Source organism: Peromyscus leucopus, chromosome 2, assembly GCF_004664715.2.
Source record: "Peromyscus leucopus breed LL Stock chromosome 2, UCI_PerLeu_2.1, whole genome shotgun sequence".
Classification (NCBI taxonomy): domain Eukaryota; kingdom Metazoa; phylum Chordata; class Mammalia; order Rodentia; family Cricetidae; genus Peromyscus; species Peromyscus leucopus.
Window position 1 is genome coordinate 130,709,048 of NC_051064.1, and position 127,218 is coordinate 130,836,265.

At 52.9% G+C, this 127,218-nt stretch overlaps 2 protein-coding genes across 2 annotated transcripts; both read left to right on the forward strand.

Moving 5' to 3' along the window:
- The first annotated feature begins 31,643 nt into the window (after positions 1 to 31,643).
- Spocd1 (SPOC domain containing 1) lies at positions 31,644 to 55,275 on the forward strand. Its single transcript, XM_028887667.1, has 14 exons — positions 31,644 to 31,763; positions 45,067 to 45,108; positions 45,984 to 46,130; positions 46,588 to 46,639; positions 46,850 to 46,928; positions 47,750 to 47,909; positions 48,024 to 48,140; positions 49,698 to 49,823; positions 51,771 to 51,882; positions 52,105 to 52,255; positions 52,572 to 52,707; positions 53,169 to 53,258; positions 53,650 to 53,836; positions 54,542 to 55,275. The coding sequence occupies exons 1-14, from the start codon at positions 31,740 to 31,742 to the stop codon at positions 55,204 to 55,206; spliced, it is 2,088 nt and encodes a 695-aa protein (XP_028743500.1). The 5' UTR covers positions 31,644 to 31,739; the 3' UTR covers positions 55,207 to 55,275.
- A 3,026-nt stretch (positions 55,276 to 58,301) lies between these two features.
- Adgrb2 (adhesion G protein-coupled receptor B2) lies at positions 58,302 to 120,923 on the forward strand. Its single transcript, XM_037202973.1, is given in 31 exon segments — positions 58,302 to 58,322; positions 89,930 to 90,746; positions 103,132 to 103,215; positions 103,498 to 103,662; positions 104,842 to 105,006; positions 105,642 to 105,806; positions 105,890 to 106,057; positions 106,139 to 106,240; positions 106,393 to 106,499; positions 107,370 to 107,564; positions 107,650 to 107,718; positions 107,798 to 107,906; positions 108,369 to 108,702; positions 109,650 to 109,755; positions 109,941 to 109,984; positions 110,218 to 110,344; positions 110,684 to 110,787; positions 110,882 to 110,984; positions 111,852 to 112,002; positions 112,183 to 112,252; positions 112,676 to 112,689; positions 112,692 to 112,741; positions 112,907 to 112,992; positions 113,291 to 113,389; positions 115,366 to 115,537; positions 115,831 to 115,926; positions 116,205 to 116,244; positions 116,909 to 117,528; positions 119,530 to 119,565; positions 119,896 to 119,994; positions 120,435 to 120,923. Coding segments are annotated over 30 exon segments (4,668 nt in total). The 5' UTR covers positions 58,302 to 58,322; positions 89,930 to 89,944; the 3' UTR covers positions 120,621 to 120,923.
- The last annotated feature ends 6,295 nt before the right edge of the window (positions 120,924 to 127,218 follow it).

Genomic DNA, 127,218 nt, shown 5'->3' on the forward strand with positions numbered 1-127,218 from the left:
AAGACTCCCCTGCCCCCCAAAGTTGAGCCGCCAGCCGGGAAGCAGGCACTCAAAACAGGAGCCTTGGGGGACATATCAGATTCAAATCAGAACAACACTGATAGGAACACAGGGGGGAGGGAGCCCCAAACCCATCAGATATCATTATAAATACCACTGGAAGGAACTAGGGCATAGTTCCTCATCCTGAGAATTAGCAACGAGGAAGGAAAGAATCAGGCCTGTAGCCTGTCATCCCTCTACTATTTCATCTCAACTTGAAAGTCCTGGCTTATGAGGGAAAGTTCTTTATATATACATATATATATAAAGATCCCAGCTAATAAAAGCAGAAGGATTGATAGGATTAGAAAACCAATTTTTTTTTATATCCTTAATAAAATAATTGATTCAGGCAATAATCGCTGGTGGATGGACCGATTAATCGGAGAGGTTGATAAGCAATGTCCTAATGGGAAGCGGACCATTACCTCTGATTGCACCGACACCTGAGAACTTTGTGTGTCCCTGGAGGTTCTGTGACACACAAAGCCCCGCCTGTGAGGTGTTTCCCAAACAAGAGACCCTAGAGAAAGGATCTGGGTCCAAGTCGTTTATTTGAGAGACAGTCTTAGGGCGGAAGGAGAGGGGTGGTGACGCTGCGGAGGAAGGAGCCGACAAAAAGAATCACCAGGGCCGGGGCAGCTCAGTCGTAAAGGGCTCGCCACACGAGCATGAGGCTCTGTGCTCAGATCGCCAGTGTGCACGTAAAGCCCGGTGCCATGGGATGTACCTGTAATCACACCACAGTGGAGAAGACAGGGGACCCCAGGACCTATAGGGAGTCAGCCTAGCTATATTGGCGAGCTCTAGGTGTATACACACACACACACACACACACACACACACACACACACACACACACACAGGTTTAAAAAATATGAACTATTGAGTGGGTTACACTCAGGCAACTGGAGCTACAGAACATTCCAGAAACCTCCCCTAGAGATCAAGGAGGCTGGGGATTTAGCCTCTGGTTCCCACTCTGTCCTTATCTAAGTGTCCTCCAGGGATGCTAACCTTCCAGTACTTCTTAGGACCGGAGAATTCCCTCGAGTGGCAGGTTCAGAACACACAGGAGAGTCTACTAACGACCTCCAGGACTGGCCATAGACACATGGCCAGGCAGTGCCAGCACCATTATGGGACCTTGTCAGAGGGCTGAACCTCAGGCTGACCTCTAGTTACTGGAAATACAGGGAGGGGGGAATAAAGGAAGGGTACCACGAGGAACGCAGTAGACACATTCTGATGGAGGACATTCTACAGACACGAGATCCTCCAACAGGGTCTTCTCTGAGCTGGTTCCCACTGTGGGCAACTGGACTTGAGCCCAGTGGGACCTCTCTGAGTAAGAGAAAGCCTTCACAAGGCAGGAAGCTGAGGCATCCCTCAGGACTCCAGTCCCGGCTTCTGCTCCCTGAATTTCCAGGCTGTGCCTGCTCAGGGCTGAGTGGCTTCCCAGTTGAGCCCTGGTGCAGAAAAGCTGAGGAGAGCTGCAGGGCGTGGTCCAAGTGGAGCTCAGGCAGGGGCGAGCGGTGGTTTCCCGAGTCTGCAGTGTCTTGACAGTCTGTCTCACGTGAGCTGGAGACTCAGTTACTGTGGCCAGGTGCAGTACCGCCCTCTGGACACCTCCGGCAGGCGTCTCCAGCCCTCACTAAGCACGAGCATTTCTTTAAAAAATTTTTAAAATATTTGTTTATTTATTTATTTGTTTATTTATTTATTTATTTATTTTTTTGGTTTTTCGAGACAGGGTTTCTCTGTGTAGCTTTGCGCCTTTCCTGGAACTCACTTGGTAGCCCAGGCTGGCCTCGAACTCACAGAGATCCGCCTGGCTCTGCCTCCCGAGTGCTGGGATTAAAGGCATGCGCCACCACCGCCCGGCCTATTTTTTTTTTTTTTTTTTTTTAAAGATAGCATTTCTGTATGTAGCCCTGATTATCCTGGAATTCACTCAGGCTGGCCCCAAACTCACGGAGCTCCACCTGCCTCTGCTGGGATTAAAGGCATGTGCCACCATCACCCGGCTAATGGGGGCTTTTTCTAATTTGTAGAACTATTCAGCCAGGGCAGATTTAGCACGATCTACTCTGCTGTGCCTAGGTACAGATTGCAGGGAGACTTTCACTTCCATGCTATGGCTTCCTCTGTGGATATCAACAGTTCAGCTCTCTGGTAGGGGAGGCTGATGAGTGTTCCTATGCGGATGGGCTCCTCAGAAAAGCCTGAGCCGGTGGGTATCACTTGGCAGATAGTGGAGGGTGCAGTGGTTAGCGTGGCTCTCCAGCCAAGGTGGCCTGTGGCAGACACTAGAGAAGCCACGGGAGGTAAGCCGGAAGTGGGAGGGGGTGGCCGGGATCCCAGAAGTTCCAGGTGCTCATGGAGGGGGTTTAGCGACCTCTGAGCACTGATCGTCCCACCTTGAAGTCCTGCAGCGCTGATTCTTTCCTCCCACATCCCTTGACCTCTGCCAAGGTCGCTGCTCTCCCGGCTTCCCTTCTGTCTCCCTGCCCGGTGCCCCGCGCACTTCCCCAGGGGCACACAGCTCCGGTCTTCTCAAGTCTTGTCGGACCTCTAGTTAAGGCGTACATTTATCTCCAGCTTTCCCCGGGACCTTCCCTTTTGATTTTCAAGAACATTTTCTTCTCTCTGGCAAAGCAGTCCTTCCGAATCAAAGGCTTCGCCTTTCTAAAGCCCGTTTCTGATGTGGGCTTCAGTTGCGCTGGCTGGGAAGTTACAGAACAATGACATGGGAACGCTGGCTGTTTCTCTCTCTTTATCTTCCTGCTGTAAAAGCTCTAATTCTCCTTGAGATAAACTGGAGCCTCTGATTGACGTGAGGAAGCGGGGAAAATGAAAGCCAAATTATTATTATTTCAAGTTGTGTTCTCGCAGCGTTCCTGCATGTCTGTGGTGGGTTTGTGATCCCAGAGTTTGTCGTCTCTTTACTTTATACCCGCACGCCTCTGTCATTTGCAAGTTAACTGTTTTCGCGTAGTCAAGTCCAGATGTGTTTCTTATTTTTCTTCTAATGCTGTTTCTGGGGTTTTGTTTTTTACGTTTGGTTCTTTCTATCAAAGGGACTTTGTGTGGGTGTCGAGCGTGAGATGGAGTTCAGATTTTGTGCTTTTTGAATTGTAGGGCCATTGGTTCTAATGTTTATTAAATAATATCTTCACCAAGAGATTGAAATCTTTCACTTAGAGTACATAGATGGATAGACGGAGTTCGTTGTGTTTTATAAACTATTTTTATTTATGGCTCGACCAGTCCCTCATTTTCCCGTGTGTGTGTGTGTGTGTGTGTGTGTGTGTGTGTGTGTGTGTGTGCAGACCAGAGGAGGTCAATGTCCTCTATAGCTCTCAGCCTTATTTCTCTCAGCCTTATTTCTTTATTTCCTTGACAGGTCTCTCACAGTTTGTTGAGACAGTCTCTCCCTGAGGCTAAAGCTCACCTTTTTTATTTCCAGCTACTCCCAGCTATCCTCCTGTCTCTGGCACTCCCAGCAGGCACACGTGGCCACTCCCACTTCTTTGTGTGTATGTTTGAGATCCAGACTCACGTCTTCATGCTTTTACAGCAAGCACTCTTACCCACTACTGATCCATCTCTCCATCCCCAACTCACTTTAATAAAAAAAAAAGTTTGTTTTGTTTGAGACAGGGTTTCTTTACATAGCCCTGGATTACCTGGAACTCACTATGTGGACCAAGCTGCCTTAGAACTCACAGAAATCCTCCTGTTTCTGCCTCCTGAGTGCTTCACTCAATCTTTTCCTTTGTTGGGCACAGTGGCACGTGCCTGCAATCCTACCACTCTGGAAGCTGGAGGAAGAGGAGTGTTGAAGAATTTGAGTCAGGCTTATATACTGCGCTACATAGTGAGTTTGAGGCCAGTCTGGATGACATAGCAAAACCCTGTGTTAAAACACAAAAATAGGACCAGGGCGACAGATCAGTGGGTAAGAGATGTGATGAGAACCTGAGTTCAAATCCTCAGGACCCACGCCACCTAGTTATTTCCTGCTGCTGCGATAAACACCGTGACCAAAAGCAACTTGGGAGGAACGAGTTTATTTGACTTGTGTGTCCTCTTCACAGTCCATCACTGACGGAAGCAGAGACAGGAACTCGAGGCAGGAACCTGGAGGCAGGATCTGATGCAGAGGCCACAGAGGAGGCTGCTTACTGGCTTGCTCAGCCTGCTTTCTTACAGAACTCAGGTCTACCTGCCCAGGGGTGGTGTGCCCACAGCGGGCTGGGTCCTCCCACATCAATCAGTAATCAAGGAAATGCTCCACAGACATGCCTGCAGGAGGAGCTGATGGAGGAACTTCTTCAATTTCTGTTCCCTGGTGACCCTGGTTTGTGTCAAGTTGATTAAACGAACCAGCACACCATCTGTAGTGTGTAACACACTTGTACAACAAGATGGAGATGGGAGGGGAGTCCTTGGACGTTCAAGGGCAGCTGGCCAGTGTGCACAGCCACAAAAACCACAAATGAGCAAGGTGGACAGTGAGGTCATCCTCTAACCTCCATGTGTGCCCACACTCACACCCAAGATTGCACACAAACACACAGACGTACATTAGACACACAAAAATAAATAACAAGCACAAAAAATAATCTTTATTTTTCTTTTTTGCAGGAGGAGTGTGGAATGAGAGTCAGTGTTTAACAGGCACAGAGTTTTCATTTGGTTCTGGAGACGATGGTGCTGATGACTGCCAGGCATTTGGAATATGCTGAATGCCACCGATTCACACAATTAAAAAGGTTAAAATGGTGAATGTTATGTGTGTTTTCCTGTAACAGAGTACTGTATATTTTGTGTTTTCTTCTTGTGTAATCGGATTTGTATCTTTTTTCCCTTCCAGATTAACTTGAGAATCAGCTCGTCCCATTCTATTAAAAGTCCCTTTGATATTTTTACTGCAATTACATCAAGTTTATAGATTGCTCTGGGGAGAGCTGACATTTTTATGGCCCTGAACCTTCCCCTAGGTGGAGCGTCTCCCGTTGACTGGGATCTCTCTTTATGCCCTTCAGTAAAGTTGTGTAATTTTATTCAGCATGTTCTTAGCTGTGTGACAGTTTTAGTTGCCTCTGTGATTGGAATACTGGGTCCAGCACAGGGCTCTGGCTGCAGTGACTCCAGCCCGGCCTGGGGATGCATGACTGATTCTGCCAGCACCTGAGTCAGGAAGCCGGAGTCATTTCACCCACCCGGGCCTGCAGGAAGGCAGCCAGCGGCTCTGTGCAAGGCTTCATGACTGAAGGGGCAGGAGGGTGGGGCTCAGCTGAAGGAGCTGGCAAGGTCCGGAGGAGGGGGCCTTCTGGAAGGCTCTTCTAGGTCAGAGGAGCCTGAATGTGTCATCACAGGGGTCAGGACGAGGACGGGACTGAGGTGCCAGAGATGGGAGCTGTTGCTTGCCGCTGACGAGGACGTGGACGAGATGCTTCTCAAGCCGTGGAGCCATCGTGGCCTCGGAGCCAGGAGATCCTGTCACACACGAAGTTCCCTGGTTTCTCAGAAGGGTGAATTCTAAGGGTGGGTTTCACTGTGTCCTCTGGGCTGTCACTGCACGTGACAGGGACTGTGTGAGTTGGGTTCGTTCCTGTGCAGGGTTCCTGCTGGTCCCCAGGGGACAGAGGTGGCTCTGAGTCCACAGCTTGGCAAACGACAGGGCTGGTCCTGTGCCCCTGCTCACTCTTGGGCCAGGTCCCTACCCAGTACCCAGTGTGTACACCCCATGCTGAGTGCATGGTGGCGTGTGGGCAGCGCAGGAGAGGTGGCTAAGATGTGGGGCTTTGGGGACATGACCGAGGTCTCCGCCCCCACCCCCCACCAAAGGTCCTAACTTACGCTCCAAAGGAAACCCCTGCTTCCCAGTGGAACGCCATGAAATCTTCACTTTCATTTGCCTATCATTCTGTTTTCTTTTTATAAGGGGTCTCCTGTAGCCCAGGCTGGTCTTGGACTCATTGTTAGGTCTCAAACCTGGGACAAATGGCTGAAGGGCCGATTTAACACATCAAAGCGGACAGTGTCTGACCAGGTGCTCCTTGAGTGCCTCAGTCCCTGCCTGTTACAGGGTCCTCCTGATCTGCAGACCCTGTCCCCTACCCTAAACTTCGGCAGCCCAGGGCTTGGGCTGCCCTTCCCCCAGCTGCCCTGCTCCATATAATCTAGCCATTTTGGTTACCCCTCTCCATTCCCCTCCCCCTCTCCCACATGGCCCAGCTCAGTCTGGTCATGTCCACTCTGGACTCTCCCAGAAATCTCTGCCTCTGGCTATGCTCTCCCTTTTATCTACAATAAACTTTTCCCTCCACCTTACCCAGGAGCAGTGTGTTCTTTCCTTTATTTCTTTTTTTTTTTTTTCATTCACTTACTACATAGCCAAGGGAGGGTTGAGTTTCTGAACCTTCCAGTTTATGTGGTGTTGGGGATCAAGCCTAGGACTCCATGCATGTTAGACCCGAAGTTTACAGAATGAGCTACAGCACAACCCCACTTCATGTGTTTTTTTTTAAATTTATTTTTATTCTATGTGCATTGGCGTTTTGCCTGCATGTCTGCGTGAGGGTGTCAGAAGCCCTGGAACTGGAGTTACAGACAACTGTGAGCTGCCATGTGAGTGCTGGGAATGGAACCTGGGTCCCTTGGAAGAGCAGACAGTGCTCTCAAGCACTGAACCATCTCTCCAAACCCCCTATTCTATGTATTTCTGCAGAGGCCAGGGATGGCAATAGACCTCTGCAGGAATAGGGAAGTCGATCTGGCAGGATCGATTGGTGCTCCGACTTACATTAGACATGGAAACATCCACGGAGTGCACTTCTTAGGTGAGGTGGGAGTCCAGCTTGGTTAACAAAGCTTTGAACAGTCTGGGGACACTGTCATAAAGAGTGCCCAGGGAGGGAGGCTGTACGAGAAGTAGAAGAAGGCCAGGTGGTGATGGCATATGACTTTAATCCAAGCCCCGGGGAGGCAGAGGCAGGTGGATCTCTGTGAGTTCGAGGCCAGCCTGGTCTACAGAGTAAGTTCCAGGGCAGCCAGGGACTATTTAGAGAGACACTGACTCAAATAAATAAATAGCAAATAAAAGAGAAGTAGAAAGAAAGTCACAGCTGAAGGACAAGGAGGCGTCGGGCCCTGAAGAGCAGAGAAGAGCATTCTAGGGTAAGACCTAGAGGCTGGATGGTGACTTCTTGGCGCCTTTGGAGAGCTGAACATTGACCAGTGTGACTGGTCTTCCATAGAACTATCAGCAAATAGATGTCCCTTGGGATTCCCGCAGTAGTCTTACCATCTATGAGCATAGTGAGTTTGAAGAACTGATATTCACCCACTGTCCCTGTTTCCCCTTCCCAGTGTGTACATTCTCTCTGTGTAGGTTGTTGGGGAATATTGTTTTAAAGTGTGTTACTTTTGTTTATGTTGCATTTGTTTAACTCTGTGAAGCTGTGTTACTGTGCCTGTGTAAAACACCTGATGGTCTAATAAGGAACTGAATGGTTAGTGGTGAGGCAGGAGAAAGGATAGGTGGGGCTGGCAGGCAGAGAGGATAAATGGAAGGAGAAATCTGGGAGGAAGAAAAGAGAAGTATCTAGAGAGGGAGGAGGACTCCAGGGGCCAGCCACTCAACTCCTCAGCAAGCCACAGAGTAAGAGTAAGATTTACAGAAGTAAGAGAATAGAAATAGCCCAGAGGCAAAAGGTAAATGGGATAAGTTAAGGAAAGCTGGCAAGAAATAAGCCAAGCTAAGGCCAGGCATTCATAAGTAATAATAAGCCTCCATGTGTGATTTATGTGGGAGCTGAGTGTCGGGCCCCCCAAAAGAGAAAAAACAAACAACAGCAGGTGGCTGACAGACTCATCCCACAGGTCAGGTGGCAATCCCAGATCCACCCTGCGCTGCCTGGGGACCCTGTCAACAACCCCCACAGTCTCCTTCTCCATCTGTAACAGGAAGTAAGAATGGCAATGCCAATGAGTTACCAGAAGATTCTGTCATTAGTAAATGCAAAGACAAGGGCAGGAGAGCTTGCCCAGTCGGTTTCCTGAAGACCAAGTTCTGTCCTCAGCCCCCACCTAAAAAACTGGGCCTGGTGGTGTACGCACTCGTAATCCCAGCACTGGCCAGGCGGGAACAGGACGAGCCTTAGGACCAGTAGCCAAGCCTGATCAGTGAGCTCCAGTTCCAGTGAGAGGTCCTAACTCAAAAGACAAGCTGGGTGGCTTCTGAAGACCAACACCAGAGATTGACCTGTGGCCTCGATGTATGCAAGCATTTACGTGCGCGCGTGTGCGCACACACACACACACACACACACACACACACACACACAGAGATAAACACATTTCCTATAGATAAAGGAAGCACCTGCCAATGCCTCCTTCCCTCCCTCTGTCAGACGATCTCTTCTCGGACAGGCTACCCTTCCTTCCTCTCACCCTCCTCATCACAGAGCTATCAACATTTAGAGAAGAATTCATCTACAGCCTTGGATGTGGGGCCCAGCACGTCCTCACATCTTCAGGCATCCATCGCAGAGATCCAGGGATGAACCTTGGACTAAAACTCCTGCACACCTTTAAACATTTTGCCTTTTGCCTCTATACTCAACAGTTTGGCTGAAAATTAAGCTTTACTTGTGTGAGTACACGTTGCGCAGCGCACACACACACGTGCACACACACACACACACACACACACACACACACACACACACTGACTTTGTAGGTTTTACTCTATTGTTTTCTTTTCTTTCTTTTTTTTTTTTTTTTTTGTTTTTTTTGTTTTTTTTGTTTTGTTTTTCGAGACAGGGTTTTTCTGTGTAGCCCTGGCTATCCGGAAACTTGCTCTGTAGCCCAGGCTGGCCTCGAACTCAAAGACATCCCCTGCCTCTGCCTCTGAGTGCTGGGATTAAAGGTGAGCGCCACCGCCGCCCAGCCTCTATTTCTAACACCGGATGCTGCCTGGAAGGAATCTGAGGGCAGCCTGTGGTTTCCCACTTGCCTGTCACTTGTCATTTTTGTTTAAGCGGCCAAAGGATTATTTCTTAGCTTTATAACCTCATAACTTTTTATTACAACCAATTTTCCTGAGTCTCATTAACTTTTCAGTACACCTCCCTTTTCTCTAAAACATTTTCTTTATGTCTTAGGGTATTTATTTTATGTCATCTTGGTTGACTTCTTCAAAGACTTCTTATGCATGCATGATCCATGTTAGGTCTTCGTCACTGTAACGAAACACCCAAGGCAGGCTACTTTATAGAGAAAGGAGGTTTATTTATTTCACAGTTCTGGAGAGCATGACACAGACCCTGGTGAGGGTCCCCCTGGAGTATGTCACATCATGAGAGAAACACTGATATAGCTCTGCTTCTGTGTTACCCCTCCCCTCTCCTTGTGAAGCCACCTGGATCCAGTTAGCAGGAGGAGGAAGCTGCAGTTGCTAGTCTTGGCTCACAAGCGTCAGTCATTTACAGACAGTTACCCTCTGAGACCCGTCCTCCAGAACGCCATCCACAAGGCCCACCGCACCCCACACTGTTACCCCGGGGGCCAGCCTCCAGCAGGTGTGCGGCTACTCACAGCTCCCCCAACCACGGCCATTATTTTCGCTCTTGTCAATTAAACTTCTAACTGTTCGACTTCCTTTCCTGTCCCCTGGGGGCCGGGATGGAACTCAGAGCCTCACTCGAGCTTTGCAAGCCCTGTACCCCTGCACTCTACGTCCAGCCGCTTCCTCCCGGCTTTCCTGTTTTTCTCCTTTGGGCTTGTGTTTTGGCAGTTTTATTCTGTGCTACTTTTACCCTGACTTCCTTCTGCAGTGTCTGTGAGCTTCCTTCCGCACTTTCCCGAGACCCTTTCTTATCTTGTTATTATCTCGGTGAGCTCGCCCATGCAGCGCTTCAGTCGAGGCTTTGGTTTTGTTTCTGCGCTGGCGTCCTGTGTTTATTTGGTTGGTTGGTTCCTCTCTCCATCTCCTTGCTTGACTTTGCCCTCCTTGGCTCTTGTATCGTGTTCAGATCTGGAGGTGGTTCGCTGTTGGTTGCTAATATTTGTGGGACGTGAACTTTCTCTAGGCAAGCATTGGCAAGAGGTCGTGGTGGGGAGGAACCAGGGCTATTTTGGGATAGGAGAATTTTCCTTTTCCGTGTGAATTCTCTGAGCCTTGGCTTCCCCACAGGTAATGACTGCTTGCAGTTGAGAACCCTGCTCCTCCCTACGCCTCAGTTGCCTGAGTGTGATTTATTTTTATTTTTATTTTTTTAAGATTAAATAAATTTGAACTGTGTGTGTGTATGTGTGTGTTCAAGTGCATGTCTGTGTCTGGCGTGGGCTTTTTCATGTTAGTGCAGGGCCCATGGAAGCCGGAAGAAGGCATTGGATCCTCTGGAGTTAAAGGTGATTTTGAGGCACTCAACATGGTTTCTGGAAACCAAACTTGGTCCCCTTGTGAGATTGATGTGAGTTCTTCACCCTTGAACCGTTGTTTCTCTAGCCCCTGGACATTTCTTTAAATGCATGTGTGTGAGTGTGTGTGTGTGTGTGTGTGTGTGTGTGTGTGTGTGTACATGCAGGTGTGTATGAAGGACAACCTTAGGCGTCTTGCAGGAATGCTGTGCATCTTATTTTTTGAGATGGAGTCTCTTACTGGTTTGGAGCTCACCAATGAGGCTAGACCGACTGGCCAGTGAGCCTGGAGAATTCTCCTGTCTCCACCCCCCAACTACTGCAGTCATAGCAAGTGTCCTAGTGCCTTGTGCTTTGCTGACAGGCTGTCCTCCCAAACCCAATCATGCACACACAGCAGGGTGCCTGCGGATGTCAAAGGGCAACTTGGTGGAGTCAGTTTTCCCCTTCCATGTGCCCAAGGATTCCAGGCATCAACACTGGGTTGTTGGGTTTGCCCATTGAACTCTTCTCCTCCTCCTCCTTCTCCTTCCTCTCCTCCTCGTTCTCCTTCTTCTTTTTCAAGACAAAGTTTCTCTGTGTAGTCCTGGCTGTCCTGGAACTCACTCTGTAGACCAGGCTGGCCCCCAACTCACACAGGTCCGCCCACCTCTGCCTCCCAAGTGCTGGATGAAAGGCATGCACCACCACTGCCTGGCACTACCCTGTGCACTGCTGAACCATCTTACTGGTCCCGTTTTGCTTTTTGAGACAGCATTTTACTCTGACCTGGAATTCTCTATGTAGTTCCGGTTGTCCTTGAATTTACAATCCTCCTGCCTCAGACTTCTGAGTGCTGGGACTACAGGTGTGTGCTATCATGCCCAGAAGGTGAATGGTTCCTAATTCAGCTATTGTTCCTCTGTTGGATGAAAAATGGTCGGGTCCTGGGAAGCCCCCCCACACCAGGTGGGCCTCCACTTTGTGCAGCCAGGCCTTCTCCCATCCTGCTCCGAGAGGGGAATTCCCCACCCCGCTCAGTTTCCTTCAGTGACTTCCCATTGTCTTCCTTGGGGCTGCATAACTCTGCACTCTGTTGACCTCTCTGGCCTCATTTTCTATGGGCTGCACTCTGTCTACACTGACGGACATCCTTCCCTTCCCTTCCTGCCTCAGCTTTACCCCAGTGCCTCTGCCCTGCTTTGTCTGACTGATTCACTCAGCCTCCGGGGGTGGGGGTTGGGGTGGGAGTGGGGGGGCAGAAACAGAGACTCCCAGCAAGACTCAGCCACCTGCCAATGTCCCAGGACTGCACAGAGTTAAGACACACAGGGCAGGCTCTAAGTCCCCTAGGGAGTGACTGGCCTCTTCACTGTGGAGTTCAGAGTGCAAGGCCAATATCCACCAACAGTAGCCTTGGGATTCCCACAGGCAGCTCCTGGCATGAAAGGAGACTGTTACTGAGTAGATGAGTGGGCCAAGGGAAGCACTGCCAGGTCTCCCACAGGCTTTCGTTTCCATCTTTTGTTTATTTTCTTTCTTTTTTAGGAACAGGGTCTTACAATGTAGCTCGGGCTGGCCTTGAACTCATGGTCTCTCTGCCTCAGCCTCCCTGTTTCTTGGGGGCTGTAAGCCAATGAAGAGGGACAGAGGACTGCCTTGTAGCACAGTCCTGGCCTAACCGTGGGTGTTGGAAATGGCAGGCTGTGGCCGTGGCCCTGGGAGATCTCTGAGGGAACAGGGTGAAAACGGCGGTCTGAAGACAGCGTGTGTTTTCCTTGTGCAAACGGCATTCCGGCAGCAAAGGGCTGTGCTGAAGAAGCGGGAAAGGCGAGTGGCCCCACGGATCCTCTACATCTGCTGTGTCGGGAAGAACCTCGGAGTCCAGCACTAGGACGGTCACCCTCTGCCGGTTCCTGCCTGGTCACCTCTGGCAGGCACTGCTGCCCATCTCTGTGATCATCTTCCGGTCTCTCCTGTCTGACCGCACAGGGAGCTGAGGGAATTAACTGAGGCAGAGCATTTGCAAGTCCTGGGGGGCGGAGGGTGGGGGCAGAGAGTTCAGCCGAGGGGAGGCACTCGGTACTGTTTCTTTTTTATTAAGGCAACTGTGTTCATTTTTCCCACATTTTCTGACAAGTTTTCATCAAGTCCAGGTGAACATTTCTCACACTGTGGCCATGCTTTAAATTTACCTTTGCGGCTATCCTTGCTTACACCGAGGCACTAGCTTCGACATTTTCATAATTATTTGGTGGGGGAACGCCAGGCCGCTGGATTGATCCGCCCTTGCTTAGGCAGCCATCCCTCTGCTCTTGGACTTTGTCCGGCGTTATAAATCATGCTGTGCTGAGCTCCGCACTCGGTCTTGGCGATGCTTTCATTTGTATGGTTTGTGCCTCTTCTGTTGAAGCTGGATTATTCTGCGGTTCTTAGCTGCTGCTTCCGTCCCCTTTCTGGAACTGTCTGTTCATGGCCTTGGGATGGATCTCTCTGAGTAACTCAGATGTGTGTGTGTGTGTGTGTGTGTGTGTGTGTGTGTGTGTGTATGGAATCTTTGTGTAATGCAAATGCTTGGGTGAATTTTCATTTTAGGGCTTGTTTTGTTTTGTTTTGGCTTTGTACTTTGAGACAAGGTTTCTCTGTGTAACCCTGGCCATCCTGGAACTCACTCTGTAGCCCAGGCTGGCCTTAAACTCAGAGATCCACCTGGCTCTGCATCTCAAGCACTGGGATTAAAGGAGTGCGCCACCACTGCCTGGCCATATCTGTTTTATAATGTTAGTCAATCTCAGACAGTTTGTAGATCAGGCTGGCCTCACAGAGCTCTGCCTGCCTCTGCCTCCCGAACACTGGGTTAGAGACATCTGCCATCAATCCTTCCTCCCTCTCTCTCCCTCTTCCTCCCTTCCCCAGCCCTCTCCTCTCTTTCTTTTTGGGTCTTGTTGATCCCACACAGGCTTGTGTGGCAGAAGATGACCTTGAACTTGTGACCCTCTTATTTCTACCTCCTGAGTGCTCAGAAGACAGGGGTGCACACCACACCTGCTTCACGCAGGGCTCTGTGCTGGAAAGATGAACTCTCTAACTGAGCCACACCCCCAGGCCTACTTTATAGTTTCTTTTATTGAGTCTTTCCAAAGGACACTGTACAGACTTCTGATCTGTGTGGCAGACTTGTGAAGAGGGGTGGGGTGACAGACACGGTGGGCTCTGATTTGCAGAAGGCTGGGGATACAGCTGTGGGAACCACTGCAGTGTGGCCTGAGAAGCAGATCTGTAAGAGCTGCAGCAGGTTGTGGGATTCTGCCAGCCTCACTCTAAGAACTTGCATGCGTTAGCTCCCCCAAACCTCACAAAAGTCCTGTGACTGAACGGCTATTTTTATTTACCCCATTTTTGAAGACAAGGAGAATGGTTACATGGCTTCCCAAGCTCCAAAAGCAAGTCACAGCTAAGCCAATAGCATTTGAAATCAGGCAGGGGGCTCCAGAGCTTGCCTTCTTTACCAGCTAGTGATGGCGGTGGCTGTGGCCATGGAGCCTTTGAGAGGGAAAGCCTCCAGGGAGCGGTGAGGGAGTGGAAGCTGAGAACCGGAAAACGAAGAGAACTTCCTGGGCAGGCAAGGGACCATGGAGGGATGATGTGACACAAAGCAGGAGTGGCATCCCAAAGGCATGGAGAGCCTTCCTTTGGACACGGAGTGGCGGAGGCCTAGGTGTGCCATCAGCTCTCTCGTGGCCCACCTTTTGCTTACCTGCGTATTCACCACAGGCTCTGTATGAGATACCTCGGATACGGAGGTGAGCAAGACACTAAGGTCCCTGCCTGCAGGGAGTTCACAGTCCAATTCTGGAAAGAGGCAAGAAGGAAGCTGTTTAGAATACTTTTCAATTCATCAATACTCAACCAACTCTAAGATTCCTTCCTGGGGCTGGAGACATGGCTCAGAAGTTAAGAGCCCTGGATACTCTTCCAGAGGTCCTGAGTGAGTTTGATTCCGGTGCCAACACAGCGGCTCCCAGCAGTCTGTAACTCCACTCCCAGGCCAGCTCTGCGGGCTCTGCATGTGCACATGGATCACAGACAAACACGCAGGCAGAACACCCATTACACATTAAATTTAAAAAATTCAATATTAAAAAAAGATTTCTTTCTGCATTTTGTATTATCCTGGGAACTTGAATTCCTCCTTCCCAAAGCCCAGGCTAGCCTCCCTTGCAGCTGTGTGCAGCTGTGTGACCTAGACACCCCAGTTGTACCACCCAGCTGAGGTGTTTTGGGTGTGGATGGCATGCTGGCGTCTCAGCTGTGCAATCAGCAGCGGCTCTCCCTTGAGTCCCTGCAGTGTTCACTTGGAGAGGTTCTCCAAAGCTGCACGTCGAGCCTCTTACGCCCCCAAGACATCCTGCTTAAACCTGCTGCTGCCCACATCCAGGAGTAACACATGTGCAAAGGAGAGAGCATCTCTTTAGATACTCGGAGGAACGGAGGGGTAGAGAGCTAAGAGCCTGGTTCCACCCACAGAACCCAAACCCTCTAGAATGCGGAGAACAGGTGTTCCCACCCCGGTGCTGCCGGGTGGACATCCCGGTGTGCTCAGTCCAGCCCCCCCATGCTAAGTTAATCACTGGGTCTCCCTTCTTTGATGCTCACCATGGATGCTCAGAACAAGGCTTCCCTCTCCCTTGTGAGTCACACAGGCTGCCACTGGCTGGGGAGAGCCTCTGTGGTGCCCAGGCCCCAGGCTCTGGATCTTTTGCAGGAACTGCTGTTGAGTGTGGGTTGTCATGTAATCCTGGATCCAGGTCAAGGATCACAAAGAAACGAGGGGCTAGGGTTTGCAGCCTGATGGACCTGTCCCAGAAAGAAAGGACAAGTAGAGTCAATTCAAGGCTGGGGCCCTGAGCTGAGGCTGTCAGCTCTAGCGTGTCTTGCCACAGGCTGGCTCAGTGCCCCTGGGGGCCAGACTTGTGCCCTTGACATCACTGTGCTGATTGGCTGTGAAGAGATAAACAGCCGCTCCCCCCTCCCCCATTCTGGATCTGTTTTAATGAAATCAGATTCATGTCCTGGGGGATAAAACAACTAAGAGAATGTTAGGGGAGTCAATCGCACAGACGGGTTTATCCACTGGTCCACAGCCTGTTAGCAGTCCGAGATGCAAGGCTTTTTCTGTTGGATATATTTCTCTGCATTTCCCAAGGCTGGTGGATCAATAGCTACAAACAGCCGAAATAAATTTCTGTCTCTGCTCCCCATGCCCTCAGATGGAGAAATGGCCTGCTAGAAAACTCAGGCTCTGATCGGGAGCTATGGCTGCCCATGGGTCGGCACGCTGGATCACCCCAGCACTTTGTAGGTCAGGGCTCCAGTGCCTATTTCACAGACATGGAGACTGAGGCTAGGAGAGGAGGGACCTGCACCTGATCGGCTGGCCTCAAGGCCTCTGTGAATGTCAGTTGTTCTGAACATTGTCAGTGTCTACAGCTGGAAGCTGTACCCATCACCTGGGAAGGGACGCTCTCTGTCAAGGTCACACAGCCAGTGCACGGCAGAGCCGGGCAGAAGCTAGCATGTGGGTTGCAGTACCCTTGTCCGGAAAGCTTGTCCTCCTGGGCCATCTGGCCTCTGTACTCAGGCTGGGGAATCAGTGGGGGAGAAGCTGGAGGTATCCTAGAAGTCTCTGGAGGAAGGAGGAGGCTCCTTCTGGCCGCAGAACCATGAGTACGGAGGGTGTCGATTCCAGGCTTCAGAAGGACCTGATCCCCAGGGCGGCAGCTCTATTTTTAGTCTCAAATCCATCAATAAATGGAGCCTGGTGGAGGCCCACTCCTGGCCGCCTGATACCAAGAAGAGGGAGGGGATCATTTATTAGGCACTACCCGTGTGGGACATCATGTGGTGTCTCGTGGACTATCAGCTTCCTTCTGCACCACATTGCTGTGGTCACCATGATAATCCCCATCATTCTGTGCACAGAAAGAAAATGCAACTCAAAGAACTGGGGAAGTTGCTGGAGACTGTGTGCCTTATACACCAAGCCACGATCTAAATACAGATCATACTCAGGCTGTGGGCCCCGAGTCCATGTCTCATGGTCTTCATCGCCACTCTGATGAAGTGGACCCTGGCTGGTGGCAGCCTGGTCTGTGAATAGTCACAATTCTTACACACAGGAGGAGGCACTAGCTGGTTAGGGAGGGTTTCCAACTGACCTGGACCTTGGAGTCCCCAGATGGTGGAATGAGGCAGGAGAACAGAGAGAAGGCAAAGATGAGGTGAGACGTGCCAACACGTGTCGGGAGCAGGGAACAGTCCAGTGAGATTGGGAAAACAGGGAGCAGGCCAGGACAAGACTGAGAGAGATCTTAAGGACAGGCCTGGGGAGACAGCTGCTGGGCAAGTGCTGGCTGTGCCAGCCTGAGGACCTGAGTTCAGATCCCAGCAGCTGTGTGAAAGCCCAGGGAGGCGTGTGCACTTGCAGCCCCAGGGTTGGGGGCAGAGATGGGAAGATACCGGGAGCTCATTGGTGAGTGAGCTGATGGTGAGTTCCTGGGTCAGAGAGAGACCCTGACTCAAAGAAGATGATGGAGAGTCATTGAGGAAGACACCTCTGCAGGAACAGGTACACACATGCACATGTACACACACACACACACACACAGATCTTGAACACAAGGCAGCTGTCATATCTGCGCTTTATGCGGAGCGTCTGTAGGGGAGGGATTTGAGGGAAAGGCTGGGGAGAAGTGGAGACTTCCGGGGACAATAACAGCAGCAGTTTACTACCCAGCTACTGTGTGCCATGGGCCTCGTGTTAGGAGCTTTCCAGAAGTTACCACCTGGTTCCCAAAGCAGGTGCTCAACCAACACGAGCCATTTGGAGGCCATTGTTACCCCTCATTGACAGACGAGGAAACTGAGGCCTTGAGAGAGTAACTGGTACTCTGATCGCCACAGTGGAATTCTAGTCTGGATGATTCCGGAGATGCTGCTCTGTTAAGTGGGAGAGTGTGTGACAGAGGATGTTTACTTGACATCCAGAAATGGGGACGATAAAGTAGGCTTCAGAGGTGACTGAGGCCATTTCCGCTGTCTACCTGCCTTCCTCTCTCTTCTCGCATTTTTTTTTTAAAGGCAGCATCTCACAGAGCCTAGGTTTGCCTCAAGCCCACGGTGACCTTGAACTCCTGACCCTTTTCATGCCACACTCTGTGTGACCACACACAATTTATGCAGGGCTGGGGACCAGGCTCAGGGCCTCCTGAGGGCCAGCACTCTCCCCACCGAGATACACCCCCAGCTCCTGCTTTAAGTAAGTTTGTTTGTACCCTCAGGGGGTGGCAGTTACCCATGGAGGAAAGACCCAGCAGGGAAAGGTGCTGTTTCTGCAGGGGTGAGGAGGAGGGGAAAGGGCAGGGTCCCAGCTCTGAAGTCCCACCACAGAGGGGCAGCCAGGGGTCAGGAATCAGACCCAATAGCAAGTGTGAGAGCGAGTAGAGAGAACCAGTCTTTTTCTCAACTGTGTTCAACTCGAGGGAGGACATCAAAGATCTCTATGATGGTAGGAAATCTCTCTCTCTTTCTATCTCTCTCTCTCTCTCTCTCTCTCTCTCTCTCTGTGTGTGTGTGTGTGTGTGTGTGTGTGTGTGTATGTGTCTCACACACACAGGGCTGTGAACAAATGTCAAAGAGATTAGAGTCAACTAAACAGGATTTTTTTGTTTGCTTTTGTTTTGAAACAGAATTTATGTAGCTCAAGCAGGCCTCAAACTTGTTATGTGGCTGTAGATGACTTTGAATGTCTGAGTCTCTGGCCTACACACCCTGAGTGATGGGTTTTCGAGCATGGACCACCATAACCAATTTGTGAAGTACTGGAGACCAAACCCAAAGCATCATACATGCTAGGTAAATACTATGCTCTGCTAACTGAGCTATACCTCCGAGCCCCCCAAATAAAGTATTAAGACCCATAGATAAAACAACCCCCAAGTCCACTCTGAGAGAAATCACTGACTGATGTCATCAAGGAATTGGGATAGAACTTGCCTATGAAATTCCAAATGATGTATGCAGCTTCTGCACCTGTCAGGAGGTGAGACCCGGATCCCCATTGTGGAAGACAGGGCCCTTGCATGATGGCTTCCCCATCATCATTCACCGTGGGAAGGGGTAGCAGAAGGACCACCTGTCCCGTGGAGAAGGCTGATGAGGTGATCCCACTTCATCCAGGTGATCCAGGGCAACGGTGATGTGCATCTCCTCTGCCAGCCTTGGTTAGGGTGCCAGCAGCACTTGGCCATCTTGGAAAAGGGCCACCTGCCATGTGCACACACATAGCCACCTGCAGCACCTTCTGCTGACTGTGGCTGCCAATGTCCTTGCAGGATGAGGACCCCCGAGTCCCTGGCTGTGTCCTTGGCTGCTGTAAACCCAGAGGCACAGAGTCCAGTCCCTTCACTGCTGCTCAGGACTCAGAGGCACAGCCTTGTGTGTGACAGCTCCAAAGGGCCCTGCTGAGAGGACAGCGTTGCCCAGTGATTTGTAGTTATGCGGTTGGCAGTGTCCAGTTGCAGCAGGTGTGACCTTGAGTGCAAAGGAGCAACTGTGTCTAGAAGAGTCCTCAAGGGACCAGAGGGAGAATGTCACTTGTTAACCTCAGAAGTTCCTGAGTGCAACTATGTCTGATCGTAGATGGGAAGTTGAGCCTCAGGATACAGAACCTCTGGATAGGGGCTTCCAGGGTCTCTTTATGGTTTTCAAGTTCATGAGTTTGACCACTGTGAACACATCCTTCAGCAAGTGAGGGAGCCTGGGAGTGTGGCCATCTTACTGTCATCTGGGGTTGCTTCCTATGGTGGTTATTCAAACCGCCCCCCATAGGCTCACAGATGTGTCATCTTGTTGGAGGGAGTATGTCACTGGGAGTGGGCTTTGAGGCTTCAAAAGCCCACATTCAGACCCAGGCCTTGGCCCAGACCCAGACTCAGTCTCTGTCTCTTTCTCTCTCTGCCTGTGGCTCAGGATGTGGCTCTCAGATACTACTCCAGTACCATGTGTGCCGCCACACAGCCTCCCCTCCCCACCACAATGATATCGACTAAGCCTCTGAAACTGTAAGCAAGCCTTCAATTAAAAGCTTTCCTTTATAAGAGTTGCCTTGGTGAGTAGTACTCCATTGTGTATATGTACAACATTTTCTTAAGCCATTCTTCAGTTGACGGGCGTCTAGGTTGTTTCCAGGTTCTGGCTATTACGAATAGTGCTGCTATGAACATAGTTGAGCATGTATCTTTGTGGTATGATTGAGCATTCCTTGGGTGTATTCCCAAGAGTGGTATGACTGGGTCTTGAGGTAGATTGATTCTCAATTTTCTGAGAAACTGCCATACTGATTTCCATAGTGGTTATACAAGTTTGCACTCCCACCAACAGTGGAGGAGTGTTCCCCTTGCTCCACATCCTCTCCAACATAAACTGTCATTAGTGTTTTTGATCATAGCCATTCTGACAAGTGTAAGGTGGTATCTCAGAGTCATTTTGTTTTGCATTTCTCTGATGATTAAGGATGTTGAGCATTTCTTTAAATGTCTTTCAGCCATTTGTGATTCTTCTTTTGAGAATTCTCTGTTTAGCTCTTTAGCCCATTTTCTAATTGGATTGTTCAGTATTTTTTTTTTTTTTTTTTTTTTTTTTTCGGTTTTTGTTTTTGCTTTTGAGTCTTGTACCAGTGCTCACTCAGAGATCTGCTCTGCTGATGTGGATTAAGCGTGCGCAGGGGATTGTTCAGTATTTTGATGTCTAGTTTCTTGAGTTCTTTAAATACTTTGGAGATCAGTCCTCTGTCAGATGTGGGGTTGGTGAAGGTCTTTTCCCATTCTGTAGGCTGTCTTTTTGTCTTATTGACCGTGTCTTTTGCCCTACAAAAGTTTCTCAGTTTCAAGTGGTCCCATTTATTAATTGTTGTGCTCAGTGTCTGTGCTGCTGGTGTTATATTTAGGAAGTGATCTCCTGTGCCAATGCGTTCAAGAGTACTTCCTACTTTCTCTTCTATTAAATTTAGTGTAACTGGATTTATGTTGAGGTCTTTGATCCACTTGGACTTAAGTTTTGTGCATGGTGACAGATATGGATCTATTTGTAATCTTTTACATATTGACATTCAGTTATGCCAACACAATTTGTTGAAGACACTTTCTTTTTTCCATTGTATAGTTTTGGCTTCTTTATCAAAAATCAGGTGTTCATATGTGTGTGGATTAATGTCAGGGTCTTCAGTTCAATTCCATTGGTCTGTATATCGGTTTTTATGCCAGTACCAAGCTGTTTTTATTACTATAGCTCTATAGTAGAGCTTGAGGTCAGGGATGGTGATGCTTCCAGAGGTTGCTTTATTATACAGGATTCTTTTAGCTATCTTGGGTCTTTTGTTTTTCCATATGTAGTTGAGTATTTTTCTTTCCAAGTCTGTGAAGAATTTCTCAGCAGAGAAAAACAATGACAGCATGAAATTTGTAGGCAAATAGATGGAACTAGAAAATATCATCCTAAAAAAAAGAAAAGAAAAGAAATATCATTCTGAGTGAAGTAACCCAAACCCAGAAGGACAAACATGATATGCACTCACTCATAAGTGGATTCTAGATATAAAGCAAAGAACAATCAGACTGCAACCCACAGAACCAGGGAGGCTACACAGCAGGGGGGGAGCCTAGAATGACTGTGGCTTATAATAAGTTTTAGTTTTACTCAATTACTAGGCAAGCTTCAATGAAACATTTCACTATTAGGATAAGAATTTATACTGTATCAAGCTGATAATAGGAAAATAAATAAATAAAATGAAAAAAAACTTTAAAAATTTTTAAAATATAAAAAAGAGTTGCCTTGGTCATGGTGTCTTTTTTCTTTTCTTTTTTTTTTTTTTTTTTTCTTTTTTTTTTGGTTTTTCGAGACAGGGTTTCTCTGTGTAGCTTTGCGCCTTTCCTGGAACTCACTTGGTAGCCCAGGCTGGCCTCGAACTCACAGAGATCCGCCTGGCTCTGCCTCCCAAGTGCTGGGATTAAAGGCGTGTGCCTGTGGCGCCGCCGCCGCCACCACCACCAGGCATGGTGTCTTTTTTCAACAATAGAAGAGTGACTAAGACAGAAGTTGGTACTGGGAGTGGGTATTCTGTGACAGACCTGACCATGCTGCTTGTTGTCAAAATGCAGACTTTGGCTTGGGAAAGCAGCTGGACATTTTAAGCAGGATGTAATGGGCCATACTAGTCATTCTAGTAGAAGCTTTGAGGACAGTGGTGCTGAGAGCAATGTAGATGGTGACAGTCCAGCTTCAGACGTTTCAGAGGGGAAGAATATTAGTAAGTGGTCTAGAGATCTTTCTTCTGATATTTAGGGTAAGAATGTGGCTGCTTTCTGCCCTTGTCCAAAAAATCTGCCAGAGGCTCAATTGAAGTTGTTGATTAATGGCATTGGCAGAGGAGATTTCAAGACAGTTTAGTACCGACTCTGTCATGTGGTTATTAGTATCACACTTACGCAGATCTATGATGAAAAGGAGCAAGCTGGACAAAAAGGAGAAAAAGAACTCCAGGAAGTGTAATGTTGGAGCCGAGTCCTGTGGTCATGGAGGTAGGAAGTTTGAAGAAAAACCTGAAGCTCAATGGACTGAAAGGAGGTGGCCTCAGGGCAAGACCCCACCCAGCCTGTGAAAAGGAATTATGGGAAAGCCTAAGCAGGGAAGGAAACGTCCACATCAGAAAGCTGATGCAGGGGTAGTTGAAGGAGGAGGGCCGAGTTCCAGCCCCACAAAGCAGCAGAACTTGGCTGCTTCAGCCATTGCTTTAGAGTCAAGAGTAGGGGTTGTGGAATCTTTCGCATGAAGCTGTGAAGGTGAAGACTGTGTTAGAGAGCCCAAGATGTTAGAGTTGCCAGAGCCATGGAATACCTGCCAAGGAGAGCTGCAGACTGGGTGTGGAACCAGCCCAAGAGAGAGAAGTGTGTTGCAGCCAATAAAGCTGAAAGGAGTTGGAGATCTGAAGAGCCATTTTGACACCAGACATGGAGATGCAGAGTTTGGTGTTTGCCCTGCTAGGTTTCAGACTTGCTTTGGTCCAGCATTTCCTCACGATGCTGCCTTTCCTCCTTGGAATGGTAATGCATATTCTGTGCCAGTGTTTATTGGAAGTGTGTGATCTGCTTTTTTATTTTGATCTACAGGGGGTTACAGTTAAGGGATTTTCTTGAGTCTCAGAAGAGACTTTGAACCTTGAAGCAGTCTTGAGACTGAACACTATGGGGACTTTAAAGCAGGATGAAATGGATTTTGCATTATGATATGGCTAGGAGCCTTGGGGACCAGGGAGTGGAATATGGTGGTTTGAATAAGAATGGCCCCTATAGGCTCATACAAGTGTGGCCTTTCTGAAGGAAGTATGTCATTGTGGGTGGATTTTGAGGTTTCAAAAGCACACACCTAGGCCTCGGCCCTGGCTCAGTTAGTGTCTGTCTGTCTGTCTGTCTGTCTGTGGGTCAGGACACAGCTCTCAGTTACTGCTGTGGCACCGCCTGTCCTACCCGGCTTCCTGTCAGGATGATCATGGAGTAACCTCTGAAACCGCAATCCAGCCCCCATTTCAATGCTTTCTTTTGTAAGGGTGGCCTTGGCCATGGGGTCTCATCACAGCAGTAGAACCGTGACTGAGACACGTCCCCTTTGGGTGTGCATCCTGTCCTGTCCTCGGAAAGTCCCCTCTTCATGCTATCTCGTTCCTTTCTCTCCCCGAGCCTTCAGCTGGCTGCCATCTGCTGCACCCCGTTTTCACACATCCCCCCTTCCGTGTTCTGATGTTCCAGCCCTTCTGACCCACCCAGTTACTTCTGCTACAGTCGCCAATAACCCAGGACCTCAGGATGAGGCCTTTTCAGTCTTTATTTCCGGGCCCTAATGCTACCATGGTTATTTAACAGAAACTACTTGGAAACAGAAACTTTATTTCTACTTCTGTGAGCTAAGTGTGGTGGCGCTCTCCTTTAATCCCAGCACTCGGAAGGCAGAGGCAGGTGGATCTCTGTGAGTTAGAGGCCATCTTGGTCTATAGAGTGAGTTCCAGAATAGTTAGATCTACATAGTAAAACCCTGTCTCAAAACAATTTTTTTTTACTTATAATTTTTAAAGAAACACGGAAAAAAAAAAAAAAAGCCTGTGAGATGTCTTCATGTCTTCATGGCAGGAGAGAAGAAGGGAGAAAGAGAAAGAGGGGTTTAGTGTGAGGAGAGAAAGAGAAGGAACACACCATATTTACCATGTGCTGTGTAAGCCTGAGGATGCCAGGGTGCAGAGGGCATGAAGTCACTAGGGGGCAAACTGGCACAGGCATTTGAGAGCAGAGTTGGGTTTTAGTAAAGTCGGTCATTCACCACTGCCAGCTGGCGATCACCTCCAGTGCCCTGCCTCAGCTCCCCTCTAGTTCAAGCAGTTAAGAGCACGAGCTGTGCTTTCAGAGGACCTGAGTTCCATTCCCAGCACCCATGTCTGGCAGTCCCCCCCACCCACACCTATAACTCCAGCTCTATGGGATCAGACACTCTTATGGCTTCTGCAGGCACACGCGCGTGCAATACATACATATATTTGAAAATAAAGTAAATCTTTTTTAAGATTTATTTATGTATTATGTATACAGTGTCCTGCCTGCATGCATGCCTACATGACAGAAGAGGGCGCCAGATCTCATTATAGATGGTTGTGAGCCACCATGTGGTTGCTGAAAACTGAGCTCAGCACCTCTGGAAGAAGAGCTGGTGCTCTTAACTGGTGAGCCATTTCTCTAGCTACAAAAACAAAGTAAATCTTAACAACAACAACAACAACAACAACAACAACAAAAAGGAAGAATGAAAGAAATCTGCCGGGTGAGGTGGCACAGGACTTTAATTCCAGCACTCAGGAAGCAGAGGTCCAGGGAGCTTTTTGAGTTCGAGAACAGCCTGGTTTATATGGTACGTTCTAGGACAGCCAGGGCTACATAGAGAGACTCTGCCTCTAAATAAATAAATAAATAAATTCAGTCAATCAAAATAAATTTTAATAATTTCACCTCATATATATTAATTGTGGGACAATAGAAAACATAGAAAGCAAAAGCAGAATCTTAGGAAGAAGAGCCGGCAGCACGGAGCCATCCATCCAGACACGGCCTTCCGCTGTTTTCCTGTGTCCGACATCACAGAATGCCACTCTGAAACAGCCTTTGAACATCCTACCCCTCTCCATCTTAATACTCTTAAAATAGTAACTTGGCTGTGACCAAGTCTGGGAAACACTCTACCCATGGTGAAGGTTAATGTCACTGGTAGCTGTCACATGCCCCAGGAGGACGTGACAGAAGATACTTCTCCTCAGTGGCACTTTGAAAATGTCTAATATCAACTTAATCAGGAGGAAGCCATTAGAGGAATCCCAGCTGATAAGCACAGGACAGGGGTCCCCGGTCAAAAATGTCAACATCACGGGAAACAAGGAATGACTGGGACTCTTCAGAACAGGAGGGAAAAGATGAGGGAGTTAAGTGCTCTCTGTCGCCTTGCGCTGGAGCCTGGACCCAAAGGACAGGGGACTCTGAGTTTAGCGGACAGCCCCTGCCCTGGAGCTGGCTGCTTGGCTGTGGCCAGGGTTCTTGATAACACACAGAGCAAGCAAGCAGGGCAATGGGCGAGGCGTACACAGAGCTTCTAGAAATATATACATTTGCACCTTTTTTTTCCCAAGCTGGAAATTATGCTGAAATAAATAAGCTTTTAGGACAAACATTATCCTTAGGTTCCACATTTAAAAAAAAAAAAAGGATGGTTTTTGTACTTTCCTGAAAAACGGTTAGGAAGTATCTAAAGCAGGAATTTACAAACATAAACCCACAACTGTAATGCAAGATTTAAAAATAACCCCCATTAACAGGGGGTATTTTTAACCCATGACTGATATTTAAAAATACCCCACTGAGGACCTGGAGAGAGTGCTTGCCTAGCACACCCGAATCTGGGCTCCGGGCCTAGCACGGCAGAAACCCAGGTGTGGTGGTCCAGGCCTGTAACCCCGGCACTCTGGAGGTTAGAAGCCGAAAGCTACCCCTGGCTTCTCACTGATTTCTAGGCCAGCCTGGGAATCATGAGGCCCTATCTCAAAAAACCCAAATTAAAACAAACCAAAAATGCCACGAGAGAGAAAGTGATAAGATTTATTAGATGAAAAATATTTTCAAAGACTGCTTCCATTCTCCTATTCCAGTGTGCCTTCCCCCTCTCTGGAGGGGATGGGAGGCGGAAGTGGCCTCCCTGAGTGCCTTGCAACTGGTACTTTATTTATTCATATCTATTTAATTTGGGACAGGACCTCAGACATCCAGGCTGGCCTCTGAACTGGAAGGGTTCTTGAGCTACCTTCACATTTTCTTTCTTTTCTTTTTTAAAACTATTTGAGACAGATCTCACCACATAGCCTTAGCTGTCCTGGTACCTACCACGCAGCCAGGCTGGCCTCAAACTCACAGAGATCTGCCTGCCTCTGCCTCCTGAGTGCTGGGATGAAAAGTGTGTGCCACTATGCCCAACAAACACAATTTTTAAAAATTTAAAAAAATATTTTAAAATAGTGGGAGGAGGGGGTAAAGAATGGTAAATGAAATCATTGCATGTGGGAATAAATACTATTAAAATTTAAAAATCAAGTGATATGGCTGTGAGAATGTTACCCACAGTTATGAAATTAGGCAAACTAAGTCGACCTCAAAGAAAACCCCCAAAGTTCCCCAGAGTGGAGGGTGAGAAATGAGAGGAAGTCTTTCTATTTCTAGGCGTTCTATTGGGCTGGAAGGCACACGTGCATCTAGACATATTGTATTCCAGACAATCTTAAAATAACTAATTAGGAAAAACATCAGATTTGAGTCTAACAACCCCCTAGGGTCTCGACACCTCCCCCACTCTGTTTACGTTCTCAGGCAGTTTTCAGGATCCAGGGGGCCTGGGACTCCTTTGCCCACGCACCCTGCCGCGGCGTTGCTGGGAGCCAGAGTGATTGGCACCTCCTCCCAGAAGCCCTCGGCAAGGAGCGAGCGCCGCCTGCTGGAAATGAAAGCCAACACTCCTAGCGAGCCGCTGTGGAGCACCACTAGGCCCCGCCCCCACCCCACCCCAGCCCGGGATCAAGGACCCTCACCCCCGCATCACGTGCTCCTACCTCCCCAACTCCCCAACTCCCGCCCCACCCCCCCAGGCTTGGAGTTTTAGGCTTGGGATTCTTGTTTCAGAATGGGCTCTGTAGGAGTGGGGTGTAAGGATGATGACTTTCTGCTCCATGTAGAGTTTAGAGCTAGGCTTTGCATTTCAGAGAGAATCTCCTCTTTTCTGCTCTCCGTGTGCTCTCTCTGCGCTCTTGGGCGGTCTCCCAATTAGCTAGACTGAAGTGAGATACTCAACAGTGCCATTGATAAGTAGTGATTTTTTTTTCTTTCGAGACAGGGTTTCTCTGTGTAGTTTTGGTGCCTGTCCTGGATCTCGCTCTGTAGCCCAGGCTGGCCTCGCACTCACAGATATCTGTTTGGCTCTGCCTCCCCGAGTGCTGGGATCAAAGGCGTGCGCCACCACCGCCCGGCGCGATAAGTAGTGATTTTTTTTTTACCCTATCCTATGTAAGAGGATACTGGAAAGTTCAGAGGAACTAGCCCTGAGGGCCACCTTCTCCCCTGGGATCGCTTCCCTCCTGCATGGCGTGAGGTGGGGCACTTCTAAGAGGTGAGGTTCCTAGCTGGACTCTCTAAGGGTTACTAGCACCAGGACTCTCTGCATGACTTTTTGGCCACCGGAAGCTTCAGAAATCTTTGCAATCACCAGCCTTCCCAGATAGAGTGCTGGTCTGCACAGAGTGGCCAGCAGGGATGGAAGGGGCCAGCAGCTCAGGCCTGGACAAGCTACCATGATTGAAGGAATGGATTCCCCAGAAGGCGATGGAAGAGTCTCTGCTTTCATCAAGGAGGGGGCAGTGCAAGGGTCCTGTCCCCTTCTCCAGCCCCGTACCCTCAGAGGGTCCGGAGAAAAACCAGGAAGTGTGGAATCTGTCCGCAGGATGAAGAGGAGGCAGGCTTTTTCTTGAGGCTTGGTCAGAGCCTTGATGGGGACTGCCGTCCTGTGCAGAGTGCGTCTCTGGAGTCATCTGCAGGTCCCCAAAGACTCATTTCTTCTAAGGATGCTGGTCCTGGAGATCCAGGTGGAAGTTGGGTAGAACCTGCCCCGGAGGCCGAGTTGGAATGCATGCTCTTTTCTAAGAATGTGGCTCAGGCAGGCAGCCTCGATCACCTTTTTGGATTCCCAGAGCTTTTTGGAGATGAGTCCCTTAGTCTGGTCACACAGGACTCTCCCCAGAGCCCAGCGCTGTACCCAGGGGTGCTGACTGAGGGTTCTACAGAGCAACCGGAAGCACAGCCGGTGTTTGTGGTTGGCAGCTCTGGCACTTCACCTGACCCAGAGGGGCCAGAGGTCAACGCCCAGCCAGTGTTCAGGCTGGGACAGGGACAGGGACAGGGACTTGCTGCTCCAGCTGAGCCCTTGGGTGGTCTCAGTGGTGCATCCCTGGGGCAGAGAAGACCCAGGCATGTGAATAAGTGGCGACAGACTGGCCCAGTGTCCTGTGCCCAAAAGCAGCACCCAGACAACTCCAGCCAAGATCAACCTGAGGAAGTCATTCAAAGAGGTTGGCCCAGAGTGGTAAGTTGAGCCTGGTAGTTTAGGATGGGATAGCTCCTGTTTCTCTCCTCCAGGCCATGACACTTAACAGAGGTAACCTCCACTGTTTCTTAGTGAACATTTTCTCTCATACTTGTACTGTTTGGTTCGCTGGGGATTGGACCCAGGGCCTCACGCACACTAGGCAGACACTCTGTGAACGACTAAGCTATTTCCCCAACCCCCTTTTACATTTTAGTTTGATAGAGGGTCTCACTAAGTTGCCTAGGCTGGCTTTGAACTCACTGTAGCCTTCGCTAGCTTTGAACTTCTGATGCTAATGCTTCAGTCTCTCAAGTTCTGGGACTATAGGCATGTGCTGCTGCACCCAGCTTCCCAGATGATATACACTGAAATTCTGGAGTCAGGAGAAGAAAAATAAACTATATTACTGAGTTCCTGGGAGGGCCATTATCTTTTGGAGGCAGCAAGTCCTGGGTTCAAATCTTGCTTCAGCCTGCTTCCTGGAAGGATCACCTTCTACTATTTTAATAAATTTTCTCTTATTTAAAAATAGGAAATACTGCTGGGTGGAGGTGGTGCACGCCTTTAATCCCAGCACTCGAGAGGCAGAGGCAGGCGGATCTCTGTGAGTTTGAGGCCAGCCTGGTCTACAGAGTGAGTTCCAGGACAGGCTCCTAAGCTATACAGAGAAACCCTGTCTCGGGGGGAAAAAAAAAAAAAGGAAATATCATAACCTGGGTGAGGTGGCTGTCTTAATTAGGTTTTACTATTGCTGTGAAGAGACATCATGACCACGGCAACTCTTATAAAGAAAACATTTAATTGGGGTGGCTTGCTTACAGTTTCAGAGGTTCAGTCCATTATGATCATGAAGAGGAGTGTGGCAGTGTGCAGGCAGACATGGTGCTGGAGCCGAGAGTGCTACATCTTGCAGGCAACAGGAAGTTGACTGGCTGTCACATTGAGGGAAGCTTGAGCAAAAGAGACCTCAAAGCCGGGGCCCCACAGTGACACACTTCCTCCAACAAGGCCACACCTCCTAATAATGCCACTCCCTTTGGGGGCCATTCAAGACGGGGGTGGGGTGGGGGGCTATTCCATAAAGTGGAATGAGCTCCACTTTACCAGATGGGGAAACTGAGGCTCAGGGAAGTCAACTTCCCTGGCTCACACATTAATGGGCAGTAGTTAAATATTTCCTCTATTCACAGTTTCTCTTTGCATTCATTGTCCGTTTAATTATGATACTAATTTTGTTAATAATCATGTCTAATGTCTATAAACCAGGGGTGAAAGATGGCACTTATTTTTTCCCACATAGTTGGCTGTTTTGCAATGATGGAGTGTGAGTTATGTGCTAGGTGTTTTTGATACAATTATATGAAGCATAGGGAGGGAAGAAAATGACAACCGAGTCACAAACCCGGTAGTTCTCCTGTGAGCTTGAGGTGCTGCCTGCCCCTCCATTTTTGGTGTTAACACCCTGGGTGCTGGGTGCTGAGTACCTGATCTGCAATCTTTGTAACAACCTTGGAGGTAGACACTGATGATATACCCATTGCACTGATGTGGTCACAGAGGCTTTAAGAGATAAAATGACTGATCAGGGTCAAACAGCTCATTACTAAGATTGAGACAGGAGGCAATGAGCTGCCTGTGTGTTTATCCCTATTTGTAGGATAATCGCATCCCAACACTATGACATTGTTCTTGCAAGCATCTGTATTTTGGCATTTTAGGTGGTAGGTCAAGGTCTTAGGTAGCCCAGGCTAGCCTCAAACTCCCTATGTAGTCAAGGCTGACCTGAATTCCTGACCCTCTAACCTTCATCTCCTAAGTGGTGGGATTGTAGGCATGTATCACTACACCTGACTCAAAACCACTGATCTGTTTTGTCGTTGTTTAGATTTACTATATTATTTACTTTGCACATGTATCTGTGTTAGGGATGTGTGTACATGAGTGCAGGAGCCAAAGGAGGCCAGAAGAGGCCATTGCATTCTGGAGCTGGAGTTACAGGTGGTTGTGAACCTTGAAATGGGTGCTGGGAACTGAACTCAGGTCCTCTGGAGAGCAGCAAGCAGGCTTAACCTCTGAGCCATCTCTCCAGGCCCCAGCCATTCCTCTTTAATTTCAAAAGAAATATGAATACATCTTAGAAAATAAAAAGGAGCCGGGTGGTGGCAGCGGCAGCGGCACACACCTCTAATTCCAGCACTCAGGAGGCAGAGGCAGGCAGATCTCTAAGTTTGAGGCCAGCCTGGTCTACAGAGCTAGTTCCAGGACAGCCAGGACTACACAGAGAAACCCTGTCTCGAAAAAACAAAAAACAAAAAAACAAAACAAAACAAACAAAAAAAGAAAGAAAGAAAAAAAAAAGATGAAAACCCTGCATGCTGCAGCGTCCAATGCAGCCTCCTGTGGACATCTGGAGCAGACTTTTCATGCATCTTTTTCCTATGCTTATGTCTTATCTTACCCAAAACTGTGATAATTGTACCACACTTTATTTTTCTTTTTCTTTTTTTTTTTCTTTTTTTTTTTTTTTTTTTTGGTTTTTCGAGACAGGGTTTCTCTGTGTAGCTTTGCACCTTTCCTGGGACTCACTTGGTAGCCCAGGCTGGCCTCGAACTCACAGAGATCCGCCTGGCTCTGCCTCCCGAGTGCTGGGATTAAAGGCATGTGCCACCACTGCCCGGCCTATTTTTCTTTCTGATACTTAAAATATTTCACAATTAGGATGAGATTTAGATCAGTTGGCAGAGTGCTTGTCTACCATGCACAAAGCCCTAGGCTCACCGTTGGGGAGCACTGGATAAACAGGGTGCAGTGGGGTACACCTATAATTCCAGTACTTGGGAGGGGGGAGGGGGACCAGGAAGCTGAGTAGGGCGTGCCTTGGGGGATGGGCAGGAGGCTCACTGGAGCTTGCTGGAGACTGCCAGCTTAATCCTGGTTCAGTGGGAGACCTTGTCTCAGGAATAAGGTGGGGGCGTTGATAGAGGGGGACGTTCTGCACCCTCCTCTGGCCGCTGCACGTGTACAGATGTTTATCCCTGTGCACACACACATGTGCATATACTACACAGAAAAAATTCATACCTAATGTTTTAGTAGAGTAAGCAGTTTCTTTGAATGCCTCTGAGACTAACCACTGTCGTTGGGAAGTGACAACCTTTTGAGGCTGGTGCCCTTCAGGCTCCTTTTCGTGAGTGTCTGTCCATGCAGATACGGCCTTAACCTTTTTGTGTGTGACTAGGAGCCCACTCTGACAGTATGGTTGTTTTTAGGCTCTGCACTGTTTGAACCTGAGCCTTTCCAGGTTGGTGCACACTGCTCTTTCTGCAGAAGTTCTGCCTTTCCTGACTCTGCGTCAGAGCCTTCTGTAGCTGTATTTGTCACGGCCATGGGCACTGAGATAAGAGACGGGGCAGGGACTTCGTTTTCTCATTCCTAGCCCCTGCAGGGTACTGAGAGCTGCCACCCAGCCTCACTTTGCCTGATGACCCAAGCAAGTGCCTTCGCCTTCCTGGATGTCATTCTTTTCTATGGAAGACGTGGGTATTAATAATACCTTGTGGGGTGATGGTGAGGAGTCAGTGCGGTGGATGACACATTTGGCATTTAACTCGGTGCTTGTGACAGGGCAGCTGCTCCGGGGTGTTCCTGAAATACGCAGTTCCGTTGTGTTGTAAGGGATGCTGGGGTGAGGCTCCTGCTACGTTTGATTTCTCCCCACTTAAGATAACTCTTACTTGGATGGGATGCCAGGATTGGGATTGCTAGGGCTGCAGCGTTTTCGGGGGGCTTGTTGGAGTGGAGCGGCGTGACCGGGTTTCCTGCCTGACTGGAGGCAGCCCACCACTGCGTGCTACTCCAAGCACCGTCCTTGATAACTGCAGCATAGCCTATCATCCCACAGCTGCCCAAACAACCCGTTGCCATGGAAACTGGTGCCAGCTGCAGGAGAAGAACTGGGGCTGGGTTGTGACAGGGACAGGCAGTGGGTGGTTAAGGACAAGGCTGAGTGGGGTGTGGACAAGCCTGGGTACAGAGCCCAGCTAGTTATCTACCAGAGCCCCTCAGGGGACCCAGAACTTTTTCCTGGAGGTTGCCTGGGTGGAAGCAGGGTCAGACGGAAGAGTTCAAGGTCAGGCTCTTAGTACACAAAGACTCCAGGTAGAGATTTTCCTGGGTTGTAATTGCCTTCTCTGTGAGGTAGAGAGCATCCGCTCAGCCCGAGGATCACTGAGCTCTGACAGCAGAGCTTGGCCATGTTGTATTCCATGAAACTGAGACTCTTGGAGGGGGTGGGACAGGGAGGAGGGTGTGAGGGCGCCATTCTCTTCTCTGTCTGGAGCTCTGCAGTATCCAGAGAGGTCAGGAGCTGCTCTGGGCATGGGGTAGGAGATGTGAGGAGGGCGGCTCTGGCGCTTTGCCTTCTTCCCTTTGGAATGCTCACCATAGTTCCTCTGGCCTGACCCAGACACCCTGGCTTAAGGTGCAGTCCGAAGCTGCCAAGTGTCAGGAGGCAGGGAGGGAGGAGAGAGTGTTCTCAGTGGGTGACCTAAGAATAGCTTGTTTGTCTGGGAATGTAGCTCAGGGGTAGAGTACTTCTCTAGCATGCACAAGGCCCTGGGTTCAATTCCAAGCTCTGCAAACCAACCAACCAATTAACCAAACAATTTCTCTTTCCCCTTCTCAACTCAGCTTTTTGTGTGTGTTTGTGATACAGATTCTCATGTAGCCCAAGCTGGCCTCAAATACACTGTGGAGCCAAGGATGACTTGGAACTTCTAATCCTCCTGCTTCTACTTCCTACATGCTGGGATTGCAGGCATGTGTACCAAGCCTGGTTTGTGAGGTGCTGGGGGCTGAGCCTAAGGCTTCATGGAAGCTGAGCAAATACTCTTCTGGCCAAGCTACACCCCAGCTGCAGCTCTTTTTACTGTGAATGTATTTGCTCTGTCAAGAGCGTCATACGCATCATCTCATTTAACCCTCACAAGAGCACACAAAGCCAACGTTGACATCCCCATTCAGCTGATAGAGAAAACTGGCGTTTGGAAATTATTGACTCACTCAAGCTTATAGGGACACAAGGGGTGGAACCTGTGCAAGCTGAGAGGCTACCAAAGGCCTGGATAAAGGGTTCAGATGTATAAGGAATTTTATTGTAATTTGTGGAATGATTAGAACAGAGTGGGGTTGTGGGGGGTGGGTGGAGTAGGGGGGGGTGTTCCTACCTGGATCTTGAAGTCTAGTGGATGGCATGGACAGGGTAATCAGAAAGCTGAAGTTCAGAAGACCATGGATGCCCAGAGGGTAGAGTAGGGCAGAGGACCAGGCTGTCAGAGCTAGGTCTGGACAAGGGAAATGGATGCCCAGCACACAGAGGAGGTAGGAGGAACATGCCGGGAAGATGGCAGAGCATGTGCAGAAGACTGAGGCGGGCATCCGGGAGTGGTACAGGGTAGAGTGGTAGGTGGGGTCAGGGAGGAGTGAGAAAGACCCGCACAGGCAGCGTTGTCTGGAGGAAGTGTCTGTCAGGAGGGAGTCTTTCTGAGACAGGAGCCAAGGTCTCTCCAGTCCACAGTTTTGTTTTTCTTACAGTATCTGTTGGTGAAAGAAATTTTTTGTTGTTTTTGGAGACAGGATTTCTCTGTATAGCTTTGTGCCTTTCCTGGAACTCACTTTGTAGACCAGGCTGGCCTCGAACTCACAGAGATCTGCTTGCCTCTGCCTCCCGAGCACTGGGATTAAAGGCGTGTCCTACTATTGCCTGGCACATTTTAGTTTCGGTCTCCCTGAATTTGATTACAGTAGACACCTCATTGTTTGGAGACTGAAGCTGCTTCACTTTGCAGAACATACAGGAACAACGTGCTGCTGTGTGCATGTACTGTGTTTTGTTTAGCATGGCAATGTATCTGCCATTGATTTTTGACTCACATGGACTAGGGATCCAGGTACAGCCTTTGTGTGGAAATGTAGCTGCTCTAACACCACATCTGGACCGATCCTGTCTTCCCTTGCTTACATACTGTGTGAGCACCATCACAGAACGAGCTGCTGTGTGGGTGTTGGATCGGAGTTCTAGTTTTCCCATGCTGCCCCTGACTGTGCTATGTTTATGTTGGCTCTTTCTTATACATATTAGAACTCGTTTGTCCATTTTCAGCCTCCTCTGATCCTGTTGGGACTTCAGTTGGTGCTGTATTGAACTGTCAGCCAGCTTGGGGAGGAGTAACATCTCCATAACACCAAGTCTTTAATCCTTGAACATGGTATACCTCTGTTTGAATTTTCTGGAATGTCTTTTAGTAGTTTTTGGTTTTTTTAATCTTATGCGTCTTTTTTCCAGATTTATCCCTAAACAAAATATCTATAGCTAACTTTTTATCATGAAAAATTCTCAATACATCTAAACATAGGTTGTAAGTGCTGGCTGGTGTGTTTTGGTTCATGGATTGGCTATGTCACCTGGCATGTAAGCAAACATGGCTGTATATTTACAACTTGCTTGTGGCTGAGTTCATGGTGGAGTGTCAGAGTTGAGCAGTTTTGACAATTATATAGCCAATATCAAAGATATTTTTAAACAGTTTGGTGCTGGTTAGGTGATCAGGACAGATTTTTGTCTAGTTCAGTAGAGGGAAGTATACAGTGTACATTGAGCTTAGCTCCTTTCTGTACAAAAAGCAACTGTGCATTTTAAAGAATGAGGAATACAGATGGGGGCAGGCAGGGACTTGGTCTAGGAAGTGAAAACCCAAAGTGTTGGTTGGTATAAACGTCAGCAGAATAATTCTTTTTCTAGATGACAGATATCAAGTCTAGGAGCTGGGTCCTTCAGATGTTGGCAGGAACAAGCAGTGAACTTGAGGGTCTCCTGTGCGTCTCCTCAGGCAGGCGATTTAAGTCTAGGGCCATCTTAGGGATGTAGTCTTGAGCTTCTAAGTCCTTGTAGACATAAGTCTGAGACCCAGTCTAGAAGAGCCCTCGAAGGGACTTGCGTAGAGTTTGGTCAAGGAGACACAATTTTTGCCACTGTTTACTCTGTAGCCCTTGACAGAAAATGATTTCTGAGTCCTTCGTGCTCTATATGGCCACCAAGTGTCACCTTACCTTCAAGCTGGCAACAGTTCCTTAATGGTATTAACAATTCAATACTCATTCAGCACCAGACTTCCAGCAGTGCTCATTTATTCTATTTAGTTAATAATAATTATTATTTTTAGGTAAGATTTTATGTGTCTCAGGTTTGGCCTTGTATAGAGCCAATAATGAGACGGAACATTTTGAGACAGGGTCTGAAATAGCCCAGACTGTCCTGAAACTCAGCATGTAGGTGAGGATGGCATTGAACTCCTGAAGCTCCTGAGTGCTGGGATCCAGGAGAGCACCAACGGGCCCCGTTTATGTGGTGCTGAGGATTGAACCTGGGGCTTCGTGAATGCTGGGCAATTGAGCCATATTCCTGGTCTGACCCTGAACTCAGATCCTCTTCCTCCCTCCTCCTGTGATGATTATGTGTGTGCATCACTGTACCCAGTTTATGTGGTGCTGCAATGGAACTGGGGCTTTGTGCATGCTAGGTAAGTATTCCACCTATTGATTGACATCCCCAGCTCTAATTCTTTTATATATATTTATATATATATTTTATATATATATAAAAGAGATAGGGTCTCCCTGTGTAGACCAGGCTGGCCTCAAGCTCATGCTCTACCTGCTTCTGCCTCCTGAGTGCTGGGATAAAGGGGTGTACCACCATGCCCAGCTCCTGATTTATTTTTATAGTTTGCCTTTTAATGTTGGATCCAAACAAAGTCTGCACATTTTAAGTGGTTGATAAGTCTTTCATGTCTCCTTTAATCCACAGGCTCTCTCTGTCTCTTGATTTTTTTTTTTTTCTGGTAAGCTGAAGAAATGAGGTTGTTTGTTCTATAATTTATTGCACTCCTGTTTCATAGTTAAACATGGTCCTTGGGTGTGTTTTTCCGTTGCTGTGAAAAATTCTGGAGAGGAACCTCCCCAGAGAGGATTTATCTTGGCATGCGATTTCAGAGGTTTTCCGTCCATCACATCAGGGAGGTCAGGGTGGAGCAGAGTGGGCAGACGGTGACCAGGAAGTGGGGGGATCACCATTGCTACAGACTTCCTCTTCCTCTTTGGTTCCCTCTAGGCCCTCAGCCAATGGGATGGTGCTGCTCACATTAGGGTGGTCCTCCCCGAGTAGTTCATCTTCTCCAGGAGACCCCTCACATGCCTCTCAGAAGTGTTCTTTGCATGCTGTCTCTCGGTACAGCCAGGCTGCAGTCGACTGACTCCCCCTCTCCCTTTCTCCGTAGTTCCCGCTGAATGCTGTTTGAATCAGAAGTTGGGTTAGAATTAGATGCTGTCTGGGGCTTGTGCCACTCCCGAGGTGGGGGTGTGGTGTTTCCATCAGAGGAGCCCACAATATCTGCTTGTACGACTTTATACTTTTAATGCTTTTCTAATGTGGTAACTTTAAAAACTGCAATGTCTGACTGTTGCTAGCTTAAAAAAAAAAGAAAACATGATTGATTTTTGCATATTGATTTTGTATGTAGGAATCTTGCTGAACTCTAACTAATTCGTATAATTTATCTGTTTGGCTGTTTCTGTGTTCTACAGAGACAGTTCCACGAGGACAAAAGGCAGTGATGGCATTTCCTCTACAATCCTTTGTGCCGTCCCTTCCCCTTCCTCACCTGCTGCATATAGAAAGAAGCCCGGGGAAAGCTGCTCTCCGGGACTTTGGTTTGTTCTGGGTCTTAAATGAAATTGTTCATGGTTTCATGTCTGAAGTGTTTTCCTACTGATGCCCTTAGCAGGCTGGGAAAGCTTTCCTCTGTTCCCAGATTGCTAATTATTCTGGATGCATGGTGCGTTTGGGGAGATAATCATATGACTTTTACCCCCTAATTTATTAATATGGGAGAGTTAATGAGTTTTTAAATGTTAAGCCTATCTTGCCTTACTGAAACAAGTACAACTTGATGATGTCCTGGTGGGTATTTGTGTGTGTGCGCGTTTCCTATTTTCTGAGTTTATCAATAATTTGCTTGTAATTTTTGCACTTCAATTGATGAGTTAATGGTCCTGAAATGACTGATCTGTGGGCTGTGTTGTCTTCTGGAGTCATTTCTATGAGGTTGGAATTACTGGGTTTTGGAACATTGTGGGAATAGAGCATTGGTTTAAGACAAACAAAAACCACCCCTTAGAATGGTATTTTTCTTCAGGAGAAATGCTTCCTCTCCGTGGATTGGATGTGTCCTGTGGTTGTAGTTGTGTTACAGAGTCAGCTAGCTGGCTGTGCTTTGTTTCTATCCGGATAGGAATGGTGGGTCTCTTGAAAAACCAAACAACAACAACAACAACAAAAAAAAAAAAAAAAAAAAAAAAAAAAAAAAAGAAAAAGAAAGAAAAGGAAAGGAAAAGAAAATGGTGGGTCAGATGCTGGTCTCTGGTAGCATTAAGGGAGGCAGCAGGCAGGTGGGGGGCACAGAAAGTGGCACCTTTCCGCCCTGCGGTTCTCCTATAGGCCTCAGGTATTGAAACTCTTTGTCCTAGAAGGTAATGGTTCGTGGATGGACCTGAGAAGTTGGGATTTATCGGCCCTTGCTTTCAAATGACTTTGGGACCTCCAGATAGGCCTATGTATTGAGATTCCTCAGCCTTTGGCAGCAAGCAGAGTTCCAGCCCTTCTGTAGGTCCAGGAAGGCAGGGTTCCTTGGCCATCAACACCACCAGCATCCAGTGTGAGATCTCTCAGCCTTGGGTCTGAGGCCCTTGGTCCTAAGGCTTAACTTGACAGCCTCATGGGATTCTGCTGCACGCAGGGTCTCTTGTCACTCCTCTCCGGGTCTTTACCCCCTCAGCCCCGGCTCTCGACCCTCTCTTGTTGCTTGCCCGTCTCCGCTGTCCTGTCTTTCTGGACTAGACGCTCTTGAATTGCTCAGGCCGCTGCTGAAGGTAAGGCAGCCTGGCGTGCCGGCTGCTGTTCCCGCTACACCTTCCCTTGTGTTACCAGCTTGGCCCGTGCCCACGAAGCTGGACACAAAAAGAGCCCTGGAGAGAAGGCTTTATTGAGTCTAATGTCCCAGCATCAGAGAGGCAGCACAGGCTAGTGTCCCCCAGCCATTTCTCTGGGGCTGAGTGGCTTGTTTCCATGGAATCTAAAGCCCGAGCAAGGGTGTTTGGACCAATCCCAGCGGTTTGTTTTGGACCAATCATAAATATTCCTTTTTTGGGATGCTCACAGGTGAGCCTCTCAATGCCAATCACAATCATTACAACTTTTGGGAGGACCGGTCACAGCTATCTGTTTTGGACCAACCCCAAACATTTGTGTGGGCCACTCCCAGCCTTTCTCAGCTCCAGTCACAACCCTCCTTCTGATAGCACACTGGGAGCATTGCTCCTGCCTGGCCTACGTGGAAATAGTTGGAGGGTGGTCTAGAGTTCACTGGGATGTGTGCTGGAGCCGGATGGGGCCTTTGCCTTCAGGCCCTCGGCGGTGAGCTGCCATAGCCCGTAGTTGGTTTGTTTTAAAGGTTTATTCATTTTTATTTTTGGTGTGTATGGTGTTTTGCTTGCGTATATGTCTGTGTACCATGCGCATGCGTGATGACCACAGGGGCCGGAAGAGGCCATCAGATCCCCTGGAACTGAAGTTACAGGTGGTCGTGAGCCACCACGTGGACTCTTGAAATCACATCCCTGTGTCCCCTGGAAGAGCATTTGGTGCCCTTGCCTGCTGATCTCCCTCCAGACCATGCTGTAGCTTTTTTCAAAAGATGCTCGTGGCGCATTCTGGTACTGACAAGAGGTAGTCAGGCTGCCTGTTGGACTAATAGTCTGTTTGCTCAAGGCAGCAAGCGAGAGTCCAGGGGCTGTTAACTAGGGCGTCAGGTCGCCTCATCACCAGCATCTTGATCACAGGAAAATGAACTTCAGAAGAGGCCCTTACAGTATAAACTTACAGAAGATGGGCCAATGAGGTGCCTTAGGAAGTCCGTCAAGGTGCTTTCCTGAGTTTGATCCCTGACGTCCATATGGTGGAAGGAGGTCACACACAAGTTGCCATCACCTCCGAAGCATGCCCTGCTACATAAATGGATGTAATAAAGTTAAAACACTCCCAACTTATCACTGACACTAATGGTGACTTGGACAGATTTTTAGCAGCACCTTACCATTGCTTCCCACTGCCCAGTGCTTCCGGAAGAGTGAGTTAGGCTCTTGTGTGTCTCCGTTATATTAATTATGCTGAGTCACATATTTTTTAAAATGTATTTTTATTTTATGTGCATTGGTGTTTTGCCTGCATGTATGTGTGAGGGTATCAGATCTTGGAGTTACAGACAGTTGTTAGCTGCCAAGTGGATGCTGGGAATTGAACCCCAGTCCTCTGGAAGAGCAGTCAGTGCTCTTAACTGCTCTCTCTCCAGCCCCCAACTCGGAGTCACTTTTGTTAAGTTATATTTTTCTAGATATGTGTCCATGTTATCTGCGTTTACGGATTCATTGGCAAATTGGCATGAGTATTTATTTCACAATGGCGTCTTGCTTTTAACTGCTGTGTGTTCCTAATTACTCATTCCAGCTCTGTCCAGATGTATTCTCCTCTTCTCTAATCATCCTGGGCAGGGAACTGCTTTCTTCAGAGAGTCCATGTTTCCTTTTGTTGTTCTGTTTTCTGTTTCTAATGTCTTTCTTCAGCACATTATTTCATAACACCAAAAAATGGCACTTAGTTCATAATTCCCCTTTTTTCCAATAAAGTCATTTAAAGCTATAAATGAACCTTTAAAATGTCACTTTCGCAGCACCCACAGACTCTAGCCTTTTCATCAGTCTCAATATTTTATACCTTTGTTACAAATTGTCTTTGCGTCAGTTGAAATCAGAGTCCCAGTTTTTCCTTATTCTCTTGTCCTGGATCTCACTTTATAGACCAGGCTGGCCTGGAACTTGCAAAGATCCTCCTGGCTCTGCCTCCTGAGAGCTGGGATTAAAGGTGCACACCACGGCTGCCCAGCTTCCCTCATCTTTTTATTTTGTGTGTGTGAATGTTTTGCCTGCATTGTTTGTAGGTGCACCATGTGTGTGCAGTGCCTTCAGAGCCCAGAAGAGGGCAGTAAACATTAGAATGAGTGTTCAGACCGTTGTGAGCTGTCATGCGGATGCTGGGACCTCTGTAAGAGCTGAAAGTGCTCTTGAACGCTGAGCCTTCTCCAGCCTTTAATTACTTTACTGTTGCCGTGAGGAAGCAACATGGTTAAGGCAACTTATAAAATAAAGTGTTGCATTTGGTTTATGGTTTTACAGACTTCAGATTTGATGATGGGACCTGGTGGTGATGCACACCTTTAATCCCAGCACCTGGAAGACAGAGGCAAGAGGATCTCTGAGTTCGAGGCCAGCCTGGTCTACAGAGTGAGATCCAGGACAGTGGATTGATGGAGGAGCAAAGGAACAGTTGAGAGTTCACAACCTGATCCGAAACCAGGAGGCAGAGACACTCAGAATCCCACAGTCTTTTGAAACCTCAAACCTGGCCCCTAGTGGCATACCTCCAACAAGGCCACACCTTCTAATCCTTCCCAAACAGTTCCACCAATTGGCGACCAAGTATTCAAGCATATGACCCTATGGGGCCATTCTCATTCAAACCACCACAGATGGTTTAGTGTTAAAAGTGTTTGCTGCTCTCGCAGAGGATCCAAGTTCAGTTTCCAGCACCCACCTGGGGGTTTACAGCTACCCGTTAACTCCAGTTCCAGGAGGTCCAGTGCCGTCTTCTGGCCATCTTAAGCAATGGGTGCACACATGATTCCCTTACAGGTAGGCAAACACTCACTAAATAAATAATACCAACCTTTTGAAATTTGCTAATCTTTGGGTTTTGGCCCAGCTGTGCAGTATTCTGTTCATGTATGTTACATGTGCGTTTGAGAGGAATGTGTGCCCTGTGGTTGTTAGGGGCGGTATTATCTATGCAGGGTAAAGTGGTTGGTTGGGGTTTTGTAAAATCTTTTTTCCTTCTTACCAGTTGTTTTTGTTGTGATGGTGAAATTGTCTTTTCCCCACAGTTCTGTCAACGTTCGTTTCCTGGCTTCTGAGATTGTGTTATTTGATGCTTTTAAGTTCCAAGCTGTAGCTCTGTGGTGGACCTGCTTATCGCTGAGTTGTGAAGTCTTTGGTTTTTATTATCCTGGCTCTGCAGTCTCTTATTGGCTGTTAATATCGCTCCAGTACTTTGTCGTGCTTGGCATATGCCCGCTCTCACATTCTCACTTAAGTCCATTTTGTCTCTTGGCTTTTTTCATCATTGTATTTTAGAAATAGCACTTACACTTCATAGTTGGATTTCCCCCTCCCCTCTCCTCCCCTCCCCTTTTTCTTCCTTCCTTCCTTCCTTCCTTCCTCTCCCCTCCCTCCCTTCCTTTCTTCCTTTTATTCTTTATCTTTCTCTCTTTCTTTCCTTTTTCTTTTCTTTTTTTTTTTCAGACAGGATTTCTCTGGATGTAGCCTAGGCTGTCCTGGAACTCTGTAGCCCAGGCTAGCCTCAAACTCACAGAGAACTGCCTGCCTCTGCCTCCTGAGTGTGGGATTAAAGGCGTGCACCACCACCACCTGCCTGGATTTTCTTTCTTTTTCTGCCCTGTCTCCTGCTTGCAGTGGAGCAAATAAACATCTTTTCTAATAAATGAATAAATAACTAACATAAGCCAAAACTACACAGAGAAGCCCTGTCTTTAAAAAAACCCAAAAACAAACAAACAGACCCTAAAATAAAAACCTGATAATTTTTGTGGTTGTCTGAAATATTAATTCATTTTGGTATTGCTTTTTTTCACTGGAGACATGATTTGATATAGCCCAAGCTGACCTCTTGCCTCTGCACCTGAGATTGCAGGCATCTGCTCCAGACCCGAGTGCGTTCCTGCAGCCGCTGGTTTCTCTGCAGCTCTTCTGTCCATCTCACTGTGTCCTACTTGTACCCTCTCAGTGGCCCTCTCGGGGATTTTAACACTGATAATTCACTTACCAAAGGACACATCTTCCCGAGTGGTAGGAAGGCCTTGAGATGCTTTAATTCTAAGCACGTGTCTTCCCAGTTTGTGTACTATTCTTACCCGGTAAATTGGTCCTTTCTTACGCTTTTAATCCCCCAAATTACACACCATCATTGTCATTCTAGACAGTGTTTAGGTTCAACACAATATTTTTCTTTTTCTTGGCTCAAAGTTCCTCATTGCAGCTTGTCTTTCCTATGTGGGGTAATTTGTCTTTCCTTCCAACTTAGGTTCATCCTTTAGCATTTTTAAATTTTTGGTCTTTTTGGTTCATTTTGTCTTAAGTACATTTTGTTTACTGAGTAACATACAATTATCCAGAAAAGCAACTTCTGTTTTTCTCTATGGTGCCTTTTCTCATTTTATGCTCAAGAAAGATTTTGCCGTGGTCTACAGTGGACTGTGGATGATTGCTTTATTTGAGCACTTTGAAAATAATTTCCTGCTGTCTTCTGCTTTTTCTTAGTGATACTGGGGAGCCAGCCTTGGCTAAGTGTGCATCCCCTTCATAGGCATGGTGGCATTTAGTGAATGGGTGAACGTGGGACCTTCTAGAATCAGACCTGCTGGGTTTAAATGTTAGCTCTCTGGTTTACTAAGTAATTAATCTCTGTGCCTCAGTTTCCTCTTGTGTCAGATGTGTTAATGACAGTATCAATGCTGACCTGAAGATGGAGGTAGTTCAGAGCGCCAACACCATTCTCCACAGTAGCAGACCATTTTAATGTTCTTGCTGGCTATTATTTTTTCTTTTTGGTTTTTACAGTTATATGTTTATTTTTCTAAAGATTTATGTGTCTGTATGTTCACTCTATGTGTCTAACTACCCCATGAATGCTGGTGCCTGTGGAGCCAGAAAGGGTGTCAGGTCCCCTGGAGCTGGAGTTACAGGTGGTTGTGAGTTGCTTAATGTGGGTACTGGGAACTGAACCCCAGTCCTCTGCAAGAGCATTAAGTACTCTCAATCTCACCAGCATCCCCCCCCCCCCCCCCCCCCCCCCCCGCTTTTAAATTGTGTGCATGCGTGTGCGCATGCTCGAGAACGTTTGGAAGTCAGAAGAGGGCATCAGCTCTCCTTGTAGCTGGAATCACAGGCGGTTGGGGCCGTTAGATGTGGATGCTGGGAGCAGAACTCAGGTCCTCTGAAGAGCTGCTAACCACCTCCCCAGCCTCCCTCTTGATGCTTTTTGAATTCCCTTATTACTGGGGATTGATGTCTGTAGGTGTGAGATTCCTTTAATTTTCCTGTTTGAACTCCACAGAACTTTTCAAAACTGTGAATTGTTATCTTTTATCATCAGTTCTGGAAAAATCCTTAGCTGTGTACCTTCAAGTGTTGCTTCCACCGAGTTTTCTTTGTGCTCTCCTAATTAGTTAGATTAATTAGTCCTGCTCACTCCTATCATTTGCATCTTCTTGACTTTGCTCCACAGTCTCTGTGCTCTGACTAGTCTGGATAATTTCTTGAAATCCATCTCCCAGCTCATTAATTGGCTTCAGCTGTGTCTAATATGCTATTAAAACCTATACACCGAGTTTTTTATTTTAATTATGTTTTTATTTCCAGAAATTGTGTTTGGTTCCCAGCTGAATCTGATTGTTTTCATCTTTCCCTTCACTCTTTTCTCCCTCTAACTGTATTCTACATTCATCCTGTTCTGTGTTCTGTCTGCTACGTCGACTGACTGAGCCTCTGGGGGCTGGTGGAAGGACCCCCGAGGCCAGAGCCAGCCAGAAGGCTTTCGACTGTGAAGGAAAGCCTGGTCTGATATCTCTCCTGCTCCCCTCCTCCCGCCCCCATGTCCCGTTTTCCTTTTTCTCCCTCATTCTCAATTACTTTTTTTGAAAGGCTGATTCATCCTATGGTTTGAAGAGGAACCAAGGGTAGATTCTCCCTCCCAGCACCCAAAGCCTTTCCCGCCGGCAGCCAGGACTATTAGGATCTGCAGAGACTTCCAGATATATTTTATGTGTAGTCAAGCAAATACACATTTAAAAATTCATTCTCTCTGTAACGCAAATGGTAGCATGCTACATATATTGTTCTGCACTTGCTTTTTAATAAAAAATATGTTTCTGGTTATGAAAGAAATACGTGCTCATTTTGAATAGCATCAATTCCCAAGTGTACACATGTAGAGAGTGAAAGTCTCCCTGGAATTCATTCCCTAGAGATAACATCTATTTTGCATCTATAAATATATATTTACATAAATGGGCTTATGCAACAGACACTGTTTTCTAACCTATTTTCCCCCCTTTCTCCCAACAACATATCATGATATCGTTCCATGAATCTTTCCACAGCTCCATGTAGCCCCTCAGTGTAGGGCTAGGGTGTGGAATGGGAAAGAATTAAGTTCCAGCATTAACTGCGCAGGTCAGTAGCGCAGGACTCTTTATAGCCGATTGAAGCCTCAGTCTCCTCATCTGTGAGGTGGTAACATAATGTACACCTCCTCATGGTCTGGAACAGCAATAAGCCCATGCAAGGCATGTGTACCATCCAGGCCCCCAGGAGAATGTCGTTTTTAAGTGACTCCCTCCCCTGTTCAATGATCACATAGAAGTTATAGTCTGGATGTGTCCTAATGTATTAACAATGCCCCCATTAGAAGACACTGTGTTATGCCCAGTGTCTTTGTTACAAATGCCAGCACACCATTCCTTTAAGTTCTCTGGGGGTGGGGTGGGTTACTGGGTCCTCTGGATTCTAATCTCTGTACCCCTTTATTTTTTCTCCAAGGAGAAGATGAGCGTGCCCTGTGGAGTGAAGCGTGTGTACTACGTAGGTGTCCTTCATCACCGCCCTCATCTTTGTTTGCTCTGGGATGTGGGTGGGCTGCTCCTCCTCGGCAGAGGCTCTGAGCCCTCTCCCCCAACCCCCTTACCTCAGGGATGCCGAAGCTTAGACTTCGGTTTCTCTCCAACCTTTCAGCCCAACTCCCCCCTACACACAGACACACGGACACACACAGACACACAGACACGCACACTTGCTTCCAACACAATCCCTGGGATTTGCAACATACTGAAAAGATTTAAAATGCACCTTTTAAAAGGAGAGAAAAGTCCAAAGGAAGCAAGAAAAGGAGAAAGCACTGGGTATCTTGTACAACACCCCCTCACCCTCCATCTACCAATCCTGAAAAGGCACAACTTCTGGGCTCCAAAGAAGCATTGAGTTTCCCGGCAGTAGTGGTAAAAAGGGAGCAGTGTATCAGACATGTTGAAACTACTCATCACTTCTAAATAGCCCTGAGGAAGTTTCTCCCAGGGACAACACATGGGTGGCGGTTGCTTTAGCTTCTCAGAGTTCCTGAAAGAGGCGTGAGAGATCTTTGAGGTGGAGTCAGGACAGGTGTGTCCTTCCTGATGGAGGGTCAGGAGGAGGGTCCCAGTGTAGGGCCTGTTTATGCAGGGGCTGGAGGTTAGAGGGGAAGTGGAGAGAGTGGCACGGAGACAGGTGGCTTCGTGTCTGGGCCAGAGGTGGCCAGGCAGCAGACACTGAGTGAGCCCTCCTATGTGCCAGGTCTTTGTGGACACTGGGGGTATAGTACTGACCCTGTCTTTATGGAGGTCTGCCTGGTGGAGGCCAGCGACAGTAAGTGATAGAAGCCGAGGCAGGGACTGTTTTGGACAGAGCGTGCTCTGTCCCTGCAGGTCTGCTCTGGGCCAGTGATCCAGCTCCTGGGAGCCTTCAGCGACAGCCAGCCAGGGAGACAGCTTGAAACTCTGGAGGACTTGACAAAGGTCAGCTCAGCCAAGAGGCAGAGAAGGCCCATGACTTCTCACCCTGCCGATGATCAGGTACAAAGCTAGCTTCCTTGTCTAAGTGCTAGTGATTAATCTTGCTTCCATGGGTACCTTCGACATGATGTCACTGAGGCCCAGGATGGGGTGACTCGGCTAAAGTCACACAGACCAGTGTTTAGAGGTAGGTTGGCCCTACTTGGCTGCTGGCCTGGGCTCTGTGGGTGCTCTTCTTACTAGGCGTGGGAGGTTGGGGGCACAGGGGAGTGGGCCTCCACTGTGTTTGGAAAGGTTCTATTGTGATCTTGGCTGACCCACATGTCCCGATGCACCAGGGTCCTTGCCATCTATTGGATATGGGACCATAGAGTGCTCTTAGATGCCTCCTTCACCCCAGAGCTCCTTAGGGATCTCTCTGTAGAGGCTGCGTGGCCGTGGGTAAACGGAGCCCCTCCTGGCACAAGGTAGCGCCGGCTGGAGTAGTCCTCTTTACCTTGCTCATCTCTCTCCACAGTGTGACCTCATGGAAACTGAGAAGCCTCGTCAGGAGGGGACTGAGGACCCAGGTGATGGTCCACAGAGCCTGGGGGAGGATTCTCATCCCGCTCCCGGCTTCGGCTAGGATCCTTTTCTTCACTCACCATCAGCCCAAAGTTCTCCTCCAAAGGAACTGGGGTCCTAGGTCCTTAAGGAGGGACCCAAGCCCCCTCAAATCTGCCCCTCCTCATGTTCCTTGAAGTCCCCTGGGATCACAAGACACATTCCCCCTCCCCCAGGTGAGCAGGAGTGTATGCTTCTGGATGTTGGAGTGCGATCCACTGTGGTCCGTGCCATGCAGGAGGTGCTGTGGACTCGGTAAGGCTTTGCTCCCTACCTCCCAGATGTGCTGACAGCTGTCCTGTGTAGCTCTGGGCCAGGCCACATTTAAGAGAGAGAGGGAGGGAGGGAGGGAGGGAGGGAGGGAGGGAGAGAGAGAGAGAGAGAGAGAGAGAGGGAGGGAGGGAGGGGGGGGGGGGGGGGGAGGGGGGAGGGGGGGAGGGAGGGAGAGAGAGAGAGAGAGAGAGAGAGAGAGAGAGAGAGAGAGAGAGAGAGAATCTAAACACATTTAGTACAGGAGGTCAGTGGTGAGCTGAAATGTAAACCTGGGTGTCTCTAATACATGGGTTCAGTTGCAGTGAGACTGTGAGCTGGGAGGGTCCCAAACATTTGAGCCCAAGGTTCTCGCTTTCAGATGGTGAGACCAAGCTCAGAGAAGGCAGGAGTTGGCAAAGGCCACACAGCAAGTCAGGAGTATGTCGGGGGGTTGAGGTTTCACTTCCCCACCCCAGCTTGGTTCTCTGCTCTAGTTGATTCCTTATCCCCCACCTTCAGGCTTGATCCTTTCCACACAGACCCAGCTCCTCTGGCAGGACCCAGGATCCTGGCTTTGACCCTTGTATTGCCCCTGGTCCACTGTGTAGCCTTAGCGTGAGCCCTGAACTCTGAGCTCTCCCTGTGTCAATGGAAGCTACACCATTTCTTCTTCTTCACAGAGCTGGGGTGGGAGTCACCAGGTCCGTGGGGAAGCACCCATGACAGAATGGAGGTAGCCCAGTCTCTGTTCCCTACCCCTGCATTTCCTTCTGAGGCTAGGCGAGTGGACAGCTTCCCTGCTCAGGGCTGGCTTGTCCTCACAGTGTCCAGGAGCTTCCCGACCTGTTGCTGAGGGAAGAAGAGGTAGCCGGCATTGCAGAGGGCATTGAGGCGGCCCTCTTCCACCTGACCCAGGACACCAACCTCCGCTACAAGACCAAGTACCGCAGCCTGCTCTTCAATCTGAGAGATCCCCGGAACTCTGTGAGCTGGGGGAGGTGCAGCCGGCCCAGCCCTCCCTTGGGGACACCCAGAGCAGACAGCAGGTTCAAGTGGGTGCTCCCAGGGTGAAACGGTGCATTCTTCCTCCCCACCCAGGACCTGTTTCTCAAAGTGGCTCACTGTGATGTCAGCCCTCACGACCTGGTACAGATGAGCTCAATCCAGCTGGCCCCCAAGGAGCTGTCCCGCTGGCGGGACCAGGAGAAGAAAAGGGTGAGCTGGGGGGACAAATCACACGAGGTGGGGGGGGGGCTGTGTGTGGGTGTGCGTGGGCCCTGAGATGGAAGATGGTAACAGAGGAAGCAGGACAGATGGACAGTCAGGACTGAGGAAGAGCTGGAGGAAACAGCAGGCTGGAGGGAGAGAGTCTTCCAGGACAAAGGTAAGAAAACAGGCCACACTCGTGTGTTGGTGTGGAGTTAGGCTGTGTGGAGGTGGGAGGACTTCCGTGAGGAAGTTCCTAGTGCTCTTCTTCCCATCCCAACCTCAGGTTTGAAGGAAGGGGTCCCACAGCTCCACCCTCCTCAGGCAAATCATCCTGTCCCCTGCCCACGCCCGTGGACCTCGCCCTGCGTGGAACTCTTGGGAATAGGGAAGGCGTGACATTGAGCGGGCTTTTGGGAAGGCTGGCCTAACGTTTGGTGGTCAGAGGTGGCCCGAACTGGTCCAGGGCTGAGGCGCTGAGGAGGAGAGGGTCCCGAAGTGCTCTTCTGGGAGAGCTAATAGCCCAAGCCCAGCCAGTGACTCCAGGTTCTCAGCCAAGTTTCTGTCCAGGCACTGGTGGTGTCACAGGATGGGAACAGCTGTGTAGTTCAGAGGTCAGTGCAGCCTCTGTGCAGCAGCCGTTCAGAATTCCAGGGTGCCGGGGGAGCTGGCCACATATGCACGGAGAGCGCTTGCCACATACGCACGAAGCCCCGAGTTCGAGCTCCAGCATCCATGTGAAAAGTAGGCAGATCCCTAGGGCTTGCTAGTGAGAGACCTTGTCTCACAAAGCAAGGTGGATGGCTCCTGAGGGAGCACATCAAAGATCAATCTCTGGCTTTCCACGAGCACGTGTACACACGTGCACATGCATCCAGCCAGCCACTGACATGCAGGCCGGCATGTGAAGAGTTTCAAGGTAATGAACACAGAGCCTGAATCGAGTGAGGGCCTTTTGGAGTACAAGGCCCAGCGTACATGTCCTCATCATGGGGCCCCTCTGCCGGGGTGTGGGGGTACAGGACCCCTATCTTCCTGCACCATTAGCAAAGGAGAGGCAGGCCTCCAGTTTAGGTGACATTGATCAGCAAGAAGAGTGTCAGCTAGCTTGGGGTTGCTATGAACCTCGGACTAGGCTGGGCCTTCTCCACGTGCTGTTTAATACGGTCCTGTTTAATACCGTGTTCTTAATCCCCAGAGAATAGATAAACTGAGGCTTAGGGCCACTAAGTGGTGGCCCAAAGTCAAACTAATCCTTAAATCTTTATTAATGGCCCATCTGGGACTCAGCCTGTTCCAGACACCACAGCCTCCCCCGGGGTGGAGTCGGGTGGGGCAGCCAGAGGCATAATTGACTTGGGTGAAGGCCAAGTCCAGGAACACTTCCTAGAGGAGGCAAGTCTTCAGTGAGTAGAACCTGGAGGGGTAGGGCTGAGGGGGCTCGCTTTCTAAGTGAGCAGAGAGAGGCTGGAAAACAGGGGGGGGGGCAAGGAAGGAACTTTGCGGAGGGAAGGGAGTTGACTGGGTGCTTGGAGGCCCTGGCTGAGTCCGCCTTGGCCTCTGTAGGGCCTGGACATCCTTGAGCAACAACAGAAGGAGCTGTCTAGACTTCCCGCCTCCAAACTGACTCACAAGGGCGAGGTAGAGATCCCACGGGACTCAGACCAGATGCTGACCCTGGAGGACCTGATGGTAAGGGACCACCTGACTTAGGCACAGGTGCCCCACTCCTGTGGGGCCCTGAGCAAGGTCACTGCCTACTCCATGGGCTCCATGTTCAAGGTTTAGCAGGCTCTGTGATCCTGGCTGTTCACGGTGGAGGCCTGAGAGCAGGTGGTGGCAGTCTGCCTGAGGGCTGGGCTTCCTTCTTTCCTGTTCAGAACACTTACCGTGAGTGGCATTAAGGCTTGTCATTGCGGTCACCCCAGCCCCAGCTGTTCTGGCTTCGGGCACTGGCTTTTCTAGATGTGAAAGACAGAGACCCGTTTCATTAGTGGGTTTATTTGCTTGGAGATGCCACAGGCAGGGAATGGCCCCACACCCTGGGCCGTCCAGGTGGAGAACCTCCTGAGCTCGCCCTTGTACCCAGAGAAGGCCCAGCATCTAAGTCTCTCATTGATGGGTCGGCTCCATTCCCTGACACATCCTGTACCATCCTACAGCCGAGCGCCCCCATCTTGCCCAGAGCCTGACCGGCATCTCCATGTCCTGTGGCCAGCAGGACCTTCCCCTTGCCCCACATCCATCCACTCTCAGAAGGCCACTCTGGCTCGGTTGGGGGTCTCCTTGGGTCAGTTGTCACCTGGTTGTGTGTGTTTCTGGTCAGGAGATGGGCGGAGGGCAGGCAAGTCCCTTAGCTTATGCTCATTCCCTCAGTACAGATTGGTTGAACTCCTCCTGGGTGTTAGGCCCTGGAGGAAATGACAGCAGACGTGATAAGACAAACTCCAGCCCCCCCCCACCCCCTCACCCCCCACCGTCCCCCCCACCCCGCGTGGCATCCAAGCCAAGAAGAATCAGTGACTGTGCAGAGAAGAGCCCTCAGGGGGCACAGCTGCTACCCAGCACACCCCGAGGCACGTTCCCTCAAGAGGCTGAATGTCAGCACTCGAGAGGGACTGGAGACACAGAGAAGAGTGTCAGGAGAAGGGAAGAGAGGAGATGGCAGAGGAGAAGGTGACAGAGAAGAGCGATCTATATTGAGCATCTGCCCCTCTTACAAACAGCATCTCGTTTGAACTGACACAGTACGCGCCACAGCCTTCCAGAAGCCCGAACCGTTGACCCAACTTAGTGTAGTGGGCAGGAGTGGAGTGGAGATGTGACCCTGGTAGCGTTTCGAGGATCCCTCTGAACCCTCCGAACGCAGCCTGCCTCTGTACTTGGAAGGGATTTCTAATGTGAGGGGAAAGAAGGTTAAAGGCTTGTTCTTCCGGATTCCGTCATCTGCTTCTCAGAACCTGACTTAAGGAAAGGTTGCAAAATTTAGGAAAATACTTTGTGTATGAGGATGCCCTCAGGGCTCTGTGACAGCTGGAGGTGATCAGCAAATGTCTAGCAACGGAGGTGACAGTCTGCCCCATGGTCTGTCCACAGGGTCTAGAGAAGGGGGCAAATGTCTTTATTGCAGTTAACGGGAAACATGAGAATACAAAGGATATTTGACCCCAGCTATTCCTGAAAGGACCCCCAGACTCTCTGCATAGAGAGACTATGACAAAGGGCACCCAGAGACTCAACGGTTGTTGTTGTTCTTAAAGTTACAATTTTACGGTTTTTTTTTTTTTTTTTTTTTTTTTTTTTGAGACAGGATTTCTCTGTGTAGCATTGGAGCCTTTCCTGGAACTCACTCTGCAGCCTAGGCTGGCCTCGAACTCACAGAGATCCACCTGGCTCTGCCTCCTGAGTGCTGGATTAAAGGCATGCGCCACCACCACCCCGGCAATTTTTTGATTTTTTTTAATTTCCCAAGTTTTCTTTACAAATTTCCAGTAAAATTGTAAAAATTATAATTATAAAATTAGAAAAGAAGCATATTTAGAAAAATAAGCCACATTCCCGAGACTCTCTACCCACAGAGGACTCTCGACCTCCCCGGCCACATTGCCATCTGTCCCTTTCTGCCCTCGTGCTTTCCAGGAACCCATGATGCCCCAAGAGAACAGCCAACAGGCCCTGACGACCCCCCTGGAGGACACCACAGATCAGCATCAGCACCACATCTGGGACTCCAACTGCCACATCTGCAAGGGTGGGTAGGAAGGCAGGAAGGGCGTCAGTGGTAGCTGGCTGGAGCCACATGTGGGCATCAGCCACAACCTGGGTGGGTAGCCCGGTTCGAAGGAGGCAGAATGGGAGAGCCTGAGCTGCAGGCCACCTTGGGATGAAGCTGGCTCAAGTCTCGGTCATCAGGCTGCGGCTGTCTTCTGTCTCTGCCTGCTCATTTTTCAGTTCTTGTTTCTGCTCTTTGCAGACTGGAAATCCTCAACCGAACTGCCAGGCCTCTCCAGAGCCATCATGAACAAGGAGGAACATGTCATCTGGAAAGCCCCAAGTCCAGCTCCTGTGTCCTCTCCAGGGATGCTCACAGTGGGGGAGACACCTTCTAAGGAACCACAGGACAGGTATGGGACTGGGAACCTTCAGGGTTCCATGCTAGTGACAGGTGAGGTGAGCATGGGTGGGAGAGGCCACCAGCTGGCGCTATAACAAAGCTCCCTTCCGTTATGACCTTAAGTCTTCCCATGTCCGTGAGCCTCTGTTTTTCTATCTGTGAAATGGAACTCATGCAGCCTCCTGGTTCCCTGCTGCACCAGGCCATACTTGGATCAGTACTCAGGTCTCTGCAGTGAGCACGCAGGACTGGCTGTGCAAAGGAAGGGGTGCTGGGGACATCCTAATGAATGACTCTGCCTGGCCCTGCCCTGTCCCTCCTTCTAGGCTCCAGATGCCTGCTGGACACAAAAATGTCCCACCCAGCCCTCCGCCCTGGGAGGGCTCACTAGACATGTTCTCCATCAAGCGTTTCCGGGTCAAGGCCCAGTTGGTTTCGGGACACAGCTGTCAGCTTGTCCAGGTACTCCACTTCCGCCTACGAGGACTCCCTTCCATACTGCCCAGCCCAGTGGGTAATCATCCATCGGTTCTACACATCACCAGGGAGCCTTATGCCAACTATGCTTGAGGCCAGATGACACACTAGCCTGATCCTGAGACACACTGAGCGTGATAGCTCTCTCTACCTCAAGGCATAAGGCAAGAGAGGTTCTGGGAGAGCATCCTGGGGCCTCTCAGCTCACCGGAAGGTTTAGGAGTGATTGTTGACTGACTGATGGCTAAACTGTTAGGTGGGGAGTGAGTGTGAGCCTGTGAGACTTTGGCCAGAACAACCTGTAGGCCTTCAGGGGCAGTTAGAGCTCTCTGGGGAGCCCCTGAGAGTCTGCCTGCCCTTCTCCTCAGGCTTTGGCCTGAGGTGATGGGAAATGAAACTGTCTAAAAGGGTGGGAAGCTGGGTGCTGACCAATCACCTGCCCCCAGGCTCTGCCGGAGGTCATTCGCTCAGCAGGCTGCCTCCGTCCGAAGGACCTCTGGGATCTTCTAGACCTCATGTGCCCAGCCAGAGCAAAGGTAAACAGCTGCTTTTAGGGTACCCTCTCCTTCCCTCCCCACCTAGACCCTAGGCTCATCAATGACCCTGGGCAAGATCCCCTGTCTGTCTTCTTCCTAGAACAGTGGTTCTCAACCAGTGAGTCACGACCCCAGGGAGGTCAAACGACCTTTTCACAGGGGTCCCATATCAGATATCCTGCATATCAGATAATTTGCACTATGATTCATGACTTAAGTTGCAAAAAATCACAGTTATGAAACTGTAACAAAAATAATTTTATGGTTGGGGGATCACTGTATTAAAGGGTGGCAGCATTAGGAAGATTGAGAACCACTGTCCTGTTGAGTCTGAGTGTGCCTGCAGGCCAAGAGGATGACGGCTCCTTTGCCACTTCCTGTTGTATCCCAGGACATCTGCGTGGTCCGACTGTGTCCCCATGGGTCTCGGGACATCCAGAACTACCGCATGCTCTACTCCTACCTCAACAACAAGCAGCGGCACTGCCTGGCCACTGTGCAGCACGCGAAGATGGTCCTGCTGCCCCTGCCCGCCTTCCAGCCTCTGCCAGCCCGGCTGCGCCCTCTGGGAGGCCCAGGTGAGAACCCGGTGTATACCTGAATAGGATTGCAGCCACGGGTGACCCCGGGGTGGCAGGACAGAGGCAGATGCAGACAACTGACTGAAAGGTTAGGAGGGATGGGCCTGACTCTGTAGCTGCCTTAGCCAGGCCTGGCTTCAGGGCAAGGATCGGCCTAGGCGTAGCCCTAGGAAGGCGCCTATGGAAGAGGACCTTAGGGACGCAAGAGCGGCCTTAAGACCTTTCTGGGCTGCAGTTCCCAGTATTGGAAGCAGATTGACGCGTCCTCCATCAGGTGGTTCTGGGCAAAAGCCCAGCTTGTCTTGGGACATAGCTGCCAGCTAGTCCAGGTCCACCTTCTTTGTTCACGAGGTCTCCCTCAGTGCTACTGGCCAGTCCACAGCTATTCACCCTTCATTCATTCAGAAGTCGTTGCCTCACTTTGTGGTCGGCACAAGGACAGATGATACACCAACCCCCTGGATGGTATAGACTGTCTCCATGAAGCCTTGAGGTCAAGCCAGCCATGCCCTACCCTCTGCCAGGTGACCCTTGATCACCTAGACCAAGCTTTTTCTGAGACAGGCTCACTTGCCTGCTCAGCTTTTCTCCATCTCACTGTCAGGAAGTTCTCATGATCAAACTTCCAGACCCACGGCAGCTTTTAGGGAACCCATGTCGGCTTCCTCCAGGTCTTGGGACCCTTCCTTCTCCTCTTCCCAGGTCTTGAAACCACTCACACGAGCCTGTTACTAGCGGTTCTGTTCCCTAAGGATGGGCTTCCAGACACAGCTCTGTCCGTCCCTGTGGGGAACAGGGTTCCCAAGACTGCCTCCTTCAGCAAACGAGTGGAGAGGAGATGCTACCAGCCAGAGGACAGGGCATCAGAGACCACCCCGAGAGGATCACTTTCCCAAGGGGAGGCCCCCAAACAGAGCTTGGCCAAGGGCAGCCTGGCTCCAAGGAGTGGTTGTGCTTGGCAGAGCCTCCCCAGAGGCAGGGGGAGGCAGGGACCTGGCTGGGGACAGCAGTCCCCAGAAGCAAGTTGGTGCCACCCCCGACATCCCAATTCAGGTGGGCCGGTTTTCCCCGGCATTGGCCGTGGACAGCACCTCCACAGGACTTCCTGTTTCCACCAAGACCTACTCCAGCACCTCAAGGTCTTAGTGACCATGAGTCACCAGTTCCAGGCCTCTCTGTGGCCCGCTGGCCAGGGGCCTCCCCTCCCCTCCTCTGCGGTATCTGCAGTTCCGGATCCCCCTGGGTCAACCCCAGACCCTTCTCTGGGCCCTATGGATGGAGGTGGCTCTGAGTGTCTTTGGCCGGAGAGGCCTGACCCTTCTTCGGACCCACCGGAACAGAAGTGTCCATTCCCTTACTCTCAATGATAGTGAGAGGAAAGGCCGGCCAGCGTTCCCCCACCCGTCCAGTTTGTATCCGTTCTGCAGCTTGTTTGATGGTGATTTTTGGTTCAATTAAAAACTTGACAAAATAAGAATTGCATCTGATGGCTGTGTAGGAGCGTCTCTAGTCCCATCCAGATGTGGCTTGGTGTCTTTGAAATTTTTTTTCCACAAGTGCATGACCTCCCCTATTGCTGATGGGGGGTTCTGAACCATCAGTTTGCTGCAGGACAAAGGTTTTGCTTTGTGGCTTCTGGAGGCATTTTAAAAAAATACTCTGAGTTGAGTGTGGGCATGCACACATTTAATCCCAGCACTCCGGAGGCAGAGGCAGGCAGATCTCTAGAGTTTGAAGCCAGATTGTTCTACATAGTGAGTTCCAGGCTAGACAGTGTTACACAGTGAAATCCTGTCTGTGATGGCTATATTATTTTATTTTTACTTACTTACTTATTTGTATTTTGGAGACAAGGTTTCTTTGTGTAATCCTGGCTGCCTGGGAATTTGCTCTGTACACCAGTCTGGCCTTGAACTCAGAAGCCTGACTGCCTCCTGAGTGCTGGGACTAAAGGCGTGCACCACCACTGCCCAACCCTGTGATGACTATTCTTGACTTGACTGCATCTGGAATTAACTAAAATCCAAATGTCTGGCTATACCCTGTGAGGAGTTTTTTTTTTTTTCCTTAACTAAATCATTTGAAGTGGGAAGACCCATTTCTAATCTGGATCTTTGAGGTGGGAAGATCCACCTTTAATCTGGGCCACACCTTCTCTGCTGGCAGCCTACAGCAAGGACATGGGAGAAGGGAGCTTGCTCTCTTTGCCTGTTTACTCTTGCTAGCAAGTCCATTCCTTCACTGGCTTAGAGCCTACTACTTAGGATTCTGGCATATACTGAAGACCAGCTGAGACAGACCCCCTTGTAGACGGAGCAACTACTGGATTCTTGGACTCTCCATTGGTGGACATTGTTGGACATTACAGACCATGGATTGTAAGCTGCTCTAATAAATATATAATATATATATATATATTCATTCTATAAATTCTGTCTCCAAAACAAACAAACAAAAAAACCAACCAAACAAACAAAACCCAAAATCTGGATTAAGGGAAAGAATCAGTGGCGGGAGAGAAGACAGCAGGGGTTGGAGGAGAGAAACTGACGAAGGACACGAGGAGGTAGAGGTGTTCGGAAGGTAGGGGAGTGGCTTTATTTTTCTTCATTTCATTGTGGTGTGCCAGCGTACCTGTGAGTCACGGAGGTCAGAGCAGGGCTTTGGTGTCTTCCTCCATCACTGGCCTCTTGACTGCTGTGAGACAGGATTTCTCACCGAACTGGAAGCTCACCCTTTGGCTAGGTTGGCTGGCTGGCCAGCGAGCTTTGTAAATTAGCTAGTTGCTACCCTTCCCTCTCATGCCGGGGTTGATAGGCTCTTAGCCTTTGGGGCCTTCTCTCCAGCTCCAGGAGTAATTTTAAGTTTCTGAAGTCAATTTTTCTTTTGGGTAAGTCGAGGGATGGCACAAGATACCACAGTATTCTCTAAGTGTTTGTGTCCATGTGCATCTGTGAGGGCCTGTCGTCCATGTGTGTGACTGAAGGTTTGTGCGTGGGGTCTCTGCTGAAGGGGACTGCTTTCTGCAGATCCTGACAACTCCCAGAGACAGCCAGGGTCTAAGCCTGAGAAGACATTTAAGCCTGGTGAGGTGGGATGTGGGTTGACCACTGCTGCCTTGCCTTGGATCTAGAGTGAGCTTCTCATAGCAGCCGTGAGTCTGGGGACTGACTTGGGAGCCGGCAGCCCCAGGCTGATTCGCCCAGGACCCCGCCCTTCGCTGCAGCATCCGAAGCAAGCCTCATTCTGGAGCCTGCTGGACTGGAAAGGGAGAGGAGATGATTAATAAGAGGAGCCCTCTTGCTACCCCAAGAGCTCTGCGGCTGCCCTACCCCCAGCCGACAGCAGAGGGGGCCCTTTGCCTTGGGATGGAGGTCGGGGCTGGCAGGACCGATGGATGCTGAGCTGGGGGCGGGTGAGAGAAAAGTGGGAGGGGTTGGAAGCGGGGGTGGTGGGCGAGGGTGGGTTGTGGGTGAGAGCAGGGAGAAGGTTCTGGACAGGTGAACCAGGGAAAGGAACAGGGCTCTTGAGGGAACTCCTCTGGCTCAGAGGGCATGGGAATGCCGCAGCCTCCGCGCTAAATGCAAATTTTGTAAATTACTATGCAAACCTGCAGCTCCTCTTGGAGCCTGCAACTTGGGTGGCTTTCCTAACGTAGCGGGTTTGGGGACACCGCGGCGCACGCCTCCCCCTGGCCAGCCGCAGCTTTCTCCTGGGGAGACAGGAGAGGCATCGGGGAAGAGCTAGCCTCTGCCCTCGCCGGGGCCTGCCTTTAGAGCTTCAGTTTGCTCTTCGCTAGGTGGGGGCGCAAACGCGGCCTTCTGACAACTCGCCCCAGGAAGCGGGATATATATATATCCCCCGAAATCCTGTATACTGCCTCGGGCTGGGGGCTGGGCACATGACCCCCATCAACCTTCTGTTCCTAGTTCACAAGACCTTTGCTTATCTCTTGATAGGGGCCAGGAACGCAGCCTGGCATGACGTTGCTAGGGGGTGTGATCGGCGGTTGCTAGGTTCTAGGAATGTTGCTATGCAACGCCGGGCGGGGCCCTGGTTGCTAGGCCGAGGAGGAGTCGCCCGCTGCCCAAAGGGTTTTAGCGGACGCCGCCCGCCCCCAACCAGGACCGGCGTCGGCACCCCCAGGCTGGGCACAGTCTCCGGGGTTCCTTCCGGTTCACACCCTCTGTTACTCCGTGATCCTCTGGGCTCCAGAGCGAGGAACCCTGGGTCTTTGTACACGTGTCTGTGCGCCTGCTGGTGCGGGGGGTGGGGGGAGATTGTCTCTTTTGAATTTCCATAGCAACTGCTCCCGTGTCACCCTATTGCTCCCAAAGGTTTAAGCAGTTGCGTGTGCAAATTTACATATATCTGCATGTCATTAACATAGAGGCGGAGCCGGAACTTGTTTGGGCAACTATCCCTGGACAGTTCCCCTCGCTTTGCTTTCATCCCGTCCGATGGCCACCTGGACTGCGCATGCGTGAGTGTTTTGCGTCTCCGTGTTCTGGGATTTGAGGTGGGTGGGAGACCTCTGACAGTGACTATCAGTTCAGGTCCACTCATGCCCTTACAGAAACATCCCAACCGAAGACTCAGTTCCCTAAGCAACACTGAGAGTTGTGGGACCCCAGTCCTGCCTTTCCTGGCTGTGTCATCTTAGGTTGGTGCTCTTTTCTGTGACTCAGTTTCCTTCTCTGTAAATAGGCATACTAATCTCTAACTCACTAGGTTATGTGAGGGTTGGTGGGGTGCCACTTCGGCACATGGTCGTTGATGTTCTGGTGGACGGTAGGCAGTGTATGGTTGTTCCTCGACTCCCTCCTTAGAGCCCAGTTCCATCCACTCAGAACCCAGCTAAAGCAAATGAACTTCCTTTGCAGCTCCAGATATGACAGGAAGAACTTCCATATGTCAGGGCAGGCTGGATTCCAGGCGTGGGATGAGAAATATTGGCCAAGCCAGGTTGGTGTACCATGGAGCCTGCCCCCTCACTCCACCGATGCTCTCAAGGAGTTCGCTGGGTCAGGAGCCCTTGTATTCCTAGCCAGGCACTGGACCTTAAGGTGGCTGCTGGGCGGCAGCTGGACTGGGAGGCCGGACTGAGGTGCCTGTGATGAGTTAGGAAAGGAGAGCCCAAACTTTGCTCAGAGATTTGCCTGTCTGAGCTTTCACCAGGGAGGATCGAAGAACTCTGGGGCTTCTACCTTGTCCTTCTTGGACCTCAGTTTCCCTACTGAGGACACTTGGGAGTCTCATGGGGCATGCGTGGGGCGTGGGAAAATGGGGGAGAATGAAAAGCGGGCCCCCGCCCCCTGCGCAGCAGCAGTACAGGGAGTGAGTTCCCCATTCTTGGGACTATACAAGCAGAAGTGTGGTTGGAATGGAACAGAACTTCCTGGAAGCTGCCTCCTTGAAAGGTGGCAGGAGGCCTTCCGGGTCTGACTTCTGCCCTTCACGTTCTGGTAGAGGCTCTTTCTTGTCTTTCTTTCTCCCAATGTCCTTCTAACCTTAACCAGCCTTGACTGCTGGAGCCACAAGGAGGAAGAGGAGGCATTGAAGGGCAAACCCAGTTCCACTCTGTGCTGGGGATAGCTCTCACTAGGCATAATTAACATAAATGGGATTGCTTCCTGTCTTGGGTAGAATATGGTTGCTGGTGATGAAGAAAGGCATAGGAGCTTGGCTCTGATTGGTCAGTTGGCTTCTGGAAGGAGGAAGGACTGTATGGGGACTTGGAAGTTGTTGTTCCGACTGCTGTATACAGGACCACTCTTGGCTGCCAGTAGGCCAGCCCTTTCCCAGTGGCCACCTGTGCTCCACAGGTGAGAGTTCCAGGGACAGGCTGAGAGCCTGGCCGTGCCCGGCTGGCCCGCCTGCGTCCCACTCCAGGGGCCAATTAAGTCTCTATCCCTAGCCGCGCCGATTAACAGTTAATAAGGCAGCAAACACCTGCAGCTATGGAGGCGAATTAAGAGCAACAGTCGGCATAATACACAACCCGATAAGTGAGCAATTAACAACCGGAGAAAGATTAATAGAAGCAATTATGTCCTACTCGGAGCTCTGTAAATACGACTGTCAACCGCTGGGGAATTCAGTCCAGTCTCACCTGGCTCCACCCTGGCCATAGCCTCTGCTGGCAGTGGAGACACTTGAGCTAGCCTATAGAGTCTGGACTACAGAGCCATTGACACACGGGGCAATGCCCAGATATGTACACATGGGCATATGCATCCAGGCACACAGAGGGATGGTCCACAGGACATAGTTACACAGACACACCCCAGCCGTAAAGCTCACGTTCACACAGATGGACAGACACAGACACAAAGAAGTCCTTCCAGAAATAAACACAGACATGCCGGAAAATACGCAGTGTCACCGAGACACTCACATGTCACACAGAGCTGGAACTACACAGATGATGAAATATATAATGATCTAAATGTAGACATTATAAACACAGCTTCCTACACATGGGATCCTATTGGCACACCATGTTTGCCGTCTTCTGGTGCCCACCTTGTGTGGGGATCATCTTGGTGAAAGCTAAAGCCTGTGAGAAGTGGAGGGAGGGTAGGAAGGGACATGAAGGGCAGAATGCACATGAATATATATGCCAGAGTGATGCACGCTGATGTTCTAAGCATTCATATCTGTGTGTGCCTGTATGTATGCTATCAGTTTGTAGAGGTGTTCCAACATGTAAATATGCATGCACCTATATGTTTACATTTATATTAAGCTATATTGGTGTGTCATGATATAAACACGATTGTGTGTTCATCATATGCTTGGGTCTGATGGGTTTGGGATTCTGTGTGTATGTGTTTGACTCATACACAGTTCTGCATAATATACCACTGTCCATAAGAGGGGATTTACGTGTGACCTGCTTCTCTCTGGGTGGGTGTGAGGGGAGGATGCCGTAAGGAACCCAGGAACTCTGGTGATCTCTGGATCCATGAAGCTAGAGCCCACCTCCAGGAAGTGGAGCTCAGGGGAGTTAGGAATGCTGTAGGCTCCTTGGCTGGCCTGGATCCCCTCATAGGACCTTTCAGCCACTTTAAAGAAACAGATCTGAAGGTTCTCCTGATCTGAGAGAGTTCCCCATGGAAAACCCCCAGACTAGGACTCTGGGGGCAGAATGATGGTGTCTTAGTTAGGGTGTCTATTGCTGTGATGAAGCCTCATGACCGAAAGCAAGTTGGGGAGAAAGGGTTTATTTGGCTTACGCTTCCACGTCATAGCCCATCACTGAAGGAAGTCGGGACAGGAACTCAAAGGGGGCAGGAACCTGGAGGCGGGAGCTGATGCAGAGGCCATGGAGAGGAACTGTTACTACTGGCTTGCTCCCCATGGCCTGCTCAGCCTGATTTCTTATAGAACCCAGGACCACCAGCCTGGGGCTGGCCTCACCCACAATGGACTGCGCCCTCCCCCCTCAATCACTAATTAAGGAAATGACCTACAGCAGGATGCTATGGAGGAATTTTCTCAATTGAGGCTCCCTCCTTCCAGATAACTCTAGCTTGTGTCAAGTTGACATAAAACTAGCCAGCACAGATGGCAAGTTCGAGGCCAGGCTAGGTTACAGAGTGAGTTCAAGGCCAAAATTATACAAACAAAACTAATATCCAAGGCTGGGAAGATAGTTCAGTTAGTCAAATACGTGCTGTGCCAGCAATGAGGACCTGAGTTCAACCTTCAGCACCCACGTGAAAAGCTAGTTATGACATATGCTTGTAATTCCAGTGTGGGAGAGTCAGGAACAGGAGGAATCCTGACCTCAGCGGCCAGCAAACCTTGCATATTCTGCAAGTCCCGTGTTCCAGTGAGAGACCCTGCCTTGTTTCAAAAACAAATAAACAACAAAGTGAGCAGTTTCTGAGAATACCCAAGCTTGCCCTCTGACATTCATATGCATATATACACGCAACACACACACACACACACACACACACACACACACACACACACACGAACTAATAGCCCTCCCCCCAAAGGAAAATCTCCGCACCAAGTCTCCAGTCTGGGACACATGCCATCATACACAAAAATCCTACTGTAAAAGGACACAGGCCAACATGTAAACATAGAAAGTCATGAATATAGACGTGTGAAATGCTCCTCACAGGTGCACCAGGACCTTACCACCATACCTAGGCTCACACACACACAGTATCACTCCCATAGGCCCACACACCATCGTTGTCTGAAGCAAGCCTAGGGCTAGGCCTAGGAGTGAGGAGGGTGCCCTCTGACAGGTTCCCCCACCTCCCTCAACCTCAGACTGGCCAGATGGTGGAAGCTGGCGGATCCCAAGAGGGCTCTCCATCACTGCTAGTCTGCCTGCTGACAGGCAGGTGCACCGAGGCCTGGCTGTGCTGAAGGGGGGAGTGTAAATAAGGAGGTAACTAGGCCCACCAGCATCTCCCCCAGCCTCCCTGCCCCACACCAAGATGGACAGTGAGCCAGCTCAGAGCCACCCCCTACACTTAGCCCTTTGCAGGATCTATGGGTTACAAAGGGACCCAGGGCTTAGAGGGCACTCTAACTCCCAGGGGGAAGAGCCACCTCCCAAAGCCAGGACTGACTTGCAGAGACCACAGTAGCCTGCTGCTCCCCTGCTGACCACCATCCAATGGAAGTCTACAGAAAGTGATGGCTGGGTGAAATAGATCTGAGGACCCCACAGATCCCCTGCCAAAAGTCTCCCTGTCGGACCCTCCCACCCAGTCCTGCCAGCCTGCTCTTTCTTTGACTCCACTTCTTCGTCTCTGGTTTTCATTCATTTGTTCACCCATTCATTTGTTTGTCTTCTCATTTATTCAGCCAATAAAGACATTCAAGAGACCATGACATTTTGCGCCCCTGCTTTTCTGGATGCTGGGCATACAGAGGGTGTGAGGGGCAGAGGTGGTCTGGAGTGTAGGGTTGTCCCAGACCCTGTTTCTTCCGTAGTCTTTTTGAAATGAAAGAGAAGCTGCTGCTTCCTCGGCTGGAGGGAAAAGCGCCGACTCCAGGATGACGGATAATAGCTGACAGGCCTGGTCCGCGGTGCGGGCCCGGGTCTAAGTGCTTTTCGTGAATTAACTCAGTACATCCCCACAACGACCTGCAGAGGCAGCCACTGTCACTAGCCCCGTTTGTGGTCACACGGAGGTTAAGTAACTTGGCCAAGGTCAAACAGCTTAAACCCCGGGTGTTTAAGGCATTCCAAAGAGGGCAGCTAGCCCTCCAGACCCTCCCCTGCCCTGCAGCTCCAGAGACCTCCTGTGCATGCCCATGGATACCTCAGTACTCCAGCTTGTTGCCTGGTCCCCATTCCTGGCAATAGCCACTCTTTAAGGAGGGGAGATGGCCTTGCGAGAGCTCTAGTGACTGGCTTCTGGCTGTTCGGGTGGGGAATTCTGGGGTCCTAGGTTGAGGTGCAGGCTACAAGAGGGCTGGAGTCCCAGGTCACACAGCCCTTGGTCCTGTGGACCTATGAATTCTTTAACTCTGGCAGAAAAGGGCTAAAGTGGGGTCATCCAAAGTAGGAGACCCAGGGAAGAGATGTCTGTTGCCTGGGTCCCAGAGTCCTGGAGGTGGATCCTAAGAGACCGGTCCAGAATGTAGCCAGAGAATCAATCATTCTGCAGGAGTGGATGGAGAGGGCAGACGTGGATGAGCATGCCCTCACCCATCTCAGCCCAGACCTTGCCAAGTTCAGGCTCCTTGCACCCAGGAAAATACTTTGGGTCCAGATCCATGCTGGAAGCCACAGTGGATCTCTCAAGGATGACTTAATTCCTAATCTTATCAGCTCTCCCACTTCATGCATACCCCTCCTGCCCCAGGGGTTAGGGAGAAAGTGGGGTTCCCAGGGGAGATCAGCTGGAGAGTCTCTGTCCACAGGCAAAACTCCCTGCCTCTACTTCTGGGGCCCCAGGATTCCTGCTCAGTCTCCAGAGACTTTTTTCACACAATTACCCAGGCCAGGAATTTCGATCCCTGGTGCCAGCACGGCCCCTTGTTATGCAAATGTAGGCAAATGAGATGCAAACAGAGCAGTCCCAGATTAACAGAGAAATCCCCAGCAGCTGGAGGAGTCACCACAAAGTCAGCTTGCTCTAGCTTCCCTATTACCCCCCTCTCAGGCTTTATCCACCTGGATCTGCAGGGCCACCATCCTTCTATGCGTCTACCCTCTAAAACAGTGGTTTTCAATCTTCCTAATGCTGCGACCCTTTAATACAATTCCTCATGTTGTGGTGACCACCCCCTATCATAAAATTATTTCCATTATAATTCATAACTGCAGTTTTGCTACTGTTATGACTCGTCAATAAATATCTGTGTTTTCAGATGGCCTTAGGCAACCCTGCGAAAGGGTCACTTGACCCTAAGGGGTCACGACCCCTATGTTGAGAACCACTACTCTGAAAGCTGTCTGCTCAGACATAGGAAGGGTCTGGGCAAGATCATGGCAGGAGAGGCAGTTAGTGGTGGTGTTTCCCAATTTTGTTTCTTGTAGACGAGGGAATTTCTCTCTCTCTCTCTCTCTCTCTCTCTCTCTCTCTCTCTCTCTCTCACACACACACACACACACACACACACACACACACCGAGTAGAAGAGTCCCTAAGTACACACAAATACACTCATTCAGACCCAATTACACACACAGTCTTGCCCACTGTACTTTATAAATCAGCCCAAGTCCCTGCCCCTTCCCTCTCCGGACACACAATAAATTAAGCCACAGCCATCCACAGGCTATGGTGCAATGGGTCATCAGGCTGTGTCCCTTCTCTGGGACTAGAGGGTGAAAGATACCCCCTGATAGAAGGCCACTAGTCAGGGTGAAGACAGGTAAGCAAGAGACTCCTCCCCTGGGCATGACCCGGGGGAAGGAGCCCAATGTGGTGGGCAGCGCCTACCAGAGCCCTTGGAGGTTCTGGCTGGTGTCAGTGCCTGTGGGAACCTGGCCCCTGGCAGGCCCAACCAGTCCAGGCCCAACTTCTAAAAATAAGAGCCGAGGATTGAAGCCTCTGGTTGGTTCTGTGGGAGCCTGTTGCCGTGGCAACCCTTCTCGGAGGCCTCCCTCCTGGCTGGGCTGCCCCGTTTGGCTGCAGGTCTCGGTGCCAGTCCCCCTGTGCTGGCCCCCTCTGCCAGCCAACCCTCTGTCCGGGCTTCCTCGGTGGGGGGAGCAGGGGTGGGGCGGGGGTGGGGCAGGCGGAGGACCTTGGGAACTCTGACGGAGCACAATGGCCTGTGTGTGAGACCTAGGCTGGATCTGCTCGTGTGGAGGCTGTGTGACAGTGGGGTGTGTGACTGTGTGACGATGGCCTCTGTTGGGCTTTTCCCTGGGTGTACATCAAAGCCTGTGACTCGATTGTCAGAGTCCCTGGGGACGACTGTTTTATCTCTATGGTTCTGCACGTGTGTGTGTGTGTGTGTGTGTGTGTGTGTGTGTGTGTGTGTGTGCTGAGGGAGGGACCCAGTCATGGCTTCCTGAGAATGTCCCGGCCCTGTCCCTTGCCTTCTGGGGTTGTAGGCTGGCAGTGTAGAAGAACCGGTACTACAGAGGTACCTGGAGTACGCCAGAGGCCAGCAGGACATGGTGGTGACGGACGAACTTCTCCCAGGACCTCCTATCAAATGCGACCTAAACTCCAGTCTTCCCCATAGGGGGGAGCAACAGAGCGGGACAAGTGTCCAAGTGTGCAGACTACACCCGGGAGTGAGTGCATGTGTGCATGCATGCTTGCGTGTGTCCCTGTGCAAGCGTGTGCTGCCGTCAGTCAGCGGCACAGCTCCCCTCCCCCAGCCCACCTCCCCTCTCCCATCAATCACCAAGTCCTGACAAATCTGCTGTCATCAGTGTTCCAGCGGGCCCTCCCGTTCTCCTCTCAGCCACCACGGCCAGACCGAGTCCACCCCACTCTCACCCAGGCCACGTGACAGCCTCTCCAGGATAACCTGCCGGTGTAGAGGCCTCCTGTGTTGCCACACCCTGTCTCTCCCTCCCTGTGCTTTCTGCCTTCTTTCATCTCCCTGCAAGTCCTGTCTGCACTGGACGACGTTCTACTCAAAGCCAAAGGCACCTCTTTGGCCTGGCCTTCAGGCTACCCACTCTACATTCTTCTCCCAACTTCGTGTAGCTTGAGCTACTGAGGGCAACCAGGAGTGGTCGGGATGTCTCTGGTCTCTGTGCCTTTGCTCTTGACGTTCTTGCCTGGAACCCTGAACCTTCCAGTGCTGGTCAAAGCTCCTCACTTTGGGACTCAGGGTAGACGGCCCCTGTTCCCAAGATGGGTACCTTGTGGTTTCCTGACAGACTGGCGCCCTCTCTCCATAAGTTTGTGCCTCTCTGTCTCTCTCTTTATGGGGATTGAACCTAGGGCCTTGCACACTCCACACTCTGTCACTGAGCTGTAGCTCCAGTCTTTTTTTTTTTTTTTAATTTTTATTTTGAGATATAGTTTTCCTAAATTGCCCAACTTGGTCTTGAAGTCTCCCTGTAACCTAGACAGGGCTTGCACTTTGAATCCTACTTCAGCCTCCTGAGTAGTTGAGATTCTAGACCTGGTCAAGGGTATGTGTGTGTGTGTGTGTGTGTGTGTGTGTGTGTGTGTCTGCAGTGAGTGTATGTGTGTGCAGTGTGTGTGTGTGTAGGCCAGTGTATTTTTTTTTTCTTCTAATTTTATTTTATTTTCCTACCTTATTTTTTGAGACAGAGTCTCTCCTGACTTGGCAGGCTGCCTGACCAGCAAGCCCCAGGTGTTCCCCGGCCTCTGCTTCCCTTCTTTTGAGAATACAGGCATGCACCACTGTACCAAGCTTTTTACAGTGCATTCTTGGGTCTCGAACTCAGATCTTCGTGCTTGCACCACGAGCACTTTTGGCCACCGTCTCCCTAGCCTGCATGCATTTCTAATAACATTTCCCCGACCACCTGTGGACGATTTGGAGGAAAGATAAAAGTAGGGGTTGGGACAAAGAAATCACCCTAATCCTTTCAGATCAGCGGAGTTGATTTCTCACAGACTCTCCACACACTGATTACCTGTTTTCTACCTGTAACCGGTGTCCTTCCTTCATGCAGCTTTGCTTCTTGCTTTGTTTCTCTCACACAGCGAGCATTCCCCGCCCCAGGTGATTAGAGATTCTCCAAGAACATGACTTTTAATGTTTGCACAATATTCTTCTATATGGATGGATCATAATTTATTTAACCAACCAACCCTCCACCACTAGACATTTTCGTCAGCTATAATTTTTCCACAGTTATAAATAACAGCACCGAATATCCTTATACTTGGCTCTCTTTTATTTATTTTTTTAAACATCTCTGGTTGAGTCTTAGAGCCAGCCAGTCCCTGAAAGGAGGCAAATGGGGTAAAAGGTCCGCAGGTTTTTAAAGCTCTTGATGCCCAGTGGCTTTCCGGGAAAGTTGCTCTTACTCCCCCCCCCTTCATCCACAGAGCCTGGATTTCACTTCTCATCAACACTGCAGCTGTCTTTAAGAGAACAAAACACAGCAAAACAAAAAGCTGTATTAATTTCAGCCGATGGAAACAGGTATTGTGCTGTTGTTTTAATTTGCATCTCCGGCTCCTGGTGAGACAAGCCCTTTGTCCTCCTCCCTAGCAGGCGAGCATCGGCAGGAACTGTAATTATATCTGTACTCCCAGCCTCTGCCACGCCCTCCTCAGCTCGAGGACTGGAGCAGGGGGGGGGACCACGTTCCTGGATTACCTGGGAGATGATTGAGACTCTGCCATCAGCCTGGGCTTTGGCCTAGCTTAGCTCTGAGACTTGAACATGGACGACTCCCCTCACCGGTGTGGGCCTGGGTTTCCTCACATGCTGAGCGGGTTTGAATGTGGCTTAACGTGAGGTAGGAATAGGTGTGTGAACAGCAGCTAGTGTTCCAGGGAGAGACCACTTGGGCTAGTATTCATGGATACGGTCTTCCCCAGTGAGGAAGCAAGGTGTAAAAACAGGTAGTTCTTCCCTTCCAGAGGACGGAAGGTTCTCGGATGCCTCTTGGTTCAGAGGTGGGCAGGAGTGTAGAGGGCACAGGTACAACTTGGAAAGGCCGTAGTAGCAGACAGGCCTCAGTTCAAGTTCAGCTAAGACAAGGAGGTCTGTGTCTTTGTGTAAATCCAGGCACAGCTCTGTTCAAATCAACAAGCTTTGTGTGTTGTGTACTTCTTAATCTAAGCCTTTGGCTGGAAGGATTTAATTACTATCTTTGGTGCCCATGGAACAGAGAAGGAGCATATTTCTCCCTGGGTGGCACAGCATCTCTTCAGGAGTTGGCCCTCTGCCACAGGGAACATCTTGGAGGCAAACCTCGGCCGGGGTGCCCTCACCCATTCTGGCTCAGGACATGTTCCAAGACAGACACGCACAATTTCTCTGCACATTACCAGCCTAATGATACTGTCGTTTTGAGTCTGGGAATGAGGAGAAATCGGCTTTTTCTCGGTAATTAACGTGAGTGATGGGCCCTGAGATGGAGCAGTAGCCCCCCAAGTGAGAGAATGAAGATTCTCAGGAAAGTCAGCTGGGTCATCCCCCTGCCTCAAGGAACGTCTGTGTTCTAACTGTGGCCTCTTCCTGGACTCCCTGGGGACTGAGCAAGCCCCCACCCCCTTGCTTTCTGGCGGTTCCTCCGTTCCTCCGTGAATCACTAAGCACAAAGATAGTCAGAAGTTTCTTCCTTAAGGCTGCCCACAGTCCTTCATGCTGCAGTTCATTCTGCCACTGCCCCAGGGGGCCTGTGACTTTGGGGGATCCTCAACTGTAGGGATCCCGTGGTGGGGGGAGACTATCACACCCACTCAATTTTCCTGTGTGTGTTGGGGATATGAACTCGGGTCCTCACAGTTCCACAGCAGATACTTTACCCACTGGGCCATTTCCCCAGGCCCTGGAGGGATTTTCGTTTCCTTCTGTCCTTACTGACAGCTGAGGTGGAAGTACCTGGGTGGGAGTGAGTGAGAGAGGTTCCTGCAGGCTTGTGAGCATGGTCAGAAGTCAGCCTGGAGGGGCTGGGGACAGGCGTGGCCAGAGGGCTGAGAGCTGACCTGGCTTTTCTAAGAGGAACTTGACCGTGACATTTTCTCTGGAGTTCTGCCTCAGTGTCCCCCATTGTCCTCGGGAGAACACTCTGAGACCCACTCATTGTCTTCTGTAGCCACTTGCTGTCCTCGGTGCTGGGTGAATCAGAGGTAATAATATCAGCTCCAGACTTCGCCCCTGAACAGCTCAGCTCCAGGGACTCAGGGTCGGGGATGGGGGGGGGAGCCCAGTGCCCACAGCTCAGCTGCGCAGTCATCAGGGTCCAGTGGACCTTGAGGAGGACGGGGGTGGGTAGCTGGAGCAGGAACCGGGAAGCTGCACTTGCTGTTGAGAAAGGGCCATTGGCAAACAGCCTGGGCATGGGGGGCAGCAAAGGCTTGGAGGGGTGCAGGAACCTGGCCCTGGTTTGTGCGTAGCATCCTTCCTGGAGCACAGGGGAGGACGGGAGGTGGGATGAGAGAGAAAGTGCTGGAAGTCCCCAGGGATCCAATGGTGGAAATCAGCCATGCAGAGGGTGAAAACTTGAACTTTATTCTGACAGCACCAGGGAGCCATGGGGGATTTAAACCAAAGGAGAATATAGTTGGGTTTGGGAGAGACATGGGTAAGAATCGGTAGGGGGGATGGGGATGGGGCAGGAAAATGGCTTTGTGGGTAAAAGTGCTTGCCACGCAAGCCTGACAACCTGAGTTTGGATTCCCAGAACCTGTATAAACAGCCTGATGCCGTAGGCCACATTTTTAAACAATTTATACTTATTTTTTGCTTTACGTGATTGGTGTTTTGCTTGCATGCATGTCTGTGTGAGGGTGTTGGATCCCTTGGAACTGAGGTCACAGACAGTTGTGAGCACCCATGTGGGTGCTGGGAATTGAACCCGGGTCCTCTGGAAGAGCAGCCAGTGCTTTTAACCCCTGAGCCATCTCTCCGGCCCATAGTCCACATTTGTAATCCCAGTGTTCTAATGGGTAAATGAGAGCGGGAGACAGGAGAATCTCCTGGAAGCTCACCGGCCAGCTAGCCTGGAGTACACGGCACAACAGAGACACAAGAGACACCTCAGTGAGGTGGGAGGTGAGAACCAGTTTCTGAAAGCTGTTCTCTGACCTGCACGTGCCACATGCACACAGTGGCAAGACACACACACACACACACCACACACACACACACACACACACTCACACACTCACACACTCACTCACACACTCCAGTGTGTAGTTGGGGAAGCACAGCTATGGTCTCTAGAGGTTGGAATAGGAGGGGTAAGCTGTGGGGATGGTAAGATGGGAGACTAGGCCGTGCTCCATGAATCTGAAGACGGGCTACGTAATTGCTGGCGATCCAAGATGAGTCTCGGCAGCTGCTTCCTCCTCCTTTGAACCCTCAGTGGTTCCCATAGGCCTCCAAGAAAATGTCCTGTGACAATGGTCTCCGGCTGTCTGTTCCTCTATACCCTCTGAAGCCTTGCCCCCTCCTCCATCCTGGACTCTGGCCAGCTGTGGCCCCGTCAATGTTGAGAGCATTTGACTCAGTTCAGCATCCAGACTTGCGCTCATGTTAATTATCGTCCCCTCCCCCACCCCACCCAGGTCATCTTCCCTCCTGCCTCCCTGCCTCCTCCATGAAGCCTGCCTTGTTGGTTCAGTTCTTCCCTCTCTTAGGACAGGCCTGGCTGGACGACGTAGCCATTGCCAACGGTTGCTTAAGGATCCTAAAAAAGAAGAGCCGGGTCCTTATTCAGGGTGGGATGGGAAGCTCCATCCTCCCGGGGTCCCACAGGGCCAGGGTGGGGTGAACAGCTTCATCTTCAGATATCTTTCTCCCCAGCCAATGGAACTGTTGTTATTGCTCCAAATTAGGCACCAATTTGCCCGTGTAATTGTTTGCTAATTGGCATGAAATCCTAATGTAATTAGTTGGGCCCCTTATCGGGGAGCCTGGGGAGCCAGAGGCAGTGGGGGGCCGCTACAGCATGGAGGGTCTAAGAGGCTGGGGACATGTTTGAGAGAGGAGGCCCTGAGCTGTCATGGGGCTAATGCAAAGAGGGATGGGAATGGCAGAATCTCATAGGTGAAAGGGCTTGGGAGAGGCCAGCACTTGCTGCCCATCTCACAGATGGGGAAACTGAGGGCGAGGGAGCCTCTCAGGAGCTAGTGGCAGAGCTGGGTCTGACATCCAGGTTTTTGGTCTATTGTAACCATAGCTGGGGGTCAGGGTGGTAAGAATCATGGCTTTCTGGCCTCTGTTTCCAAAGACAGGGGAAGTGGGCCAGGGCAGGGACCCCATTCTCATTGATGTGCTGGGTACAGATCTTGGCAAGATGCTAAGTAGAGCTGGAGGAACAACTGGGCTCATGAGGCTCAGGAAGTCTCTCTCCTGGGGTGTGGGTGAGAGACAGGTATTGAGAAGTTGAGGCCGGAAGCCTGCCTTTCCTCCCTCCCCTAATAACTGGTAGAGTCCCTGCCTAAACCCCAGGCTCCCTGCCTTTCCCGGCTCTCTGGAAAGGGTCTTGGAGAAGGAGCTGGAGCTGACCTCTCTGGGCCTGCCAGTGCTGCCTCCCAGCTTTTCTGGGGCTGTGCAGGCCGCTGGCTTCCCATGGCAGCTTAGATTGTCCATCCTGGGAGCATCGCCCCCGTGAGAACCGGCGAACGCCTCAGAGCAGAGCGCCCCAGCTGTCTGTGCCATCCCTGGACAGGTACCAGCGTCCTGCGGGACCCATCTGAACACGAGGGCCTCTTCCCAGAGGTCCTGATCACACTCTGGCTGGAAGATCGGGCTTAGGTGTCACCCCAAATCCCAACAGCGGGGAAGCAGGCTCAGAGGCCACTCGGGGAATCTGGTTGGACCTCCTAACTCTCAACTGGACTCCCCTACTCCAAGGCTAGACAGCATAGACAGCAGCTGGAGCAGGACTGTAGAGGATGACTGACTGGCTTTGATGGCTGGACGAGAGCGGCAGGGCCCTAGGAGGCCATCTAGAAAGGGCCTGCTGTCAACAACCTGGTCTGCTCTCTCTCTCTCTCTCTCTCTCTCTCTCTCTCTCTCTCTCTCTCTCTCTCTCTCTCTCCCTCAGCAGACAGAGTGGCACTGGAAGAGGCTGAGCTGGTCCTGTCATTTAATTACGTTGTCCCCACCCGAGCAACCCATCTCCTCACGATGGCCTCTTCTGTCCCCAGTCACTCATGTCCCCAAAGTTCTCCTCTGCATCAGTGCCCAGGAGTCCTTTCTCTTTAAGTCCAATCTTCCCTATCTCTGCTGTTTCCTGGTCACTGTCCCTTCGATGTCCTGAAGATGCCTCGATGCGGCAAGTCCAAAATAGAAAGATCGACTTCCCACAGCCTGTCCCCATCTGAGTAAATGGCACACTCCTCCCGAGGGCCTTTGCACCTGCAGTTTCTCCTGTTTGAACAGCTCTTCCTCCTCTCCTCCCTCAGGTGTCTGCTTAGATGTCACCTTCCCAGAAACAACTTCCTTAAGAACCTTCCCAAACTGAAGACCCGCCCCCGCCCCGCTCCATCTCTCCCCGGCTCCCAGCCTGCATCGTTCTTTCCCTTTGTCCTAATCACACGTGTTCCATTTGTGAGCCAACTCTCTACTGAGTCAACTCCCCAGTTTGTTTTGTTCTTGTTTGGTTTTGAGACAGTCTCACTATGTTGTTCTGTTGTGGCTAGAACCTGCTGCATAGCCCAGGCTGGCCTTGAACTCCAAGAGATCCACCTGCCTCTGCCTCCTGAGTGCTGGGCTTAAAGGTGTGCGCCACACCTCGGCTCCTACTTGTTTCTTAACGAATTTTTGTTTTACCTTTTTTTCTTTTTTTTTTTTTTTTTTTTTTTTTTTTTTTTGTTTTTGTTTTGTTTTGTTGTTTTGAACATTCTCTGTTAGCTTTGCTTTGGAGCATCACTTGTAGCCGGCTGCTAACTACAGAGATCCACCGGCTCTGCTACAGTGCTGGAGTCTTCCTCAATCTCTCTCCACTTTCTTCATTGAAGCAAGGTCTCTCAAGTAATCCCAGAGCTCAGTGAGGGCTATTCTAGTTAGCCAGCTTCCTCCGGGGAGCCTGGCTCTGTCTTCCCGGGTGCTGCAATTGCAGGCAGGCTCCATGCCACCAGCATTACCTGGATGTTGGGGGCCTGGGTTCTAGTCCTCACATTTGCAGGGGCTTTATCTACTGAGCCAGCTTGTAAACAAATGTGACTGTGAGCCTGTCTTGTCCAAAACCATTCACCTTTGCTTTCAGAGTAAAAACTACCTTGGGTTTTGCTTACAAGGCCCTCCATGATGTATTTTCCATGGAACCTTGCTTCATATAGACCCCTCCAAATGCATGCTCCCATGCAAACACACACACACACACACACACACACACACACACACACACACACACACATCATTCAGAGCCTGGTGTAGTATTTCTGTCTTTTGTTTAGTGCTCCCTCACTTCCGTGGCCCTCCCTGCATTTTCATGTCTTCATTTAGGCCAGTGGCTCTCAACCTTCTTAGTGCTGCGACCCTTTAATACAACAGTTCTTCATGTTGCGGGACCCCCCCCATCATAAAATTATTCTGGTTGCCATATTATAACTGAAATTTTGTTACTATTATTAACCATAAATATTTTTCTGGAGACAGGGGGTTGCTAAAGGGTCACAGCCCACAGGTTAAGAACCTCTTTTGGCAGTCAGTGTTTTTAGAGCAGAGAGCCTCCTGGGTCCAGCCTTGTGCTGAGCCCTCCTGGGAGCAGTGACCTCTCCCTTGTCTCAAAATGCTGCCCATCTGTCAGGGAAGGAGCCTTGAGGCTATCATTCCATCTCTAGGGCCTCCCTTCTTGTCCCTGGTCATACTGATGTCCCTTCCCTGGTCCAGCCAGGTCTCTGGAGCTTCCTACCCAGAGGCAGCCCCCGTCCTTAGCCTTTGTCTAGCTGTGGACTGATGTTGTAGGGAAGGCTGGATTTGGGTCTGCCCTGTGGACTGAGGCTGTAGGAAAGGCTGGATTTGGGTCTGCCCTGTGGACTGAGGCTGTACGAAAGGCTGGATTTGGGTCTGCCCTTGCTTCCTTCCCTTGCTTGAATCCTCAAAGCCCAGCATGGAGCAGGGCTGAGTAGGGGTCCGTTGAGTGACTCAAGGCTACCCTATTCGCTGGGACTTTGAGCCTTGGCCCTCCTCTTCCTCAGACTCAGACCTTGGGACGGGGGTGGGGTATCAAATGACTGCAGTGTATACAGAGAGGCCTGAGTCTTCTGATGTGTGTGTGTCCCTGTGTGTGTTTGCATTCTTGGATATTTTAGACTCTTGTGAAGATAGCCAAGACGTCAGCGGTCCTTGGGAATGCTGTGTGCTCTCTGGGCACACGTACCCAGGTGACCAGTGATACTGCTGCATCCGCACCGGTTGTGTCTTCCTGTGATTGTGACTGTGCCGTCTCCAGCACAGTCACAGTCAGCAAAGACCTCACAGCGGCGAAGCCCATTGCCTGAGACAGATGAGCTGCTCCCGTCACCAGCCAGCAAGGTGGAGAAAGGAGTGCCAGGTGCCCCTCCCACTAACAGCCCATCCTCTCCGGCTGTTGCCTCCCAAAAGCCCATTGAGTACCCATGGGTCAGTGCCCAGCCCCTGGAGGAGGGGTGTGCCCAGGGCTGGGATCCATTCAGTGCCCAGAGAGGGCAGTGGCGAGTGTGGCGCCGGCTGCTTCTTGCACTTACTTGTTCCAGTACGTCTGTGGGCTTCAGCCCCATGACACACTCACATTCACTGGCACAAACACTTGAAGATATACTCAGTGACACAGAGACCGGACACACTGGGTCAGGGACACGTTCATACACACCCATGTCTACAGATATGTGCGGCATGAACTCAGGACTCACCACAGGGACACATAAAGACACGGAGACCCTCATGTAGACCAAATGCCCAGAATCACCACCGACATGCAAGGACAGGCTTTCAGGAGGATCGGTGTGGCGACAGTCACACTCTCAATCTCAGAGCCCTGACACAGTGCTCCGTGCAGACCCTGACACAGGGTCACAGAGGAGCAGCCACAAAGCATGCTTTCATCCAGACACACACATTTGCAGGTGCACACTGATAGACACACCGGTGGATACACACAGCTAACCAACACGCCCACCCAGCCTCGCCTGGAGCCCTAGCGGCCTTTGAAATTCAAATCCTCGCTCCTCCTCCACCCCTTGGCCTTGCTGTCCCCAGCGCCCCTGCTGCCGACCCAACCAGCAGCTCAGAGCTCACTGTGCCTGCCTGCCGGAGCGAGTGGAAATTAAAATTCATTCCAGGGGAGATCCAGAGCAGCAGTGGGGTGCTGGCAGCCTCAGGGGTGGGTCCCTCGATGAGCAGGAAGAGGTGCAGACATCAGAGGAGAAGGTGTCAGCCTTCCCATTGTATGACCTTGACTCAGGCCGGTGGCCAGTTGTTCCAGAGTTCCCACAGAAAAGGGACTTCTGGAGAAGGCAAGTGCAGAGCTAACTACACTGGCTGGCAAGTCATGACTGACGTTTCGGCCCCAGGGGGAGGGTGCTTCCCAGAGAACGGTTCCACAGGTCCCTGAAGGCAGGAATCACAGATTCTACAGACACACATCATGCACTAACTCATGCCCCAAACCTAGACACCTTCAGGCACACACATATCAAATAGTGTCTTCTGTGGACCCCCACTGGAAGCCGGAGACTTGCTTGTATCCTGAGGCACACACAGTGAGGCTGGCCGAGATGAATACTGAACCCATTAGATACATCAGATCCATGCCACACCCTGACTCACCAAAGAACAAACACACAAAGGCCTGATAACACTTCCTTCATACACATGCACACACATCGAGAGAGAGAGAGACAGAGACAGAGACAGAGAGACAGAGACAGAGAGACAGAGAGACAGAGGGAAGGGGCTGTGAGCACGCAGAGGATGGAGGCGCTGTGAAGAAGCTCCCAGATTCTGGTCCAGGAAGGGACAGGAGACTCCCTCCGGAAGGATGGGGCCTCTAGGCAGGCCTGGGGGACTGATGCTTCTTTCCATCTTGGCTGCCCTGGGTCCTCTACTCTGGGCTTTGTACCATCTGGATCCTGCCAAATGGGCTTGTGCCAAGCAGGACACAATGGGCAGAAAGGGAGGGTGGGAACACCTGGGGAGTCAGGGCACCAGCTCATGCTGCCGAGCCCCTCGGGGCAAACACTATGCCAGAAGCTTTTCATTTGCCTTAAAAGCACCCCCAGGCCCACCCTACAATCTCCATGGCTGCCCCATTTCACAGATGAGAGACTTTGACAGAGGCAGGCAAGATCCATGTCTCTGCCTCATCCAGGGTTTGTGCAGGACCTTGCTCAGCCCTGCCCTGTCCTCGTCCTCCTCGTCACCTCCCCCAGAGCATAGACCAAGCACCAGCTGTGGAAAACGATTTATTTCGGGATTAGAGTTGATCTTCCCAAGAAGACCTGCTCCCTCAGGGTGACAGCCTTGGAGGGCTTGACTCCTGGCACTGGATCCTGCAAGAAGAAGCTGGCCACCAGATTTGAGGACAGGTGATCAGGGCCGGTGTACCGAGAACAAGGTACAGGACCACTGATGCTTGCACACTTCCCTGGCAAGCCAGACCGCACACACCACCCACACACCCCAGGAGGACATCCATCCCTTGGAGTATAGCTGTCACTGCTGGGTGAAGGAATGGGACTTCTGTCTCACCAGCATCCCTAGTATAGACTGCTCCAGGCTGGGGGGTAAGGCCTATGGAAGGAATGAGGAGGGAGACCAGGTTCCTGAAGGTTATGGTCAGAGGGGGCGGGCTCAGAGTGCCTGGCTGGTCGAGTGTTCTGCACATCAGAGTGGGAGTGAGTGGGCTGCGGGTACACGAGTGGGTGGTTGTGTGCGTCAATGTGTAGGGAGAGAGTGTGTGTGTGTATGGTGTGCCTGGGTGCAATCTTAGTGTGTGTCTGCCTAGGCCTTGTACGTCAGGAGCTCGGCTCTTGCTCTGAGATCTGTGCTGTGTGTGTGTGTGTGTGTGTGTGTGTGTGTGTGTGTGTGTGTTGTATTTGCAGGGTGGATAGTGTTTACATGCTTGCTTTTTCCTGTTTGTGTGTATATGTGGCATAGAAAACACGTGTGTACAATGCTGGGATTTGTGTGTCTACTCAGTCTGTGAATGTGATCTGTGTGGACAGAGCAGGGTTTGTGTGGGACTGGTGCTGTGTGCAGATGGACATGGTATTTTTTTGTATTCAGCACATGACTGGAATGGTTTCCAGGGCCAGTCTTTAAGGCCTGAAGTAGGGAATTGTGGGATGAGACTAGGGAACAAATTATCAAGAGAAATGTTTGGGCTGCCTCTTTCAAGGAACTGTATGGGATCCCTGACCCCAGCCTAGAGCGATAGGTGAGGGCATAACAAGATGGGTGCCCTCTAGACCAGAAAAATGAGGTTGGGGGATTGTATGCTGGAGTTGCGTGTGTCGTTGTAATACACAATCGTGAATCCCTGACTGTGGCAGTGTGTGCATCGGGGTCACCTGCATATGTGGTCATATGCATATGTGTCAACCTGGAGGGGGGGAGGATGGAGGGCAGTTCTGCAGGGAAGAGAATACAGACTTAGAACACACTTACAACACACACACACACACACACACACACACACAGAGAGAGAGAGAGAGAGAGAGAGAGAGAGAGAGAGAGAGAGAGAGAGAGAGCAGAACACCCCATGCTGGCAGCTCCCACATGGCAGCCCCCGCTTGGGTTTCCCTGGGCCCTTCTCTCTACGGGTCCAGCTGATAGGTCTTTCTATTGTAGAGGGCACTGGGAAGGGGTCACGGTTAGGATCCAAATTCTGAGTCATCTCCATGTCCGCAGAATCCAGGCCAGCCCTGAGCCTTGAGTAAATCTGAAAGGAACCTACAGTCACACAAATGAGCCTGCCTGGGCACAGCACCATGCTCGGCACCTTGTCCTTGTCATCTCTGTGGCTCTGATAAGTCCAAGTCATTATATGTGTGTGTGTGTGTGTGTGTGTGTGTGTGTGTGTGTGTGTGTGTGTGTGTACACAATACAGAGTTTCTCTGTGCAACAGCCCTAGCTGTCCTGGAACTAGCTCTGTAGACCAGGCTGGCCTCGAACTCACAGAGATCCTCCTGCCTCTGCCTCCCGAGTACTGGGATTAAAAGTGTGCGCCACCACCGCCTGGCCATTATTTCTACTTTACAGAAGAAAACAAATGAGCCTTGCAGCGCATAAGTGACCTGTCTAAGATCACACAGTTAGTGTCTGATGGAAGCTTCTTGTGACCCCAGACTCTTCTAATTCATCCCGTGAGAAAGGGAGATGTTGTATGTCTGGTGAGCATGGGTCAAGGGTCATAGGTCAAAAGCTCTGGTGGAGCCAGTTGTCTTGCTCTTTTATTGTCCAGTCACTCAGCAAGTATTTACTGAGTACCACCTTGTGCCTGTTGTATTGCTGGGTGCCAGGGGATCCAGCTGTGAATAGAGGACAATGTCCTGTCTTCATGGGATTCACAGCTTACAGTTGATCAGCATGGAGACTGGGGATGTATATACAGAGAAAAAACACATTTTCAGAGTGATGAGTGCTACCAAAAAAGTTCACCTGAGGCATGATATAGAGCAACGGGGGAGGGGCAATCTTAGAGGTACAGGCAGGAAGGTAATATGGAAGCTGATCTAAAGGGGTGAGCCCTGGAAACGAACTGCTAGGGAATAGTCTGGAGGTTTCCATGAATATGGAGAAGGTCATGGGACCAGTTGGGGCTCAGGGCATGTGGAGTGAGAGAGGAGATGGGCCTGGAGAGGCTGACAGGGACAGGGATGTGCTGAGCTTGGGACTATTAGAAGAGGCACTTGGGTTCACATTGAAGAGATGGTTCAGTGGCCAGGAGAGTGTCCTGGCATGGGGGAGGTGGGAGTAGGAACCCCGGGGTGTGGTCTGAGAATCCACACACTTGGACTCTGTTGTTGGTGGTGACACTGTGTACGTTGGGGACAGTTTTGGAGGTAGAGGAAGCCATGAGCTTGCTGATAGACTGGGTCCCAGTGCCTAGAGGGGTAAACACTCAAAACGTATTTGTTGTATCAGTAATTTAAAAAGAAGCCTCCTTGGCACCAGGCTTTACAATCACTCACATGTACCCTCTAGTTTGAGACACACGATGACCACTCGGGACCCTAAAGGGTTTCTCTACCCCGGGGGCCAGAGAATGTACAAATGGGGCAAATGGGCTGCACACAGCCAGGCGTCCTCTGGGAGCGTTTGGTGAGGCAACATCCAATTCCTCCCTTCTCTCCCCAGTCTCCAACAGCAACAACAACAACAACAACAAAAAAGACAAGCATCCAGCCCAGATTACTCAAGGCCCCTAATCCTGTTTAGTTACACACACAGGACTTCCTGCAAGTGAAGAGGACGGTTTGCCTCTCATAGCATAGCCCTCCAGGACTTATTAACCCCCCCCACACACACACACATACACAGCATGGGGGTGGTATGCATGTGAGCGCTGGGGCAGACCTTGGTGAGGAACTTGTTGAATGGATTTGGGTATTTTGGGGAACATGTGAGCTCCTTAAAGGTGTCTCAGGTGGTTGTGGGATTGGAAGATTTCGGTACCCTGGACATGGGTGGCCCTGGAATGCCTGACTGAGTGGCAAGGGTAAGCAGGGGCTGAGTGAGGGGCACTCTGGGTCTCATCGGCTGGAAGGAAACCTGCCTAGGCTCCGGGCCAAATAAATCATTGGGAAGGGAAGAAGAACATTTTCTCATCTGTTTAAAGGGCAACGAAGCGTAGCCTCTCTGGCCCAGCGGGAGGCGAGGCTGAGGCCAGGCGGGTGAGGCCAGGAAGCTCCCTTGCTTGACCCTCATCCTCTCATGAGCTGCCCTGATGGCCTTGGCTTTGGCGGTGTGCTGCCTCCCAGCTGGGGTATTGGTGGTGGTTATTCTTAACAAAAATATTAATTAATTACAAATAAGATCATTATTGTAAAGGGCCTCTCCTCAGGCCTAGCACTTGTAATCCATACCCGGACCTTCCTGGATCCCAGGCTGAGACAGTTTATGGTTTTTTTTTTTTTTTGGTTTTTCGAGACAGGGTTCCTCTGTGTAGCTTTGCGCCTTTCCTGGAGCTCACTTGGTAGCCCAGGCTGGCCTCGAACTCACAGAGATCCGCCTGCCTCTGCCTCCCAAGTGCTGGGATTAAAGGCGTGCGCCACCAACGCCCGGCGACAGTTTATGTTTTACACCATTCCACAGATGAGAAAACAGAGGCCCGGAAAGCTGAAGGGATTTTTTTTCTCAAGGTCACCCAGCACAACAGTAGATCAGGGTGGGAAGCCTGGCCTCCTACAGTCCATGTGTGTTTGGTCCCCTTAGAGGTTCCAGAACAGACCCTCATGGGACACAAGAGCTGGGGGTCATTGTCTTCTGCTCAGAGTGTAAGGATGGCCCTCCACTCTGCCCAAGCCTTCTGTGACTGAGCTCTGGATGGTGTCTCTTCCCAGGTTGTCTCAGCCTCAGGCTCCCTGGGGGAGGGGGTCTCTCCTGGGGCTAAGATGCGTTCTTCTCACCCCCGCCTGGGCTGTTCAGAGAAGTAATTTCTCTTCAACCAGCTGGATTTGAATATGGAAACAATTTGTAATTACTCCAAGTCCTCCTGGGCGGGCAGGCAGGCAGGCAGGCGGGTGGCATTATCACCAGAGTGAGTCTGGAAGGGCAGGGGCTCCTGGGAAAGCAGGTGGCAGAAGCCCTGATACAGGGAGAGCCTTCCCAACATCTGTCCTAATCCAGACAGCTTCTGCACACCCCCTGACAAGTCCTGCTGTCTTTACTCGATTTACCTAGTTTCTTCCTGTGAGTCTGCCCTGTGAGTCTCTGGGCTATGGAATATGATTTAACAGTCCCTGATCACACCCACCATGTTTTTCCTAGGGCATGAGGTCAAGAAGTCAGAAGACTATCAAGGAACAGAAAAACAGATAAATAACATCTCTGTCTCCCCGGAGTGGGCCCCTCCCATCACCCCCTACCCAGCTGGATCTCTCAGAGCAGAGAAAGAGTGTGGCTTTAGAGATCCAGCTGCATCACATCTGTGAGAGACCTGCCTGTGTTTCTCTTGGTGCTAGGTCTCTAGCATGCAAATAATCATGAATATTCATAAAGAGGGAGGCGGGCTCAGTATGGGAGAGGAAGGGGCTGGAGCTCTGGAGGACGGGATCGTTGAGACTTCTAAGGATTGGTCCTTGTATCTTGGTGGGCAGTCCATGTCTTGATCACTCTGCCCACTTTTGTCCACCTCCCCAAAGGCTCCCAGCAACTTTGTTGCTTCTCACGGGAGCCGAGTAAGGAAGGAGCCCAGGATTTCCCACTGTATCCAGTGGCTGTCAATGCTTTGCAGATGGCGAGGACTGCCTGGTTCAGCTTTCACAGTGAGCTGAGCCTTCCAACTATGCCAGGGTGTGTTCCAGGGTGCCTGGCAAGAATCTGCGAGCTCTGCCTGCCGGTGCTAGGCCTAAGGCATTGGCCTTCTCAGGGCTCCCACAGAGAAAGGGAAAGTGTAAGCGCAGACCCCTCCCTGCTTCACACAGCCTCATAAATTCCCTTAAGGTGACTGGTGAGATCCCTTCATCACCCCTTATTACCTCCTTCCATTAAAGTCGATAATGTCTCCCAATCACTCACAACAAATGTCACCAGGACTGCTTCAGGGGGAGGGACAGAGGGAAGGTACAGGGGAAGTGCTCTGCCTCTTTCCACTAACTCCTCTGGGAAGAGGTGGGCTTTTCTCATCTTGCCACAGTCTGTGGGTGACCAAACTCGAGTTATGGGGGAAAGGGGAAGTTAGCAATGGATGGGCCGAGGACCACCTTGTCTTTACAGGACTGGCCCCTCCACGTGTGTGAGCCTTCCAAAGTATGTCCCGAAACCACTCCACCCTCATGCAAAGCTGCCCCCTGCTGGCTTCTCTGCCCAGAGTCATCGGATTAACCTACTTGTTTTGGCTGCTGTGGTGTGTCCCCAGTCGGCCCACCTTCCTGGTGGCATCACGCCCGGGCCACAAACCTCCTGACCAGAGCCCCGAGCCATGGACATCCCTCTGGGTACCGCCTGAGCCATGTGGGCTTAGGCCCCACCCAACTGTTCCTGGGAACAGGGCCAGGATGGGGTGGGTCTGTGCATCTCTGTGGCTTCTACATAAACAGATGCAACATGGGGGCGCCCCTGGCACAGAGAAAGGCACTTGTGGGAGAAGAGACTTGGGAAAACATGTAACATACTGCACACGTGTAACATCCCCGTGCCTAGGGACATGCAACATCACAGCGATTAACACCAGAGTATGCAGTAAACATGCCACGCTGCGGGGTACCTGTGTTGTTTCTACATACCAGTTACCCACAGCGTTCTGCACACATGTGGCACCTGTGAGCTTCTACACATACAGTATTCTTAAGGCACAGGGAAAAAGCAGCATGCATTCAGGACCTGAGCGCATGTCAATGCACTATGCATACGTGCAGCATTTGCATGCACCCAGCCAGGCAATATTGCAGTGCACACGCAGGGCACCTGTATGCATATGCAAAGTTCAGGGCACGAGTGGCACCTGCATGCACAGGGACACGCAATATGCACTGCATATTGGGGAGGGGGACAAAATGCTTTCGCCTCCACAGCTCGGGAGACCCTAGCTGCGCTAGACGCCACTGGCCTGGGGTATCGCTGGAGGGGTATCGCGGTTAGGCTCACTCTGCGGTCCAGGCGGTCACGGGCAGGGCGGGGGCTTACCCCGGGCTTCTCCCGCGCCGGCGCCTGGGGCCCAGGGTGAGGAGGGGGAGGGCGCGCTTGGCTCGGCTGGCGCTGCTCCCCCTTTAACAGGAGGCGGCGCGCGCGTCGCCCCCGCCCCCCGCCCCTTCTCCCGCGGCTCCTCGCGCCCGGCCCGGCGCGCGCCCCCTCCCGGGCCCGGCCCGCGCAGGCGCCGCGTCCCGCCTCGGCCGTCACTCGGCCCGGCGCGCGCTGCGGGCAGCGGCCGGAGCGGCCGGAGGAATCCGGTTCGGTGGCAGCAGCGGCGCTGGGAGACAGAGAGGAGGATGCGGCACCGGCGATCAGAGCCTGGGGCTGCGGCCGCCGCCCGCGAATAGGAGGCGGCGCGCGGCGCGGGCGGTGCTCGGGGCGGGGAGCGGGGGCGGCGCGGCGAGGAGGCGGCGGCGGCGGCGGCAGGAGCCCGCGCCCGGCCCGGCGCCCGCCCGCCCGCCCCGTGCAGCTCCGCGGCGCCTGCTCTGCACCCGCCGCTCGGCGGAGCCGGAGCCTCGGGCCTCGGCGCGGCTGCGGCGAGCTGCCCTGCGCCCGGCCCGGCCCCCGCCTTAGGGATGGCAAACTTGCGCCCCGCGGCCGCCTCCACCAGTGCCGGCCCCCGCTCCTGCTGCTGACGGCGCCCAGGTGAGTGCTCGGCCCCAGACCCCGGCCGGCCCCGCACCGAGCCCTCGCGCGCGCGGTCCCGAGTTTCCGCACCAGCCCGCACTCGGGGTGCCCCGCTTGCCCATCTCTGCTCAATTCTCCGGCCCGAACTGAGTCTGTCCAGCGCTCACTCAACCCCCGTCTTAGAAGGGACTCCCAAGCCCTGGGCGGAAGCCCCCTTGGTCTCCTGCGAGCCCCTTTGCTGCCCCCTCCCCCAGCTTGGACCGACCCCTTGCTGATGTCAAAGTCCCCCACCTTTAGAATCCTGACCCAGACTGCCACACCGCTGTCGCGAGTCTTGCCCTGTCTCGGCCAAGATCCCGGCAGTGCGCCCCCGGTCTTGATTCGAGCCCCTCTCCAACCTGCAGCTCGGCTGTCCCCCTCCCCCATCTCCCCTCCTAGTCTGGCCACCGGACTCTGGACCTCTCCTCCACTCGGCCCGTAGTCGTTCCGGTCCCCAACCACGTCTGTTACTGCCCTCCCCCGCGCCTACACGGCGACCATGCTTCCCCTCTATTTCTGCCCCGAGTACCCCTTCCCCCATATCTGCCCAGAGTCCCGCCTTCCCTTTCCAATCTCTGCTGCAAGTCCCCTCCCCCTCAGCCTGGAATTGGGGCCGTGTCCCCCTTGCTCCTACAAGCCCCGTTCCTCAGGCCGAGGTCTCCATCTGACCCTCGGCCGACTCCCGCGTTCATCTTTGGCCGGAACCCCCGCCTCCCCATCCCTATCCTCCCACCATCGGTCTTAGAGCCAGGCACCAGACGCACTCTTCTGCAACCCTGGGGGCTGGCATGATTTGGGGGGCTGTAGGCTGTGAAGTTGGCGGCCACTCCTGCAGTCGCTTTGGTCCGAGGGCACAGCCGCGGGAAATCCTCCGCGCCACGGCTAGTGCAGAACGGGCGACCAGTCTGTTGCCCGCGGGGGGGAGGGGCGCCCGGGCCGAGAGATGCCGCCCGCCTGCCCGCCTTGCCAGCTGCCTGCCCGGCCCCTGGGCGTCCTCTGGCGCCCCCTGCCCGCAGCCCGGGACCCACCGCCCCTTCCCTCGCGGACAACCCCGGGTTTCCGCAACCCAAGCTTTGGGTGTCAGCGGGACTGACGCTGGGAAGTCCCTGGGGAGGTGAGATTGGTGGGTGAGGCCAGGTGCCCAAACACTGGTCGTAAGGCTACGTGCTTTGGGGATGGAGAGGGACGGTGTTGGATGGAGGGCTCATCCCAGCGGCAAGTCAGGAGCCCTTTGAGCACCAGGCACAGCGGGACTAGCCCTGGTTTTCAGAATGATCTGGTTGCTTCTTGGGCTTGAGTAGGTGTCCTTAGGGAGCTTCTGTCTGTCCACCCCCATCACATTCCTTACAAGATAGGGGCAAAGGTGGGCTCTATCCGGCTTGGGCGTGAAGGAGGCTGTGAGCAAATCCGCCTGACCCAGGGACAGAGCAGGCACCCGGAGAGTGGGGGTCCAGCATGGACACGCACAGGGTATGCCCTGGCCATGTTGGTGGGGAGACGAGGGACCAAGGCTGACTGACGGAGGTAATCTTCCTCTCTTCCCTTCTGCCTCCTCACACCCCCGTTCTGTCCTCTCCCCATCCTTCTTCAGAAAGGGACAGGTCTCGTTTAGGGTGTGTGTCAGGGGTGGGCATTTCTGTAACACAAAGGGAGGTCCTAGTTACTCTCTCCTTCCCTCCCAGGCCACAGCTATTGAAGGTAAATAGCTGAGACTCAAGTTTTGATCAGATGATCTGGGTTCCAAATCTGTGTTACCTGGCCAAGCTACTTCACCTTTCGGAGCCTCAGTTGATCCTCTATGAAATGGGTCAGTGACCACTGCCCCATATAGTTGCTGGGGAATGAAATCAGATTGTACTATAGAACGCCTATCGATACTACATAATGATGTCTAGTGCTGTTTCCCTTCAAAGCCAAGGTCAGGTCCCTTGCTACTACTACGGATCCCAAAAAGGAACTTCCTTCACTTCTAACCTTCAGAATAATCAAGACAGAAAATACTTTCACCCCTCTAACCCCAAAGGGTCCAGGAAGCTTGTGACTGTTAGTTGCCTCCTCTTCGTTTCTGGCTCTGCAACATCTGGGTGCTCCTTGGTCATAGGGGCCGCAATGAAGGCCAAGCCAAGGGCTCTGAGGTCTAGATTCAAGTATAGAGGCGAGGGAAGTGGGATCAGTACAGAAGAGACACCGCTGTCAAAGGCAGGCAGTCCGTTAGAGGTGGCCCACATGGAGAACCAACCACTCTGAGATACAGAGCCTTTCCCTCTTCCCAACCCTTGGAGATCAGACATCGTCAGGAACTTTCCAGGTTAGTTAGCGCTGCAGGTCAGAGTTAGGGGCAACCTGGCCTGAGAGCCATGGAGTTTGGAGAAACCTAGCGTTGACGTGAGAGCTTCAGTGAAGGGCTAGGAGGAGGACGACGGAGACACGAACCCGTGGCGTTCTGGTCAGCTATTCATCTTCTGGCGGTGTGGCCGGACCTGGGTTCCATCGAGGAGTGGCAACCTCCGAGCTATCCTCTCGCCGGGGCAGCCCTGACACTGGGGAACAAAAGCTTTCGGTTCCTGTAGCAACCGCTCCAGCTGCTGCAAAGTTCCGGGGAGGCGGGCGGAGGGCGGCTGAGTCACCGCCCCCTCCCCTGCCACCCGCACGCCCCCGCCCCCGGGGGCCGCCCCTTGTCCCCGTCTGCACGGCTAGCCTTTCCCTCGGTGTGTGCGACAGGCCTCCGGAGCGACCCCTCTCTGCCATCAGTCTGGGAAGGCCGCACCCGGGTCGCCCGCTCCCTCGGTCCCGCCCCCCTAGCTCGAGAGGCTGGATGGAGGCTGAGCGCCTCGCTGGGTGCCAGAGCTCTTGGAGAGGGGTCCCCGAGCACCCTGCCCCCAGCTCGGAGCACGGGCGGGAGACCCGGAGGCCCCATGGCAGGCACCGGTGAGGCTGAGGATGAGTGACGGGCTCGCGAATTGGAGCTGCCAGGTGGATAAACGCGAAGGATGTGCTCGTCGCCGCCGCGCCCCCTCCCCCGCTCATCGCCCCTCCCCCGCCTGGGGCCAGGGCTTGCGACTCCTCACCCAGTGTTCACAGCTGGTCCCTGGTAGACAAGAGTCGATCTGATCCCGGGACCCCTGACAGCCGGCCCGGAGGTGCCCCACCCCCGCCGATCTTCACCCTCCACTTGAGCTGCTGAGAAAACTTTGGGGTCCTTCTTTGGTACAGAATGGAAGCCCGAGGCTGGGCCAGCCTGAGGGGTCTCCGAGGATCCCCATTCTCTCCTTGAACCTATGCAGAGAGGAGCTCCTGGGAATTCTGGGGGGCTTAGGTGAGAACTGGGTCCCTGAGATTGAAACTACTCCAGGCAGCTCCTCTTCCATCTCAGCCCAGAAAGGTCCTGAAACCTTTTGACGCTCTCCACCAGCCTTTTCTGACTCAGGAAGTTCTGCCTTAGAGCTGACCTTGGCCTCTACTTTCTAGCACTTGTACCTTGGAAGGGTCTGTGGTCTTCCTGGGCTTTGAGGTGACAATGCCACTCTTGGCCATTCCCTGGCCCCTTGTTGAGAGGAGCATCAGCATGATTCTGAGACCAGGAGCAGAGCTCATCAGGCTGGGTCAGGTTATGTGTTGGGGAGGCTAACAGAGAAGAAGGCATGTGCCATTCCAAGGATAGTGATGGCACACTAGTGCCCAGAGAGGGAAACTGAGGCCCAGGTAGTTGTGCATGGCTAATAATCACGTGGCTGCCGGGAGACTAGGATCTTTTCAAGACTTCTCCCTGGGAGCAGGCTCTGGATCAATGCCCATAGGAGGACAGGTCACAGCCGCACACTTCAAGAAGATCTTGAATAAGGCCATGGCTGTGACCCAGCTTCAGTTGAGTCTTTCCCTTAATGTGAAGGGTGGAAAGGTAAAATGCTTACCCTCATCCTCCATCTCACTTTGAAGCAGGAACTATAGAGCAGTGAAGGCCGTACCCTGAGGGCAGGGTAAAATCCTAAAATGGGTCTGAGCTGTCTGGAGGAGACCGAGTAGGCATGGGGATTGGCCAGTGTGTACAGGTGGCTCCCTTCTGGAGAAGCCAGACCCTGGCAGGGAGCAGTTTAGACTTCATGTTTCTTGATGATCTGGGAGCAGCAGAGGTCCAGGAGATGGGACCAGGGCTCTGTGATGCCCCAGCTTTAAAAACACGGGGAAGAGGCTATGGGCAGTCCTGCTCAATACTTAGCCGTCATATACAGAGCCTCGGGGCGAAGCACCTGTGTGGACACACATGGGAATAGATGCATCTCTGTATGTATGCAGTGGTCTGACTTCACTGTGTGTGTGGTGTGTGCACCCTTGTGCACATATGAGGTCATAATGCTGAGCTTGTCACAGACCTGCATGCATGTGTGTTTTTGTATGGAGAACACTGGGAAGGCTTGTCTGCACACACATCTGTATATGCATGCTTTTGTGTATGTATGTGTCTCTGGGCCCAAGTCTGTTGAAGCCCAGGTCTGTTCAGGTATATAGTTCCCTTCCTTGCTGTAGGTGGGGGAGGGGAGGGGAGGGGAGGCCACTTATAATGAGCCCCCCCTCCCCTCTGCTGAGCTGCAGCCATGGCCTGAATTTTGCAGCCTGCTTAAAAATAATTGGGGGCAGCGGGGGGGATTGGATGTCACTCATCATCAGCCGCTGGCTTCTCTGGTTGTCGCAGCAGCCTGGGCGGGCTGAACAGTTTGGGACAGGCATGATTGCAGGGGGGAAGGCCAGGGCTCCGGCGCCGGTTTCAGCTCTGCAGAGGAGGGTAGGGCAGAGACAGGGGCCTCTTCTGGCTCCTGTTGGTCTTTGGAGGAGGGTGAGGCAGCTCCTCCTGGGTGAGTGAGCCTAGTGATGCCTCTGGCCTCCATCCTTTCCCGATGGTTGGGGAAGGACAGGTGCATGTCTGTGACTGGGGCTGGGGCTTGGCTCAGAGGCGCCCCGTGTGGGAAAGTAGCGTTCCAGGCTCTGTGCATGCTGCACTGGGATTGGAGTACTGGGGTTCTAATTCCTGTCCTCTGCTCCTGAAACTATTTAGAACAGTTCTGGGGAAATTTGTCCCCAGGGAGCAGCTGTATCTTAGAAAGCCTAGCCACACCTGTGAGCTGTCCTGTGGTTGTGATTTGAGGTCCCAGAAGGAATCACTTGGCCCCTTGTCCTGAATCCCAAGCAATAAGCTAAGGGAAGGCACAGGAAGCTCTGGGTGGGGGTGGGGAACTGTGGGCCTGAGTTGAGGTCCTGAATTCCAGTTCTGACTAGGCCACCTTCTTGTGATCTTGAGCCTTGTGTCTTCTTTAACGTGGAAGCTCTCAGTTAGATGGGTCCATGCTGGCCTGTGGGCTGTGTGGTGGAGGGGGGAGGAGGGAGGCTGTGTGGCTGCGTTAGAATTGGACTGGAAGTGAGGCTAGTCTAGATTTGTACCAGCCTGCTTTTTTGGGAATTGGGGTAGAAGCTGGGTGGGAGTGGCCAGTGGTTCTGCCCCGGTCTGATGGGTGGGAAGGTGGTTGCAGCCTTCTAGCCTGAGTGCCGGCAGGGTGGGTCTTGGGTCCTCTGTGTCCTCTGCCTGCCTGGAGTGCATTCACACTTGCTGGGAGAGCAACTGAGACAGCACGTTGAGGGAAGGAAGCCAGCGGACTGCTCTTCCCTCTTAGGGCCTTGAGATGAGCCACAGGGAGAGCACACGAGGCTGACAAGCCATTTGCCAGGCCTTGGAAGCCAATCCTGTGGGGAAGATGTGAAGAGGGGGCTATGATGGAAATTACTGTGCCCATTTTGTAGATTAGGAAACTGAGGTTCATGAGACTCATCCAGCTAGCAAGTGGCTGGCTGAGCGGACTGATGCCTGGTACCTCCTCTCCTCATTGCTACAGCAGTGGTACCCATGACATCCACACTGGTAATACCCCCTCTTCCACGGGCATGGCTGGGTTAGACACAGTTCCTGGCACCTGGCAGTAACTCCGCCCCTTCCTCTCTTGCTCAGTGAAGGGAGTGAGTGAGAACATTGTTCTGGGAATAACCTTGAATCGCGCCGATTTATAAAAAAGCAAAGGGTTGTCAAACATGCCACTCTGACTGCTGGATTACACACGGCGCTCCTTACAGCTCCTCACGACACACCGAGAGCAGCCGCTCGGAGGATAAAGGGGTGGCAGGGCTGGCACTGTATGTGGATGCCAGGCCCAGACACTCTGGTTGGCGGGGTGCATAGGAGGCAGTGATAACTAAGGCGCTTGGAAACTGAACCCCAAGAGTCCAAGCCTCCTCCGGGAACGCTTTCCTGAGTTACCTCATATTGCCCTTGTAGGATAGATGAGATAGGTATTTCGGATGAGATAAGGACAGCCATTTTACAGGCAAGAAAACCAAGGCACAGAGAGGTCATTCACTTGGTCTAAGGTCACACAGACAAACCCAAGGGATTTAAAGGAACATGGTTAGAACCACCGGCCCACTACTGGACACTGGAGCTTCAGAGCACTTGCCGACCGACCCGGAGCTCCGCTGACCTCTGTTTTTTCCACAGGGCAAGGGACATAGGATGACCCCAGCCTGTCCCCTCTTACTGTCTGTGATTCTGTCCCTGCGCCTGGCCACGGCCTTCGACCCCGCCCCCAGTGCCTGCTCCGCCCTGGCCTCGGGTGTACTCTACGGGGCCTTCTCGCTGCAGGACCTCTTTCCCACCATCGCCTCGGGCTGCTCCTGGACCCTGGAGAACCCTGACCCCACCAAGTACTCCCTCTACCTGCGCTTCAACCGACAGGAGCAGGTGTGCACCCACTTTGCCCCCCGCCTGCTGCCCCTGGACCACTACCTGGTCAACTTCACCTGCCTGCGGCCTGGTCCGGAGGAAGCGGCAGCCCAGGCAGAATCAGAGGTGGGGCGGCCAGAGGAGGAGGAGGAGGCAGCAGCGACCGGGCTGGAGCTGTGTGGTGGCTCAGGCCCCTTTACCTTCCTGCACTTCGACAAGAACTTTGTGCAGCTGTGCCTGTCGGCCGAGCCCTCGGAGGCCCCGCGGCTGCTGGCGCCTGCTGCCCTGGCCTTCCGCTTTGTGGAGGTTTTGCTGATCAACAACAACAACTCCAGCCAGTTCACCTGTGGCGTGCTCTGCCGCTGGAGTGAAGAGTGTGGCCGGGCTGCAGGCAGGGCTTGTGGCTTTGCCCAGCCAGGGTGCAGCTGCCCTGGGGAGGCTGCGGCCAGCCCTGCCACCACCACGCCTCCGGGGCCGCCGGCTGCCCACACCTTATCCAATGCCCTGGTGCCAGGGGGCCCGGCCCCACCTGCTGAGGCTGACTTGCACTCAGGGAGCAGCAATGACCTGTTCACCACCGAGATGAGATATGGTGAGTGTGAGCAGGGTCTGAGTGGGACGGGGGGGGGGGGACCGAGGGGACCGGCAGTGTCTGCTGGTGTCCATTCCGGCCAGTCCCAGCCATTTGCAGAGTCATTCATGGATGCCACCTCTGTGCTCAGCCTTGTCCGGATGTAAAGGTCATCAAAAATCAGATTTTACCCGAGTGGGATGCAGATGAGAGAAGGGCACAGTGATGCAGGCACCTGGCAGAGAGCTGGCCAAGGGAGCTTCCGGAAGAGAAGGGGGCAGCGGCACAGGCCTGTAGAACAGGTGGGGAGGTGACAGGCCGCAGGAGTGGTGCGAGCACCCCAGGCAGATGGAGCGGAGAGCACTGAACCCCAAAGCTGGAGTGGCTGTGGCTGACCCTGGCCCTGTGAGCTGACAAATTTGCCTGGAGCCTGGAGTAGGCAGGGAGCAGAAATGTGTTCCTGCCCACACGGGTCAATGATTTTTTGGCAGTACCCCAGGGTCAGGGCAGAAGGAGGTGAGGAAGAGTGTGCCTGGGCGAAGAGGCCCGAGCTCTGAGGTGCCTTGGAGGGCCGGGCTGGCTCAACTCCCAGTGTCCCATCTCCCCCACTGGGCCCATGTCTTCTGGGACCGAGGCCGCCAGCTGCTGGCGCTTCCTGCTGACTGGGCAAAAGCTCTTCGAGTCCTTTTGCCTGCCTGCTCCCACACCCACCCCAGCTTCACAGCCATGGCCACCTTCCACTGCCCTGCATCTTGCAGCTTCTAGTCCCAGCTCCCCTCTGCCAGCTGGACCTCTACCCCTGGTGACCAGTGCCGAGCCAAGCGCTAGCTTGGGGGTCAGCAGGGAACAGGCACCAAGGCTAGGCAGGTGGGAGAGAGGTAGGTCTGGGAGCGGGGCCATATACTGGGAGGCCCTTTGCCTCTCTGGACCTCAGTTTCCCCAAGTGTTAGCCTAGTGGAGAGGATGGAGGATGCATCTAGGTCTCACTGAGTATTTACATGGGAGGAAGGAGGCTCATGTGAGGTCACTGGAGGAATACCTTCCCATATCCCTGCTTGGAGAATAGAGCCCAGGAGCCGGACACTATCTTTGATCGTTAGCATCATTAACAAAGGCATTGGATTCTTTGTAAAACTGGGAGGTGTCTCTGAATTAGTTAGAAGGGGAGTTATGTCAATGGCCTCTCCCAGTGCTTTGCAGGGGGACCTTCTTGGCCTCCCCCATGAAACATCTGGCATCGTGCCCACGGGGGCACAGTGAGCACCCAGGGGCCTTGCCGTGGCCTCTCTCCCAGGCCAGCTTGGCCTCTCACAGCGGTCGATGAAGCCATCCATGTGACAACCAGGCCGTGGGCAGGTTACAGGCCCTAGAGGCTGGCCTGGGATTTAGTGCCTGCAGGAAGAAATTGAATTTTGCTTCTTTTGTTGAACATCAGCGGAGAGCGCCAGGCGTATATCAGGAGGTTTATGGCTCCTCCTGTGTGGTCACCACTGCTGTCACTCCGTAGGGCCTTCCCCCATTCTGCGCAGCTGAGGACGAGTTCTTTTGTCTGGCTTTCCCTGTGGCCCAGCGGCCCAGTGGTTTGGAGTGGACGGAGCAAGGCTTTGCCCTCCTGGATGGGCACTGGCTGGGCAGGCTGCCATGTGGAGCACAGAGCCAGGAGCGGCCAGCTGGGCTTGGTTGAAGCCGGAAGCAGGATCTGGTTGGTAGCGAGGGCATCTTCAGGAGTCAGAGAGAGGTGGTGACCGGCAGTGCATCACCATCCGAGCCCCTGCGAGGACCCTCGAGGTTGAGACGGATGGAGGAGGTTGGATGGCTGGTTGTCCGCAAGGCTCTTGGAGCGGAGACCCCTGGGCTGGAGGCCCCGGCAGCTTTCAGGCCTTGCCTCTGCTCTGCCCCTTGCTCTACTTGGCACCTGTTCAGGTGGTGGTTGCTCTGCAGGGAGGGCTCCTGTGGGGAGCTGGCATGGGGGATGTAGCATCAGCTGGCATACATGAGCCGAACTTAGCCAGCATACTGGTACCCAGAGCTGGCTGGCACAGCCCCTTCCTCTCCCCAAAGCAGGCAGGAGGCTCTTCCGCTCTGCCACCTCCTCCCTCCTGTCCCAACCTTTCTGCTGTGAGAGACGGCGGGGAGGGACATGACTCAGTTCATTTCACGTGTCAGGGCGTGTCGACTGGTCAGAGGCATTGCCACAGCCCGGGACACACTGCTCTGCTCACCAAGACCTGGGGCCTCCTCCACACCGCCCTCCATGCCACACCCTAGAATGCAGAATAGGCTGGCACAGACAGAGAGCAAGGTTTGCGGGACGGTGAACAGGAAGAGACCCTCTGCCAGGAACTGGGGCAGGGAAGGAAGTTGGCTTCACCCTCTTTGGGACATCCTTGAGAGGAGCCCGCCGAAGACAAAGGAGGATGGACCCAGGGTGGCACCAGACAGAGGTTAGGGGCAGTGGGGTGCCTTGGCCCGCCTCGGAGCTGGGTGCATTTGACAAGAGGGCACAGGCGCCTGCTAATTTCACGCAAACTGCCTTTGATAGATCTCTTGTTATTTTTGGTGAGTTGAGCCATAAATTTGTGCCATCTTGCTGCCGCAATCTGTTAAGTGTGGGGAGAGGAAGACAGAGAAGGCAGGAAGGAGCTCTCGGAAGGCTGGCATGGAGGCTGGCTGAGGCCGGAGCTGGGAGGGGAGTCACAAGTGCTGCCCACTGCAGGGCCCAGCTGCTGACATGGGTCCCGCCCACTAATGCTCCGGGGCTGGGGGTCCCTTGTGCACAGGGATGGCTGTGCTCAGTGATCCCTGGGAGAGCTCTCCCCACCCCCATGCGACTGCCTCCTCCTCGGCTGCACAACTCTCTTCCCTCGGGGCACCTTCCCCCCTGGGCCAGATGTTCCCAGCCCACCCTCCCCATCTGCCCTCCATTCCTGAGGCATAGCCATCGGGGAGACTGTGGACTCTCGGGATGGCAAGAGTGACTTCAGATCCCCACCCTGCCTCTGCCACTGTGTCTCTGAATAAGTTGCTGTCCCTCCTAGATGTCTGTGTCACTGTCCCAATCTAGAGCCCGGGCCTCCAGCTCTACCCAGGCACCCCTTCCTGGTGTTTGAGACCTCGTTGGGCACAGCTGTCCACTCTTTCAGCCCTCCCTCCATCTCCCTCCTGCCCACTCACTGACCCCCCTCATTGTCCTCGGAGCCCTGCTTTCTGCCTCCCTCCTCTGCTGGGGCTGTTCCCCTCCCTGGGATACCTTTCACCCTGGGTGACCAGGTCTCTCCAATCTTGCCAAGCCTCATGTCTGCGTGTTACCCCTGTAGCTGCTAGGGAGGACCCCGACCTGCTCCACCCATTCCTGAGAGTGAGGAAGCGTTCTCCCTTCGCGCTCAAGCTTAGCTCTTCTGTGTTGGCCAGCCTGTTCTGGTGGCAGGAAACGGGGCCTCCCCTGCTTCCTTGAGGCTCCCATGGCAAGGAGGCCGGTCTTGTCTCTACAGAGTGGGAAAAGACCTAGTCCATAGCATTTCCTGGGAGTCCTGTCAGTGCATCCCAGAATTTTCAGGCCTTTCAGCACAGCCTGCCAATCCCTCATACACATCACTGTCTTTTCTTTTCTTTTCTTTTCTTTTCTTTTCTCTTCTCTTCTCTTCTCTTCTCTTCTCTTTCTTTTCTCTTCTCTTCTTTTCCTCTGTGTAACAGCCCTGACCATCCTGGAACTAGCTCTGTAGACCAGGATGGCCTTGAACTCACAGAGATCTGCCTGCCTCTGCCTCCTGAGTGTTGGGATTAAAGATATTCGCCACCACCACCCGGCCCTCATCCCTGTTCTTATCTGTGGAGTTCCTACCAAATCTGGGGCTAGCTCTGAGTGAGATCAGAGGGGAGGGAGGCACACTTTGTGTGCTCTTGTGTCACAGAGTGGCTGTTGGTAGACAGTGATCGTCAAGGCCACAGGCTGAAGTTGCCCTGTCACACGGACAAGTGACTTCAGTGCTGTTTTGTCACCTGTAAAGAGAGGATAGGAGAGCCCTGCTCGGCAGCGCTGTGAGAGCTGTGTGGCACCTGGCTCTGTGAGGCTTCTTCCTTGCTACTAATGCCACAATGCCACAGACGAGGCCTGTCTTAAAGAAAAGAGGTCTATTTGGGCTCATGATTCTGTTCCGAGTCAAGGGCCTGTGTCTGTTGATGACCTTCTTGCTGGCAAAGTCCCTAGGTGGCATATAGTGTCTATCACATGGCACGAGAGGGACCATGTGTGACTGTGTCTCCTCTCTCTTAATTCTTTGTTTTCTTCTTTTTTAAAGACAGGGTCTCTCTATGTAGCTCTGGCAGGCCTGAAATTGTTATGTAGACCAGGCTGGCCTCAAACTCACAGAGACCGGCCTGCCTCTGCCTCCGGAGAGCTGAGATTAAAGGCGTGTGCCACTGTACCTGGCATCTCTCATGTCTTATGAAGCCACCAGGACTAACCCCAGTGACCTCCTCAAACCTTCCCCTTAATACTATATAAGACAGGGTCCCATGTATCCTAGGCTGGCCTCAAACTTGCTATGTATCTGAGCAGGACCTTGAACTTCCAATCCTCCTGCCTCTATCTCCTAAGCTTTGGGATTACCATGTCTGGTTTCATGCAGTGTTGGGGATTGAAGCCAGGGCCTTGTGCATGCCAGGAAAAGTAATCTACCAGTTGAGTTACATCTCTAAACTCCTTTTCTGTTTCTGAGACAGGGTCTCATGTAGTCCAGGTTGGCCTCAAACTCACAATTGTAGCTGGGGATGACCTTGAACTTCCGGTCCTCCTGCCTCTGTCTCCTTACGCTGGGATTACAGGCCTGTGTCACCATGCCGGCTCTAAATTTCCACCCTCTTCATACCCCACAATGGGGACTTAAGTTTCTACACACGAGCCATTGGGACACACACTAAACCACAGTGCTGGCCAATAAACAGTTGCTGTGTTAGCATGATTTAGTGTTCTGGATGTCACGGAGGGTGGGGCGGGAGAGTGGAGGATCAAGCTCTGAAGGAGTGGGAAGTCAGTTAAAGGAGGTGACTCTGAGGTGGGTTTTGAGGAGTGAATAGGAATCCACTAGCCTGTGAAATTTCTCCTTAAATTGAATTGCCTTTTAAATTTAATATATTAAAGAGAGATTTCATATCATAAATGGAAAGAGTTATCACTTATCTGAAAGAGACGATAACAAAAGCAACAACCACTGCGAAAACAAAGCGGCGGTATTAAATCCCAGCCTTCTGCTCTCCTGCTCCTTCATTTGTTAGAAAGAGAAATTAGCACTGGGTGGCTACGTGTGAAAGTCTGGGCTCCTGAGACTTTATCCTTCGGGCAGTTGCAAGGGCGTCTGACGTTCCTGGGAGGCGGAGTTGTGCCCTTCGGGGAGACAACAGGCACCAACAGCATCGTCCCGACTCATCAGCAAATTGTCCTAGAAGAGACCTAGCGGTGAAAGGGCAGCTTCTCCTGTCCACAAGGCCCCAGCCGCCCCAGCCATCCTGCTGGCACTCTGTGAAAGCCCCTGGAAGGGCCTCGTTAGCCGAGGGAACAGCCTGCGCAAGGGCGGGAGTGTGAAATATCACGTGAGGAAAGAGCCGTAAGGAGTACAGCTGCTGGCTGTGCAGGGAGCTGGGACCAGGGCTCCGACTGCCATCCCAAGCTTGGGGACCTCATCCTGTTGGTTAGTGACTTGGAGGGGGCAGGAAACGTCACTGTGGAGGAGGCAGGCGGGCTGAGTCAGCTGCGATCCTGGCTCTCCAGGAGGATGTGACCACATGGGGAAGTAGCAGGGATCCAGCTCAGGTGGAAGATTGGCTTCACAGGTTCATCGGAAGAGGGGTCCCCGGGGGGCCTGGCATCCCGGCAGGTACCTAGCTACATAGGGAGACCCCGTTACCATAGGGAGACCCGTTACGTCGGGCTGCAGGGGAGAGCCTGGAGTTTCCAACAGCTGCTTCCCTCTCTGCACCCTGGTGCCAGGAAGGCATGGAAGGACACAGCAGGGGGCTGGCTGGTGCCACCCCGGCTCTGGGGCCAGTGTGAGGAAGGGTGCTGCGAGCCCTGGGGAGGACTTGCTTTGGGAGTCACAGCCGTCTCTCCAAGGAAGTGCTGATTACTTTAACACATTCATAACATAGAGGTCTCGGGTGCCGAGCCGTGTGGAGTCTGGAGCTCAGCACACACAGCAGGTATGGGCAGTTGTAGCCCAGGAGCAGAGAGCCTGTGGATCCTGCCCATAGAGGCAAGGTGAGCTGAGGATAGCCCCTGGTGGCTAGGGTGGAGGGATCTCCAGGATGACCTGACCTATGCTCTCTGATCCTGGATGCTTTCCTTGTGCTTGGCTGCCTGGAGTCTGGGCCTTCTGTGCCAGAGGGCACTGAGGACTGAGACTTTGGTGTCATGGGAGTTGTGGGTACAGGAGACTGACAGCTAGTGTAAGATGATCTAAGAACTAGGCCACAGAAAGGGAGTCAGCACACCCAAATTCCTGTGTGGCTAGTCTGGAAGGGCTTCTTGGAAGAGGCCACACTTACTATGTGCTTGGCAGGCTGAGATGGAGGGAAGGGCATTTTGCAAGGAGGGAACAGAAGCATCGAGAGAATAAAGTATTCGTGTGATTGAACGATGAAAGGGGTACAGAGACTAGATAGTCCACACCTCTAATTCTCTCTATGGAGACATGTGGTAGACATTATCCTTAACTTTTAGTTTAAGTAGCCGGGCGGTGGTGGTGCACACCTTTAATCCCAGTACTTGGGAGGCAGAGGCAGGCGGATCTCTTGAGTTCCAGGCCAGCCTGGGCTACAGAGTGAGTTCCAGGAAAGGCACCAAAGCTACACAGAGAAACCCTGTCTCAAAAAAACAACAAAACAAAACAAAAACAAAACACCCAAACAAACAAACAAACAAACAACTTTCAGTTGAAGAATCCGAAGCTCAGAGAGGTCAGGTGACTTGGCTGAGAGCACACAGCAAGATGGTGTCAAAGCTGTCACACTCACATCTGTTCAGCTCCAGAATCAGTGTCCTTCCCATTGGTCCAGACGGTCTTGCCGTGTGCTGCACAGTCTGGTGGGAAGGTGAAAACAGGACTGGACAGGCCAATGGGAGCCAGAGGTTTATAGTGTAGCCATAATAATGGGGAACTACTGGACTCAGGAGCGGAGTCACGAGGCTGGGGTGGCGTCCCTAAGTGTCACTGGAAGCCACAGAGGAGAGCTAGGCCCTTATGGTGGCAGGAGGTGGTGTTGTTGGGAGGGGAAGCAGAGGGAAATGGAACAGTTAGCGTGTGCAGAGTAACAGGTGAGAACCTGTTTGTGGTGAGGCTCCATGGACGTTAGGCAGGAACACCCGAGATGGTTCTGGCTAAGCCTCATCCTGTCAGAGCAGGGCAGTTCTGTAGAGGAAATCCAAGTCAGGCAGGCCTGGCTGGGAGGCCCCGCTCAGCCCCTCCCCCATGGGAGTCTCATTCCTCAGCAGGTGAACTGACGGGGGCGGGGTGGGGTCTGAGTGAGGTACTGGGGAGTGCATGGTGGTAGGTACCCGGAACCTATTTAATAAATGACATTCTAGAGCCGGGGAGATGGCTCAGTGGGCAAAGTGTTGGCCATGCAAGCCCGAGGACCTGAGTTCGGATCCCCGGCACCTCTGTAAAAGCCAGGCATGGCAGTACGCAGCATTTGATCCCTGTGATCTTGCCACAAAGTGGGAGGTGGGGTAGAAGACTCCAGAAGCTTGCTCGCCAGCTAGCCTGGCATATCCAGTGGTGAAAAACAGGAGATGCGGTCTCAAACAAGGTGGAAGGTGAGGACTCAGGCTTGTGGTTGTCTTCTGACCTCCACATGTGTGCCGTGGCATGAACACACTCACACACGCCAACACACACACACACACACACACACACACACACACACACACACGCCAACACACACCACACAGGTAGGATATTGGGGATAATGGGGGCACTCACGGCCTTCTTGGGTCCTCTTTGTCCTTTGGAATCTGCCTGCCTCGGCCTCATGTACGCCTGCCGTGTTCTGGGTCTGCACATGCATACTGAATAAATGTCCCTGGCAGTGAATGCCAGCTGGTCTTATCCGTCTTCGTCCCCTTCAGGGACAACTGGCTTTCCCAAGCGGGGAGATGAATTGCTGGTTACTCCTGAGGGAGGTGGGGCGGTGCATGGATGGGAAGGCTGTGGGAATAGGCCCAGCTGTGCAGCCACAGGCTCGTTCCTTCACCAATCTGGCCCCGCTCAGGAGATGGAGAGAGGGACCCCAGATCTCAGTGTGGGAAATCTGATTTCAAGTAGGATGGACTCTGGAAGCCACTAGTTCCTCTCTGGTTATGCTATGGCGCTGGCCAGCATATGACTGGTGAGTTGGCTGGGGGATGTGAGGTCCACAGGGAGCAAGGCAAACCCAGAACACACAGGTCAGATGGTCTCTGACATGACCTGGCATTTACTGCATGCCAGACTGAGACCTAGAGATGGGCACAAGGTGTAATCAGAGCAGGACCCAGGGTGTTCTACAGCACTTAGGACCAGTTGCACAGTATCCCCCAAGTGTGGACTGGGATTGATGCGGGCCTTAAGGATAGTCCCAGTTGGGGCTGGTGTTCACAAGGCTTGGGTTGGGGGAGCCTGCACACATCTCAAAGGCTCAAAGGGAGAGGTGGACACCGCAGACAGAAGACAGAACCAGGGGCTGGAGACACTGGCTCAGTGCTTAAGAGCACGGCTGCTCTTCCAGAGGACCTGGGATTGCTTCCCAGCACCCACATGGCCGTTCACAGTTGTCTATAACTCCAGTACCGGGGACCCAACAACCTCTTCTGGCCTCCAGGTGCACAGACATATATGTAGGCAAAACACCCCTACACGTAAAAATAAATAATTGGAAAGGTGGGAATGGAACCATCTATGATGAAAGGGACATAGGAAAGGGAGCAGCTGCTGCCTAGGAGTGGCCAATAAGGAAGGCTTCTGAGATGAGAGGCTATTGGAGATGGGGTTTGAAGGTTGAGTAGGAGTTTTCTAAGCAAAGAAGGTGAGGACTTGAGGGGAGAGGTTTGAGATGATGCGTTGAATAGGATCTGATGTTAAATGGTTCAGGAGGTCACCTAGCTGTGGAGCGTGAGGCAGGCAGGGTCTGCAAGGATGAGGAGAGTGCTGGTTCTGGATTCATTAAGCTCTGAGGGGATGATTGTGGGAGAACAAGGCGCGAATGCCTGCTGTGAGAAGTGACAGGCTGGTAGACTGTTGGGGGAGGCGGCAGAGGAACCCCTGTAGGAAGGTAGGGAGGAGGCTGAGGTCAGGAAAGATCAGTGGGGGCCAACGATGTTGAGGGTCAAGAGAGATGAGACCTGCAGAGTGACCCCAGGACTTAGCAGCAGCGAGGACATTGAGGACTTTGTCATGTCCGGATTCAGTAGAAAGGTGTGGGCCGCGGCGGCGACAAGACTGCAGTGGATCTCCACGGGGGAGGTGCCATTCCAGCCCGGAAGTGAGCGGCAGGTGAGAAAGTGGAGTGTCAGCTGGGGACCACTCAGCGGGACTGGATGGAAGCCCAGGGCAGCAGCTAGAGAAAGAGCAGCTAGTGAGGGCGGCCAGGAGAGCCCCCTAGAACAGAGGAGGCCGGGTCAGCTACTTGCTACGAGGAGAGGCAGCTGAGGGAATGCTCACAGGAGGGGGACAGGGAATGGATGGGGCCTTCTGGGAAGGTGGACGAGAGGTGGCCACAAGTCAGGGCTGTGTAGCCCAGCTTTGCCCTTCTCTGTGAAGGAGACTGTGAGGTGGGCTTGAGGAGAGTGGATAAGGGCACGTGGGGCCACAGAGGGAAAGGAGGAAGGAATGGAGCCCACAAGGGCCTCTGGGAAGCCTGGGTGCCTAGCAGACGCAGAGCCCCAAGCCTGTCACAGGGCCAGCTGGCTTCGCTCGAGGGCCTTCAGCAGCCTGGGAGTGGGCGTGGAGAAAGTGGCTTGTCACAAGGCTCCAGGCTGGGATGGCTGAGCAGGCGTGACAGGAGAGACGGGTAAAGGGGACCGAACAGCTGCTGGCCTGGCTCCAGCGTCTCTGAGGACTGCTGGAGACGGACGGGATCTTAGTTAACGTTTCTGGTGCAGTGGTTAAGAGATCATGGCCAAAATCAACTGGAGGAATAAAGGCTTTATTTCGTCTAATAGCTTGTCCATTATCTAGGGAAGTCAGGGTGGGTACTCAAGGCAGGAACTGATGCAGAGGCCATGGAACACTGCTTACTGGTGTGTTGTTACTCATGGCTTGTTCATCCTGCTTACACACACACACACACACACACACACCACACATTCACACTTACTTATTGAGATAGGTCTCTCTGCATATCCCTGGCTGTCTGGAGCTCATAGAGATCCTCCTGCCTCTGGATTAAAGGTGTGCACCACCATGCCCAGCTCAGCTTGCTTTCTTATACAACCCTGGGTCACTAGCTCAGGGGTGACCCCCCCCCCATAGTGGGCCGGGCCCTCCCACTTCGATTATTCGTCAAGAAAACGCACTTCGGACTTGCCTATGGGCCCATCTGATGGAAGCATTTTCTCAATTAAGATTCCCTCTTGTGTATCTGGGAGGTCTGTGCCGAGCTGACAAAAAAATGACCAGCAGAGCCTGAGGCTGTCCGAGGGTTCAAGGAGGCGTGGAGGCGACGGGGTAGCAGGGAAGCAGACGATGCCACAGTGGATGTCGTTCCTGTTGTGCTTCCTCTGGGGGACCCTCAAGGTTAGGGGTGCCAGAGGTGGGATGCTACAAGCACCGTTTGCCAGAGAAGTCAGGATCAGAGATAGGACGGGACTGCCCAGAGCTGCGGAGCCGGCTAGCGTCGCCTCCCAGGGCTCACGTTCCAGGTGAGGTCCAGTGATGCCCTTACGGTGTCCAGGCTTCCGATGGTGCAGAAGTTATGGGAAGTAGCTCAGGCCACGAGGCTGGTGAAGACGACAAGCCCTGGATGCAGTGCTGGGGGGCAGTTCACACCTGGCCTCTGGAGGTTGTCTGGAGGTGGCCACTGGCCTGGTCATCGTTCCCTCAGGTGCAGTGACGTGACTGAGCAGCAGGGGGCGGGGGGGAGCACAGCTCTCTCTGCGGCCCCAGTGCCTGCCTGCGTGGTGCCCACCCAGCTTTCTGAAACAGAAGAGCTCTCGGAGAGAAGGGGAGCAATTCTTTCTGGTTGGGGGTGGGGGGGAATCACACTATGGGCTGAGCCCTATGCCTACACGCTCTTCCGTCCTCTGTCTAGTGGCCCCACTGTGGGTGTGGTCTTCCCTTGTGGATTCCTACTGTTCCCCCCCCGATCACCCAGTTTGAGGCAGCCAGCTTTGCCTTTACTGTAACAAAGGCCTGAGAGATCGGCTTATAAAGAAAAAAGGTTATCTGCTGACTTTGTGGGAAAGGTCCTTTTGGCTCAGAGCTTCGAGGTTTCGGTCTGTTTTCCTGTTGTTTGGAGCCCTGTGGTAGGACAGCACATCAGTGTGGCAATGTGCATCAGGCCACCATCTCATGGCCAGGAATGAAAAGGAGACGAAGAAGGGACAAAAGTCTACTCATCCCTTCCTGTCCCCAGTAACCACAAGACTTTCTAAGCTCTACCCAATAATGCCACCTCCCAGTAGTGCCGAACTGAGGACCAAACCTTAAATACACGGGCCTTTGGAGGCCACTGTGGCAGGGGGAGGCTGTAGGAGCTGCTGTGTACAGTAGGGCAGGCTCAAACTTCCAGGCCCAGTGGGGTTGCCAGGGCCTGGACCAGTCCTCTAGTGGGAGGAGGGTCGGGGGTGGTATAGACTTCTGCCTGAGCACACACACCCCCATCTCAGGTGAGCTAGGGCCTTTACATCACAGTCCATTACTGTTCTATGTTGAATGCCAAGACCATGGTTCACTCCATGCAAACCGTGACCCAAAGAGCAGGTCTGAGGTGGCCAGTTCTGGGAGGAGAAACGGCCAAGCAGCAGGCCCAGTGGGTTGTGTACTTCTCAAGGCCTTAGTCCCACCTCCCAACGGAGATGCCAGTCACATATTCCCGGGGAGAGAGTTAGGGGAAATAGGTGTGGGCATGGCTTGGCATAGCGCAGACCCCTCCTCAGAACTCAGTATGTTGACCATTGCCCTCCCATCCCATTCGCCTGAGGCAAGAGGTGGACAAGGTGGCTATGAGTCCCGTGTGGCCTTCTGAGCCTCAGTTTCCTAATCTGTAAAATGGTGGTGGTGGGGCAGGGGGCACAAGGTGATGCTCTCTCTGCATCGCCTGCCGTTGGTTCCAGGCCCTCGGCCGAGGACCAGCAAGGCTGCCCTCTCTGTACCGCTGAGAGCAGCACTGAGCTGGCTTCCGCTAAAGCCGCTTGCCGCCCACCTCCGTGTTCCAGGTGAGGAGCCGGAAGAGGAACCGAAGGTGAAAACCCAGTGGCCAAGGTCTGCAGATGAGCCTGGGCTATACATGGCGCAGACAGGTAACTCGGGCCCGCCTCCCTTCCTCTGTGGCGGGGGCCCGACTGTGGCGTCTGGTGGCATGTGTGCTGGCGTGTGCCTGTCTGTGTCTATGTCCTGGAGCTCACTTATGTTGCCATGTGAAGCCTGTGGGTAGGGATGGGTTGTCTTCCAAAGAGCCTGCCACTCGGGGTTCAGGGTAGGAGGGTCCCTGTGATACCTACCCACATCTCTCTGGTCCTTCCATCCACCATGCAACTCTCTGGGAGGTGTCCCTTGCCGCCGACGCTGTCCCTCTCTCGTAGGCGACCCGGCAGCTGAGGAGTGGTCCCCGTGGAGCGTGTGTTCCCTGACGTGTGGTCAGGGTCTGCAGGTGCGGACCCGCTCCTGCGTGTCCTCCCCCTATGGGACTCTGTGCAGCGGGCCCCTTCGGGAGACCCGGCCCTGCAACAATTCAGCCACCTGCCCAGGTAGGCGTCCTCCTCCCTGCTCCATCTGCCAGCAGAGTCAGGTCCCGTCTGTGACACGACATAAAACTTACAGCTTCCCCAAATGTTCGGTTACCCCTTCCTTGCCTTCAACAGACTTGCCTCCCCCCCCCCCACAACACACACCATGCCTTACCCAGGCACTATGCCAACCTGGCATGAAGCACTTGGGGTTACGGAAGTAGCAGAACACACATCTGGGGTCTGCTTTCACCCCCTGACGCCGCCATCTTGGTAGCCAAGGCTGTTCTCTGCACACTGCCTCTTCCACTCTCCCTTAGTCCTGACCTCACCAGCACCTCTGGCAGCGTCCCAGCTCTCTGCATTTGCTTATTCTTTCCCTGACCCTCTCCCGACATGGCTAAAGCGTTCAGCCCGCCCTTAGATCTAAGATGTATGCCACTCTATTTTTAAAACGAAGCCCTCCCTGATGGTTCCCCTTCCGCTCCCTTGGGCGCCTCTGTTGGGCCGTTAGGCTTAAATCAGTTGAACACGCAGGTACTGTAGGCAGGTACTGAGGAAATGCATGATGTCTCTGCCTGGGTCCGTCGGTGACTGAGAGACAGGGCAGTGCCAGCCAGTTCTGCTCTTGGCTTCCCTGGGGTGAAGTAGAGTTAGTAGAGTTTACCGGGGAAGGCTCTCAGGACTTGGGGGTGTAGCCGGGGCTTGTGGAGCACGGGGACAAAGCTGTGTTCCTGCTTGTGAGCTCGTGGTGTCCGTCAGTGTCTATGTAGAGGTTCGTGTCTGTCTGTGTGTCTATGCAACTGGGGCTGGGAGGGGGCACTTCTGTTGCCCCAGACCTGCCCTGTTGGATTCGGGCTCTGGGTCTCGGGGTGGGAAGGGAAGAGAAGGATGGATCTTGGATCCTTTCCTGGGTCTTCCTGTGCCCCCAGGAGAGGAAGACCATTGGCTCCTCAGGCTGGTCCTGCCCACCCTATCCGGGTGCCCACAGAATCTGTTCTGTATGATTTGGGACCACATCCCCACAAAGGGTGGTTATCCTGGGGACCCTAAGCCATCTCGCCCTGGCAACAGAACCCAGGGCGGAGCCAATAAGAAGTGGCCGTAGAATTGCGGAACTCCTGATTGGTGGGCGGATGGGCGCTGGCTGTGGGCGGAGCCAAGGTGCCGCCCAGCCACCGGCCACGTGCTTCCTTGCAGTGCACGGCGTGTGGGAGGAGTGGGGGTCCTGGAGCCTGTGCTCCCGCAGCTGCGGGCGGGGGTCCCGGAGTCGGATGCGGACCTGCGTGCCCCCCCAGCACGGCGGCAAGGCCTGCGAGGGTCCCGAGCTGCAGACTAAACTCTGCAGTATGGCCGCCTGCCCGGGTCAGTAGCGCCAAGGGGCTTCTAGGCAGGCGCTGCCCAGCCGGGTGGGGGGATCGGGCGACCTAGGGGAGACAGTCAGGTCCAGTGCCCCGTCCCTGGGCGGAGGGCGGGGTTCCCATGACTTTGACCACGCATGGGGAGACTGGAGAAGCATACCTGTTAGCAACCAGTGGGTAGTGAAACCCAGCCCTGACTTGGGGTTGGTACATTGTGACCCCATCACAGGGGCCTGCTTTCCAGTGCCCATTTTTCCATGCCGTCAGCTGCCCTTGCTGTAAATAGCACTTTGGTGTCCTTGGCACCATGGACACAAAGCTGGGCTTATGTGTAGGCAAAGGTGCCATTACAACCCACATCCTCTCTCACACACACAACTCACCTCTGAGGCTTGCCCTTGGTGCTGCGTGGAGAGGTGTCATGTATTCCTGGAGCTGGTGGCAGGCAGGCAGGCAGATAGAGGCCCCTGAGTCACCACCCGCTCACCCCAGACCCTTTCATATGCCCAGCTCAGATGATCTGGCCCGGCATAGATCCGAGTGGCCGTCAGGCTCTGCCACCTCCCCGTGGAACCCTATCCCTACTAGCTCACCCACGTTCTGCTCAACGGCCACCCCTGCTTGTGTCTCCCCATGCAGTGGAAGGCCAGTGGCTAGAATGGGGTCCCTGGGGCCCATGCTCTTCATCTTGTGCCAACGGGACCCAGCAGCGCAGCCGGAAATGCAGTGTGGCCGGCCCAGCCTGGGCCACATGCACAGGTGCCCTTACCGACACTCGCGAGTGCAGCAATCTCGAATGTCCGGGTGAGTGCTTGCTGTGAGGGTAGCCATGGTCGCCCTGGCCTTGGAGGCACCTATGGCTTCTCAAACTTCCCTTTTTCTCATAGCCACTGACGGCAAGTGGGGGCCATGGAACGCATGGAGCCTGTGCTCCAAGACCTGTGACACCGGCTGGCAGCGCCGCTTCCGCATGTGCCAGGCTTCGGGCACACAGGGCTACCCGTGTGAGGGTACAGGAGAGGAGGTGAAGCCCTGCAGTGAGAAGAGGTGTCCAGGTACTGCTTATTCAGCCCTGGGGCTGGGGTCACGTGTGTGCGAGCCCAGCTGAGCCCCCACCCCTCGCCCTGTCCCCACAGCCTTCCACGAGATGTGCAGGGATGAGTACGTGATGCTGATGACGTGGAAGAAGGCAGCGGCCGGCGAGATCATTTACAACAAGTGTCCCCCCAATGCCTCGGGTAAGGGCAGGCGGCTGGGTCTGCAGACCCGTGCCCCACCATCCCTGCTGCCCACCTCTGGGCCCAGGCCCTGGGTCTGCATCCCGAGATGTGCAGGGCACAGCGAGAGCGTGCACAGCCTTAATGCCGGTCCCTGTCTTATCTCTCTGCAGGGTCTGCCAGCCGCCGCTGTCTCCTCAGTGCACAGGGCGTGGCATATTGGGGACTGCCCAGCTTTGCTCGCTGCATCTCCCATGAGTACCGCTACCTGTACCTGTCAGTGAGTGTGCCTCGTTGGCTTGGGGAGCCATGTGATGCGTCCCAAGCCCTGGTAGGGGGTGGCAGGAGCTTAGGGCTCATCCATCCCCCCACACCTTGGTGTATGCTGTGTTTCTCTTTGTCTGGCAAACTCCTACTCAGATACCAGGGCCTCTCAGGTGTCTTTATCCTGGTACATACCTCTGTGTTCCCACCCACAGTCCCCCCATCCTGAGCTTCTCAGACAAGGAGAGCTGAGTGCATTGTAGCTGGGCATAATGTCACATGCCTTTAGCCCAGTGCTGGAGAGGCAGAGGCAGGTGGATCTCTGAGTTGAGACCAGCCTGGTCTACACAGCACGTTTCAGGACTGTCAGGGTTACATAGAGAGAGCTATCTCAAGAAACCCAAACACAAACAAAGAATGCACTTAACTGTGCTCTCCTACACTGGGAGCTCTTTGAAGGCAGGGACAAAGTTGAAGTTACCATCATGTCCCCGGTTCCCAGCCGAGGGTTTGCATGGCGTCAGGATGGTATCAGCAAACATTTCTGACCAAATTGGGTAATGATGGTGTGTTTGCGTTGAGAACTTGTGTTTGAGAGAGCCTGTGTGTGTGGTGTTTCAGAATGTTCAAGGCCCCTTAGGGACAGGGAGGTGCCCAGTCCCTGGAAAAAGCTTATCGTTCTGCATTTGGACCTCAGAGTTCCTCCTGTCTCCGAAGTCACCTCCGACTCCTTTCTTGGACTGTGTCTCTGGGAGCCTCTCTTTGATTTCCCACGCCCTCTCTCTTCCTGGATGCACCTAGTGGGTAGATGGGAGGAGGGACAGGCCAAAGGCCGGTTCCGGTTTCTAACGCTCCAGTGACAGGGGCATACACATGTCACCTGCAGCTTCGAGAGCACCTGGCTAAGGGCCAGCGCATGCTGGCAGGTGAGGGCATGTCACAGGTGGTAAGAAGCCTGCAGGAGCTACTGGCGCGGCGCACTTACTACAGCGGGGACCTGCTCTTCTCTGTGGACATTCTAAGGAATGTCACGGACACCTTCAGGAGGGCCACCTATGTCCCCTCTGCTGATGATGTGCAGGTACTTAAACCCCCCCCCCCATGGCAGGGTCTGCTGGGGCAGCCGGGTGCCAGGTACCTCCTGACCCGCACTCCGCTTTTCCCAGCGTTTCTTCCAGGTGGTGAGCTTCATGGTGGATTCTGAGAATAAGGACAAGTGGGATGATGCTCAGCAGGTGAGGGGCTCAGCCTCCAGCTCCCTCTCCTCCCATGACCCGCCCCTGCCTCAGACCCTCACACACTCTCTGTTCCCAGGTGTCTCCCGGCTCTGTGCACTTGCTGCGCGTTGTGGAAGACTTCATTCATCTTGTGGGTGATGCTCTCAAGGCCTTCCAGAGTTCTCTGATTGTCACGGACAATCTAGGTACAAGGATGAGGGCGGGAAGGGGGAGGAGGGGAGGGGAGGGGAGCCGGGCACCACAGGACCATACTTCCCTGCGGGAGGGGTGTTGGTGAGGAGTGCTCTGCTTTGCTCTTTTGTTTACAAGTCCTGTTTCCCATGCTTCTGCCTCTCCACCTCTTCCTCCCCTCCTCCGCTCCACTGTCTCTGCATCCACCTGGGCGCCGCGCCGCGCCACAGCGCGCCACGCCGTGCCACGTCGCGCCCCTCACTTCTGTGTTGGTTCCTGCTGTGTCCTCCCTGGTGTATGTCTCCCTCACATCTGTCTCTTCCCCTGGATGCTCCCGGGCCCCCCCCCCTTCCCTCCCCCCCCCTTCCTCCCGCCCCCCCCACCTCCTGTCTGTCTTCGATGTGCCCCGCCCGCCGCCCCCCCCCCCCCCCCCCCCCCCCCCTGTCCCCCCCGCCGCCTGCCTCCCTCCACTACAGTGATCAGCATCCAGAGAGAGCCAATCTCAGCCGTGTCCAGTGATATCACATTTCCCATGCGGGGCCGCAGGGGCATGAAGGACTGGGTGCGGCACTCAGAGGACCGCCTCTTCCTACCCAAGGAGGTGCTCAGCCTGTCCTCCCCAGGGAAGCCAGCCACACCTGGGGCAGCTACAGCAGGCAGCCCAGGCAGGGGGAGGGGCCCAGGAACGGTGCCCCCTGGCCCAGGCCACGCCCACCAGCGCCTTCTCCCAGCCGACCCAGATGAGTCCTCCTACTTTGTCATCGGTGCTGTGCTCTACCGCACCCTCGGCCTCATCCTCCCACCCCCCAGGTGAGTCCCCCTGCAGCCTGCACCTCGAGGGGCCCCTGGCCTGCCTGTGGACATGGTCACTTCTCAGAAATAGCCAGGGCCGGGAAAGTGTTTGCCTTGTAAGCAGGAGGACCCCAGGACTTCTGGCAGTGGGTTCTCAGCCTTCCTAACTCTGCAACCCTTTAAATGAAGTTTAATGAATGCTATGGTGATCACCCCCAACCAGAACATTATTTTCATGGCTACTTCATAACCATAATTTTGCTACTGTTCTGAATGTAAATATCTGTGTTTTCCGATGGTCGTTAGGGGTCGAGACCCATGGCCTGAGAACCACTGGCGTAGGTAAAAATAGCCTGGCATGTTGGCAGTGCACTTGTATTTTCCGTGCTGGGAAGGCAGGAAGAGGTAGATCCTTGGGGCTTGCAGACCAGCCAACCTAGCCTGCTTCGAAAGTTGTAGGCCAGTGAAAGCCTGTCTTAAAAAGGACAGGTGGCCGGGTGTTGGTGGCGCACGCCTTTAATCCCAGCACTTGGGAGGCAGAGGCAGGTGGATCTCTGTGAGTTCGAGGCCAGCCTGAGCTACAGAGTGAGTTCCAGGAAAGGCGCAAAGCTACACAGAGAAACCCTGTCTCAAAAACAAAAACAAAAACAAAACAAAAACAAAACAAAAACAAAAAGGACAGGTGGACAGTGCCAAAGGAACAACACCTGAGGTTGTCTTCATGAACACACACATACACCCACCTGCATACACGCACATGCACACACACACAGATTCACAAAAAATATAACACTCAGGCAGTTATATGCCTGCCAGCCTCCCAGGAGGTTGTGCTGGTGTCCAGGACTTTGCAGACCAAGTGCTGGGCCCTCCCTTGGCCCCTGGCCATCCCCAGCCATGACAGATTAAAGTCTCCCAGTCTGAACACCTGCTGGCAGGAGCTGACCTCAGTGCTTGTCCCCTAGGCCCCCGCTTGCTGTTACCTCCCGGGTCATGACAGTGACTGTGCGTCCCCCCACCCAGCCTCCCGCTGAACCCCTCATCACAGTGGAGCTCTCCTATATCATCAATGTGAGTGAGGGACCAGGTGGGGACCCCAGATGTCTGCCCACTTCGGGCCTGAGGCCTCTCTCAGGGCGGTGGTCCGTGTTGGATGGTGGGCCTGATCTGTGTGGGAGCTGCTGGCAGGCAGGAGAGACCGCGGCAAGGGCCAGTGCGCTGCTCACCCTGGACTGTACACATCTTCTGCTCTCCAGGGCACCACCGATCCCCACTGTGCCAGCTGGGACTATTCGAGAGCGTGAGTTGGGGCAACCTTAGACCCTCTCATCAGAAATGGTCTCCCACCTAGAAGGCCAAAGGGTTCCTTGGTGCCATCCTTGGTCTGAGGGGTCAAGAGCACATCTTGGGCTCCCTACTCCATCTCATGGCTGTAACCTTGCCCTGGATTTCACCTGTCTGGGCAGTAGTCGGCACTGGGTTCGGGGCCAGAGTCATGGGCCCTGGGCTCACGCCACTTCTCCCTCATCCAAGAGATGCCAGCTCAGGGGACTGGAACACTGAGAACTGCCAGACCTTGGAGACCCAGGCAGCGCACACCCGCTGCCAGTGTCAACATTTGTCCACCTTTGCCGTTCTGGCTCAGCCACCCAAGGACCTGGTGAGTGGGAGAGAGGTGCCGGGGCTCGTCCAGGCATCTGGGTGACCCCAAATGTGGCTCTGTACAGATGTGCTTGTGGGATCGCACAAGGTCGGGGGTCTGATGTCGATCGTAGCCCTAATGCCTGCGCAGGAGCGTATGGCGGTGGGTGAGTGAGAGCCTGTGTGCCTATGTGGGTATGTGCGTGCATCGGCTTGTGTCTGGAAGAGTGTGGGTGGCTGAGTGTAAATACATCTGTGCACATGTGCCCTTCTGCACGTGAGGAGCATGCCTGCTTGCATCAGATGGGGAGACTGGGTGCCCTACCTCTGCCCTCTCCCGGCAACCCATCTCCCACAGACCCTGGAGCTGGCGGGTGCTCCCTCGGTCCCCCTGGTGATCGGCTGTGCAGTGTCCTGCATGGCCCTGCTCACACTGCTTGCCATCTATGCCGCCTTCTGGAGGTAAGTCGGAGGCTGAGCAGGATGGGAGGTGGCCAGCTCTCCAGGGTTAGGCAGGCAGCCAATGCCTCTGCCTCTGCCCACTGTGCCCTGTCAGGTTTATAAAGTCAGAACGCTCCATCATCTTGCTGAACTTCTGCCTGTCCATCCTGGCTTCCAACATCTTGATCCTCGTGGGCCAGTCCCGGGTGCTGAGCAAGGCAGGTGCAGGCTCCTGGGGGTGTGTGGGAGGGCATCCAAGGAGCGGGTGAAGGTGGCGAGTGCCTGCAAGTGAGGGTGGGTTTGTTTTTAATGGTTTATTTATTTTTGTTTTATGTGCTTTGGTATTTTTGCCTCCATGTATGTCTGTACGAGGGTGTCAGATCCCCTGGAACTGGACTTATAGACAGCTGGGAGCTGCCATGTGGGTGCTGGGAATTGAACCCAGGTCCTCTAGAAGAGCAGCCAGTGCTCTTAACCGCTGGGTCATCTCTCTAACTCTGAGGGTAGATGTTTGTGTGGATGGCCTGAGGGATGGATGTTGGTGAGGGTGTGTCTGTGTGGTGTGCAGGCACACTTGAAGGCGTTGGGGTGTGTGTACTCAGTAATGAGTGTTTGTATACATCAGTGAATGTGTGCGTGAGTGCCTGGGTACGTGCATGTGTGTTGGGCGGGAGGCATCAGACCCCCCTCTTGTCTGTGAGTCCTCCGTCGCCATCTGCCTGCAGATGCTCCATGCTGACTCTCCCTCCTACCCTCCTTGGCCTCCTCTGCCCAGTGCCAGCCAGCACTGAGAGAGCCAGGTGTGGGGTTTTGCTCGGCCATGACGTGGCAAGTGCTCCTGTCTGTGCGTGGGTGGCCTGCCTGCCCGCCTCCCCGGATGCCTAGTGCTGTGTGCATGTCACCAGGCCTGTGTCGTGCTGTGTGTGGGTGCAGGAAGGCGGGGGTGCCTGGCAGGGCTCTTGGGGAGGGGCTCAGGTAGGCGGCTGGCCATGCAGCGCCTAGGCCCGGCAGTCAGTGTGGGAAGTTGGCAGCGCCCACCCTGGCCACTGCTCAGGGCCACTCCCTCCCGTTACCTCTCCCTGCAGGGCGTATGCACCATGACGGCTGCCTTCCTGCACTTCTTCTTTCTGTCCTCCTTTTGCTGGGTGCTTACAGAGGCCTGGCAATCCTATCTGGCTGTCATCGGGCGGATGCGCACCCGCCTGGTTCGCAAGCGCTTCCTCTGCCTGGGCTGGGGTGAGCAAGGCCAGTGCTGGACTCTGCTGTCGGGCCTCGAGTGGCCGGGGAAGCTGGGGAGGTGCTACCTGGACACTGGCCCAGCTCTCTGGGGATGGGGGTCAGCTGGGCTGGAGGATGATAGGGAGGGTCCCCCCTGAGCACCTGCAGCCTTCTTACCTGTGACCCCGAACTCCCCAGGTCTGCCGGCCCTGGTGGTGGCTGTGTCTGTTGGCTTTACACGCACCAAAGGATACGGTACATCCAGCTAGTACGTGTGCCTCCTGTGGTGAGGTGGGGGTGGAGGGGTCTGTGGGTCTGTTGGAGGAAGTAGACTGGGCATTAGATCTTTCCAGGCTGAGGTCTTGACCTGTGCTTACTGCAGATCTTTGGGTAAACTTCCTTATCCCTGAGCCTCAGTTTCCCTGGCTGTAAAAGGACATGTTGGGATTGGGTCATTTCTAAACACCATTGCACCCAGGGGTCAGCTTACTTTTATTTCTGTGGGGGCCTGATGTGAATCTTTGTGGGAGAGGAAAGAGACTCGTCATGACATGGCTGTGTTTCTCCTTGATGGGATGGAGGCTTAGTATGGACTGGTGATGTGGGCATGACTGCCTAGGGCCTGAGGTGGAGGATGAAGGGAGGAAAGGCCTGCTGGGTGTCTGATTGCCTCTCTTCTCCCCTGCCCCAGCTGCTGGCTTTCCCTGGAGGGGGCCTGCTCTACGCCTTTGTGGGTCCAGCTGCAGTCATTGTCCTGGTATGTGCGTGCATCTTCAGCATCCAGGGAGGGATGTGGCCCCAGGGGGTCATCGGTTCCTTCTGCCTTCTCCCTGACCTCCAGCTCCCCCCTGGGGGTGTCCTTGCCCCGAGGGCACTTGGTGATCCTGTCTTCCCCGCTCGCTCGGCTCCACCGGGCCCCCAGGTGAACATGCTCATCGGAATCATCGTCTTCAACAAGCTCATGGCTCGAGATGGCGTGTCAGACAAATCCAAGAAGCAGAGGGCCGGGTAAGGGGAGGGGTCTCTGCAACTCGGCCTTTCTGGGAAATGCGCAGGGAGGGGGCGCCGAGTGCACCTCGGAGACTCAGGGCTTGCTGATGCCAACCCAGGCTCCCCAACCTTGGGGCATCAAGGGTGCAGGCAAGGTGGGCACCCGGGGTGCTCAGCGGCTGCCCCTCGCCCACCCTAACCCAGCTCTCTCTCTCTCGTCTGCCCTCCCCTCCCACCCTTCTCGGGGCTCATTCTGCCCACCTCCCGGCTTCCCATGTGTCTCCCCCTTCTCCCGTGTCTGTGCCGCCCCCCCGAGGTCGGAGCGGTGCCCCTGGGCCAGCCTGCTCCTCCCCTGCTCAGCGTGTGGAGCGGTCCCCAGCCCCCTGCTCAGCTCAGCCTCGGCCAGGAATGCCATGTTAGTCGTGCCCCCTGGGGGGGGCGGTGGGGGCGGGCAGGGGCTAAGGAATGGGAGGGCAGTGCCCATGGTGGGGATTGGGAGGTCTATCAGCCCAGTGTCCTGGAGAGCTTGCCCTGCCCTCGCCCGCCCCCCACCCCCAACTGCTACATGCTCTCTGGAGTTCAGGTCTGAGGTGGCTGAGGGTGATGGGAGCGAGGTCTTCCACAAGTGGCTGTGGTACTCTGCTCACCCTTCCCTCTGGTCCCTGTCCTTGTTCTGGCTTAATTTCCTGCACAGGCACAGCTGCAGACTCCTCCTCTTCCTTCTCTCCCCACCAGCCCGAAGGCCCTAAGAATCTTAGGCCCTTAGAATTTTTGAGCTATTCAACCTTCAAATTAGAATAGTGGAACCTTGGAATACACGGTCAGAAGCTGAGAGTGTTAGGACGACTGAAACACACTCTTGTCCGTCAGAGAATCTGACTTGAGTTTCAGAGGCCTTGAATCTCACCAGCAGAGAGGAAGACAGTTATCTTGAGACACCCCAACCTAGCAGCTAGGAATCTTAGAACCCCAGCTCTGCAATCTTAGAACCCCAGGGCTGGATGGCCACCTGAGTCCTCCCAACCAGAAAGGGCACAGCTTCGTCCCACACCTCAGGGGACCTGTGGAGGCGGCTGGTGCCATCATTGCCGAGCTCAGTGACACCCGAGGAGCACTGAGCTTCCTCTGCTTTGGGCTACCACCTCCCTGTGCCCAAGTCTGCTAAACCAGCAGATCAAAGTGTAGGCCTCAGAGTCTGCTCGCCAAGCTGGGTTTGGGTCCCAGCTCCCCTCTCCCTGTCCAGCTGGGCACACTCCAGTCTCCTCATCTGTCAATTGGGACACTAGTCCCCGGGCCTGTTTGTTGGAGTTGTTTTGATCACAATTTGAAATAATCTATGTAAAGTGTTCAGTGGAGGGCCTGGCAGAGAATTGCCTGTTAATCAATGACAGCTCTTATTACTGTGATTAGAGCCTCTCCAGCTCTTGGCTCCGCCTCCAGGGCTTCAGAGACACTGTGCCTCCACCCCAACCTTGCCTGGCTCAACAGCCCTGAACCTCTCTTCACAGGACAGGTCTTGGCCCCCTGCCTGGCCATCTTTCTGCCTCAGCCTCTGGCTGTCTCTGCAGAACGGTGCCTGCCACCCTGCCCTGTCTGGGGCTGTGCCTGACTCTCCGCTGGGGGTCCCGGGGGGGGCCAGAGTGGGCTTCCATCTCTTCTTCCTCATGGGCTATAGCAGTTGTTGGGGCTGGAGACCAGTCCGTTGGCCTCATCCTGTCTGCCTTTTGTCTCTGCAATGGGGCCAGGGATGCATAGGCCTGGTTCTGACCCCAGCTAGGATCCTTTTGCCCTGGGTTCTGAGCAACCACCAGGAGCCAGAGGTTCCTCCAAGCCTCAAGCTGGCTGGGCTTGACCCCGTCTTCTCTGCATGGGTTTGCGCTGTGGTGTCGTCCACATGCTCTGCCTGCTCAGTCTTCCTGTCTGGGGGTCTGTCTCATACTCCTTTTACTGTGGCGGCCATCTTTCTTTGCTCCCCCTCTCCTTCTCTCCAGCCTACTGTCTTGGGGTCTCTGGGGATGTAGTTCTGACCTGTGTCTTTTTCCAAAGCTTCCAAGGCGCTTCTGTGCAAGCTGGGCCCGAAGCTGCCCCTGTCTGCCCCTCTTCCCTCCTGTCTCGCCGTCTTCACCCTTGCTTCCCAATATTGCCTCTGCGCCTGCTCAGTCCCTCTGTGTCTGTGTGCCCATCCCTCCTACCCCTCATGGCCCCTGCCCCGTAGTTCTGTCTTTGTCCTGTTTTCCCTCCGGTTCCTTGCCTCCTCTCTGCTTGGAAGCACTCCCAAGATCCTGGAGTTTGGGTCCCCGCCGGTCCCCGCGCTGAGTAGAGGCCCAGGCTCCTGCCACCCTGTCCTGTGGAGTGTCACTCTGACAAACGATCTGCTGCTGTCCTTCTCAGGGCCTCACTCTGGAGTTCCTGCGTGGTCCTGCCTCTCCTGGCGCTGACCTGGATGTCTGCTGTCCTGGCCATGACAGACCGCCGCTCGGTCCTCTTCCAGGCCCTCTTTGCTGTGTTCAACTCCGCGCAGGGCTTCGTCATCACTGCCGTGCACTGCTTCCTACGCCGAGAGGTGCCCAGGCTCGTCTCGCGTGCCCACCCCAAGCTGAGCTGTGGCTTCTCCCCACTGTGGGGTACAGGGTGACCAGGGTGCTTCAGGCCCTGGGTGCGGGCACTTCTGACTTGGGTAGCCTTGAAGGCCTGGGCCTTCTTTAGCTCCTCCTCTGTGACTTCTCAGTCCAGGTGGCATCACCTTCAGGCTCGATGCTTGTGTCTCCTTCTGGGTACCCCAGGGTGGGAGACCCAGCCCACTACGGTGGTGTTATTACGGAGGCCTCAGGCCCAGCAAGTACTTCCTGTCCCCAGGTCCAGGACGTGGTCAAGTGCCAGATGGGTGTGTGTCGGGCTGATGAGAGCGAAGACTCCCCTGACTCATGCAAGAACGGGCAGCTGCAGATCTTGGTGAGTGAGCAGACCCCTCCTGCCATAGGCTCCTTCCCTTCCGAATCCCATCTGAGACGGGAAGGGAGCAGCCTGGGTTTTAATTCAGGCTCGGCTGTTGACTCGGGGTGGAACTGGGCAAATCCTCCTCCTTCAGCTTCCTCCCTACAGGTTTGAGGCTCTGTTGGGTGGCGCCCAGAGAGGAATGAGGAGCGGGGTGGGGGAGGGGCCTGAGCCTCCCCAACCCTGACACGGCTCTCCTCCCTCTGCCAACCTGCTCTCTCCCCCTCGACTTATAGTCAGACTTTGAAAAGGATGTGGACCTGGCTTGTCAGACAGGTGAGTCTGTTGGGTAGCGCTAAGAAGCCCTAGGCATGGCTAAGACAGGAGCCCCACACTCCGCCATAGCAGCCCCGGTGGGGACCACTGTCCTGTCCTGCCTTGACAGACTGACATCTGGGAAGGCCAATTACCACTTGCCTCTGGGCAAAAAACCTCCCCTCTCTAAGCCTCCATCACATACCTAGTAAGGAGAAAATAGCATTGTCTCGGGGCACGAGCAAGGCCTAGGGCCTATGTGAGTTACGGGACACCGAGTTTACAGTAGGGGCCTTCGCGTATGTTGGCCACTACATTCTTCCATTACTTCACTGGCTTTCACGGGCATCTCTTTCCAGTTCCTTGTCTAAGGTATATGCTTTCTGGGGGATAGGGAAGAGCAAGGCCCTTTGACAGCCTTGGGGCCGTGGAGTGAAAGTTAGGTCATGTACCAGGGCACTCGTGGGAGCTCAACCTTGGCTTTCCTACCCACATCCCTTGGGCCCACGGGCCATTTGTCTTCCTGGGTCCCTCTTGTATGTTAGAGAATACCAACCACCTCCCCAGAAATCAGTGTCCCTCACTGCCCAAGCTTGGAAGCTTAGTACCCACCCAAACCTGGGCAAGAGCATCACAGGGTCTCTGTCCCTTAGGGCTCACCTCTCCCTTCCACTTCCGTCCTCAGTGCTCTTCAAGGAGGTCAACACTTGTAATCCGTCCACCATCACTGGCACTCTGTCCCGCCTGTCCCTGGATGAGGACGAGGAGCCCAAGTCTTGCCTCGTGGGTCCTGAGGGTGGCCTCAGCTTCTCACCACTGCCCGGGAACATCCTAGTGCCCATGGCGGCCTCACCAGGTCTCGGGGAGCCACCACCACCCCAAGAGACCAACCCCGTATACATGTGCGGGGAGGGTGGTCTACGGCAGTTGGACCTTACATGGCTACGGCCAAGCGAGCCAGGCTCTGAGGGGGACTACATGGTGCTGCCCCGGCGGACTTTGAGCCTGCAGCCTGGTGGTGGGGGCACAGGGGGTGAGGAGGCCCCAAGGGCCCGGCCTGAGGGGACCCCCCGGCGGGCTGCCAAGACAGTGGCCCACACTGAAGGCTACCCCAGCTTCCTGTCTGTGGAGCACTCAGGTCTAGGGCTGGGCCCTGCCTATGGGTCTCTCCAGAACCCATATGGGATGACCTTCCAACCACCACCACCGACGCCCAGCGCCCGCCAAGTACCTGAGCCAGGGGAACGCAGCCGGACCATGCCCCGTACCGTGCCTGGCTCCACCATGAAGCTGGGCTCCCTTGAGGTGAGGGGCTGTGGAGAGTGGGGAGGGGGAGTCTTCCTACTGTATGCCTGAGCCCATGTCTAAGTCATAGGCTGCAGCCAGGAAGGGAAAGCTGTAACCCTCCCCCAGAGAAGTACTGGGCGCGCATGCCACGTGCGTCCCTCCTTCTCCCGGGGCTCACAGAACTCAGCTCCAAGGAAACTCTGGAGTGTCTGAATGCCTCAAACGGGCGAAGCTTCATGAGTTCACTCACTAGTGCTCTGGTACCCCCTCTGGGGTGACTGGTCAGCATGAGCCCTCTCTGAAGGCAACTGTGGTTCAGGTGCCCAATGGGTAAGGAGGAGGCTGAGCCCAGCTGGGCCTCTGCAGCATGTGGATCCCAGTCTGGTCTGGACTCGCTGACCAGCATCGCGATGCTGAGCACATTGCATGGCCTCTCTGAGCCTCGGCCTCCTTGTGTGTAGAGGGGTATAGTACAGAGACCTCCTCTGTGTTATTGTTTGGAGAATGGGGTGATACAAGCCTTTTATTCCTGTGTGCAGGGAAACTGGGAGACGCTGTTAGCACAGAAATTGGCCCTGGGTGCTGCCCTGGACCTCGAATGAGAAAATGGTAGCACCCCCCCTCCCCCCCTGTTTCCTCTGGCCTGCCCCCTGCAGACCATCCCTGGGAACACGCAGATTAGTGGAAACCCAAAGTAGAACTCCGGGACATTCTAGAACTCTAACTGGAGGAATGAGGGGGATGTGGATAAGGCAAGAGGTTGGAGTTGCAGCTTATACACAATTAGCTGCTTGTGTCTAGCCTGGAAAAGTTGCTCTCTGTCCTCTGCACAAAGACAATTGAGTTAGCAGCTAAGGGGTCACAAGTTTAGCTTTGTGCCTAAAATGTTCCTTGAACATTTGGTGCCTGCTCCTGCCACAGATGGCAACGAACAGGAAGGCGTTAACAGAGACGACAGAAAAGATGACATCAGTGATGGGAGGCAGTGTGCTCAGCGCTGGGGTAGGCTTTGTTCCATGGGCACCTGCCCATGGCTGGACCACTGGGGAGGGCCAGTGCCGGGCGGGCAGGCGGGCAGGCGGGCAGGCGGCCTTCTTGTGTGGGAGGTAGTAATAAATGTGGCAGAAGCGCGAGGGGTCAAAGGTGGTATCCAGAATAGTACGGGCCCATTGGAGGTACAGGCGTGGGTCTGCCATTGCCTCTGGAGCACTGTGGGTGGGGACAGTGGAGCCGTTACCTGTAGAAAGAGAGGTAGCTAGGGATGGGCAAGGCATAGTGATGGAGAGGCAGGGTGCATGGCGGAGGCAGAGACGGTGGGAAGGTAGGAGGAAAACCAGGAGAGTGGAGTCAGGTCGAGGAAATCCACAGCACAGTCTTAGCATCACCTCTGAGGGTCTGGGGCCAAGCAGCCAGTCCCTTCCCGCCCCTTCCTGGGTCTCAGTTTCCCCATCTCACTGGGACCGTTGGCCTGGGTCTCACGAGTCCTCTCAATCCCAGCATTCTAAGACTCTGAGGTCTCCTTGAGTGGCGCTGGATGTCACTGAGCTGGTTGGGGCCTTGAAGGCGGCCTTGGCCAGGTGAGGCCAGAAGAGCATGAGGAAGCAAGGAGTCAAAAGAGGCCAGGTGGGGGCAGATAGGCTGGGCATGGGAAGGCCAACATCCTGTTTGCAGGGCGAGGGCGGCGTTCCAAGGTGAGGGGAGGGCATATGAGGCAGGAGAGAAGGCTAGAATCCAGGGCACAGAGAACAAGTGTGGGCTGTGTGGCCCTATATGGTGGTGTCCTGCCTCTTCACAGCTGACCTGTGTTTCCGTCCGCGTGTGTGGTCCCAGCAGCACATCGCCCCTGCATGTGTGCATTGCGGACCTCTGCCGCTGTGCTGTGACCCCAAGGGCTAGCCCATAAGACAACGACTCTCAACTCTAGGCTCTGGGTGGGGGAAGGTGCCGTAGAGTCCTGGGGCCCCTTCCAAGGGTCCCTGGGCAAAGCTCTGCTCTCATGGCCTGCTTGTTGCTCCGTAGCGAAAGAAGCTTCGGTATTCAGACTTGGACTTTGAGGTGAGTGCTGGTGCTGGGGGGGGGGTGTCCCCAGAAGGTCGATTCCTAAAAGTACCCCAAGTCCCATTGCAGAGCCCGGTCCTGGGTCACCAAGCCTCTGGATTCCCTGTCAACTCCCCCACTATTCTGCTCTGAGGCAGAAATGGGGGGGGGGTAGTGAGGGAGGGAGAGAGAGAGAGAGAGTGGGTCAGACAGACAGACAGACAGACAGACAAGAACACACTCTAGCCTTGCCCCAGAGGGCCCAGCAGGCCCAGAGCAGAGGGGCTGAGGGGTGTCTACAGTGCTGCCCAGAGAAGCGCACTCCTCTGACCCCCAAGTGGCCCCTAGAAGGTGATGCACACCCGGAAACGGCACTCGGAACTCTACCATGAACTCAACCAGAAGTTCCACACTTTTGACCGCTACCGTAGCCAGTCCTCAGCCAAGGTGAGGACTCCTCTGCTGCTGCCCCTGCCCCATAGCACTGAGCGCATGGTCCCTGAGGTGGGGCCCCGGGCTCTGAGGGGCTCCTGTCCTGCTCTCCTCACTTGCCTGGGTCGTCATAGCGTTATGCCTTACCCAGGGCCTGCCTGCCATAAGCAGCGGTTTTAGGGTTACATGGGGGGTGGGAAGGTGCCACAGAAAGCAAACACGAGCAGGGCCCCCCACAGTTGGAAAAGGAGGGCGCGCAGACAGGAACGCCCCTGCAGTCGCCGTCAATAAGGCTCAGAAGCTAGCCTGACACCTGGCCACTGGGTGCCACTGGGTGCCACTGGGTGCCACTGGGCGCCACTGGCAATCTCAACCCTCCTGGGACATCGTTGGTTTGCTCTGGACGGTGGATGAGAGGGTACCGGTACCACAGGCTCACCCTGCTCCTTCCACAGGAGAAACCCAGCCCTGGGGAACGCCCTGGCCTGTCCCAGCACAGGAGACATCAAAGCTGGAGCACCTTCAAATCTATGACCCTGGGCTCACTGCCCCCCAAGCCCCGAGAGCGGCTGGCCTTGCACCGGGCAGCAGCCTGGGAGCCCACAGAACCGCCAGACGGCGACTTCCAGACAGAGGTGTGAGTGCCATGCTGGACTGCCCACTGCACAGAAATATATATCTATTTTCACACTCCACTTTGGAACGACCAGGAGCCAGCGCCCCTCCCCCTCCCGAGGCTGGGCAGGAGGTGCAGAGGACTCAGCCTGGCTGGGGGCATCCAGACTGGCAGGACCTGGGGGCCAGGGCCCCTCTTTGTGCTCAGAGGTCCCTCAGCAGCCACCCACTGGAGGCTCTTCTTTGCCCCGGCCTGTCTGTCCCTGTCCTGGGCTGGGGAGGGGGGAGGGAAACTTTGTTGGGAATAAACTTCACTCTGTGGATTTGGCCGCTCTTGTTGTTTGCCGCTCCTAAGCCGAGCCCGGGCCTGAGACCCCGACTTCTTCCTTCCTGTAGGTCTGTAGTTGTGTGATGGGGTCAGGCCAAGCCTGGCGGAGAGGGGCTGGCTGCATGCTGAGCCTGACTTTGGTTGGCCTTACTCTCTTTATACAACCCCTTCACCTGGGCAGTGTGGGATGGCGACTGAGTGAGTGTCCCAGTCATGGCTGCCTTTCACTGGGGCAGGGCCCAGGCTGCTCGCACTGGGTTGTCCTGTCAGGGGACAGGAGTGTTAGGAACACCACACACACATGTCCCCAATTCTTCGAAGCATCCATGCTGGAAAGTGTGCACACTTTGTGGTTACAAAATGAAGGTAAGAGATTGGAAGTGATGTGCTCAGGGCCACGGTCAAAGGCAGAGCCTGTGTTCACACTCAGGCTTGGTGGAGGCTGCATTTCAGCTCAGCGTTTTGGGGAGTTACCTTCACAGCTGCAGTGGAGCTGTGAGGAGCTGGATTGTGGCGGAGCCCCTGGTGTGGTATGGGGCTGGGAAAGCAAGGCTAGTTTGGTGCTGGAGGGCGGGGCTCTGAGGCTCGTGGCTGGATTGTATTCTTCACACGTCCGAGTTCCTGGGCACCAGTACAAGGGGGCATGGGATCAGCATGGGGAAGGTCTCGTGGTGCGTGCTAGGATTCTTGCAGGAGCTAAAGATGCAGCAGTGGCTACGGGCATTGCTTGCTAGCCTGGTCGTTTAGTAACACGCCCACCTCTGGACCCTTAGGGGCTCTTGAGACAAAATCTAGGCCCTTGGGGGAGCTGAGGGAATGGGAATCTAGGAAGAAAGGACTGACCACTAGGGTGGGTTATCACAGTTCATGGCTTCAAACTGGCTACAGGAAGGGTGTGGACTACTTTTTCCATTCTGCAGGCTTCAGCACAGGCTTCTCAGTCCCGTTGGAATCCTTCCTGAAGTAGGTCCCGGTCAGAGGAGGTGTGGGAATAGAGTCCTCCCAGGACTGTGCTCCTAGTCCTAGTACCCTGTCCTCTCCCTAGGGTTCAGTTATACAAAGTGGTCACTGGGGGCTCTGATTGAGTCCCAGACAAGTGTTTAAGTTCCTTGTTTTACAGATGAGGAAATCGAAGCTCAGAGATTTGGCTTTTAGATCCCCCAGCTTACAGGAACACTGGGTTTGGTCCCTGGCCACCCAGGAGGTAGGGGAGGGAGGAGGAGACCAGTCTCTCACAGCTTGTGAGTGACTAATTGGGATGTGGTGGAAAGGATGTAGAACCTAGTATCAGCCAGCGAGGCACAGGGTGCTTTGCTCACTCAGGAATACACACACAGGGCAAGGACAGACGTGGGTGTAGAAGGCTGGCCGTGGGTGATGGGCTGAGTCTCAGCCAGCTCCATCCCCTCCCTGCTTGCTCCATTCTCTTAGGTAGTTTTTTTTTCTTGCCTCCTGGGCTCCAAGGCTCTTCCCCTGCCATCACTCTGCCTTGGCCCCAAAGGGGAAGAAATTTTTCTCTTGAATTCCAATTAGAAAATGTCCAAGGAAAGAAAAATTTTGATTCGTCCCAGGAACTGTGATTGGCAGCCTCTTTAGGAGCCCTGGTGAGGGAAACTAGTCTCAAAGTCCGCGGGGTGGGGAGGGGATGCTTGCTCCTAGAAGCGGGTGATAGGGTTGCACAAACAAATTCCTGCGTCTCTGCCAGCAGATCCCACTTCACACCCTTGCCACATTCTTCAGCTGCCCCCTGCCACCTCTAATGGATTTCTTACTGCCTTTCCCTCTGCTCCTGTTCCTGCCTTTCCAGCCCTGGGCTGAACCAGCTGTCACCTCCTGTGGGCTCTCTGGGGCTGATCTGTGAGGTGCGATCCCCCCACTCCATGCTTGCTCTCTTCTCATTAAAATTGGGTCCACCATGCTGACTCTGCTCCCTCAGCAGCCACAGCTGCCAGTAGAAGCAACTGACAGTTTTGAGACCTACCAGGTTCATGGGCAGGGGCTGAGCTTTGTTAGGTTGGGGCTGTGCCCCTGCCTGACCCCCAGTCCCCGCTTCCACAGGCACTGGCCTGCCTGATGACCTTGGGCAGGTCACTGGACATTGTCTGAATTTCCCTTGTTTTGAAGGGAGACACTGGAGACTGAACCCAGAGCTTTTCAGATGCTGCCACTTAAACCAGATGTCCAGCCAGGCTTGAGCTCCCATCCTTGGCCTGATGGCCAGTCCGTTTGCGCTGACTTCTAACACTCTGCATTTCTTTCCCGGACTTCAATGTTCCTTCATCATCCTCACGTTCTTTGCCTCCAGTCTCCAGTTCTTCACATACACGGCACCACAGATCTGGTGGTCCATTGCCCAGTGCAATGCCATGTGTGGTCTGAGGATCAGCCGAGAAGGCAAAGCCCTTAGGGACATGGCTGTTTCCCATCTCTCCTGACCTTTCTCTCACCTCCATGACTTTCCTCCCACCTCTCCTCTTACCAACTGAATTGGCAAACTCCATTCTACCTGTCTGAGACTGTAACACTGTCCCTGAGCCCCTGGGCTCAGCAAACACCACTCATTGGGCCCCTACAGCCTGTGTGCATTATTACTGTTGCCATGGTCACACAGAATGGCTACCATGTGCATCCACCTGGTTCAGGCATGTGCACTCAGTCAAGGAACAGAAAGCCGATCTCAGCAGACTTTTAAGAGGATGGAATTTGAGGGCAGTGGTAGCACACATCTTTAATCCCAGCACTCAGGAAGCAGAGGCAGGCGGATCTCTGTGAGTTTGAGGCCAGCCTGGCCTACAGAGCGAGTTCTAGGACAGCCAGGGCTACACAGAGAAACCCTGTCTTGAAAAACCAAAAACAGTAAACAAAGAGGACAGACTTCATAGAGCTCACTGAGCCTTGCTCTCCTCATCCACCCTACAGTTTTTGAAAGGGATCAAACCCAGAGCCTGCGAATACTAGGCAAGCATTCTAACCGGCTGGGGTGTGGCTCAGCGGTAGTGTTGAGTGGCGGGAGGTAGGAGTGAGGAGGGAAGTTGGAGGATGTTTTGTAGGCAGTAAATGCTCCTTTAGCAGTCCTTGGACCTCTGTGGGATCTCCACTACCCCTCGTGGGGTGCTGCCCATGGTGCTGAAAGGACTCGGTAGGTCAAGACAGCAGGCAAGACTCCCTGCCCACGGAGCTCTGCACCTGTCCTTACCTTGTAGCTGCCGGGCTCCTATGGCAGACACACCATGCCTTCTTCCACTGAGAGAAGGCCCTGAAAATGATACATCATGTTTACAATTTTCAGATAGCCATTTAAAGAATTTTTCTTTAAAGTTAAGCCAGTCATGGTGGCCCACACCTGTAATCGCACCACAAGAGTCTGAGACAAGATTACCATGAGTTCAAGGCCAGCCTAGGCTACATAGTTCTAGGCCAGCCTGGCCTAAAAAATGAGACTCTGTCTGAAAAGACAAGGTTTAAAAGGTTTAGAATAACTGTAACTATATATTTAACCCAAAATATTAAAATTATGAATTTTTTGTGGGGGGAGACATAGTCTTGGGTAGTTCAGACTGGTCTCAAAATTGCTAAAAGGATGGGGCTGGAAAGATGGCTCAGTGGTTAAGAGCACTGCTTGCTCTTCCAGAGGTCCTGAGTTCAATTCCCAGCACCCACATGGTGGCTCACAACCATCTGTAATGAGATCTGGCACCCTCTTCTGTATATGTAATAAATAAATAAATCTTTTAAAAAAATTGCTAAAAGGCTGAGGCTGGCTTTGAACTCCTGATCTTCATATGTCTTCATCTTTCAAGTGCTAGAATTACAGGAACGTGCCATTATAACGTGCTTAAACACTTTTTTAAAAATGTAAGATCAATATAAAAATTACCAAGGAAGTTGGCTTTTATTTATTTATTTTTAGTCAGAACAGGGTCTTGCTCCATAACTCAGACTGGCCTTGAACTCACAGTCCTCTGCCTCGTTTGTCCTTTTTCATACTTGGATTCTCGTGTGCATGTGTCACACATCTCGATGCCATAGCTACACATGCTCAGTACTCACATGTGGCTGGTGCCCATCATGTGGTGCAGCGTAGCACAGGCAGAACAGAGGCAGTACCTTTGGGCAAGCCTGTATGGTATCTGGGCAAGCCCGTATGGTATCTGGGCAAGCCCGTATGGTATCTGGGCAAGCCCGTATGGTATCTGGGCAAGCCCGCATGGTATCTGGGTGGTCCCGTATGTATGGTATCTGGGCAAGCCCGTATGGTATCTGGGCAAGCCCGCATGGTATCCTCTGAAAAGGAGGACCCTCACTGTGACAGTCCCCACTGGGACCAGGGAGGGTCCCAGGAGGTGAGGTAGGATAAATTCCTAACACAGTGCCAAGTCAGTGCTCATGGAATCTGGTATCCTGGAGATCTGGGTAGGGGCAGAGGTGGTGTGGGAATGTAGGAGACAGTCCCGAGGACACCTGCAGGCTGGGATCTGACTGCCTTGGGGGCAGGCAAGGTACCCTTTCTCCCAGCCCTCACCCTATCTTTCACCTGAAACTCCAGATCCTGGAAGAGAGTAAACAAATTGGGGCTGGTATTCGAATGCACACATTAAAACTCAATTGGGTTTAATTTTCTTTCATTAGGTACCAATTAAAAGGAAATTAGGTGACCTGAGGGAAGACCTATGGCAGTTGCTGCTGACTTCTGCCTCTGGACTCCTTGTTCTCTGGGCTTCCTCATGCCCACTGGCTACTTGATGGGGGCCATGTTGGGGTTTTCTAAAGCCAATCCCAGTACCTCCATATTCCTCCTCTCACTCCCTTAAGGCCACCTGCTCCAGTATGATCACCAACCTCTTAATTCCTGAAGGCACATGCTCAGTGCCTAGGGCAAGAAGAACGTGGGAAGCCAAGAAGGATGTGGACAGAGGCCCAACGTGGCGAAATTTGCATATTAACAGGGTTCTCTGGGTGGGTGGGGGAAAGAGTGAAGGAGGCTGCAGAGGCAGGGAAGCCATCCACCGGAAGGGAACTGTATAGGGGCTGTGGCTGGGGAGGAAGGTGGGCTGTGTGTGTGCCCCTTCCTGTGGGTGGGACAAGGCAAGTAGTGAGGCTCTCAGGCGCTCTCTTACCCACCATGCCACTGGCTTAGGAGCTCAAGAAGACCTGGAGAGATGGCTCAGAGGTTAAGAACACTGGCTGCTCTTCCAGACGTCTTAAGTTCAATTCCCAGCAGCCACATGGTGGCTCACAACCATCTATAATGAGATCTGGTGCCCTCTTCTGGTGTGCAGGCATACATGCAGGCAGAACCTTGAATACGTAATAAATAAATCTAAAAAAAGAAAAAAAAAACTGCTTTGGGAAAGACAGTCGTGGATTTGGCCTTGGGCATGTTCCTAACATACTTAAGGGGAGCTATCAGGAGAGGGTAGGTGGTTGGACACACAGGGCTGGAACCCAGGAGGGCTAGAGACAGTGACGTGGCAGGAAGCTGGGTTGGAGCGGGCTATTGAGCAAGTGGGAGGGGAAGAAATGAAAGCGATGTAGACAGTTCCTGACACAAAGCTTTGAAAAGGGGAGAGAAAGCTCGGGGCCTGCTGTGGACGCTGAAGGTGAATTCTCTGGAGAGAATGTTGTTCACCCGCCCCCAACTCCCTGCCAAGTTCTTACATAATGAGAAATAACCAGCCCTACCATGCTGAGGCAGGGTCCCGAGACCCAGTAATGGGGCTCATCACAGGGATCGATTTAAGCTCATTGGTTGGGCTGTAGGCCAGCCACAGTTCCTGGAGAGGGGAGGAAGGGAGTACTGTGGGTGGGGGCAATTGATAAAGCCTGGGGTCTAAGGCCTGTGGGAGGAGGATGCTGGGCTCCATGAGAAGGAGGAACAAGTCCCTCCCCGCTGCAGCCTCCGCTTCTGCTCCTCCTAAGCAGGCAAGAGCTGGGGGATCCCTCCCCACAGGCCTCAGCTTCCCATAGTGCCTACTCCAGGCTGGTATGCCCCCTTCTGCCATGGTGGCACTGCACAGCTCCAGCCATCAATCCCGGCGTCCCTAGAGTCAACCAGGAAAGTCAATATTTAATTTGGGCACCATGTTAATGCCATCGATCGGCAGCCCCCTCCCACTCGCGCTTCCTCAGGCTTGTTTGCCTCGTCCCACTCACTGCCCGCTCTGGGGTGGGCTGCTAGAATGCAGTCGAGGCTCGGCTCAGCTTGGCGTTGGCTGGGAGACGCTGGCCTGTACAGGGGTGCTGTTTCTGAGACACCCTGCTTCCTATCCGAGTTTCCTGAGAGGACAGTGAGGTGG

Coding starts and splice junctions, on each gene's coding strand:
- Spocd1 (XM_028887667.1), top strand. CDS start 31,740: ATGTCATTCTTTTCTATGGAAGAC. Junction 31,764..45,066: donor CATTCTTTTCTATGGAAGAC/GTGGGTATTAAT, acceptor TTTTTCTCCAAG/GAGAAGATGAGCGTGCCCTG. Junction 53,837..54,541: donor GCGCCCTCTGGGAGGCCCAG/GTGAGAACCCGG, acceptor TCCTCTTCCCAG/GTCTTGAAACCACTCACACG.